General features: G+C 58.0%; 1 protein-coding gene and 1 long non-coding RNA gene across 3 annotated transcripts; one reads left to right on the forward strand and one right to left on the reverse strand.

Annotated features, from left to right (window-relative positions):
* Positions 1-25,375: 25,375 nt before the first annotated feature.
* Positions 25,376-98,799, reverse strand: LINGO1 (leucine rich repeat and Ig domain containing 1). 2 transcript variants are annotated; one of them, XM_054700019.1, is made up of 3 exons: positions 98,651-98,799; positions 87,137-87,225; positions 25,376-28,284 (listed from the first exon to the last, which is right to left on the reverse strand). In XM_054700019.1, the coding sequence occupies exon 3, from the start codon at positions 28,270-28,272 to the stop codon at positions 26,428-26,430; it is 1,845 nt and encodes a 614-aa protein (XP_054555994.1). In that variant the 5' UTR covers positions 28,273-28,284; positions 87,137-87,225; positions 98,651-98,799; the 3' UTR covers positions 25,376-26,427. The 2 variants fall into 2 exon arrangements, with proteins under 2 accessions (XP_054555994.1, XP_037357959.1); XM_037502062.2 differs by lacking the exons at positions 87,137-87,225; positions 98,651-98,799 and adding an exon at positions 30,119-30,257.
* On the forward strand, positions 56,746-60,947 carry LOC119238399 (uncharacterized). The gene is made up of 6 exons (XR_005123568.2): positions 56,746-56,786; positions 58,360-58,461; positions 58,737-58,884; positions 59,344-59,503; positions 60,691-60,757; positions 60,853-60,947. It is a non-coding gene; the product is annotated as an uncharacterized LOC119238399 (long non-coding RNA).
* Positions 98,800-140,478: the final 41,679 nt, after the last annotated feature.

Here is a 140,478-nt window from a genome sequence, read left to right on the forward strand (position 1 = left end):
CAGTCGGCTGGGAGACTCCATAGCTGAGCACCTGCTGGTGGCTGTGCCCAGCAGTAGGAGTCCTGTCACCGGGCAGAGGTGGCTGCCTTGTCTCCCACTGCACAGGGATCCCCCCTCAGAGCACAGAACGTTGAGTCTAGTGCCCAGCCCTCTCTCCAGGCCCACCCTGACAGTTGTGGGGTCTGGGGCAGTGGCACCAATGGAAGTCCATATAGCTTATGTCTGTATATTTAAAGGTCATAAGGCAAGCTAACAACTATTAAATAAAACATGTTCCAGGCACCACCTTGACAAATATACCTTCACAGCAACCTCAAAGGTTTACATACAGAATCTTGGGCAAGACCTGGACCTGACTTAGCCCTGGGTCTGGCTCCCCTCGCCCCAACCCCTGGCTCTGTCCCCCCCTCCCCGAAAAGGGCCTGGCTCACATCCACGGGGACAGACCCCTCCTGCAAGGCCAAGCTCTGCTCGTGCCCACCCCTGCATGCAGTCCCTTGGACACCCTCAGGCCCCGTGTGTGAACGTTGGTGGCCCAGGGCCTTCTAGAAGGATGGGCCCAGGGGAGGAACTCCTCATGAGAGAGGTGTGGGGCCACAGCAGGACCTTCCAAAGTGCAAGGTTCAGGAAAAGAGCCCCGACTACTGGGTTTTGGGGTGGTGTTGGGAGGAAGGGTGGAAGCAGGGGTGACTGTGGCCTGTGGTTCTTGCACAGTTGTCTACCCTTTAGGCTCCTCTTTCCCCAGGTGACTGGGTCAGTCCATGTGTGGGGTGTGGCAGTGGTGTCCGGAGAGGCCAGTCCTGGAAGTCCCTCAGCCAAGGGACAGGGAGGAGGAGGGCAGCTGCTCCTCACCTGTGGGACAGCTCTGCAGGCCCTCAGAGGTCCCTGGTGGGGGCGGGGCTAACCCCTGGGCTGGGGTACAGTCACCTGCATTCTTGATTTCCCTCCTCCGGCTCACTCCCCCCACTCTCTCCCCAGGATCACTTCCTAGATAAACCACTCATTCCACGGAACCCTCACCTCAGCGTCTGCTTCTCAGGCCTCAGGCAGTCACGCAGGCTATGAGTGCCAGCTGGGACCAGGTCCCTGAGGGAGATGAGGACATTTTCAGTCCCACAAAAGCAAAGCCTGTTCTGATCTCATCCCTTCTGGCAGGGCTGCACATTTCCCTCAGGGCTCCATCTGCAGCTTAGGTGGATGCACTGCTGGCCCCCACGTCCTCCAGCCCATCCGAACACTCACCAGGCTGCCATCCCTTCTCTGTCCCCACCGAGCTTGAGTCCTGGAGGGCAGGCCTGGATGAGGACCTGCCACCAGGTTGGTGCCCCAAAAGTGCTCAGGACCAACTCCTTGAGCGAATGAGCTGGAAGTCATGCTTTGTGGTGTCAGAACAAAGACGTGGCCACTTCCAAAGGATTTGGCAGGGATGGGAAGGTGGCCTCCCCACGACCCGCCCCAGGAAGCTGCTTCCTCCAGACCAAGATGGAAAGAGGTTTTGTTTATGCCGCCTGGAGCGCGGGTGCTGCTCTCTGCAATCTCGGCGGAAGAGGCATCTGCCAGAAGGAAGCCGTGTAGCTCTGTAACGGGTGGTCTTGGGGTCTGCCAGGCCACACCCCCTTCCAGGAGCAGGAGCCTGGGGGAGGTGGATCCCCTTGCGAGGAGCAGATGGGGAGGCCGAGGGGCCTGTCAGAAAGGAGCTGCTGAGATGAGGGGGGAGAGTGTAAAGAGGGGCTCCTCCCGGGCTGGGGCACGGGGCTCCAGCGGCGCCATGGGGGCAGCGCCACATTGAATTGAGCACTTCTTCAGGGCAGAGCCGGAGGCGCGAGTCCTCTGGCTAGGTCTGTCCTATAGTTCAGCCTGCTGTGCCTCCCAAGGGGACTCTGTCACCCTCAGTGTATCGCAGGGCCACGAATCCAATGCCCTTTGGAAGGAGCACAAGGCTGGAAGCCTGTCTTCACCTGCCCCCGCTTTAGATTGGCTGCTGGCCTTGGTGGCAGATTTCTCATCCACAAGATGGGGTGTGGTCACAGCACTTTCCACAGGTATCGCGGGGATAAGATTCCTTGTTTCTGTCAACCAAGGGTTACGAGCATTTTCTAGGAACTGAGGACACGAGAGTGAATACACCTGGCCAAATCCTTGTCCCCCGAAGCTTGTGACCTAGTGAGGACAGTCAGTGAACCAGACCAGAGGTCGAATACGGGGTTTGAGTGATAACGGTGAATGCTAAAGAGAAAAATAACCCAGGAAAAGGAAATAGAAAGTGTCTGTGGTGGTCGTGGTGGACCTGCAATTTTGGGGTGACATGGAAGGGGTGACACTTGAGCAAGATTGAAAGGAAGTGAGGGAGGAGGTCATTGACCCTGGAGAAAGCAAGCCAGGCCAAGGGACGTGCAGGCCTCCAAGCTCCACGCTGGGGTGCGAGAAGAGGTAGGAGGCCAGAGCTGGGGACTAGTGAGGTTAAGGGGGTGGCAGGAGGGCTGCGGTGAAGAGTGATAGGCCCTCACCCACCCTCTGGGGAGCCGAGGCTGAGGCAGCTGTAACACTGGGTGAGGGGCCTGTGATGACTGGTGGTCGGGACACGCCTTTACGTCACACCCGGACACGCATCGTGCCATTAAATTGTGATTTGGTAAGAGAGGTCATGTGCTTTCAATTAGTTTCAAACGCCTTCTAGAAACACCCTGAAAGTCTCCCATTAATGCTGGTTGCCGTCAACACCTTGAATTCTTGAGAATCTCCTCCCCTTGATCCCCAAATGGCAGTCCCCAGACTCGAGAGCACTTAACTTCTGAGCTAGTGAATCACTCAGAACGCGGCTTTGTCGTCATCACTCTTGTGCTTGCTTTTATACTTCTCTTTAGAACATTCAGACCATTGAGTCTAGATTTTCTCTTCTCACTAATAGAAAGGTTTCTTATAAAATAAAAACAGCTAAGAAGAAAAGTCAGTTGGCTTAAAGACTATCAGAAGAGAACAGACAGCATAGAGGTTCGGCACAGTTTGGGGCTCCCTGAGCTGAGCTGCATGGCTGTTCACAACTGAGCACCCCCCTCGCCCTGCATCCTGACTCTGATGTGCCGAGGCTGTGGCTCCAGCAATGCTTTCTACTTCCCAGAGGCTCCCAGACCTGGCAGAGCCCTGATATGCCAACATTGCACCCGTTACCAGCCCCACTCAGGCGAGGGGAGGCGGCCAGACCAGGAGCTAAGAGCTGGGGGATGGGGATTTGCCGTGCAGACAGGGCTGGCCAGGAAGCAGGGATGAATCCATCCACTGCCCCTTTGCAATAGGGCACAACAGCCATCCCCTCGAAGGTACGGTCCTGGGCCGGGATGGGGGGTGGGGAGAAGGCTCTGGTGTGAGGCTCTATGGACCTGGGAGAGGAAGCTGGGGAAGAAGTTAATCACCACGACTGTCACGCCCCCGAGTCAGCTCCTTCCTCACCTGGCCCTCGGGGACTGAACCTTCATCACATTTTCTTAACATTTTCTTCCATCTCAGCTTGGCCTTTTCCACATGCGGCCTGTAGATCATCCTTAAAGGTTGGTGCGAGCTAGAGGGAGGGAGGCAGGGAGTGCCCAGGAAGGAGGTTGGTTTTGGCCCCAGTGCAGCTGCCTATGGCTCCGATCCAGAAGGATGAGTTCTGGCAGCCACCTGCCCATGCTCGGATTGGTTGGACCCTATCGCCTGGTTCAGAGCAAGTAGGTGCAGGCCAGGGAAGCCTGGGACTGGTCATTTTGAGCAGGGTCATTGTCACAGCTCCACTGCTTGGGCCATCTGTTCTGTACACAGCGCTTGCTGGGCCCCCAGTCTGGCCACTCACCTGCTCATGCACTTGCACTGGCTCCCTGTGGCCTACAGATTTGAATTCGGCGTGAATGTACAGGGCACCTGCTATGCTCTGAGCAAGATTCTGGACACTTACACAAATATCACCCTTTTGAAAGACTCTGCCAGAATCTCAATTCTGTTTGGGCGTCTCCGCTGAAGATTTGACTGGAGAAGATGGAAGTGGCCTGGCCTGACCACCACTGCCTGCTTACCTAGCTTTCTTGGCTAGTGTCCCTGGGTGCAGCCCTCAGCCTCCCTCTTGGTCAAAGTCCTGGCACACTGACTCAGATAGCTGATTCCGTCTGGTATGGCCACACCTGAGGAGTACCGGGATGATGCAAGACATGCGGCCTGTCCACCCACCTTTACCTGCACCCATCCTGTCTGGATGCATCCCTTTTGGCTCTTTTTCCTGCAGTGTGAGTCTCCCACCTCCCACAAACCTCTCTTCCAGCCAAGAGCTATTCTAGTTCCAACTCTGCCATTGACTTACTACATGAATCAGGGGTGGGGGGTGGGGGTGGACATTGGACAGTTACACTGGCTCAGAAATCCCACTTGTCTGGCCTGGCTTTTCCTACTTCTTCCTCTGGGATACATGGGGGACAGCCTGTCAAATTTCTGGGATTTTTAGAGCAGACTTCATGGATATGAGGAATGACAAGGAGAATCCCAGGAGCTTTTCTGCCCTAAGGAATTGGAGCAAACCAAGATCCAAAACGAAAGACTAAGAGGGAGGGCAGGTTGCTGTTGGATACGGTGGGGAGACAAAACAAACCCAGGATGAAGGACATGTAGAACTGAAGTGTGAGCCACAGCAGGATTTTTCTAGAACATTCCAGGGGAATGGGGTTGGGGGGAGGCAGCACCTCTATGGGATTCAGTTTAGAGCTCTTCAAAGGAAACTAAGGGGCTGATGTTCTTCTCCACTTCAGTTCCAAACGTCTTTGCAATGCCCAGATTGGAGGAATATTAAAATGTGATGGTAATGCCAAGTGGTAAAATATTCCAGGGGCGGAGTCTGAGAGTTCAGGGTGGGAAGTTCCCAACTCTAGAGGCCTGGGTGTACCCATCCTGCTGGCCCCCTGGGGTGAAGAGGTGCCATAGATAGTCGTTTGACTTGGTGCTTCCAGCTTGTTTGTTCAGATAATACAACCTCTACTTCTCCGGGGACTCATTTTCCTTCTTCACAGGCTGGGCCAGGCCTGCTAGGGAACTGGCTGAGGGTCGCTCTCTCCAGGAGAAATGGCACAGTGGCATGCTTGCACCCAGAATGAGGGTCACTTCCTCTCATCGCACTGGCGCCTTCTCCCCACCCGCTGAGGGCAGAGGTAGAGCGGCCAGGGGCGGGCGGAGGAGAGAGGGAGACCTCCTATTTCCTGGGCATGGGACTCAGCTCTTTTTGGGAGACAACGCTGCCTCTGGTTTGGCTCTCTCTTCTCCTTCTCCTTCACCCAGGAGACCCCCAAGTCTCAAAGCATGGAGGGGTGCACACAAAAAGTGGGTTTGTGGCAGGCATCTGGCTTCTGCCTGGTAATCTCTGCCATCCCTAACCTGACTAGCCCCCTACGTCCAATTTTCCAGGGTCTGGCTCTTCTCCCCCATCCTCCCCAGATAACCCCTAAGGTGGGGAATGGAATGTGCCTGTGACCCTACCTTTCCCCCTGAGAGTCCCCCTGTATCCTGGATTAAGTTGCATGCCCTCAAGGCCGACACCCCATCTTCTCCCTGCTCACAGTGATTGCACAGAACCTGGGGCGCGACTGTTCTACACGCAGCCACCAGCCACGCGTGCAAGTGAGCACCTGAGAGGCAGCTCATCTGAACAAGGTGGGCTGAAAGTGGAAACTGCACCAGATTTCAAAGACTTGGAACCATCAACAAATGCAAAATAGCTCAATACCTTTCAACAGCGATTCCTGTTGATGGTAATATTTTGGATGCATTTAGTTAAAGATATTCTTAAGTTCATTTCATCAGTTTCTTATTTTTACTGTGATTACTGGAAAACTTAACTTCCATGTGCACCTTGTATTTGTGGCTCCTGTTGTATTTCTGACCCCCGGCCTAAGGGCAGAGTCAGACCCCGTCACGCAGAGCTGTCCCCGAGGGGGGCTGGGGACTTCAGTGGTGATGGTGTGAGCTCAGAAGTCGTTTCTACCTCTGGCCTGAGAGCAAGTTCTCTTTGTGGAGGGGCCCGTGGGGAGCAGGTGTGGGGTCTGCCCAGGAGGGGAAGAAAAGCCTCGGGCTGCACCCAGTGATGGGGGCTCCTCTCCAAGGCAGCCATTCACACCGCGACTGCCGCAAGCGCTACCGGATGCAGATCCAAGCCCAGCAGCAGCGCGCGGGTGACACTGGGTGCTCAGTGCCCGTTTCTTCTCTTAGCATAGACTTAATACAGGTACCTCTTCGCAGGCCTGCTTGAGGGTGAAGTGGCTCCTGCACATAAAGAACTCAAAATAGTTAAGCGCATGACACGTGCCCAGCACACAGCAGCCAGCGGAGTCGGTGCCCTGGTCAGGTCCCTCAGGAGCCCAGAGACAGCAGGTGGCCGATAAGCTAGGACAGGTCTGAGTCTCAGCTCTGCAAGGCAGGGCCCCATTCTCCCCAGTTCCCCTCTAACACATGAGGGTAACCAGAAACCCGGTGACCCAAGATGGTGTTGAGGGTCCAGTGCCTTCCTCCTGATCCTCATGCCCCCCAGATGCCCCACCTCTTCCCCAGAAATCTGTGTGGAAGAACAGAGTCTCATGCTGGACTGGTCATTTAGACAAGGTGACCTTGGGGTCTCACAGACTGGAGGTAGGCCAGGCTGGTGAGGGGCTAATAGCTGCAGGACCCAGGAGCCTCGACTCTACCGGTCCCTTGGAAAGTCTGGTCTTAACACCGCTGGAAATTCTTAAGCTGGGATTTCAGTTTAATTACATATTGATTAAATGGAACAAAGAAGCGGGGGCTCCAGGGAGCAGGCTCTGTGAGTGCCTGCTGGAATTTCAATCTTGCTTCTTCCCTGCCTCCCACTCTCTTGGAGACTCGCCACTCTCCCACTGTGTCCTGCCTCTGCGGGCATGGCAGACCCTGCTTTGAACAGAGGTCAGTAGGTGGCCCTTGGCCACACAACTCTGGGTTCACTTCCCTGACCCACACCCCGTGCTCCCATCTACCTGCTGTCCTAAACCCAGAGAAATCCATGACCTGCCCAAGGTCACACCAAGGTGAGTGGCAGATCTGCACTTGAACCTGGGTCTCCTGACCTGCCTCTTCCTGTGCAGGGCACTGTTTGCTGGAAGGCCCAGGGTGGCATGAAGTGTCTGTCTGCCAGGCCCAGCAGACACCACGAGAAATGCCAAGCCCAAACAAGGTGTTTATTGTGCAAGTATTTACTGTGCAGAAGTGAGTCTGCTGCAGCCTCTGTCCTCATCTATGGAGCCCTCCACCTGGGGGACCAGACATGGGGTTCCTGTGGAGATGGCATCCATTGAGCCTGACACTTAGAGGACACGAGGGAGTAGTCCAGCGCAGGTGGACATGGAGGCAGAGGATGGAAAGTCATCCCAAGGAGCAGGAATAGGAGGTACAAAGACTCACAGGCAAAGGGATGCACTTTGGTGGCCCAGGGGAGGCTGGATCCCGAGCGTGAGGAAGGGGGGTGTGTGTGTCGGGGGTAAGTTGGAGGCCTGAGCTGGACCCACCACAAGAGGTCTGTGGTAGACAACGGGCCACTACAAGATCCTCCCACCCTTCCCAGCAAAGCACTTTGGGGACTTGAGCTCAATTCAAGCTAATGGAGTTGCAAATGAGCAATTTTTTTCCCTACCAGTGAGGAGGGAATGGCTCAGGGAGGGGCATGTGACCCAGTTCCAGCCCAGGAGAGGGGAAAGGAGGCCCGCCTGCTTCTGACATTTCTTCCGGGAGTAGGCCCGCGCTGCTTGGATATTTTGCTACCAAAGCCTCCTGACTGATCTGTCTGGGTGGGCCCAGTAAGGAAGCTGGACTCCACCGCATGAGCATTGAAGAGTCACTGAGAATTTTAAATTGAACGTACACTCCTTGGGAAATAGCTTTTGGAACGCAAAAGGAAGGAGGAAGGAGTGAAATCAGAGACCGCAGCAAGGGAACAGGCTGCTTGGGGAGAGGATGAGCAAGGAGATACAGCTGACCCCAGCTGTCAGGGGCACCCCCTGCCTTGGGCAAGAGTCAGGCCTGATGGCGCCTCTCAGTTCCGGTCACTGATGAGATCCTACAGTCCTGTGGATGGCTTCCTGCTTCTCGCTTCCCTGGGACTTGCAAGACCCTCGGCCTGAGTGTAATTCCCAGACCTTGGAGCTGCCCAGAGGCTGAGGGCTCCGAACAAACACACCCTCCCCCTGTCCTGCTTTATTTCCCTCCACAGCACTTACTGCCTTTAAACATATCACCTTTGAGGAATATTTACTTCTTGACCTTGTTGAATACCTGTTTCTCCTACTAGAACTTGCGGGCCACACGCGGTTACTTGACCACTTGAAATATGCAAATCCAAATTGAGGTCTGCTGTACGTATAAAACACACATCAGGTTTTGAAGACTCAGTACAATCAGAGAATGAAAAAATATTTCAATTTTGAAACATTGATTACATGTCAAAACGACACATCATGGATTTGTTGGCTTAAATAAGCTATAGCATTAAAATTAAGTTCTACCTGTTTCATTTCATTTTTTTTTAATGTGACTAATAAAATTTTAAATTAGTGACCTGCGTTTTTATCTGTTGGACAGCGTTGCACCAGGCCAGGGATCAGCAGACCAGGGTCCGTGGCCAAATTCGTCAGCAATCTGTTATTGTGCATATTGCACAGCCCATGAACTAAGGATTTTGTTACATTCTTGAAGGACTGTAAAAAAACAAAGAAAGAAATATGCAAAGAGGTCATATATGGCCCACAAAGCATAAAGGATTTACTGTCTGGTCCTTTACAGAAAAGGTTTGCACTAGACTATAAGATTAACAAAAGCAGGAACTTTTCTCACTTTTGTTCTTTGCTGTGTCCAGTTACCTACAATAGTGTGAGCACTGCCAAGCACATAGTAGGTGTTCAGTAAGCATTCCACAATGGAGTGAACGAATGCATTGCCAAATCTTGCATGGATGCCTTTTGTTCCTACCCTGCATGCTGTTCTTCCCTCCTTGCCCCGCCAACCCCGCTGTCTTGGCTGTCCCCAAGATCAGAGATGCACATTTTCCCATGTACTCCTCTGTGCAGGTAAGCTTGGGCCCGAGCCCATGAGTTGGGGGTGGGGAACAATACATTCAGGGCGGTGTATTGACCTTTAGAGGTCAAAGCCACTGTTGTCCATTCCTGTTGCCAAGAGCATTGGGACAGGGGAGGTGGCTAAAATTCACCCACCCTTAACTCGAAATTTAGATTCCTCAGCTTTGGCCTGGGAAGGCAGGGGTTTAGATTATTCTGATGGGCCCAGTTCTTCTCCAAAGAAACTGTCAGTGGAAAGCCAGGTGACCCAGAGCCCCCAGAACCAGATCAGGCAGACATCGGGTTCTGCCCGTCCTGTGCAGGCTGCTGCTGTTTTCATAGATTAGAAGCCAGGACTTGGGCCTCATGATTTCATGCCTTAAAAAAGAAGGGTGCATTTGTCTCCTTCTGTGTTTATCTTTTCCATCCCTTTGCAATAAAATCGCTCCCGACTATCTCCATGAATCTAGCACATGCCACAATCTAGCACATGCCCAGAGGAAAGGCAGAGACGTGTGCTGCTGGCAGGGGTCTTCAGAGACAGTAGCGTGGAGGCCGAGAGATGCTCGCACCCAGGGCGCAGGCCTGGTGTCGCTCGTGGGAAGCAGAGTGGCTTCCCGGCAAGTACAGACCTGAGAGCCAACCCATTTTCTAGCTAGTGACCACTGGATCTCAGGCTCCTCCTCTGTAGACTGGCCCCTACAAGGACAGAGGAGTGCTTGAGCAGAGCCTGGCACCAGAAGGCCTTGGGTACACAGGGTTGTAAGTGATCGACCTGGTTTAGGAGACAATTCCCTCCTGATTCTTCTCCTAATGAAGGCAGGGGTTTAGACAACACCTACTTGCCTGGTGAGGGCAAGAAAATACGTGGCAGGGAGAGGCGTCAGCACAGGGGGTTCCTGACCACCAGTGCAGAGCCATTCTTCAGTCTGAGGTCTCCCTCCCTCCTCTCTCCCACCTGCCACCTTGTTCTGGCCCAGAGCTCCTGGGAGATAGCAGTGAAAGACTGACAGATTCTGGTGCTTTCTTTCTCTCTTTAACCCCCCTTCCTGACCCCACCTCATTTATTTATTTGTTACATGGGCTGTAATTCAGGAGGAAAAGTCTGAAAATTAAGTGATTCTGAAGGTGCTGAGCAGGGATGGGAGCAGGGTAGGGAAGAGATGGGAGGTGGCACTCTGTCTTTCTTGGGCACTGGAGGAAACACCTGGAACTCCCACATCATTGCCTCTTTTAGAAACCCAACTGTGGAAAGCACCTACTGTGAGCCAAGCCCCAGGTGAGAGATACATGGACTCTGACCTCACTCAAGAATATGGTAGCCTGGTGGGAACACAGACATCGAGGTAGACAACCACATCGCTAATGACAGAAGGAAGCTGGGCCCCTGCTTCCAACCTCTGCTCTCTTCTCTATTTGCTGAGGAATAAGACCTCCTGAGCAATTGCTCATGGCAAAGTGGAGCTTCTTTTAAATTTGCCCAGCCTATAACTTCCCCTATGGAACCCCTAGATGGAATGGCCACCTAACCCAACCTTGAGTGGGCAGTCGTCAGGGGAGCCTTCCTAGGGGTAACATGGACAGAGGTTTTGAAGGTTGCTCAGGAGTTTAGCAGTGTAGGGCAATGCTAAGGAGAATGCACAGTTGCGTTGCTAGTGAGCGGACACAACAACGGCAGCAGCTGGAGACAGGTGTGTGAGGGGAACGAGGCTGCCTTGCTATGTGGCGTACATGAATCTGCATGGGGCAGCACATAGAGAGGTGAAAAAAAGCCAGACTTGAGGGCTTGACTACCAACCTCAGGAGCTTGGGGATCTTGGCCTGAAGGTGATGGAAGCTATTTTTTGGGGGGTGCACTTACGCCCCAATTCATAGGCGAGGGTCCTGAGGCCCAGGGATGTGACCAGCCCTGTCCGTGACTGCCATCTGGGCCCTGCAGGCAGGCAGGCAGGCAGGCAGGCGCCGACCTTTGCTTGCCTCTGATAACAGTGCTAATGAGTCTAATTCACTTTAGTCCATTAACGAGTTTTTATTGAGCAGAAGCAGGCGCCAGAAGAGCGTGGGTGTGAGCTGCTGTGTGGGTGTCTAGAGCCCCGCCCCCAGTGAAGACAGCCATCTGAGCTACCCTGGACAGCCACCTGAGATGCCAAGGTATCTCCCCCTGTCCATGTCAGCCCCCAGCCTGCAGTGCCCTCAGGCTCCAGGCTGGTGAAGCTGTCCTTCAGAGAGTAGATGGCAGACATGGGGGTGGGCTGTCACTGCAAGTCATTAGTGTTCTAGCCTCAGCCTAGTCCCTCTTGGGGGCCAACCTAGGCCTTCAGGACATAATGGAGGGATGTGTAGCAGGACCGAGCCAGCTGATACAAATGCTCCTTCCCACCCAGCAGAAGGGTGCAGGAGAAAGAAAAGCAGTAGCCAAATGAAGAGGGGAGTCAGCCTGGCACCCAGAGGGAGCACCGAACCAGCTGGTCTCCCCTTCAGGTCCCAGTTTAAGCCAGCATGAGGTAAAGTGGGGCTGTCAGAGGGTCAGTGATAAGAAGCCTAGGGACAAAGGCTGACAGGGAGGGTCACAGAGCACCGGAAAGCGCCATCTCAGCTCTGTCTACAGTAGGAGCGAGGCATGCATATGAATGAGACTCAGGACTATGCAAGTCAGGAAGCAGTCTAAAGGTCTCAAGGGGCTGACTCAACTGGGCTTGGGACATGGCAGGGGTCTGCAGCCATGCCTGTGCCCCTAGGACCCTGGTTTATGTGGGTGAGAGCAGCAGGAGCCGGAGCCCCAGTTCCTGCCTTGATTCTGCTGACACTCTGAGAAAACCACCGGCCTGCATTAGGCCTTATCTGTCTATGTGCACGATGGGGATCGGGCTCGGTTCAGATGCCTCCCGGGTCGTGCTGAAGGACAGAACCAGGCAAGAGTCATCACTTGCACAGGATTCTCCCGAGAAGTTAAAGAGCACTTGTTAAGAGTCAGAGTTGCCCAGAACTCACAGTCAATGTCCAGAAGAAGCAGTGCTGCAATATTAACTCCATGCCACAGACGTGGGACCTGTGGCCTGGAAAGGTAGAGCTACTTGACCCAGGTTGCCCCAGTGGATTCTAAGCCCTGCAGCCTAGTGCATGTCCTGGTTGACTTCAGGACCCTGGACAGGGCCGCCTCGCCCCTCCCTGCCCTTCCTCCCCCCAATCTAGGCTCCTAGCTGTTCCCTGACACTTCACCAGGGCTTTCTGAACCATTTGTTTTTATGTCTGTACGTTGGGCAGCCTGCAAGTGGGGCTGGCGTCCGCCTGTGAGTATAAAACTGACAAGAGGCGCTGGTGGAGTGTGGAAACTGTCAGCAGAGCAGCCGCCTGTGAAATTAACATGATATCGAAAGCGTCAATGTTTATTTACGGGAAATATCTGGACAGGATGCAAAACAGGCCTGCAGCTGCTCCCTCAGGGGGGAGGTGAGGGTCTCCCCTGCCTGGCCCTCCTTGCTACCTACTAGACCCTGCTGGCAGAACAAGCCCGCCCCTTGGTCGAGACCCTCACTCTCTTCTTGACTGGCTGAGGAGCAAGTGCTCATGGAGAAAGGGCGTCTTCCCTGAAGCTGACCCAGCAGCAGTCTCCCTCATGCACCAGAGTTCCAAAGGCAGTGCCAGGAGCCAGTGAACATGGGTGGGTTCTTGTTCTCCGTGGCAGCCTGCCCTCCGACCCAGCGATTGGGCCAGGTGGAGGTCACTTGACTGAAACCTGGCCAATCAGAGTGCGTCTCATGGGAATTTGAAATCAGGGCACAGAGATAAGGTTAGCTGCAGGGAACTGAGATGCCAGGTTGTGCTGGCTCCCAGCAGGGGCTGCCATCTTGAGATGTTCAAACGCAGATAAGAGCACTTTGGTAGGTGAGGGAAAGCTTGGTTAGCAGCGATGAGGAAGAGAATGGAGCAGATAGGCAGAGGGGTGCAGGGTGACAGGCCTTCTAGCTCCTGACAGAGATTGAAACAGGTTTTCATTTGGGACAGGGGAGGCTGGTGATTCACTTTTCAATTGTGTTTCTTCAAATTTCTCCATAACCTTACACTCAAAGGACACTTTTTGGTAAAAGGGAAGAAATCCACTGAAACTGAACCTAAGACAGAGACTAACCTAGATTTGAGGTGATGAGAAACATTTATCCTCTGATAAATGCGGCATTAACTGGGAAGGAGTGAAGGGACCATGGCCCATGGTGTGTGGTAGCAAAGCTGCTAATTGTGCAGGTGTAGTGGGAACCCAGAGGGAGGCCCACCAAGAACAGCAAACAAGTAATACAGGGCAGCGAGGGGCTCTAAAACTGGCCAAGGACACTGCCCAAATAGTTTATCAATAGTCACTGAGTTCTTCACACGCATGCATAATTGCAAGACTACGCACGTGCAGAGAACAACCACCACGGGATTTACTTAACAAACCAGGGAAAAATAAAAAGTTGCTGAGGCCACAAATGGCCTTGACCTCACCCAAAGCAGTGTCCAGTGTTTTCAAGTCCTAAGCAATAAGCATCTAAGAGGGCATCTTCCCGCCATGGCAGACACAGAGCTCCTGTCCTGAACAACAGGCCACGTGCCCAAGATGGCCTCTTCCTTCTACGGAGGCCCGAGCACGCGGCAGCCAGACTCTAGGCCAGGATCCAACTCACGAAGACAACAGAAGACACACAGGAGATGCTCCCGGAGCTGCTGAGATGCCCAGTGCAGCGCCAGACAAGTGACACTCAAAACAGCAGCTGCGGTGGCCAAACAACCCGACAGATGGCCACACTCATGCAGCTCAGAGAGGTGCCCGGCTCTGGGTCTTCGCCTTCCCTGCCAGGCTATAACAGCAGCAAAACCAGGAACAGTTTCAGTCACTTGGCTACTTGCAAAACCTCCAAACTTTTCCTCTTGGAGCTTGGCTGCTGGAGGTCTCTCCATGCTCAGAGGCCTGCAACAGCCTTCTGGGAGGTGGGTGCAGTGGGGACAGAAATCACTGACCCCCAAAACACTGAATAATCCGTGCTGAATAATCCGTAGCTGCTTCTGCAGTTCCTTGTCTTTCTTATCAGTTGATCCACCCCAAAATGTGATACCTTTTAACACTTTCCCTGGGGCGCTCCATCCTCATCAGCACCCCCCCAGGGGGCAACACCTGTAACAGTCTTTGGCTTCCGCTGAGGGTCACACAACACACTCCTCATAGCTTGGCTCTGCTTCTCCTTGCATCCTCTGTGAGCTAGAAATGTGGCTCTTGGTAACTCAAACTCGCCTTTCCCTGCAGCTCCAAAGAAAAAGCAATATTCTCTGGTTCCAAGTTCAGTATTTTAGGGAAAGCTTCTGACTGGGTGCCCTTGGGTCAGAGGTCAATTTCTTGTCCACTCCAGCAGTGGCCTGTGGGTATGATTGGTCCAGCTTGGATCAGGCATTGTTAGACCACGGCAGGGCGGTAGGGTCTGTAAGAAAAGGGCCGTTCCTGTTCACGCCGTGCGGTGGGGGGCGCCGCACACAAAGCAGACAGAACAAGCAATGTCCACTCTGTTTTGGAGCCCAGAGACCTGGGGCACCAGGTCTTCTCTCATCACCTACATTTCTGCAGATGAGACCAGGGGCCTCTGTGTGACAATGCGTGGTGCTGGCGGGAGTTTACTCTCCTTCCCCTTTTGCTACACAGGAGTGGTCACGGCGCTTGGCCACTCCACCCCCACGACTGTGCGTCAGGCTGTGGGTAGTGGGTAAAGTTCTCATTGAAAATGGCGTCCCCCAAACTTGCTTGGTGGTAAGAATCAGCAGTGGTTCCCCAGAGGTTCACATTCACTAGGGCCGGGCCGGGCTGGGGATCGGGATTCCGACCCTCGCCTTGACTTAGGCCGTGGTGATCGCTCACTGGGCCTGAAATGAGACCCCCCTGGAGGGACGGACGGCAGCCGCAGTGTGGGCTCTGCCACCAGAGGTCTTAAAGCAGTGGTCTGGGCCTTGGCTGCACGTTAGACTCCCCTGGAGACCCTCAAAACTCCCATGGCCCAAGCTGCTCCCCAGACAAGAGCATCGACACTCGGGGAGTGGGGCTTGGTGGCGGCGGTCTCACAGTTCCCCGGGTGATTGCCCCGTGCAGCCAGGCTCCCGAACCACGGGCTAGAGTAAGCCTTCGTTTTCACTCCAGCCCCACTCCTGCTTAAAGATCCCCCCGCCCACCCCCTGCGGAGGTGGTCTTCCGCCCTGCTGGCCTTACCTCAGCCAGCAGGGCCAGAGGGGGCACCTGACCCCATCCCAGCCCACCCTGGTTTCTCTTGGGAATTTGGAATTGGACGTGGATGCTGAGTGAGCAGCTGAGGAAGCTGAGGCTTCCTTAGGGTGCCCAAAGGCAGGCACGCCCTGACTGAGCAGCAGGGAAGTCACTCGCTCTGCTCTGCAGAGAGGGTCAGGTGGCCTGATCTAAGAAGAGAGAGGAAGCGTCCCAGGATGGGCCCCCTGACTGTCTCCTTTCAACGCCCTCTCCCGAGAGAGCCCTTTAAATGGGCTTCTGTTCCTTGCAGCAAATCATTCTAGATACAGACTGCGCTGAGAGCCAAACGTACCCCAGCCCGAGCCCCACGCCCCCTGCCTGGAAGGCCAGGCAAAGGCCAGCTTCTGTGCCTCCTGGGCACATCCCGAAGCCAGGAACTTTCCACGGGCGCTGTGTCCAGGCTTCCCAACAGTCCTTTAAGGTGGGGAATGACGATTCCGTGGACTAGAAGAGCAATACTGTGCCCTGGGGTGCCTGACTCATTAATGTGCAGCCGAGACATACACGGGGGTGTGCCAAATCACTTCCCACGGATCTCACCGGAAGCCAATTATGCAGAGCAGGCCAGAGTGGAGGGCCTGCTGCGAGAAGGGGGTGGGGCTGCGCTTGCTCTCTCCCCAGAGTGGGCACAGGGCATGAGAGGCGGGGCTGGCCATTTGGAGCCTACTCCCCCCACCCCGGCCCAGGCTCTGAGAGAGAAGCCCAGGAGAGCAGCCAGGGCCCTGCACAGGGCCTGTTGGCGCGAAGCTGAGAGCTATGATTGCTCTCATCGACCTTGCTGCTTTATAAGCTGCAGCACTCGGGGAACCACAGAACCCCTCCTGCCCCCTCCTGTGTCATTTCTCATACCTTGGATCACGTTTTTAAGAGGTGTGGTATTTGAGTGAGTGACTGGCGGAAGTCCATCCTCCCCAACTGCCTCTGTGCTCCCTGGGGCAGGAGCTGTGTGAGTCTTGCCCCCCAGAGCCCCCAGCGCCTAGGGGGGAGCCTCAGGCCCCAGGGGCAAGCAGTGAGCACGTGGGAAGAAGCGAGCAAGGAAGGGAGAGCGTGCTCAAGAGGAAGACCTAGGAGTCCATTCTGTCGGTGGAGAAAGAGAAGCTCAGGGAGGGGAACCAACGGGCCAGGGGCAGACAGGGAGTAGCTGCTGAGCTGGGCAGGGACCCACAGAGCTCGGGGGGGAGGCTCCACGAAGACCAAGAAGACAGGAGATTGCAGGAGGGCTGTGGGCAGCAGCCATGGGGATGAGTGCACAGCTGCAAGCTGGGTGTGGACGAAAGCATGGCGGGGCGGGAGACCCTGAGCAAAGTCTTTTCAGAGACAAAGACCCCCCCCCTTTCAGCGGGAGCCAGTGGGACGGACAAGGGCGCTCTCTCAAAGAAGGGGGGTCGGCGGCCTGGAGCCGGAGAACGTGAGAGGCCTGCACACCCTCACTGCCCGGCCTGCCTGGAGCCACGCTGCAGTCACCGTTCCTGAAGGGAAACCGCCAGCTTAGCCTCCCGATGGGTGAGAGATGGGCTCTGAGCTGCCTCCCTCTGGGACAGGCGCCTGGGTTGGGGCGGGCGGCAGTGTGTTGGGGACAAGCCCATCCTTGGGAGTCCCCTGGTCCAGAGCCCCGGGCGGAGTCTCAGTGACAGCTGTGGGGGAGGGTGGCAAGTTCTCCAGTGGGAACTCCGCAAGCTATCAGTGGACTCCAGCCCTGCGCCCAGTGTCTTGCGAGCATGAGCTGATTTAATCCTCGTAAGCCACATGGCAACTTGCCCAAAGTCACCCGGCTGGCACAGGGCAAGCCACCTGCTCCAGGTCCCTCTCCGTACACCGCCATCCTTGGCCCGCGCGCCAGCCTCCGCCTCCTGGGTGGCCTTGTGTGTCCCGCGATCCAAACACTCAGGTGTGGTCTTGCTGGGCCCCAGTGTTGGCAGGTCCTAGCCCAGGGGCACGGGAGTTGAGGGCATGGGGTGGAGGGAAGGGCCATTTGGGGGAGTGACGGTTGTCAGAGAAGTGACCTTCGCGTGTGAGGTGGAGGGTGGGCCTGGAGCCAAAGAGCCGGGGCCTTAAGGACAGGAGGTGACAAGGCCAGCTTTCCAGGGGCCTGAGAGGAGAATGTAAGCCTCGTCTCCTCAGAGAGGGGGGCGGGGCCTGGGGGCGCACAGGGGCCCAGCCTCTAGGAGTCATGTCATCTCAGCAGCGGGCCTCCTCTCAGCACCCCTGCCGCCTGCCCCTGCAGCACAAGGGCGCTGGGGAGCAGACAAGGGCGCCCCGCCTTCCAGCCCTGCGCAGCCTCCGAGGGGGGAGAGGGGGCGCGGAGCCGGGGACTCACAGCCCCCCCATCGCAGGGCGCCCAGACCGAGCCCCTCTGCGGGGTGGTTGCCTGGGAGACAGCGCCGGGCGCTGCCATTGGCCAGCGGCTCGGAGGCTGGGGGTGGGGGGCGCCCCAGTCCCCGGTGCAGCCTGTGGGGCTCACGTGCGCGTGCAGGCGCCGGGGCGCTAGCGCGGGGCTGGGCAGGCCTGCGCTCTCCGAGGGGTTGGGGGACAGGGTGCACTTTGGGGACGACCCCCAGGGCAGGACTTGATTGGGATGTGGGTGGAGGGGCGCCCCTGGCGAAGGGGGTGTTAGGACAGGGTGCTGGGGGGACAGCGCCCCCTGAGGGCCTCAGCGTTGGTGGGAATGCCCTGGGGACAGGTCAGACGCGGTTGTGCTGATGCCAACAGCTCTTATTGGGGCACATGCTTGGCGTTTGCGTGTGTGGGTTCGTGAGGAGGTCTGAGAGGGCACACATGTGTTGCCAAGTGTGCAAATACGCCGTCCTGGGCACACGTGGGCCCACTGGAGTATGGGGGTGTGTGTGTGAGTGTGTGTGTGTGTGGTCACCAGCGCGTACTTTGAATCTGCTCCTCTGTTCCCACATCTCCAGTCTCTCCTTAGGCGCCGAGCTGTGTCCCTCTGGTGCTCCAGCACCCACCAGAGCGCCCTCTTGCTCCCAGAGCTCTGAGTGGTGACCTGCACATCTGTCCTTCCCCTCTGGGACCACTGAGTCAGCAGGAGGGGGCATTCTGTCCCTGGCGCGGCGGGGGCCTCCCAGGCGCGGAGGAAGCATTTTCCTCATGTGAAGTCAAGGGAACTGGAGCTTCGGGTCTGGGGGCCTTTGCAAAGCTTTTCCCTGCCTTTGTTTCCTCGAATCTGTTCTCTCCGTCCAAGTGGTCACCTTCCCTGAGCCTCCCGCTGCCTGCGGCACACTGGGCTCCACTGCTCTGCGGCGCGTGCCAGCTGTTCCCTCTTCCACCTCCCCACACTTCCTCCCCCTTCCTACGAGGGCTTGGGGAGCGTGCTTTTGTAGGGAAGGGCTGGAGGCCAGCTAAGGGCCCAGCTGAGGCCTGGGCACCCCTCCCGGCCGCCTGGTCTCTCCAGCCCTCTGCCTTGCTAAAGAACAATCCTCCCATCTACCCACACTCCCAGCGGGTCCTTCTGCAACCGCAGGGGTCCATCAACCTTGCCGTGTCCCTGTCCCCGTCCCTTCTAGCTGCTCCAAAGGAGAAAGGGAACAGCTGTCTTCCTGGCTGCTAGCCAGCCAGGTGCCAACCTGGCAGTGCTGCGTGGTGCCTGGCTGCAGGGCCTAGTCCTGCTTCCCTGCTGGTGGCTGACTTGGACTCAAGGGGCAGAGGACCTTGTCCGGCACGGGCACGGGCTGTCTTCCCTAGCTGAGCTCTTAGAGCCCAGGGAAAGTGAGGCGGAGGGCAGACTGCCATGCTCCCTGGGGAGGACACAGGAAGACTGCAGAAAGGTGACTTCTAGGTGTGTGTGGGAGGCTGAAGGGGCTCTGATGGCTGGACCGCTGGGAACTTCTGATGCCCTGGTTCCGGAGAGCAGCACCTGAGGAAGGGGGTGGGCAAGAGGTGGGCGGAAGTGGCCAGGGCCAGCAGGTGGACGAGTCAGTAGGCCCCTGGGCCTCTGTTCCAGGTGACTACACAGGCAGTCCCAGGCATGGCAAGGGGGATTTTGGGGCCAGGCACAGGGCTGAGCTGTAAATGTCCATCTGCTAGAGCGCCTGTAACTCTGCTTCACTTCAGCAGCAAAGTGGGGGCAGGGAAGGGGGATGAGGGACACCTCTGAGGTCTGGGGTAAACCTTGAAGCTGGAAGGGAGAGGCGGGAACTGATTAGTACGGGCTTTCCAGCCGGCGGGGAGTGGTCAGCCCCGCTCAGGGACAGCTGCAAGGTTACGGGGAAGTGTCCCCCACCCCTGCCCTGCCCCCATGGCAGGGTGCGGGCGAAGCCCAGGAGAGATGGCCTCTGAGAGCTCCGCCGAGAACCTGGTCTGCACGGCGCCTCCCACCCAGGCCTGCTCCTGCACCCTGGCATGTCCCGGAGGAGGCTCGGGGGCTACAGGCAAGGAGAGAAGCAGGTTTGCAGTGCCTGAGCCCCTCCTCTTTATGAGCCCATGTTTTTTAACAAGCCACGTAAATGTCTGCGAGTCAGAGAGAAAGCCAGGGCCTCTCGCTGCCCCTCCTCCAGGGCGCCATGCCGCTCCCAGCCGGCCCGACCTTGTGTTTCCCAGAGGAGGGTTTTCAGGATGCCACAGCGGTTGCCCCCCCCCCCCCCGTGTTTCCCAGTCTTCGGCCGATCCAGAGCCGCTGCTGCTGCTGGCTCACCCGTGTAGTGACCTTGGACATGTCACTCCCCTCCCTGAATCTGCAAAGTGGGGGCACACGTGGGGTGCGTGCATTCCGAGGTGCCACACGCTGCTGTGCCATCTTGGCAGTGGCTCTGACACCATGTTCAGGGCCCTCGGGCTCCGCACAGGCCCCGCGAAGGAGGAACATCCCAGGGCGGGATGCATGTTTTCTCTCCTGCCTGGCTTTCTTCTCTCTGCCTCCAGCTCCCGCCTCCTCCTCTGTTCCTTCAGAGCATCCTGCCACTCCAGCCCAGGATTGCCTGTCTCCATGGCGGTGTGTCACGGCCCAGACAGGAGTGAGGGCTGGGGGCGGGTGGGGCTGGGGGGATGCAGGGAGAGCCAGGCCCTGAGCCCCGCTGGGTCACGCGCGGGGCCTGGGTTAGCACGAGGACTGGGGCATGCGAGACCTGGGCGGGGAGGGCGGCGGGGCCTGAGACACAGGCCCTAGTCTCCACGGCTTCCCAAGGTCCCACTTTCCCAGACACAAGCCATCACCTGGCATGGGGACGGGGCCTAGGGTACGGATGCAGGATGGGCCGTGACGGGTTTATGGGAGGCTGTGTGTTCCCTTACAGGCGGGGCGATGGAGTCCCCAGGCAGTCAAAGACAGGCCACACTGCACGGCCTGTTCTCAGACCCCCACCCGGTAGCGGGCAGTTGCCCAGCAGGTAGTAAGGTAACCCTCAGAATAGGCTGCTGGGCCTTAAATCTCACGCTCTCACCTCAGGGCTCCGTGGACATGCCAGGTGGACTGGGAGCTGGGAGGGGGAAATGTTAGGTGGGGACTTTCTGCTGACCCCCACCCACGCACCCATCCCCCATGCCAGAGCACCCTCCATCCCCACCTCGTCCCCTCCCACAGAGGAGGGAGGCAGAGGAAGTTGCATGGCTGTGCCCACTTGACAGCTAAAAAGCTGAGTCTGGACGGGTCTGGACTAGGGGCCAGGCTGCTGGTTTTGTGCCATGAGGTCCCGGCACCTGAGTGTGACTCACCCACCTGGTGGTAAGCCCCTGGCAGTCCTCCCTGAGGTGTTCTCATCCAAAAGGCAGCACAATGAGAACCTTCCTGTGGTGGGATGAAAGAAGAGAATGTGGGTCGTGCGTGGCTCTGTGCCTGGCACAGGCCCTTGGGAAAGAGCTGTTCTATCATTGCTGTGTTACCCCCGGGACCCTGCCCTTGCATCTCCTGGGAAGGACACCTGACAGGGGCAGCAAACTTGGGGTACATCCTGGCTCTTCCCTTACCAGCTGTAGATCCAGTCCCCGCCCCTAAGTCCCCTGCCCCTGGGTAAACCGGAGGCTGTGCACCAATGCATGGCTCCTTCAAGGAAGGTACCACAGGGTCCCTTGGAGGGTTATTTCCAAGGTGGCTGCTGTGACCCTCACATCCTGCCTGTCCTTTTGCCATGTGGCTGCAGCTCCTGCCACCAAGACCTGGGGTCTGTCCACCGTCCCCTGAATCTAGGTGGGCCTGTGACTTGCCACAACCAACAGAACACAGCAGATGTGAAGGTGTGGGATTCCTGGCTGAGCCCCAGAGACCTGGCAGCTTCCATTTTGCCATCTTGGGGGTGCTGAGCCACCACAGAGGGTCCAGCTAGCCTGCTGGAGATACTGTGTGGAAACACAGAGGCCAGATGCCTTCCAGCCCTCCCAGTCTCCCCAGCTGGGATGACAGTTGGATCTTTCCACCCTGATCAGGTCTCCCTGGTAGAAGAGCAGAGGTGAGCTCTCCGTAGCAAGCCCCGCCCAGGCTGCTAAACTGGCAACAAGTAAATGGCGGTGGTTGTGTGAAAGCACTACGCTTGAGAGGGTTGACGTGCAGCGATAATTGATCTTGTCCCTTAGTCCTTTCTGCATCATCTTCTCCCAAACTTGGCTTGGACCAGGCCCAGCTCTTTGGCCTGGGCTGGTTGGACAAAGGCCTGAGCACCCGACTCCCGGCAGCCAATCCAGTGGCTGGCAGGTGGCGAACTGGAATTTTTTCCTCTGGAGAATATGAATGAAGAAATCAGAGATCCTGAGGCCGACTGTGAAGGAGGCTGGACTGGGGTTTTGGAGGAGTGGTAGGTGGTGCTCAGAGGCCGACAGGTGGTGAGAAAACACCAACTTGGGGAAAGCAAGGACGGACAAGGTGCCCGGCTCTGCGCGCGCGCCAGTGAGTCACTTCACTCCGGTCAGTCTGCACCGCCGGCTCCGTGGACGTCTCGAATCCAAAGACTCAAGGTCCCCTGGGACTCCGAGGCCAGGCTTCTGCACTGCCCCTCTGACCCCTTCTCCCTGGCCCTGGGACCTCAGTGCCCCCCAAAACCCACAGGCGTGGCCTTGTCCTCCAGCATCCCAAGGCACGGCCGCTCAGCCACGGCAGCCGGGGTGGTGGCCTGGGGTCTGCTCCTGTCCTCCCCACACAGCCTTGGCGACGCCCTCAGTGGCAGACCGGACGGCCTGTGGGGGTTGGTTTCTACCCCAGCCCCCCTGAACCCCAGCTCTCTGGCATACCCACTGTGTCCCCGCCAGGCCCCTGCCCTCCCAGTGCCCGAGCCCAACCGCCAAGCCCACACTTGTCCCCGATGATGGCAGACGAAGAGAAGCAGGTGTGGCGCACACTCAGCGCCATGCCTGAGCCGGGATCTGAACCGAGGCCTGCTCGCCCCCAGGCCCACGCCCCATCCGCCACTTGGCTGTGTGACTCCAGGCAGCTTACCTCCCTCTCTGAGCCTCCTTGCTCGTGAGGGGTAAGTGGGGGCCAAAGGGTGGGAGGGGGGATCCCGAGGATTGCTGTTCCCTCTAATGCCTGCCCTCCCGGGTGATGACCGTGGCTGGGTCCACTTCTTGTCGGTGGAGGGGGTTCCCCGTCCCAGCACCCTTTTTCTTCAAGCCAGGCTGCCTCATGGATGTGCAGGCCTGGAGGCTGCCTCTGGCCTGCGTCTTCTGGGAAGCAGCCTCAACTCTCAGGATTCAGGCCCTTGTCGTTCCTCCAGGAGCTTAAATCCAGGATGAAGGGGAGCAGAGAAGTCAGCTCCTTGTAGGACGCGAGGTGATAGCACATCTGCACTCCAGGCCCCTTTGGCTCCAAAGCGGGGCGGATGGGGGTACTTGGACTGTGTGGAAATGGTGGCCCAGGACAGCTCTGGCCCCTGTATGCATGACCACAGCTTCCTGCTGTGCACGCGCCAGGCTGCTGGCGGGGCGGGGCTGCTATGGACTCTTCCTGCCTGACTTTCCAGACTATTCCCTGTCTAGCAGGGGTCTTCGCAGCTGAGCGCATCACTCTCTCCTCTAGAGGGAGGCCCCACGGCAGGAAGGGGCAGCAGTAAAACCCAGGCTGCCCGGCTCGCCGCCCAGTCCCTAGCCTCCCTGACCTCGGGTGCTCACACGCCTCTGGACTGAGCCTTCCCCCTGAAGACAACCTCACAACTGTCTTGTATCCGAGAGTTTCACGTGAGGTCATATTCCCGCCAATAACCATGAATAAATTGGCCTCTTGAATCTCCCGTTCTTACCAGAACCTGGTGGAGCCACAGGCATCCGTGTAGCAAGAGCAACCTTCTCACGGGCTTCCCCCATGGCAAGACAGCACTGAGAGGGCACCCAAGGCTGGGCTGCTGGTCTCTCTGGAGGGGGACAGGGCTGTTGGGTTCTTGAAGCCTCACCTGAGAGCCCTGGCCTCTGGTGTGCAGCCATCCAGACTCAGGGTCTCTTCTCCTTCCCCACAGAACTCTCCTGCCAGATGGGGTCCCCAGGCTTGGTCCTTAGAAGCTCCAAGCCAAGTTGCGAGTCTGCAAACTGCAGGCCCCGGTCCTGTGACTTAGAAGCTGTGTGGCCGTGGGGAAGCTACTACCCTCTCTGGTCCTCGGGCTCCGCAACTGTGCAGGACGGGAACGCAACAGTACAACGACTCGCCATGTGCACGGGTTTACTGATGCCAGGCACTGTCCCAACCAAGCGGTACACCTATGCTCCCTCCTTCAACCTCCCAACAGCCGCAAGCGGTGCAGGCGTCTTCCTGGCGCAGAGGAGCAGGCGGGCGCTCAGAGGTTAAGGTCCCAAAGCGCTTGTAACTGCTGGAACAGGAACTCAAAGTCAGCCCGGACCCCAGGCCCAGAGCCCCGCAGACAGCAGTCTAGGCTGCTCCAGAGCCCATCAACCTTTCCCACAGCAACATGCCAGGGTCCCGGGGGGCGAGGATCCCATTCTCCCGAGGGAGAAATCCACAATTCACAGGGATCGAGGCGTCTTCCCCCAAACCGCGCGCAGAACTGGGGTGGTGGATGAGGAAGGGGGCGAGGGCAGGCGCCCCAGCTGTGGTGTGAGCTGCACGGGTGGGGAGCTGGCAGCGGGCCCAGGTCTGTGCGTAGATGGATTGCGTGGATGAAGGAACCAGTGAGCGCCGACTCCACAGCGGCCTGCTCACGGCACGCCCCGCCAGAGTCTTGCTTTAGAGGCGCTACTGGCTCACACTGGCTTGGACTGGGGGTTAAGCTCCCTGATCTGACTGGAGTCACATTTTGGGCGGGTTCTTCTTGCTGAGGGCTGACTTCCCTATCACTCTCCCTTTAAGCGCATCCAAGTCTGTGCCCATGGGTCCCGCATTCCTGGATTCTCCCTCACTCCCGGGGCTAACAGGCGGCGCGGTCATCCTGCGTCCACTATGGAGCTGAATTCAAGGAATCCCTGAGGAGAGAAGGGAAACTCTGGGAGTGGGGAGAAGCCAGGCCTCCCTGCCCCTGGTTGCCCCCTCTTTGCCCCAGAGACGGGGGGTGAGCACATGGTCTGCAGGACAAGCTACTGCACCAGCTTCTGGAGACAAGGCCATGGATTCAGGGGAAGTTGCAAGCAGACCTGTTTGCTGTTGGCTCTAACGCCTGGGCATGGCTTTCCCGGCCTGAGCTTGGAGCATGTAGGTTTGGTGTAATGGGTGGGACCGGCTGGGGGGCAGAGGAGGAGACTGACATCGACACTCCTGGTCAGTTCATGTGCAGGGGGACTCAGAACACTTCAAAGCCCAGCACTGGCTCAGAGTCCAGCCTGGTGCAAGATGGGGCAAAGCCAGGATGCTCACCCGCGCCCCAAATTCTGGCGTGCTTCGTTGGGAGGGGTGTGTGGCAGGCACTTGATAAATGCTTGTGACAAGGCTGATGCTCGCCATCCCTTGACAGGACCAGGCCAAAGCTGCAGGGGGGCTTCTGTGTGGGGGCCCCAAATTAGAGGTGGCAGATGCCCACAGACCCTGGAGCTCCCCTGCGGGTCAAGAGTCCTGTCCATTCAGCCAAAGATTCTGGCACAGCCTGAGCCTCTGTCCTGGAAGTCCCTGGAGCCCCCAACCCTAATCCAGAGGAGACCCCTTCAGGACCCCACCCTCCCCCAATGAGATAAGAATGACCATAACAAGAACAGTCACCCACACGTGTGCACAGCGCTTTACAGGTTACAAAGTGTTTCACATACATCATCTCATCAATTCCTCACAACAGCCCTGTGAGGTAGGCAGGGCGGGGAGTAACGTTTCCGTTTATACAGATGTGAAGACGGAGGCCCAGAGAGGGTCAGTGGCCTCGTCGAGGCCACACAGCGCGTAGTGGCAGAGCTGGGGCCAGAAGCTAGGCTGCAGTCATGCCTTCAGCCCCTGGCTCTCTCCCCTGCCTGTGCCGTCCTCCGGGAGGACCCCAGCCCCTGTCCAGAGTCTGAGCCACCACTGGGCCAGGCCCCACCCCCCACTGTCCCCCCCACACACAGCAGTGCTGCCTGGCAGCTCAGCAGACAGGCCCCCCCCACACCTTCTCAGGGCAGCCCCGTCCCCTCACCCGCTCTCTGCAAACAGCCAACCCAGAGCTGGGTCCACACCTGCCACCTCCTGCTCCCGGCAGCTGCCCAGGCAGGGCGGGTGAGCGGGTGGGGCAGGAGCCTCCTTTCCTGTTTTCCTGAGTGATCCCTCCCCACAGGGGAAGCGAAGAGAAAGGAGGGAGAGGAGGAGGAAGAGAAAAACAAGCAGCTGAGTCGGAAGAGGGCCCTGGGGCGATCAGGACGGCAAAAGTTCGCATTCCGACTAGCTTTGGAAAGAGTTTTTTTTCTTTTTATTATGTCAAGTTTTCATAAAAATCCATAATTATTGAAACCCAGGTTACAGAGGAAGTTCGTAACTTTTTTTTATTGAATTACTGACTGTGCCACGTGTTGGTTCGTCACCCTCTGCCTCCAGTCTATCCACTGTGCGCCCCTGCGCAGGCGGGGTCCCCAGGCCTGGACTTCCGAGGTCCTGGTGGAAAGAGGGCAGGAGGTGAGGGCCGGCGGGGGGCATCAGAGACAGGAAAGGGGGGGACAAAGAGTCTGTGTGGAGGGCAGGAGGGAGCCGGGAGAGTCGGGGGAGCGGCAGGCAGCAGCCAGGCCCCTGCCCCGCCCCCCGCCCCAGCCTCATATCATCTTCATGTTGAACTTCCGGGGCGCGTCGGCTGAGCTGATGCCCGCGTCCGACTTGCGGGGCACGTACTCGATCTCGATGTTGTGCTTCGTGTTGCCCTTGCCTCGGCTCCAGAGGAACAGCAGCACCAGGCAGAAGAGCACGACGCCCAGGAAGGAGATGAAGCCCATGGTGGTAGCGATGATGAGGGTCTTGATGTCGAAGGGGAAAGGCACGGTGGCTCGGGTGCTGTTGGCCTCCCCCTCGCCCGGCTGGTTGGAGATGAAGGCGAAGGTCTTGTTGGGCTGATGGGGCCAGTCGGGCGAGTAGCTGCGCACGTGCAGGTGGGCGGGCATGGAGTCGTTGCCGCCTGCATTGGCCGCGATGCACAGGTACGTGCCGTTGTCCTGCACCTGGGCGTAGCGCACCTCCAGCGTGCCGTCGGGGAAGACCGTGAGCCTCCCGTTGCTCTTGGCAGAGACCAGGTGCTTGCGAGGCGAGAGCCAGAGGATGGCGGGCGGGGGGTCGCCGTCCGCCCTGCACACAAACTGCACCGTGTGGCCCTCATCCACGAACACCTGCTGGGCCTTGCGGTCCCGGATGCGGGCGCGGCGGCAGGTGAAGTAGTTGGGCAGGAGCACATCCGGGAAGTCCTTGAATTCCTTGCCCTGGACAAACTCGGGCGTGGCGCAGGTGGGCTGCTGCCGGTTGAAGTTGAGCCGCCAGCGGCGCCGGAACACCCACAGGAGCCGGCAGTCGCAGGCCAGCGGGTTGGAGTCCAGGATGAGTGTCTCCAGGTTGCCCACAGAGTGGAAGGCCGACTCCTCCAGGGTGGTCAGCTGGTTGCCCGAGACATTGAGCACGCGCAGGTAGTTGAGGCCGCGGAAGGCGTAGGGCTCCACCACGGCCAGCTGCCCGCCCACCAGCTGGAGCTCCTGCAGCCGGAGCAGCTCATGCAGCATGGAGCCCTCGATGGTGCCTATGGGGTTGTAGGAGAGGTTGAGGAAGCGGAGATAGACCAGGTGGCGCACGGCCAGGTAGGGCACGGCGGTCAGATTGCAGTGAGTGATGGACAGGGACGTCAGGTTGAGGCCGTAGAGGCAGTTGGGTGTCATGGTGTCCAAGTAGGGCCAGTGGGAAATCTCCAAGATCTTGAGCCGGTATAACCTCTTGAAGGAGTAGTCCCGGATGGCGTTGATGTTGAGGTGCCGGAGCCGCAGAACGATGAGGCCGTGCAGGTGGGACAGCGCCTCGGTGGGGATGGAGGTCAGGTTGCATTTCTCCAGCGTCAGCTGCTCCAGGCTGTTGAGGCCGCTGAAGGCGCGGTGGGAGATGTAGACCAGGTCGTTGTCACCGACCTCCAGTGACTTGAGGTTGTACAGGTCCTGGAACATGTAGTCCAGCAGGATGACGATCTTGTTCTCGCTGATGTCCAGCTTGGTCAGGTTGCTGAGGCCGGTGAAGACGCCCAGGGGGATGAGCTTCAGGCGGTTGCTGCGCAGGCCCAGCGTCCGCAGGTTGAAGAGGTTGTTGAAGGCGCCCGGCTCCACGGCGCTCACGATGTTCTCGTTGAGCTCCAGCTCCTCCAAGTGCGGGAAGCTGGCGAACTCGTCCTGGTTGAGGGTTTTGATGCGGTTCTTGCCCAGGTCCAGCAGGCGGGTCTCTGTGGGGATGCCCTCGGGCACCGCCACGAATCGCTTTCGGTGGCAGAGCACGGCCCGGTCCTGGGCGGAGCACTCGCAGCGCGGCGGGCAGCCCGTGGCCGAGCCTGACAACACGGAGCCCAGCACCAGCAGGAGGATGGGCTGCCAGCAGGCCAGGAGGGGGCTGGGCATGCTCCTCACACCCCCCGCCAGCATTCTCTCGCTCACCTGCAGTGGGAGCAAGGACAGGACAGGGAGCCGTTAGAGGACAGCGTTGGGCTGGACCCACCACAAGCCTCCCGCCCCTTTAGAGTGTCCCTGACAGAGAGGTGGGGCCCACTCGTTGGGGACAGTGAGGTAAGAGGCTCCTGCCCTCTCCTGGCCCCTTACCCTCCCAGAACCTTCAAGTATTTCTGGGACTGAGGGGGTTCATGGAAGCGGCAGGGTCACCTCACAGAAGTCTGGTGTCGGTCTGGCCCGGGTACATCCACCTCCTTTATATTTTACTGGCACTGTGGCTCCCAGCGTGCCCCCCACAAGCTGAGCCTCAGTTCCCCTGGTGCCCAGCGAGGATAAAGCCAGGCATGCTGAGCCGCCCTCGGGGCTCACGGGGGATCAGAGGGGCTCGTCTGGTCTCCAAGCGGCTAGGCCAGGGCTTTTGAGACCCGCCCCCTTGCCTCTAGCTTGAGCTTCCTCAGACACAGATGCCAGGGTCCCACCCCAGGCCCGCAGCTGAGCCCCAGCCCACAAGTCCTGAGCAAACCGCAAAACCAAAGGTACCCATCTGTGTTCGCAAATTGGCGCCGCGGGGGATTCAGGCCAGTGGCAGGCCCCACCCAGCCCTGACGCCTGCCTGTGCAGCGTCTCTGATGCTCTCCTTCCTCGCTCCCCATTCCTCAGGGCCCGAGGCTAGGCCCAGGGAGGAGGGTTCTCTGGCTTTGCCTCCTGCACTTCCTTCCTCCTGAAACGTCCCCTCCCCTGCCTGCTGGAATCTCCATCTTCAAGGCCTAATTAATGTCCACTGCTTGGAGCCGCTTGCCCCAGTCTTCACCCGTCCATCTCTCGGATTCTAATCTCCCTCCTCTGTGTGGCTGCTAGTCCAGGGGGCGCGGCCAGACTCTGAGTGGGGCAGCCCAGGGTGCCTGTCTGTACTGAAGCACTGATGTGGTGCATCTCGTCACAGCTGGGTGTAAGGAATTTGCAGGACTTGGGCGGCAGCGACAGGGGAGATGATGCTGGAATGGAGAGGAGGGCTTGAAGACCAGCTGCAGGTGGACTGGGCCAGGGCTGGGGTGGGAGCTAGCCTCCCCTTACTCTCGCCCAGCCCGAGGTCAGAGGCCACTTGCTCCCGCGGGACCTCTCCCCATCCCTGCCCCTTCCAGGGAAACTTGCTGGCAGGGCAGCAGGGGACTAAGAAGGCCTGTCCGCACTCTTGCCAGGCTGGGGCTGGGCTGAATAGATGGTCTCCGGAGGGTCCAGCTGCAGTCACCCCGGAAGATCTCTCCCTGTCACTCATCCCAGCCGGTACCTTTGGGACTCGCTGCCTGTCCACACACCATACACGCGTGGCCCCAGGGGCGCACCAGGCCGGGGAGCCAGGCGGGGAGGAGCCACCTCTCCGCCCCAGCTCAGCCCCTTCCCCTTCTCCAGGCCCCTCCCCACGCCTGCACCCAGTCTGCTTTCCAGGACACAGGTCTTGTCGTTCACATTTCAACCCTTGCAGTGCTGGGGACCTCCCAGGACACCCGGCTAGCAGAGGGGGCTCATCTGGGGCCAGGGCTCTGGCCTGTCAGACTCCAGTGACTCCACTCACTCTCCAGTGCTCGGCGGCCTCCCAGCACTGACAGGCTCTCCCTGGATGTCGATCGACTAAGTGACTGATTAACTGGAGAGGGCTCCGGTGTCACTGACATGTTATGGAATCTGCAAGGTTTTGTCATCCCCTGGGGCTTTGTACCCCCCCACCCTCTCATCCCCTCTCCAGACTCTTCTGTGGTTCAGCCTCCCCCCACCCCACCCCACCAGGCCATTTTCCACAGTCACACACGCTCCAGTGACCCACCAGAAAAGCAAACATCCTGACAGGCGATCAATAAGTAATTGGGCCGGCAGCTGGGGCTGGCGCGGGCGTGAGGCTGGGGACCTGCAGAGGTAAACAGGACTTTTAGCACCCAGCTTGGGCCGGGTGGGGCTGCTGGAGAGTGGGCTGAGGAACGAAAGGGTCCCTCACACAGACAAGAAGCTGGCGCTTGAAACCCCTTGCCTCAACCTACCCTCCTCCCTCACCTCCCACTCCCCCGACTCCCCCAGTGAAGGTACCCAGGCCTCCCGCCTTGTCCTGCCCATTCCTGCCTCTGAGGCCTCGCCTTCTGGAGAGCTCTCCCAGCTCCCGCCCCAGCAGCCTTTGTGATCTTCTACCCTAAAGGTCTCCTCCTCCACGAAGCCATCCTTGACCTACTTAGCAGAGATCATTTCTTGCCTACAACACAGAATCGCCCTACATCTATTAGTAGCAGCAGCACACCTACTTCAAAAAAAAAAAAATTACTTGAGCCAATTGATAGAAAAATTATGTTACCAAATGGTGAAAACACAACGTGAAGAAGGTACGCCAGGCAGGCAGACACCAGAGCCCCGTGTAATGACTGAAGCGGGAGCTTCCCGGCGACCGGGGCAACGAGAGAAAGACGCTCAAAGCCTGGGCCTTGGAGTCCCACCTGGAACACGACACTCTTTGGTCAAATGGTCGCAGGTGCCTGTCACCTGCTAGTGAGGGAGATGCCTGTGGGCCGGTGGTGTGTCTGTCACCTCAGTGCAACATGTGACAGACAGCAGACCCAAGAAATTGATCGTGTGTGTGTGTGTGTGTGTGTGTGTGTGTGTGCGTGCATGCACGCAAATGTGCATTTTTGCAGAGATCAAAGCCCCTCCGATGGGGGCCTGTGCTGGAACAGGCCCACCGAGGAGTGGGAATTCAAATATACTGAGGGAAGCTGGTGGGCATTGTGTGTGGCCCCCACCACGGGCCTGGCAGTCAGCACTGCAGAGCAAGGGGCCATGCTCCTCAGGACCAGGACAGCGCCAAAGGGAACTGCCCTCCAGTGACCGCTTCCCTCCCCTTTGACAGGTGGCTGTCCTGAAAGACGGAGGCACTGAGGCCCCCTCAAGCGGCAAAGCAGGAACACAGCTGCCAGGCCACACCTCCTGGCCTACCCTGGTCTCTCACCTCATGGGTGCCTGCAGGGGCCACAGAGCTGCTGAGTGGGCAGTATATGCTCCTGCCACACTGGGGCCCTGGATCCTGCAGGTGGCCAAGGACAGGTGTTTTATGTATTGTAGTCAGGGTTTCATTTTGGATCCTGGGCCCCGGAGGGCTTTAACAATGGGATGACGGACACAAAATAAACAAACATGGTAGGCAGGCAGGTGAGGCAGAGAACCGCATGAGGATGCTCAGCCCCGAGCATCTTGCCTCCTCCCAGCCAGAGGGGCTGAGGGTGACGACAGCCTCTCACTCCAGTCCTGGCTCAGCGGCCCCCACACTAGCCACGAGCAGTTCCTTCAGTGATTCCACTGTGGCCTCAGGCATCGCCTGCCCTCTCTAGTGGTCTCCCCCTCCCAGAGCGAGGGGCTGCACCCCAGGTCTCCGAGAGCCCACCATAGAAGCTGAACTTCCTCCAGCTAGAAAGTCAGCATCTTCAAAGCTGACTGGGGCTGAAAGAGGCTCAGCCCCGAACTGCAGTTCCACTGGGGTGGGAAGGCTCTCTCTAAGGGGTTGGCTGGAATCCCCAGTCAGAGCCTCACATTGGAACTGTCCCCCCAGGGGGCTGGTGGAGACAGAAGGCGCCTGGGATAATGAGTGGACTTGGGAAGCACTGAGGGGGTCTATCTGGAAGCAGCTCTGGAAGCCCCTGGGGGCAGGGGCATATCTTCCTCCCTCCAGCACCCCACTTGACCCACACCACCAGTCAGAAAAGGGGCGCCACAACCACTGCCAAGTCCCCTGCAGGCCAGCTTTCTAGCCTCAGATATACGGTTGCCAAAACACTCAGCGTTACAGAGCAACCTGGACGTGAAGAGGGATCCTTTCCCCGACAGCAGCAACATGCCAGAGGGGCACCACCCGCCCTTTCACAGAGGAGGAAAACTGAGGCTTCCAAGAGGACTCATGTGCCCCTGGGCCTCGGCCACAGGCTAGCAGGCAGCAGAGATCTCCTCCTGTGCCTCTCCTCCGTCCCCACCCTCTTCCTAGGCTGCAGCGCCAGAGCCCCCCAGGGGAGCCCCTTCCACATGCCAGCCAGTCCAGGGGAGAAGCATTAGGACCGGCCAGAGCCAGTCCCCGGCCTAGGGAAGGCACTAGCGCTCAGTTGCAGGCAAGCGCCCTGCCCTCCCAGGCCCATCAAAGTCTCTCCCCAGCTATCAAAAAACCAAGGTGTGTGGAACATACACATCCTATTCAGTGTTTTTCCACCATCTTCTGCGTTTGCCGCTGATGCTGGAATCTCACCTAATTTGGGGTTGGAGGCAGCACAGGATGGAAGGCCTAGTTATTTTAGGCTTCTAGTGTCAATATTTCATGGTGTTCCCACTCAGCGTTCCTTGGGGACGCCAGGCATCCTCGGCACACACAGGCCTGAGTCGCTGGCAGAACGTGCCCCTGCCAGCGCTGGCGCCTGGGCCCTCGGGTCCTCGCCAGGCTGCAAGACTGGCAGCGTGCACAGGGGCCAGTGTGGGGCTGCATGTTCTCATCTTGTCCTGACACGGTGTCACCGTGCTGGGTCTGTGGCAGGAGGGAGCACGAGGGCCAGCAGACCGGGGAAGGGGGCGAGGGCTTTGCAAAGTCTGGCAGCTCCACCAGAAATGACCAAAATCAGGACAGAAGGGGACAGAACAGAGACACAGCAGCAGAACAGGAGAGAGAGAGGCAGAGAAAGCAGGGAGAAAGGTGGGTACTTGGGCTGGGGGAGGAGGGGGAGCGGGCAGACATTGGAGGAGACAGAGTGAGCACCCCCTGCACACTCAGCTCCCATGTCCTGATGCCTGCTGGCGCGCCCGTCCTCACCACCACCCCACAAGGTCGGTCTGCTTACTCACAGAGGTGAAGGGACGCAAGCAGGGTGAAGGCAAGGGCTGGATTCCTGGTGACCTGCCCCCTCCCCAAGGCCCCACCTGTCTGAGGTCCCTTTTTTGCCTCAGCCCCAGGACACAGAGCCAATGGATCTGTTGGGGGAAAGGATGTCCTGAGCAAACTCCATACGGGCTTTGTGGACTCCACCCCCACTCCACCAAGACACTGGGAACTACAAATCCCATGATCCCCAAAGGGAGGGTCACGAGGACCTGAGGGCGGAGTTAAGCTGCCATGTTTTTTGTTTGGGTATATAACCAGCCATGTGAGCTGGGGTCGCTCTCTTGGCTTCATGGTGCTCGGCTTTTTGCCAGCTCGGTGGGTCATTGAGATTCCAGGTCAGCGGAACAGGTAGGATGCATTTATGAATTTATCTCCCTCTTTTTCTCCCTGAGTTATTCATTTCTTCATTTCCCCTTCTTTTGTAAATAAACCTTTTATTAACCTTTTGTGTGTGTCTGCAGTGGAGTATTATTAAGTCCCTTCAAAGCACACGGGTGAGGCCCCACAGTCACATAACCCATTTCATATCGGGGTTGCTCTGTAACAGATCCACTCTGTGAAACAACCATGTTAGTGGGAAGTACATGCTCAGGGGTGCCACAGCCACATGGTTATGGAGAGGCCTGTCTGGAACCCCTCAACTAGGTTCCCAGCCCAGGGCCTTTTTCCCACAGCCAAGGTGGGCTGCCCACCCAGTGCCTGGAAATCCCACTGGGCCTTCAGAACCCAGCTCCAGGATCTCTCCCCCGAGGAGCTCCTCTCAAGGCCTCAGAAAAAAGGGATTACCCTCCTAGGGACCCTCTGGATCTCAGCCCCTCTCCCCATAGAGTACTGCAGATGTGTCCACCTCTCCTTTTCCCCCTGCTGGGGGAGTTCCTACAGCCTCCCCCCTCTGCCATGTGGCCCCAAATTGGGGGTGACAGCTTAGCAGCCCTCCCTGCAGCCACCTGGGGAAAGCCTGAGAGCACCCCATGCCTGGTCCCAGGCTCTTATTAAAGCCCTCGAGGGGGCGAGGTGTCATGTGAGCACGGATCAAAATGCAAGAGTAAGGCAGAGAAAGGTGCAAGGTGGGTATTTCTGGTGAAGGTAACAGTGAGAGAGGTGTGCGGGTGACGGTCTGGGGCCGGAGCCACCTGAGAGCGCCGGGGCACTCCTCATGGCTACCTCCAACCCAATGTCCGCTGACTGCAGGCTCTGCACATACTCCCTCTGGCTCTCCAGGGCTCATCCCTGCTGAGGTGCGAATGGCTGAAAATGGCAGTGGTGTCAGCTGCCAACTGTGAGACTCAGTCAGGCCTCTGATCTGGGGACTCTGAGGTGAGGAGCTGCCTCCTAGACCTGGGGGGTGTGGGTGGGTGGGGGACCCTGAGAGGAGGGGTGGAGCAACCCAGACTGATGGCGGGCAGATGGCAGCGTCTGTCTCCCATTGGGCTGGCCCCACCACCTCCTTCACCTCCTTCAGCCTCCCCCCAGGAGGAGAGAAAAATCAACCTGGAAGAAAATTGAGGTCATGTCCTTTGTCGTGTATAATTCTTTATTTTCCTCTTGCTCTTGGTTCTGGCAGAGTTGCTGAGCCCCCAGGGTGTCTGTGTGTGTGTGTGTGTGTGTGAGAGAGAGAGAGAGAGAGAGAGAGAGAGAGAGAATGCTCCCCACAATCTCGGACACCCAGTGTGTGTGGGGGGCCTGTGTGTGTCAGATGTGCCTGCTACACCCCCCTCCCGCCTCTCCCTCCCTCCTTGGCCCAGTGCCCACCACCAGATTGTCTCTCAGGCTCACTAGGAAACTCAATCTTCTCCCAAAAGTGTCCTCCTGACCTCTTAGCCTCTCCGGGCTGGAGGGTATACCTGGCAAGCACTTGGCCCCCTGCACCTGACGGGGTTCCAGGCAGCCCACCCCATCAGAGATCCTGCTTTCAGGAGCTGCCAGCCTTCCGGCCAGCCTGCAGCCCCAGGCCATTTGTGGGATAAATTATGAATTTTAATTGTCAAAGCATCTTAGTGTTTAAAGGCTTCTATATATAGGCTTTGCCCTCCAGCAGTGGCCGTCTTGGTGGGGAGGAGCAGGGGTAGGGTAAGGCCTAGAGAAGGCCATTCTGGGTGAGCAAAACGTACCAGGCTCACAGAGCTAGGTCTGAGCTCCAGCTGCGTGATCCTGGATGAGTCCTGAACCGTGCTGGGCCTGCCTGGCCCTCCAGAGTTGTTCCGCAGTGAGGGCCAGCTGGGAAGCTGGGAGTTGGCCTGCAGGTCACCACCGATTTCAGGAAGCTTCCCTGTTGCCTGTGCTAGGCACACCTAAGCAGACAGCACCCCTATTTGAATCGCAGCTCTCCCAGAAATGAGGAGGTAACACCTATGTGGCAATCTGAGGGCTTCTAGGAAAACCCGGGTGTTGCACTCCCCCCTGCCTGCCCAATCTTCTCCAGTTCTCTGAAATGCCAGCCCAGGCTCTCAGGAGCAGGAAGGCACCCTGCAGGCATCTGGCCTCATCCCCTGCTCAGGCCAGTGGCCCCTTGAGAGGTACCTGGCAGCAGGGCCTGCCTCATCACCAGTCATCACCTCAGCCCCTCCCTTCCTGGGGCCTTTCTTCAGCTATCCCAGCTTCTGGGGTTCCACTACCTTGGGAATACCTTAGCTTGGCCCAGCTCAGGCTTTGGAGGCCAGGAAACCGCCAACCCCATGAGGGAGGGCGATAGGCTTGGCCTGGGAGAAGGAGGGTGTCTCAGCCCCTAGACTAGGGTGGGAGGAGTTGTCGAGGGGAGTGGTGTAACACGCTTGGGATTTGAAGGGCAGACCTAGCAAATACAATGAGAGCGGTGGTGACTGGAAAACGCCTCACCGAGGGCCTCTGGTGTGCCATGCATTATCCTAAGCACTTTAATCCCACCATAACCCGCCGAGGAAGGTACTGCTACCCCCATTTTGCAGATGGGAAAAACAAGGCACAGAGAATTCTGTAACTTGCTTGATCACACTGCTGGCATGATAGGAAATCAAGGATGAACTCGAGAGAGTTTAGCCTTCACCATGGTCCTGTTTGGCTCACGTTATTATCCCAATTTGGTTGATGCTATTATCCCCGTTTTACAGGCAAGGGACAGGAGACTTGGAGGTCTGCCACTTGCCCAGTCCCACACAGTAAGAGCAGAGCTGGGATTATGCCTGAAGCAGCTAGGCCCCAGGCTGCCCCCATCACCCTTGAATCCTGCCTCTCTCCCATTCAGGCCTAACGGCCAACTGAGCTGCATGGTGAGGGGTGAGAGGCTTCCTCATTTAGCAGAGGGAAAGGCAGGCTTCAGGCAGGGGCAGGGAGCGAAGCAGAAGGAAAGGACACTGGTATGGGGCAGTGTGCCCCCCCAAGCCTCACCCAAGCCCTGGGAGAGAGGCACCACTGCCCCACTTTCCTGATGAGGAAACTGAGGCTAGGAGTGGTCAGCTCAGCTGCCCCAGGGCACCGAGCCAGAGGTGATGGTCACCTTTGAGAAAATCCCACAAGTGAGGGAACCAAGACCCAGAGCATCAGAGACTTGTGCAAGGTCTGACGGCACCCTGGGGCGAGGACCTGGGTAGAACCCCCGCCTCCCAACTGCAGCTACTTTCTCTCTTCAAGGCCACATAAGCATCATAAAACCCTTCCACTCAGGGTGGCGCCAGTCAGGGACAGGTGAAGAGTTGGGTTATTTCTCACTCAAAAAGGGGGAAAGATTCTAAAACAACCCCCCAATACATCACAAACCAAGGTCCAGAGAGTTATTTATAACATGGACGGGCAAACTATAAATACAAACACTTGCCCTCCTCTGGCACTGGCTGCTCAAAGCCTCTTCTCTCTGCTAACTGAACCTGAGCCAACTCCTGGCCATTGAGCACCACCTCAAGGGGACTGAACCCCTCTGGTCAGACACACACAGGTGCTCTGCTTAGTCATAACCAGTGCCTTTGCCCACTGTGATGCCCAGACTTGGGGGAGGGCACTAGTGTCTCTGTAACTCTCTAAGGGGTATCCCAAGGCAGAAGGTACACAGGTCCAGGGCAGGCCCGGAGCAGAGCGCCAAGATCCCTGAGCAGAGTAGAAAGGAGGCCCTCCAGTTCAGCGTGAGGAAAGAAATGGAAGGTCAGGTGGCTCAAGGAGATCTGCTTTGAAAGATAGGGAGCGAGCTGTCCGTCATGAGAGGTATGTAAGCAGACACCAGATGGGGAAACTATAGGAAGACTCTCTGGTGAGATGCAGCCCTCAACTGCCCCTCTTAGCTCTGAGATCCTCCCATCTTGCACCCAACTAAAGGGACTTGAAGCGGCAGCCCCCGGGAGGCACGTGCTGGCTCGAGGCTCCTCTACCTTGGGAGCCAGCAGAGGAAGCCTGCCAGCCGGGCCCCGCCCCCTCTCGAGTCCAGAGCAGGCTCTGCAGAGGGAAGCAGAGGAGGTGGCAGAAAGAGATTAATTCTCTGAAATGGGAAAAAATAGAAAAACACACACACACCACACACCCTAATAACACGTAATAAGAGGCTGGAGACGGGGAACAATGCCCTGGTAATGTCACCCTGGCGGCAATCAATTTGGGTGTCACATGAAATAGGCATAATTATTCCGCCAGCCCTGTTGCTCGTCCCTAACCAGCTCCAGGGGTCCAGGCCCAGGCAGGAAAGCCTCACGAAATCAACGGCTGTGCCACCGCCGGTTCCAGGCTGGTGGAGAGAGGGCCGCTCCAAATGAGCCTGCCAAGCACCTGGCTTTCCAGCCTCTGCAGGTAAGTGGGGCTTGGGGACCTTGTTGGGGGGTCTTGCCAATGCCCAGGAGCCACCTTGCTCAGTTACTCCTCACTCACGCCAAGGGCAAGAGCAATCAGGGAGGACTTCCCAGAGAGGTGAGTCCATCCAGTGTTGCTCTCCAGGTCACTCACCATGCCAAGCCCGGTGCCAGGGTGTAGAGATGGGGTTTGGCTGGGGGAGGGGGCTGGATTGGTTAGAATAATGAAGCGAGGCTCCCTCTTCCTTCCAAGGTGGGATGGCCCCTTCACATCCTGGGAGTGTCTTTGGCTCTAAATGTTCAGGAACTTAGGTTCGCCTTGCCCCTCCTCCACCCCTACTTCTTTGGGAAGTCCTCCCTGACTGTTACGGCCCATCCCTGAGCTTCAGGAAGTACAGATGACATCTCCCCAATGGGGAAACTGAGGCAAAGGGCTCAGTCGCTTAGCGGGCATCTGTGATACACCGGCTGCTGCCCAGCTCAACCCCCATTCCACCCTCCAGAGACCTGGAATTCCAGAAATGCAAATCAGGGCCACAATGAAATACCATCTTACACTCATTCAATCAGCAAAAATCAAGACGTCCGTCAATACCAAGTGTTGGCAAGAGTGGCGAGCGGCGGGGATCCTCGCCTCCTAATGGAGGAGCATAAACAGGTCCAGTGGAAAACACACCGGCCCATTTCCTGGCAAGGCTGACCATGCACACGCCCTACAGCCCAGCAATCCCACGCCCAGCCGTGCGCCCAGGGGCGCTGTGCCTGCCCCCCGCGTGGTCTGTAAGAACAAAACAGGGAAAGGACCCCGTGCCCATGAGCAGTAAACGCACCGTGTTAGGGTCAAAGGGCGGGACGTTACACAGGGATGGAAATAAGCAAACTACGTTTATGTTCCTTGCAACACCGCAGTCAAACGTCAGCACAGGATGTTGAAGATAAAGGGCAAGTCTCAGAGGACTGCTCCCGGGTTCATGTTCTCTTTATAAAGTTCACAAGTGACTAAAACAGAACAGTTTATATATATTCAAAATATATAGCTTCTAAAAGGCAAGGGAACGATGAATAGACAATTTTGCGTAGTGGTTGCCTCAGAGAAAAAGGCCCGGAGGTGGGGTGGGGAGGCACACAGGTAGAGGGACCTCAGGGTTAGAGCGCCGGGTCCGAGCCGGAGTAGGTCATGAGCGCACGTGCTCACGGAGTTATTAACTTCATTCCTCATCACTAACAGGCCATGCCTGGTCCAGCCAGCAAGAGCCCCAGCCCAGGGCCTGGAAGAGGTATTCTAAACCATGCTTGGGAGCTGGGGACTGTGGGTAAGTCCGTGCACTGTGCTAGGACGACACTGCAAGCATATCACTGGTGCAAACTACAAACACAGCACTGGTGTAAACTACAAGCACAGCACTGGTGCAAACGACAAGCACAGCACTGGTGCAAACTACAAGCACAGCACTGGTGCAAACGACAAGCACAGCACTGGTGCAAACGACAAGCACAGCACTGGTGCAAACGACAAGCACAGCACTGGTGTAAACTACAAACACAGCACTGGTGCAAACGACAAGCACAGCACTGGTGTAAACGACAAGCACAGCACTGGTGCAAACGACAAGCACAGCACTGGTGTAAACGACAAGCACAGCACTGGTGCAAACGACAAGCACAGCACTGGTGCAAACGACAAGCACAGCACTGGTGTAAACGACAAGCACAGCACTGGTGTAAACGACAAACACAGCACTGGTGCAAACGACAAGCACAGCACTGGTGTAAACTGCATGTAGTGAGCGCAGATTAACACCCTTCACCCTCCAACAACGCCACAGGTAGACGCTGTGTTCTCCTCTCCTACACACAAGGGGCCTATGGCCCAGAGATGAAGTGACTTGCCCAGATTCACAGAGCTTAGCCACAGGGAGCTGAGGCTTGAGGGCAGGCATCTCAGTCCAGAGACCACATTCAGCAACTGTGAGACAGAGTGACAGCAAAGACACTGAGCACACATGAGGAGACACGTGTCAGCCCTGCTGTGATGGGCCCACAGCAGACATTCATTCACTCATTCACTCATTCATTCGACACATGACCAAGGTCATTATCAAGAATCCTCAGATGCTTTTGGAAATGAACTTGTCTGTCTGCACTCTTTCTACAAAAAACTGCCCCCCAATTCTGGAATCCCCTATTTTCTGTGTCTGCCTAGTCTGGCTGCTACCTTAAGACCAACCTAGTCTCGATTTTTGTTAGACTTTCAGTCCCCAGGAATAAATCCCCCCCTTTCTGAGGGCTGGTGTGTGCTACTGAATACCAGACTTTGGTTTTCCCCAACTGCAGTCAGGCCACCCGCACAGGCTATGGACAGTATCCCCTCCAGGTGGTACTTTCTAGCAGCCACCCACTGCTCCCTGGTGCCTCCCAGCGTCTTCCCTATCTCAGGGCCAGGCAGGGGTGTCCTGGGGATGAGTTCAGGACTGGCCAGGAAGGCAACAATAGTGGGTGCAAACCAGTGCAGTTCTATTCTGGGGAGGGAGAGAAGTCCTCTGGAGACAGATGCTGGACCAGGTGAGATGACAGGGGTAGATGTGGAGGGACTGGTGGGAACAGAACTGAGAGCATCATGGGGGGATCCATGATGGTGGGATGGGGTGGGGATCAGGGGCTGGGAGGCCACCAGCCTTCCACAGATTGCCACACACAGAACACTCGGCCAAGAGACCAAGGCCCATAAACCAAGGCCCTGACTTTGAGTCCCGCCTCCTCCCCTTCACTGCTTCCCTTCCTTGGCCTTTCCCTCATCCCGCGGATCCTCTTCCCACAGGACACAAGGCACAGTGTCCCCATGGAGCTCTGTGCAAACTGCTGTGCAGCCCCATCTCTCAGCAGGGATGCACCCCCGCCCCAGGCACCATGCTCCCAGCTGCTTGGGGAGGTGCCCCGAGGGCAGCACAGGAGGTGCTGTCTCTGGTACCAAGGATCCAGCCTGGCTTTATGTTCAACATTTTTTGGTGTCTCTCTGGGACTCTGAGGTATGAGAAAACAATACCCAGGCTAGGAACAAGGGCTCGCCAAGGCCGGGGATGGAGAGGCTGACCGCAGGATCAAAGAGGACTACAGCAACGGGGAGAGCGTCTCACAGGGTCCCACAGCTATGAAGGATTGGCCTTGCCTTGCGCACACACCCAGCCCCCCAAACCTGGAATCCCAGACCACTCTAGCGCCAGGCGCTGGGGAGCGCTGCTTCAGCTTGGACCAAGCCTGCCCGAGGCCCATCTCACTTAAACTGGCAGCGCTGGGGGAGGGGGCAGTAACCAGGAATACCACTGGGGACCTACCCTTGCCTTCGTTAAATCCCCCCTAGCTCCCAGGAGGGGCAGCGAGTTGCTTCCCAGAGCCCCTAACTGGGTTTTAAAACCACGGAATTCTAAAGTCTCCCCTCTGCCACCTTCTCCAGCCCCGGCCACCGGCCCCCAGTGGCCCCCACAGGTAGAAAGCAGGAATGCCAGGCAGACCAGCTGTGGCACCTGCTGAGGTGTGAGGGCAAGGACAAAGGACTTGGGAACCCCCAGCCCTCTTCCCTCTACGCACTCCTCTGGCGGTGGGGAGGCCCCAGACTCTGCCGGTTGGGTGCCCCTGCTCATCACTCCCTGGGCACGAGAGAGACGCCGGATCCTGAGCCACTGACGACAACCAGCAGGGCTGAGCCCGGAGCAGCTCAGCCCGACCCTCCGGCTGCCAGAGCCAAGCAGAGGAGCACCGAGGAGGGCTGGGCAGGCGGGGAGGAGCTGGCCCAGAGGGCACTGCGGCCCCCTTCAGGGTCTCCTGAGCACCCACCCACCGGGACGGGACCAGCGTCCATCCTTCCGGATGCCCCTTTCCTGCCCCAGCGGGGACCTCTGAGAACAAAGGGGAGATGCCCAAACCAGCACTACAGGGCTGAGGCGGCAGGGCTGGGCCCAGCACAAGCTCCAGCCAGGGAAGGGACTGCCTGCCGGGCTGGCCCCATCTCTCTTCAGAGGGGGAGTCCCTGGAGGGAGAGTGTCCTGGGGTGCCTGGGGGAGCAGGAAGCCCACAGCCTACCTCCGCTGGAGGCAAAGCAGGAGGCTCCCTCCTCACCTTCCCCTTCGCAGCCGGTTCCCACCTCCCACCCGCTGTGCTTCCAGTGAAAAGTGGGGCAGGAGGAGGTGAGCAGCTGGGGCTGAGAGGACACAAAGGGGAGGCTCCTCGGGAGTTCCCGGGGCCTCAAGCCCAAGGCCCTCTCCATGCTGCCCACCTTCCTTCCCCCTTCCTTCCCCTTCCTTCCACTCGGGGCGCCGCTGCTGGGAAAGGGCTGCTGCGGGGTGAAGGGAGGCGCTGGTCCCAGGTGGAGCTTAGGGAGATGCCCGGTCGCTGCCGTGCGCCCACGGCTGGGGCGCCCGGTGCCGGCGGGGGCGGCCCGGGGGTTCTGCTCTATGGAGAGGGGCAGTCGCCCCGCGCTGAGCAGGGGCGCAAGCAGGGCGGCCAAGGCTCAGAACTGGGAAGGGGCAGGAGGATGAGGGGACCTTGATGCCGGGGTCCGGCTAGCCGGGCGGGAATGTGCCGGCGGGGGGAGAATGGGAAGGGAATGGTCTTCCGTCCTGGGGCTGGAGAGCGTCCGCACGGTGACCCCCAGGGGGCCTGGGCGGCGCGGGGGGTCCCGCAGTCCGGGAAGGCGCGGCCCGCGCCCCCGGGCCCTCCGAGGTCCTCGCCGCCCGTGCCGGGCCGGGCCGGGCCGCCGGGCTCACCTGCATCTCGGCGCGCCGTCCGTGTGCTCGGCCCGGTCGCCAGCCGCATGTCCCCCGCGGGGCCCGGCCCGGCCCGGCCCCTCCTCCGTCTCCTCCTCCTCGGCCACCACCTCCGCCGAGGGCCGGGGGGCGCCGCGGTGCGCCCGGGGGGCGCCGCCGAGGGCCGGGGGGCGCCGGGTGCGCCCGGGGGGCTGGCGGGGCTCAGCGCGCGCGCCGCGGGGGCCGCGAGCCGGGAGCCGCGCCCCGGGCCGCCCGGGGGCCGCCGCCTCTGCCGCTGGAGCCCGGGCGCGGGCCGGGCGCGCTGCGCCGCGAGGCCGGGGCCGGGAGCGGAGGGTCGCGGCCGCGCATGCTGCTCGGGGCCGCCGCCGGGAGGGGCCGGGGCCGCGGGCGGGACTCCGCGCGCTCCGGGCCGGGCCGACCCGCCGCCGCCGCCCGCGTGTGGCCGCCGCTCGCCCGCGCCGGCTCCCGCGCCGGCTCCCGCCCGGGCTGCGCGCTGTGCCGCGGCGCGGGGAGGGCGGCCCCGGAGGAGGCGGGGCCGGGGGCGGGCGCGGGCCGCGCGGGGCGGGAGCCGGCCGGGAGGAGACGCGGCCGCCCAGCCCGGGCGGGGGCCGGGGAGGCGGGGGCCGGGGAGGCGGGGCCCGTCGCTCTCAGCCACGGGGGCGGGGAGCGAGGGGCACCCCCACAACCGCCGGGCACGGAGGGGCAGCTCGACTAGCCCGGGGGCGCAGACGAGGGGCGCGCCAGCCTAGCGCCGGGGCCAGCGCCAGACGCCCGGGCCCCACGCACGGCCGCGCCCCTGAGCCCCAGGCCCGGGAGAGGCCAGGGCAGTGCGCCCGGGAGCCCGGCCTGCGCCCCCCCGGCCTGCCCCCCCGGCCTGCGCGCCGCGCCCCCCTGGCCTGCGCTCCCCGCCTTCGCCCCCCGGCCTGCGCTTCCCCGGCCTGCCCCCCGGCCTGCGCTCCCCCGGCCCGCTCCCCGGCCTGCGCTCCCCCCGGCCTGCGCTTCCCGGCCTGCGCCCCCCCCCCCTGCGCCCGGCCTGCGCCCCCCCCGCCCCCCGGCCTGCTCCCCCGGCCTGCGCTCCCCTGGCCTGCGCCCCCCGGCCTGCGCCCCCCCCCGGCCTGCGCCCCCCCCCCACCGGCCTGCGCTCCCCCCGCCCGCGGTCCTCCGGGGCTGCGCTCTCCCGCCGGAGCGCGTGCCAGGGCGCGAGCGCGATCGCCCGTTTAGCCGGGGTCATTGCCCACTGGGGCGTGCACCGAGCCACGCACGCCAACTGCCAGGCGCCCCGCCCGGCCGGGGTTGCTTGGAGGACGGCGTGAGCAGGACCCGCCCGGGGCCCGTCCTGCGCCTTGTCCCTTCTCGGACATGCCCGCGAGTCCCTGGCGGGCCCAAGTCCTGCAGGCGTCGGCGCGAGGCGGCGCGAAAGAAACAGGCGGCGGGAGACGCTGGGGGACAGTGAGGACGCGCGCCGGGCCCCGGGTCCGGGCGCCCCGCTGTGCCACCCGGCCCCGCCCCGCCGGGCTCGCCGTCCAGCAGGGGCAGCCCCGTCTGGCCACCGGCACCGCCGCCAGCCTCCGGCAGGGGGCGGCGTAGAGCCTCGGCCTGGCCCTGGGGGCCCCTCACCTCCGCTCCCACAGGGTCCAGGGGCTCCCGGGCTGGCCACATGCCAGACCCAGCGTCTCCTCGGAGCTCCAGACCCCCCTTGGCCCGCAGACACGGAATAGACTAGAGGAGGGGAGTCTCGGCAAAGCCTGCACAGTCAGCTGTGACCCCCAGAACCTCACCTCCTTCCCCTGCACGGCCCTGGCATCTCCGCGCAGCCGAATGTCCTCTACCAGCTAGTCTGAGCAGAACAGCCGGGACGCCCCAGCACACCCCCTCACTGCGGGAAGCGCGTCCCCCAGCACGTTTGTGCTCCTGACACCTCGAGTCCCCAGAGGTAGGGGTGGTGCCGGCAGAGAAACAGGTGGGGCTGCAGGGCGGGGTTGGGGGGCGCTGCCCGCGGCCTCTCGGCGTCTGGGGCACGCCTGGGATCTTGCTCCCAGCGCCCCCAAGTGTCCTGCCTGGAGGGCGCGCTGGTACCCGGCGGGCAGCGTGGGGCGTCGATGGTCCCCCAACCTTCTACAGTTTTGCTTCTTCGCTGCTCGCGTGTCGCGCACACGGTCGGAGCCGCGCGGACCTGCCCGGCAGGAGCCCCGGGGCCCCTGGGCCCTGAGCAGCGAAGGCCGGCTGCAGACGGGGCCTGCGCTCCAAGTCGGCCTCCCGCGCGCAGCCCCTCCTGCAGGGCACCCCGCAGTGCGGGCACCCCCTCATCCTCCAGCAGCCCGGAGGAGGCGCTGCTCCCCGAGCCGGACACGGAACCCCGGGCTCAGAGCGGCCGCTGCCTCGCCCGCAGCACACAGCCTGGAAAGCCCGGAGAGGGGCCTCGAACCGCCATCGGGCCGAAGGCGCCAGTACAAGCGAGGGGGGCGGGGGAGGGGCCTGGCGGCGGGAGAGACGGGGGGGGGGGGGGGGTGCCAGGGAGCCATCGCAGTCCCCCTACCCCGCGGAGCCCAGCCGCCGGCTCCCAGGCCCCCCAACCCTGTGCTGCCTGGACCCCCTTCCCAGCCCCGCAGCCCCCCCGCGAGCTCCCGCCCCGCTCGGCCGCCGCCTCCCACCCGCCCGCCAGGAATAGCCGCTCGGGCTGCGCGGCCGGTGGCTCCGAGGCTCCGCGGCGCGCACAGACCGCGGGGGGCGGCGCGGGCGGGGGCTATTCCTGGAGCGGCGGCTGACGCAGGCGCCGGCCGCGCCGCACCCCGCCCCCGACTCACCTGCTCCCCGCCTCGGGGAGAGCGCAGAAGCGGGGCGAGAACAAGGCCCCCCAGCCCCCATCCTGGCTGAGGAAGAGGGCGCGCGGCTGGGATGGGGTCTCCTGGGGCCCAGGCTCTCCTCTGAGCCCTGGGGGCAGCTGGGGTGACCAGAACTGTGCTCAGCCCACCGTGTAGGTGGCGTCCTGCTTCTCCAGAAGAGGTGAGGCTTCCAGCCGGCCGACTTACTTCACCGATAGAAATACTGGAGAGGGGAGGCTTTGGGGAACAGGCCTTTTGGGGGCCTTTTCTGGGTCTGGTCTGGGCCTGGAGAGAGTGCTGGACCCTGGTCTCGTCCCCTAGAGATCCCATAAAGAGGGGGCTGTCACCGGGTCCCCAAGTGACAGCATGAGCTGCAAACAGGCCTCTCTCCACTGCTGTCTGGTGGGGTGGGCCTCATCAGAGCCTCCCAGGGCCCCTGGGGCATGGAGAATGCAAAACATTAGGGTGGCTCATCCAGGACTTCACTGGTCACTGCAGTCACTGGTCCAGCCAGGGGGTGACATCCTAGAGCCCCTGGACACGGTGAGTCCAGCCCCAAGCCTCTGCTCCGCAAGCCTTTCCCTGGCTGCCACTACCGTACAAGACCGAACTGAGTCTCTTGGACTCCTGTCTCCCCTCCCGCACTGAGAAGGCCCTCAAGCCTGGCGCCAGGCCTGCCCGCTCTGTCCTCAGACTGCCAGACGGCGTGCCTCACAGGTGGGCACACAGTGGAGCCTGTCTTGGAGTGAAGACCCAGCAAGTCCCCGCAACACAGGAGCTGGTGACCGGAAGGAGAGCAGGCCCACCGCCGCCTGCGCGCTCCCGGCAAGGCAGGGAGCTGGCCCTGGTGGAGGGGGGGACGGGCCACTCTCCTTCACTCAGGCTCTGAGCTCCACTTCATATACTCCATCTCCCTTCAAGGTCCGTAGGGCTGTCCCCACTGCACAGACGGAAAAACAGAGACTTGGGCGGGCTGGCACCCTGCCCAGGCTTATTCTTTGTGTAAGAGGTGGGGCTCTGAAGCTGCCTGTGTCTGATGTCAGAACCCTGCTCTGCTCCCCCACTCTGGGAGGCGAGGAGGCAGGAGGCAGGGCCGGGTCCCCAGGGACTCCAGAAGAGCTAGGTGGCATGCGGTGGCATGCGGTGGCCTGCCTCCTTGCCCGTCTGGGCTGGTGTGCCCGCTCGCAGCCCAGCAGCAACGGGGTTTTACGATGATGATTATTTCTGAAGGCACTTGAAATTAATGACAGCTCTGAAATGGCTGGGACAGTGGCGTCATTGCGGAGACCTCTAATTAGCAAGAAAAACGGACACCGGGAGACGGAGACGGGTGGGGGCTGGGTTAGTGGCGCTGGGCACCGAGCTGCCGATGGGGAATGGGGTGCAGCCCGCATCCAGCTGTAGGTCCCTGTTGAGCCAGTGGAGTCCACGTCCCACTTTATGCCATAAATTTTATCCTGAACTCTCTTATTCACTGGCTGTAGAACCTTGGAGGGGTCAACGCCCCTCCCTGGTGAAAACTGCCCCAGCTGTGCAGTGAGGATTTGGCCTGGAGTTGGGGTGGCGGTTCTTAATTCAGGGCTCTGTGACCCCGCCTGGACCTGCATCCCTAAACGGCTAATGTCCAGAAGCAGGGGCCCTGCGCTCCTGGAGAGGCAGCAGAAGCCCCACACTCACCCGCGGCTCTCACAGCCTCACATGCGGGGTTCGCAGAGGCCACCGGTATAATGAAGTCCTCCAACTCAGGCTGGAGTGAAGTGGACCAGGAAGTGACAGGAAATCCATAGGTCGGAGCCCCGGCTGGCGCGGCTGTGGCGGGGCTGCGGGATGGGGACACCTGAGGGGCTGGCAGGAAGGTCCCCTCCAGGAGGTGGGCCTGGAGCTGTGATCAGGATTAGGGCCTTCTTGTTCCTCCCTCATAAGCTCCCCCTGCCAAGAACCAGCAGGAACTCAGGGACCCTGGCTGCTGGGGGTCCCCCCTTGGCCTGTAACATGCCTTGGGCTGAGTTACCTCCAGAGACAAAGGACTTACTCGAGGTCACTGGTCCAGGCGCGCCCCAGCTCCTGGACCTCCAAGTCGTGTGTGGGGCAGCGGGGAAGGGCAGGGCATGGGGCTAGGCGGCAGGGGACTCTGCCTGGCCCAACCAGGCCTGGAGCTGTGCAGTGGGCGTGGGGGGCTACCCTCGTGGGGGCAGGCTGAAGCCAAGGGCAGGGCCGTGGGCAGCGCACCCTCACTTCCTTGAGGCAGCATCCTCCCTGGCAGCCCCCGCCACGGGCTTGTCTTGTCCTCAGCTTCCTCCGACGCTTGGGTTCCTTGGTCCAGTCCTTTCCCCCTCCCTTTCCAGGCAGGGCCCTTCCTCCACGAAGCCTGCTGCATGCGCCTCAGTCCCCAGGTCTCTGCCCTCGGCCGTATTTCTGGCCTCAGTTTCCTCCTCTGTGAGACGGGACCATCAGCAGAACCCATTTCACACGGCCAGCGGGAGGCTCTCCTGGCTTAATGTCTAGCCAGTATCCGATGCCAGGCTCGGCACGCAGCAGGTGCTGGATTAATGCACTAGTTCAATGGCTACTATGCTTACGGCTGCTCTCTGCCCCCTGCCCTGCAGCCCCGTCCCCGCCGGAGAGGCCCTGGACCAAGCTCCAAGCTCCCCGACCCGAGACTCAGGCGCCCTCCGAAGGTGGGGATTGGTCTGCGTCTCCTGCAGTTCCCACAGCCAGCCCAGGCCCTGGCTCTCAGGGTCTGATGTGCGCAAATTAAACTCAGCCGCCACCCACCAAGCAGAAAGGACTGTGGGTTCCCCGAGAGAGAGGGCCGGGCATAGGGGAGCAGGGATGCTCTTGAATTCTCTCCTCTCACGTCCCTTCATCCCAGCCTCGAGCACCCATGCCCTTTGGGAATGTTCTAGGCCCGTCATGTTCACTTATCTAGAAGCACTGTGGCTGCAGCCTCCACTATCTGGAGGTGCACTGAGAATTGGGGGAGTCAAAAGGCCCTAGAAGGAGCCAAGGCAGGAGCCCTGGGGGAAGGGCGGGCCCTGGTGGTGGTGGGAGGGGGGCACCTTCATGTGGCCTCACCACCTGACCCCAGCCAGCTGGCCCAGGGCTGCTGCATTCACAGTGGCTAGGAAGCAGGGGATCTGTCTGGAGGCAGTCAGTGAAGGGGCTCATCAGCCCTGGGGTTCCTCCAGCGGAACGCCTGATATTCCTGACCTTGGGTTAGCTCGCCTTCAAACACAGGCAACTGTAGCCTCCATTTCATACACACACACGCACACGCACACACACACAGATTAAATTGTGAGCCGAAAAAAAAAGCCAAACACAAAAAGCAGCTGGCATAAAGGGACCAGTCCCTGGCTCTTTGGGGATCTGGGCTTGGGGCACGGCAGAGCAGCTTCTCCCGAGAGTCTGGGATGGGCTGTCCCCACGGATCATGTCAGGGAAACTTGAGCTAATGTGTGCAAACAGGCAGCACTATTAGCAAATCCATTCATTAAACACTTGTCTCGAGTTCTGTTGTGCAGGAGACTTGTTTATTAACTTAAGCCAGAACCTGTTATTAACTTCAGTCACAGGCAGTGCGGCGGCTCGGAAGCTTTGGAGCCAGGCAGTCTTGAGTTCTAGTCCTGGCTCCATCTCTAACCGCTGTGTGACCCGGGGCAAATCACTTCACCTCTCTGAGTGTCAGCTGTCCTGTGAAAGGCAACCCCTAAGATGATTCCTGGTATCCCCTGCCTTCTGGTGCCCCTCAGGTACCCCCTCCACTTGAGGGGACTAATGGACTCATTCTGACATGGCAGAAGTGATGGAATACCACTTCTGATTGGGTTACTAAGCCTGTGACTGCCATCTTGGGGACCCTTCCTCTCTCATTTGCTTATTTGCTATGAAGGAGACCAGTTTCCACATCTCGAGCCACCTTGTTGACCAGCCTGTATGGAAAAGAACCACTAACATCCCACAGGGTTGAGGCCAAGACCGCCAAGAGCTATAGCAGCAAGCCAGGGGGCAGAGCTTCCCTAAGTCCTGCCTTGAGAAGCCTGATGCTCTGGTAGACACCTAGACCACAGCCCTCAGAGCCCCCGGACCACAAGAACCCAGGTATGCCTCCCCTGGATCCCTGACCCACAGAAATACAAGGTAATGTTTGTTTAAGCCACTAAGTTTGGGGGCGATGTCATACAGCAGTAGATAACAAATACATACTCCATCTGTAAACTGGGCATAAAAACTCCTTTCTCCCAACATGGAGGTGAAATTGAGTTGAAGCCGGCAGGCACCTGCTGCTGGTCAGGAGTAGGAGTGGACAGAACTCGGTGGGTATCTAGTGAGATGGAAATGACGCATGCCCTAGAACCCGACAGCGCCCCCCTGGGTACATACTCTGGAGAAACAGTCACAGAAGACAAGTACAGGAATGTTTGTTATAACAGTGAAGAACTGGAAATGCCCTGACTTCCCATCGGCTGGAGGGGGCCTGAACAGAATGTGTGTGGTGGAGCACTATGCAGCCCTGAACAGTACACACTGTGGCCACAAATATCAGCATGGCTGAAATCAGAAACACAACGGTGAGGGGAAAACAAAGTTATGTAGAAGACGATAACATTTTATACAAGGTTTAAGAATCAGTCCCATACCCTATAAACTGTATGAAAAAAAAAAACAACAAATGTATATGAATATCTACATATATAGAAAAAGCATAAAAACATGCATGAGAGTGAACACCACCAATTCCAGGCCAGTATTAGCTCTGGGGAGAGAGGAAGGAGAGGTGGTATAGTCAGATCTATCCTGAATCCTATATTCCAAGTGCTCCCCAAGAGCAGGCACAGTAGTTGTAAGTCACCTGTCTAATCCTTTCAACAACCCATGGGGTCCATTCTAGTATTATCTCTTGCAGATGAGGAAACTGAGGCAAACTTTCCCAGGGAGATATTCCTGGACTTTCAAGACCAGTAGAAGGCCAGGACATGGCTGTTCACTCTGCCACTAATTACGGGGAGGCGGCATTACCTCTTTGACTTCAGTCTATTCTTCTATAGCACAGGAGAATTCTACCTGCCCCCCTTTATGGGTATGGATTGAGATACCAGGAAAGTCTTGATTTATCACTTTCAAATATTTGCAGAGCTCACCATGAGCCATGTCTGGGGACAGCTACATAGCAGGGTAGATTAAAAACAAGGAGGTGTAGACAAGAGAATGTGTGAATAAGATGATTCAATTCAACACAATTCAGGTTGGTTGAATTTTACATTGACTCAGTTCACAGACAGACAATGGCTGAGGTTAAGGAATAGCACAGGAGCACCTGTGACACGCTCGGTCCCACGTCAGATACTCTTGTAAATGATCTCATGTAAGTTTCCCCACAAGCTGGTAAAGAAGGAACTATTATCACCCCCATGTAGCCGACGAGGACAGAGGATCAGGGAAGGTGAGCACAGCAGAGCTGAGACTGCAGGATTCACCCTCCATCCATCCTGGCCTGCCCTCTGTCAGTGCTGGGGGCACAGATGGAGGACCCAGGCCTTGCTGCCTTCCTGGGAGGGCTCAGCCCAGCCAGAAGGGTCTGGAGGAGCTGGGAGGAGGGGAGGCATTCGAGGCTGGAGCACTCTAGCAGGCTTCCTGGGGGAAGGGCGGGTGCTTCAGTGCACTTACTGCGGTGGGAGGGGGGCAGGAGAGGCCCCATGCACCCATTCATTGATTCATTCACTCATTCATTCACTTCATAAACATTTGCTACAGCTTTCTCTGTGACCCCGAGGAACCCAGGGTCTGGTGTGCAGGGCCGTCCAGGCCGAGGTGAGGGGAGCATGGGGAGCGCTGGCACACACAGCGGCACCGGGGGGCAAGGAGAGGCGACCATGTGCTGACGGCTGAACTGTCACCCAAAGGCTGAGTAGGAGTCAACCAGATGGCAGGTGGGGGTGATGTGCCACCGGAAGGATCAATCATAGATGCAAAGGCCAATCCTGGGGTGGTGGGGAGTGGCCCCGAGGCAGGCCTGGACGGGCCAAGGCCGGTCGAGCTGAGCTGAGAGCGGCTGAGGCTGCTACCGTCTCCCTCTTGGGTAGGCGTCCGCCTGTCACCTGAGTCCCCAGGCCAGTTCAGCCCTGGAGGGCAGGCCAGGCCCCTCTCCAGAGGAATTAAGAGCAGGGAGTAGGAACTGTAACGGTACATGTAATTATGTGCAAAAATGAAGATCCTTAATAATTGATGGTGGGAGAGAGTAAACATGGGCAGAGGCACCAGGATGCATCGCCAGTCCCGGCTGGGACCCAGGGCAGCCGCCTGGCCGCTAATATGCCCATAAGTTATTGAAGTTATAAAGAAGAAAGCAGGTGTCATGTCACACCCATAAACAGCTTGTTAGCTAAGACTATGGAAGGGGCGGCTTCCGCCTGCATTGCAGGGCCCCCCACACCCTCCCTGGTTGCAGAGGGAGATGGATGAGGGGTAGGTGTGGAGAAAGGCTGGAGATGGGCTGCTATAGTCCACACACTCCCCCCCAACATGACCCACTATGATTCTGGTGGTGCTGGGTGGGAGGGGTCCAGAGGTTCAGAGTGAGAAAGGGACTGTGAGTTGCCCACACAGGGATGTGCAAGCAGAGACCCCACAAACCTGCCATGAGGTCCTGCCCATTCTGATGAGCTGAGGCCGGCTGGGGTACTGGCACAAACTAGAAGCTGGAGGTAGATACACATGGGGTAGCCCCCAGCAGAGTCACTTGCTGGCCGCGTGACCACCCACCCTCTCTGAGCTGCTTTTCATTCGTGCTACCTGGGGGCAGTCCTGTCTAGATCCTGGAGAGGGGCCTAAGGCACTGCATGTGATGTTCCTGGTGCACAAGAGGCCCTCGTGCATGTGGTGCTCCCTCCACCTCCCTCATCCACCCCCAATCTCGCAGGGGCTCCTAATCAGATCAGGCCTAATGAGGCTTCCCTTTGCCAGGCTCCGTTTACGGTCCATTAAGGCCGAAGCCAGGACATTAGTAGGAAAGGAGAGACAGCTGATGAGTGAAGGTGTCCAGCTGCCAGAGCTTGGCCCATCCAAGGCTTCACCACACACAGGCCACCCCCACCCTCAGGGAGCTCCCCAGGGAGTGGGGTGGGAGAGGGGTGGCCAGGAGCGCTGGCATTTTGGCTCCTCAGTGTTGAAGCGCTAGAACCCACTCTCTCCAGCTAGGGGTCTGTCTCTGAGAGGCCCCCTTCCAAGAGGTGGAGCAGACAGCCCGACTGGTCCCTTGGGTGCCCCTGACGGGCTCTGCTCTGCCAAGGGCCACACGGGCCCATAGGAAGCAATGCAGGCCTCAGAAGGCAGCCCTGTCCCCAGCCTGATCCTGGAAAGGTGACCAGATCACCCCCTAACTTGCCTGAGGTCACACGGGGAGCAGAGCTCGGCCTGCCCCCTCATTCTGGGCAGCAGACAGGTTACTTCCCCAGGCCTGAAACCACCAGGATGTTCGTTCTGTAAGAGGATCCTCCTCCCAGGGGCAAGGGCATCCTGCAAGTTCTTATCAGTGGCACTTCAGGCTGAGCCTCTCCTCTGGAGGTCCTCTCTGCACCCCTTATCTTATCTTATGCAGCCCTGGCGGACCGCTGTGTTTCGCAGATTGCTGGAGCGATGTCGCAGATGCACAGAGAGCACCAGAATGGACCAAGGCCACGCAGCAAGTCAGCGCTGAGCCTGGAGCCCAGGCCTCCCGCCCCTCCCCCAGCGGCTGGCCTCAGGCCACCTCTCGCTCAGCGTCTGTGATGGTCGGAAGGAGTGTTCTGACAGTCACCGTGCAGGGACATTCCCAGGGGTCCTCCTGCCCGGGAGCTCTGAGCACTCGGCGCCTGCCTGTCCATCATCTGCCCACGGGGGCGGCGGCTGGGGTCAGGTGGTCTGATCAGAGGGAAAGAGGCATCTTGGAGGGACGGTTTCTTGGGCCGGGGTGCTCACTTTGGGCCCCTCGACACCTACCCTTTACCCCCAGCACAAGAGGGGACATCTTCTGCCCAGGCTCACAGCGGTCCCATGTGGGGGAGCTGGAACAAGCCTGCATCACACTGAAGAGCTGGCACACAGGTCAGCGGTGTGGCCACCGGCTGCTCCAGAGAACTGGGCGCGGGGAGCACTTCTGGGGCTAGTCAGCTTAGGTTATGGCCCCCAGAGATCAGCATTAGCCCCTTCCGGACCCCTCAAAGTGCCATCACTTTCTGTCTCCATCTCTCTCCCTGACTCTGCTCTCAGAGGGTCAGGGGAGAGAAAGGCAGCCGACCCCAGGGCGGGTGACAGGAGGGCCCAACTGGCCCCCTGGATGGTGCTGGGAGCTGAGAGGAATAGGGAGCAGGAAGGCCGGGTGGCAGAGCAAGACTGTCCAGGAGGGCAGTGGGGGGAGAAGAGGAGCTGAGGGAACTCAGAGGTGAGAAGGGTGCTCTCTCCTCCCTTATCTCGCCCAGACCCGATGGGGTCGTCAGTGACAGTCCGGTCACAAGGCAGGCGCCAGAGGCTGGGAGAGCCATGCAGAAGGCAGGTACGCAGGGAGGAAAGTCCAGGAGCCAAAGGCCCAGAATTTCTGGGACATCTCCCAGTCACATGGGCCTGTGCCCACTTCCTGCCTCTCTTAGGCGTGCCAACCCCCAGCCCCAGCAGGGGGTCAGGGACAGGGCGGTACCAAAGGTGCTCCCCCCAGGGCCATTGTTACAAGTGTGTGCCCAGAGTAGAGCCACAGCTCTGGGCCAAAGGCAGCAAGCCAAGAGAACAGGGAACAGGGGCATCCCTCCTGATGCCTGCTGCTGCCCCCAGCAGGCTTCCTGGGCTTCCGTCTCCCCACCTAGCACCCTCAGTATTGGATTGTGCTGCAGGATGATTTGCCTGCAAACAGGTAAATGTGATGAGCAAGAGAGCCTTCTGGGACATGGCCCCTCTGCGCAGAGCACCTGGGCAAGTCCCTGCCCTGCTCCAGAGAGCCCTGAGGATAAGTGAGCACCTTCATTCAGAGCCGCAGGAACAGGGAGGGCCTGGGCACGGTCCTCCCCTGCAGGGTGAGCTTTGGGCTCACAAGTCTGGTTGTGCGTGTGCATCGAGTCTTCCACCTGCTATTGCTGTAACTGTGCTGTGCTGCAGACTGTGGCGTCACAGCCACGTGGAGGTGTTGCCTCTGGTGTGTCTCATCAGCCTCTGGTGTCCTGAGCAGGGCTCCCTACCTCTCCCTCACTCCCAAGGCCCATCAGGCTACAGACAGAAAACCCAAGCTCCACTCAGGGCTCCAGCTGTTGGGGGGTGGCGAGGAGAGTAGGGGGAGTGAGTGGGGAGCGGCCATGTGGGGGTATCTGGCCTGTGTCCTCCCTCTCCACTCCCTCTCTACCCAAGTTGCTCTAGAAGCCCAGCCCCTGAAACAGGACTGATCAGAGCCTGGAGGCAGTTGGGTGAGTGGGGGGGGTCCCCTGGTTCCAGGGGTCCCAGGACAGACCTTACCATCTACTTGCTTCTCCAGGGCCCCCACCTGCCATTGGCATCTCTGTTCCTCAGAAATGTGGCTGGCACTGGTGCAAGTGGAAGTAACTCAAAGAGGGCAAGAGACACCCAGCCATGCACCCTGCACTGAGCAGGGCCGGGCCAGGGCAGGCTGAGGCCAGGCCGACTTCTCACTGGCCACTCCTCAAGTTGACAGATGAAGCACTGAACTGGCTGCCCCATCCCTCCAGCAATCCATGCAGAAGGAGGTGAGGGACTTGCCTGGGTGATGCCAGAACCTGCAGCCCGCAATGGCCCCAGGGATGGACACTGAGGTTGGGGGTTGGTTGGAGACCCCTGGAGGAATCCTCTCTGTGGGGTAAGTGACGTGCCTTGAGCTAGCAGCCTGGGTTGGAAAGTTCTGGAAGGCCTCAGACAACAGGAGGGCACCCACACTCTCAAAGCAAAACATGGGCACATACACTCAGACGCAGTGTGTTCACAACACCTGCTGGGGCGTGAAAACCAGCCATAAATACCTGCGCTGTCAGGGTGGCTCATCAGGTAGGTGGGGAGAAGGCCTGTGTGCCCTGGGAAATTTCCCAGTGACTCACAGATCGTAGACCTCCTTCCCCCATCCCCTGGAACTTCCATGTCCTCCCCAGAGAGCAGAGTGGAGAACCCCCAGCCCGTTCCCCAAATCAGGGGACTGAGGGGTCTGAAAAGAGGGAGCTCTGGTCAGCCAGCCTGCAAAAGCTTCATACATCAGACCCCAGGAAGCAGGGGCCAGAGTGCGTCGCCAGGATGCACTACAGGGGGTGGTGGAGGGGCTGCTCCTTTCAGCGTCCCTCCCAGTCACCCAAGCGGAAGGCAGAGAGGAGAACCTGTCACCACTCACTCTACCAGTGCCCGCTCTCTCTTCACTCGTGAACTTGGCAGGGAATGTTCACATTTAGTTAGCATGCCGGGGTGGGGGGAGGGGTCTGGCACATTTCATGGCTAAAGATAAATGCCAGCTAATGTCTGAAGTGTGGGACGCGTCTTGAACAAATTCAGAACTACGTGCTCGCCCCCCCCACTCCAGGGGGGCTGGTCCCCGATGCACGAACACGGGCTGCCTCCTCAACAGCCCCAGTCGCATCCCTGTACACATGTTGCACCATCTGACTGCCTGCCCTCTCCCTCCCCGCCCAGAGCTGGCTCCAGACCCACCTTGGGGAGGCTGGCAGGCTTTCCTCAGCCAGCCCTCAGCCCTGGTAGAGAAGGTAGAGAGAAGCCAAGCGCAACACCGTGCTGCTAGCCGCCCCGTGGCAGACACTAGCCAGCCTTCTCAGGCGTGGACGAGGAGGCCTCCTGGGAAGGTCAGCCCCCGAGGCGCGTCAGACGAATGAGTGCACGAGCGGGCCTCAGTTTCCCCTTCCCCATATTGAAATGGCTCCGCCTGTCCTGCCCGCACCACGAAGCCAGGTCAGTGCCGTGAGCAGGGTGTGAGGGTCTCCAGCATGAGCCCCGTGGGGGCGAGGGGCAGACCCTGCCAGCCTGAGTCTAAAGGCACTGTGCCCCCGCAGCAGCCTGCACGCCAGCGGACGTCAGCCAGCCCAGGAAGACCAGTCTGTGAGGCGCCAAGGCCCCCTGCCCACTAAGCCCACACTTGCAGGAGGGCATGGGGTGTGTACAGAGGCCCCGCCCACCTGGGCATACACGGGCACACTTGGCTCCGCCCATCACGAGTCCTGCTTCCCGGCTGCCATGGCAACCAAGACTGCTGAGTGGGGAACGGAAGGGAAGGGCGGAAGGCTGTGAGAACAGACGAGGCTCAGTCAGTGGTGCTCTTTCCCTGCCCTACCCTCCCCCTCCATACCCCCCCCCCGCCCCGTGCCCTCCACACAGGTCACAAATCAATGAGCAGGTGGAGCATGGGCAGGAACCTGGGCCCCGCACTTCCAGGTGGGCCTGGCAGAGGCCAGCCAGCCCTGTCTCCCGGGCCCACGCTGCAGAGTGTAAAGCCACATTCAGGTCAAGGTGTGAGGGTGACCCCTGGTCCAGGCATCTCCCCACGCCGAGTCTGCCTGACTGTTCTGCCATCTCTGTGCCCACGGTCCAACACCCCATCAGCAGTCTCTGTATCCAGGGGCCCCGCGAGGGCAGGGACTTGATGGCAACGAGTGATGGGGCTGGGTGCGCCCCCCTAAACGGGTCCAGCAGGAGGCAGGCCCCACCACAGACCTAACACATACTGCTGTTTACTCCACGCCGGACATCAGGGCCATTTATAGCTAGGCAGTAACTTGTTCCACTTTTAAAAGCTCTTTGGGGAAGGCTCTATGGTGTCCCCAATTTAGAGGAGAAACAGAGGCACAGTAACTTGCCTGGGTCACAGCGAAGCTAATGACAGGGCTGGGGCTGGCACCCCAGTGTCCACTGCAGCTTGAGGGTGTGATGCAAGGAGGCTCCAGGTTGGCTACGCCTGGGGGGGGGTCCTTAGAACTGCCTATTTTACAGGCACTGACACTGAAGGCGGGGGAGGGGGCAGTATCCCTAGTGACCTTCTTGGTGGGCGTCTGAGATAAAGGGGATGGCCTGCTGGGACCCAGGCCCTTGGAGGCCCTCAGCCCAGGCCCTGCGATGGTCCCTGGGCTGCACTGCCCCTGCCAGAAAGCACGAGGAAGCCAGAACTGAGAGAGGGTCTCGGTATGGCTGCCAGAGGGGGAGGCCCAGCTCATGAGAGTGGGAGGAGAAGAGGCAAGGTGGTGGGGGGAGTCTGGGGGTTCCCTGAGGGAGGTAGTCTTGCAGGAGTAGGAGGATCCTGAAAGCAGGAATGGACATTGTAGGAGGAAGGAACAGTAGGCATGATGGTGCAGAGGCTGGGCACAGTGAGGTCTGTACAGGGTCACAGACTGGCCACAATTGCCATTGTGGGCTCAGGGACCAAGCAAATTTCTCCCCAACTTCTGCCTCCCCCAATACTGAGACCAATGTTGAACTCACTGAGAAGCCACTGTTTAAAAAGCCAAGGGCTCCCTAGGGTTGAGTAGGGGCACCCACAAACTCAATCCCTGTGCTTCCATCAGCGCTGCCTCTAAACCCAGGTTTGCTGGGCACATGGCAGCTGGCGGCTCAGAGCAGGAGCCACGGTCATGACAGCCTGGCAGGATGCTGTTCCAGGCAGCCCAGGGCAGGCCCCGGCACAAGGTCCGTCCTCTTGGCCACCGTGCCCGAGGCCCTACGCTTCCCTGTCTGCTCTGTCCTTCCCTGTCCTCCCTCCCTCCTCCTTTCCTTGTGTCTTTCTATCATTGTTCCTTTATTTTATTTTCAGCCCTCAGCACTTTTTTTGAAAGAGAACAGCTGGGCTGCTGGAGTCACAGAGGAAATATTTTTTGACTACTTTGCAGATTCCCCTTCTCTATGAAAACTGATGCCACCATTGCTAAATGACGGACAGACTGCAAGATACATATTTCCTTCCTGCCTCCCTGTGGGCTATCTGCGCTGAGGTATCCATGAAAGACAGGGCAGTGGCACACACCTGGGGGAGACGGGGTGGTGAGTGGGGAGGACTTTGGTGTCAGGTGGGAAACTGAGGCCCTCGGTGCCATCACAACCCCATTTTACAGATGAGAAGACTGAGCACCAAGCTCCCCCAGATAGAGTAAGAGGGGCAATGTTAACATTAGCCACAAGGCCCGCACTTAGTGGACACTTGCTGCTGGCCGCTACGGTAGGTGCAAGCGAGCTGACGAGGCAGATGCGTCACTGTCCTGTTTTACAGAGGAGAGACTGAGGCTCAAAGAAGAGAAATCACAAGCCCAAGGTCATGCAACTGGCCCAGCAGAGCTGGAATGTCCACCCTACAGCCTTGTTCATGGCCATTCTGCCTGCCGCATCCTCCCAGCCACCCAGAGTATTAGAAAGCGGAAGTAAGATCTGAACCTCCATTTGTCTACATGTTTATTCCAACGCTGGGCTCTACTCCCACATTGACTGCTGTTGCCAAGAGATCATTAAAGAGCACAGGGAGACCCAGATTGATCCTGAGCCCATCCTGATTCCTGAGGTCAAGACCAGGCCTGGCTCAGTCTCAGGGACCCTGCTAAGAAAGGGGCGACTGGAACCCCCTACCCTGGACCACGCTAAGCCATCCATACCCCCTTCTCAAAGGTCATCCCTCACTCACCCCAGGGCTGGAGATCTTGGCAAGCCCTGCTCCTCTGGGATCTGTCTGCTATACCCTGAAGCCAAAGGATCGCCAGAGGGAACCACCGGGGTCAGGCCTGGGCCTTAAACCTGCCACTCCACACCTAGTGGCCCCCAAGTCGTGCATACATGGGTGCACCCTGTGTGGCTGGAGGCTCAGAGTTTTACATGTATCACTGCAGGTTTTGAGCTGTGGAAACCCAATTCCAAATTTAGGGAACTGACTCAAGATACCTCCAAGGAGTGCCCTCCAGTCCTGCAAGCTCAGGGAGCTCATCTGAACCCTGATCGGAGGAAGGGAGGACAGCAGTCTGCAGTCTCTGCAAACCCAGAGCTGGCCAGGTGAATGTTCGAGTGAATGGGAATGTTCTAGGCTAACGTGAGGCCCATTGAAATGGTCATGACCTTAAAGCAAACATGGTAGGCGGTGATGCCTGTGTTCCATGGATGTCCATTCTTTGGTAAGACAGAAGACATTCTGGAAAATGTCTTGCTGCTGGAAGCGCACGCGTGAGGTCCATGGTAGCGTGTGGTACGAAGGTAATGTGTGAGGGCGACGCGCATGCGGTGCCTTCCAATGTGGGCTGACCTCAAAGAGGGAAGTCACAATGGAGAAAGTGGGACTGGCTCCACCAGGTCACAAGGAGAACAGAGACCTCAGGGTGCCCTGTGGGAAGGTGAGAAGGCTCTTGGAGGAGGGATGGGTGCAGAGAGCAGCTGGGGGCGGTTACGGTGGCTGCCCAGGCAGAGGGCCAGACTAGAGAGCCTGGTCTGCTGGGGCTCAGAGGCGGCCAGGAAGGTCTCTAGCTGGAGGACAGAAACCAAGGGAACCCAGGGGGCTAGGAGGGGCTTTGGGAACCCAGTGTGGTGAGCTGGACCCTGTATCAGACTGCCCTTCCATGGCTGCCTCCCTGAGTCCCCAGGTTGCCAACTCTGCTCACCACCAGGCAAAGGATGCCCTGCCAAGGGCGGAAGGAGGGTGAGTAGTGGGGATCCTTCCACAGCCAACACCATCATCTCGGGGCGTTGGCTACCGAACCAGAACTAGAGCGTCAGGAAGCCCCGCTCCACCTGGCTAGTGTACCTGACATCCCAAGCCTGAGGCTTCTCACGTGACAACAGGGGGGCAGGTCATGAGGCCACCCGTGGTTCCCACCTGAGCTCCACCATGAACGGGCTTTGCAAACTGTGAAGGGGTGTGCCATGTCGGGTGGAGGAGGCCCAGCCCCGGGGGCTGTTCTGCTGACGGAGAGGCCCCGGGGAGGCCGCCGTGCTGGGTCCGTGGCTTGTAAGCACGTGCGCCAAGGGCGCATCTGTGCGAGGATCTGTTTTTAAGACCTGAGGCTCTCAGCGACTCCGCACAGAGATTTGAAATGAGGGGGAAGAAGAGGAAGTGAGATTTCAGGATCATCTTAAAAGCAGAAAAAAATTATTACGTGTCAAAAGAAGTGGGGAGGCTTAAACGGCTCCCAGGTGGGACCCAGAATAAAACAGTCTTTGCTATTATTTTTCGCTATTTTTCCACACAGGGAAGACAGGCAGACAGTCACCATAGCAACCCTGGGCATCTGGCAGGGGGCAGCCTGGACCCCGCAGGTATGTCTGGGCTGAGCGGAGTGGGTTAACTCAGAAGAGCCCAGAGGACTGGCGGGGTCCCGTCCAGGCAGGACCTTGTCTGGGGCCTCTTCTAGAAGCCACCCAGGTTTGGAGGAGGGCAGACTGGAGTTGCCAGCGGAGGGGCCAGGCCAGAAGCTGGTTCTGAAGGTAGACAGGCCTGAGGACAGAGATGGAGGTAGGCGGGGCCGAAGGGTTGTGGGAAGTGGCAAAAGAGCCCCGCGGGTGGCTGCAGAAGGAGGTGGGGGCGTGGGTGGTGGGTCTGGGCGTGGGAACGACAGGGTCCTGTGTGGAAGCCGGCGGCTCTCCCAAGCTGCCCCAAGCCTGCACGGATAGAGGGCAAGTGGGTATTTTATAGACTTTAGCGGTGGCTTCAGCAGCGAGGCCAGGCAGGAGCTTGCGGAGAAGGAAAATCCCGACTGCAAAGAAGTGGCTACGGAAGATCCACGCATCTGGGTGTGCACAGAGAGGAGAGGCTGCTGTTGGTGGAAACGGCACGGGGGGAGACGGAGGCCTCCGTTCGTGAGGAGGTAGCTGGGAGTTTGCCGCCTCTTTCCCTGTGTATCCCTAGTGCCTGACACTCAAGAAATATTTCTTTGAACAAATGAATGAATGACAGACAACTGAATGAACAGTCTTCAGAAAGCTCCACGGAAGCTCTGAGGAGGCAGCTGACACCTCTCTACAATTTGCAGGCTGGAATCGAAAACGCTAAGCTGCTAGAGAAACCGAACCAACCTAAAATGCAAATGAGCATGTCGCTGGCCAAGGAGGCCAACCGAACAGCACCTGCCCAGGGCTCGTGGTCACCCGAACCCGGAAACACGCGAACGGTGCCTTCCAGGGCCAGACGACGAAACCCGCGCTGGAGCCAAGCTGTGCCGGGTCTCGGCCAGTTTCCCCCCAGAGAGTGTCCCCGCACCCGGGCGGCTGGATTTCAAGCCAGGCTTCAGCTTGCCGGGGGATGGTTCTGGAGCGTGTGCCCCTCGAAGTCACGCTTCCAAACAGCTTCAGAGGCAGAACAAACACGCGCTCGAGAGTCCTTGCTGGCTGAGCAGCCCCAGCAATGGCGAGAGACCCGGAGGCAGGCTGGCGGCTGGCGCCTTCGCCTTCATCCGGGGAAGCAGCCGCCGCCGTGCTCTCGCTTCCAGGGAAAGGGCTCTGCACTCATCTGGGGCTTGGGGGCTTTGAATCTCTGGGTTTGTCAGGCCCTTGGGGACTCGGAGCTAAAGACCAAGCGAGTGCGGCCCTCAGACCCCTCAAACTCTAGAGACATCAAGGAGAGCCAGAGAGGGGGCATCTAGGACCCGTTTCTCATCCGTTTCTCTCAAAACCCCGCTCTGTGGACCGACCAGGACGCTCTCCATGAAAGCCCAAATGACGCTGGAGAAGCGGGCACTGAGGCCCCCGCAGTCCAATGGCCTGAGCACGCCTCACGGACCAGCGGCCTCTGGCCCACTGTTTTGCCTTCTCTGGGAAGCAAGGAATCAATGGGGCAGCGCGTCCCTCACAGAGCACTGGGGGGATGGACTCAGACATGGACACCCAGCACTTCAGTAACGACCGTACCCGTAGAGTTACTGCTCCTCTTGCTGCTGTCACAGATTCAGAGTGCAAGGAGGCCTCTCGCAGCGCCCAGGTCTGCCGGCAGCACCCCCGCTCTGCACTGTCAAGTCTCCACTGACAGTTCTTCTGTCTTCCCCAACAACCCCAACATCCTGCCTGCAGCTGCTGCTGGGAAAGCAACACGTGGGTGCGTGTGTGTGTGTGGGGGGGGGTGCATATGTGTGTGTTGTGTGTGTGTGTTGCTAGAACGAGGAAGTTACATTTTCCCACATCAATTTATCCTCCAAGTGACGACTGTCCCTCACACCCACTCCAGGCACTCTCCCCTCAACCACTGTTCCCGTATTCTCTCCCTGGCACCTGCTTCCCTCCCTGCCTACCCAGCCAGCTCAGTGTCCAGCTCCAATCAGTGCCCCCTTCACCTGGGAGTCCTCCTGGATTACTCCACCCCTGGGTCATTCCTGGCAAGCTCACAAGAGAGAGGGCAGAAAATTGCAATCAACCTAAGACCCGCCTGGCCTATAAACCATGAGCCTCCCTGGAGCACGTGTGCCCTGGTATTTCCTGGTCTGCCTCCTCCTGACTGAGCTACTATGGAGTGCATGGGGTGGGGGGCAGGGAGGTTAGGGTCCAATCCTGGTCCAGGGAATGTACGGGGAGGGGTAGATGGCTGGATTAGGCCTTCTCTCCCACTTTGGAGAGGAAAAAATGCTGGTTGGTAAGGAAGCTGCCAGAACCCTGATGTCAGAAGTGGGGATGCGGACCTGGGCCAAGCTCTTAAACTGGGGGGCACTGAGGGCCAAAGAGGGAAAGGGACTTGCCCCAGTCTCCTAGGCCCAAGTCCAGAGTCATTGCCCCACCTACCGTCCCTTCCTCCAGACCTCGGTTACTCACCTGGGACTCATCCTGGACCTCGGGCAGGCCCATAGTCTGCTACCAGGGAGGATGCCACCTTTCTGAGAGTGAAAGGGAGCTGAGGAGTGAGAGGTGGAGTCCCCCGCCAGGTGGGCCACCTAGACTATCCTGGGCCTCCTTGGCATCAGACAGCACATCTGTTGCAGCGAACTGAATTTCTTGTTCAATTGCAGGAGGTGAAATTTGATCTGGGTCTTGTGAAGCCCTTAATAAAGTCAAGGTAATGCTGGTCCCTGCTGCCTTTTTGCATTTCTGAAAAGACACACTGGGGAAGGACGCTCAGCTGGGAGTGTGGGCATCTGCCTGCTTGTCTTGCCTCAGCTGCTGTGTGCCTCTAGGGGTGTCACCACCCCTCTGTGTGCCAGAAGCAAGTGTCTTCTCCATTGGGGGGGGCTGTTCCACCTGATGGTGGGGGTCAGTCAGGAAAGGACAGGGGATTGGATCTCCCAGGAGTTGGGGTGAGAGGGGAGCTAACATTTACTAGGCGCGTCTGTGTGCCAAGCTCGCCGCTCCCTTAGCACAGGGTGCTTACGGCGCCTGTGGGGCAGCCCTGTGGGCATCAGCAGGCGTGCCTGCGAAGACCCCACCTCTCTCCCATCCTCCAGGCATGGGCTGAGGAACTGCACTCCCCTGGCCCTCTGAGGTTGGCTGTGGCCACGTGACTTGCTCTAGCCCACGAACTGTTAGTGGAAGATCCTGCGCCACTCACAGGAGGAAGCCGAGTCCGTGCCGCCTGGGCCGGGGCTTCCTGCCACCCTAGTGTGTAGGCACAGATGTGGAGATGGTGGCCTGGGGTGCGGAGTCACAGTAAGGAACAGCCCCCCAACCCCACTGCACCTGGGACAAGAGAGGCCCCTAAGTTCGTTTAAATCTCCGAGATGTTTGAAGTTGGTTGTTATGTTATTGCAGCAAATCCTGCTAGTCTGCCTGCCTCCATGCCACAGTGTTCCGTCTGGATAAGGAGACGGAGGCTCAGGGAGGGTCCGTAACGTTTGGGGAAGCACAGTAAGTGGCAAAGTTGAGAGTGAGTCTCAATCTACCTAAGGCCAAGACCGATTCTTCCCAAGCTGGGGTTCTGTGGTGCCCCGGGCTTGGCTAGACGTGGTCAGATGCCAGTCAGTGGGGGCTGGTGCTCAGCACCCACTTCTGCTTGTTTGCCACTCAGTGTGGGGACAACCCTTCCCCCCGCCTCCCGCCAATGCTGGACAGGGGCAAGAGGTCAGAGGAAAGAGGCCGAGGGGTCACGAAAGGGACCCAGAACTAGGCGATCTGGGCTCTAATCCTGGCTCTGCTACTCCCTCTGGGTGACCTTGGCAACTCACTTCCTGCCCTGAGCCTCTGTCCTTCTGGTCACCAGGGAATAATGCTACGTCCCCACTTACTGTCAGAGTGAAATGAGATGCAACGATCTCACCACCCAGGACTTGCTCCTGGGTTCCGTCACCCATGGAGGTTACACCCGGAGCGGAGTGGCCTTGCTCTCCGCACTCCCTGCCCACATGCTCCCTGGAGTAAGCCAGACTTCCCTCTGCTCTCTCCAGACTCCTCCTAAGGAAGCTAGGCTTGGCCCACGGGGGATGGGAGGACGGTCACCTATAACCCCACCACGCGGGGGTCGGGAGAGCAAGGGCTGCCCAGGGTCACAGGTCAGGAAGTTCTAGGGGAGCTAGGGTCACACTTCTGGCCTCCTGGCTGAAGAACCCCATCTCCTAAAGGACTGGCAAGGTTTCCCCAAGGAGGAAGGCTGGCCGCCCCAGACAGAGCAGGTGAGCCCCCCAAGAGGAGTTGGGGGAGGAGAGTCAGTGAGCAGCTCTGCAATAGGGCTGCCCAGGCAGAGCCGGAGGGCCAGGCTGCTTCTGTGCCTCGCCCCAGGCCCTCACTGTCAGCTGCCTCTCCAGCTCCTCGCCACAAGACCGCCTCCCCAGAGCACGCAAGCTGGGTCCCTCCACCAACCCCTGCTCAGGATATGCTTCCTCCAGCCCGGGACCACATCCACCCTCCCTGCCCGGCTAACACCGGGCTACATCCTTGGTGACCACACCAGCGGCAGCTGCCATTTAGTGCCATCTACTCCGCCCTCAGCACATGTGCGCGCCCCGGGAAGCCTCGGGCGGGTGCTACCTGCCCCACTGCACAGGACACGGAGCCGGAGCTCATCTGCCAGATTCACCCAGCCTGTCCCCACGTCTGTGTTCTCAGCACTCCCAGACCAGAGGGGTGGAAAGAGTCCCCTCTATTCAGCTCCCCACCTCCTCCCAAGCCTCAAGCCCCTCTTGGCCCTGTTCAGTTCCTCCCTGCAGCCCGCCCTGCAGCGTCAAGGCCCACTGCCAGCTATCGCGGCCCAGGGAGTCTGGGGTGCCCTCAAGCTAGGATGTACCCCTGGGGGGGGGGCTGAGGCAGGGTCCATGTCTTCTGCTCTGTGCACCTGTCCAGGGGACAGAGAGCAGGGAAGGAACCAACAAGATGAAGGTTTAAGTCAACTTACAACCTCAGGCAGGACACAGGTTGGGTGCTTTAAGGAAGAGGTTTACCTAAGGCCTGGACAAGGCTCAGAGAGGACCCCAGGCCCCAGGGCTGGGCTCTGGGGGGCATGGGGAGCCGAGGTCTCCAGGAGATGCCCGCACAGCCCCGCCTCCCAGCGTCTGCCTCCATCTCTCCCTCCTCGCCTTTCCCACCGCCTTCCCCTGCCCTTTTTCCCTTCCTAAAAAACACAGGAAAATGGGATTCAGAAGCCTACACTGCCTGCGTAGTCTGCTGCAGCCGCCCCAAAAGAGGAAATGCCAGCTCGGGGTTCTCATGGCAACCGCCCCGCCCCCCGCGGCCGCCCCGCGCCCATCTGGCAAGGAGGTTCGTGCCGCTGACTCAGCCGTCCTGCAGTCTGGGGTGCAGAAGGGGCCACGCGCTGGTTTCTTTGGCTGCCCTGGCCAGAGTCCCCCTCCTGAACAGCTGACTCCACCTGCAGGGATGGGGGGATTTCTCTAAGCACCCTAGGGTGCAGGGGCAGGGGGGGTGAGTCACTCAGGAGCTGTCTCAGCTACAAGGGGGTTCATGGGATCTGGCGTCCTAAAGGCAGAACAGAGGGGGCCAGTCAGATGTGGGGCTCCCTCTCCCCACCCCTTCCCTCTGCCTTTGCTCCTGATCTTCGCCCTGGCCCTTGGGAACTCCCTGCTGGGTATAAAGGGACAGGGAGCAGGATGGGGAGGCTGGGTCCTTCGCCTTGGCCCTGGTGCCCTGCTTTCAGAGCTATGAAAAGAGGGGGTGGGCCCTTGTGGCACCGCACCCCTGGGGTACTGCCCCTATCTGCCCCTTGGGACCACGCCATTTCCTACCAGCCTGCTGCATAAACTCTAGTTTTCCAGGCCAGTTGGCATTTCTGTGATTAATGAAATGGAAGCTGGTGCCAGGCAGGCTTGGGGACAGCAGGGCTGGCGGTTGAGAAGCAACTCTTCTAGGGCCTGGCACCCACTCTGCTTCGTTTGCCGAGGCCTGCGGGGCAGACAAGCAGAGCATGGCATTGGAGGGCTGTCTAGTCTCTGGGGCTGCGGGGCTTCTCCTGGCACCCGGTCCTGGAGCAGCTGCCCCACACCTCAGTCAGCCCTGGGTCACCTTCAAAGAAGCACTGTGGGTGGGTTAGGTGGCATGGGGGCGCTGGAGAGGCACCCAAGTCCCAAACCCAAGAGGAGTAAAGGCTGGGATCCACTTAGCCTGGCTTCATGAATGCAGCTCCCTTCCACCACCTTGGGGTCATTCTCCCCGAAGCTGTGAACCCCAAAACTTCTCTGCCTCAATCCCTCACATATTCTCCCCACTCCTAACCCCTCTCACCAAAAACCAACCGACCAAGCAACATTTCCATAAGCATCAGAGTCAGCGACCCCTAAGTGACTCCTCAGGAGCACTTACATGGGCCCAGACAGGGTCAGGAGCTGCATATGGTCACACAGCAGATCTGGGACCAGGCTGGGTCTAGGAGCAGAGCCACCACGTCCACTCCCCGGCCCTCCTGGGGTTCTGAGCTGCTTCCTCTCCCCTGTGACCGGGATGGAGGGATGGAGGGATGGCCTGATGGGTGTGGGGGCAGGATGGTGTGGGGGCAGGATGGCGTGGGGGCAGGGAGCAGGAATTCGGGAACAGATGGGCTCTGAAGCTACTCTGTGGGGGCTTGGGGGAGGGGGGAGGCCTGCAGAAACTGGAACTGTTACAAAGTTGCGAGTTAAAACATTCTTCACACTCCCGCCTCCTTTACTGTTCTGAAGCACCAAGACGTGACAAAAATGTGTCAGATTTTTAAAAAACCATACACACACACAAATGCCAGCCCCGTCTCTGCCGCCCGCCCAGGCTGGGGCCATCTGTTCCCGGGGGTGGGAGGGGAGCGGGGCTTGGCAGTGGTGCCATCGCTCTGGACGCCCCCAAGCCCGGGTCTGGACCAAAGGCCTGGCCCAGAAATGGCCTTCAAGTGAAGAAGGTGAGGACTGTGACATTCGGCTCTCCCCCAGCCCCACGACGCCCCTGCTGCAAGCCCTACCCACCCTGGAGCCGGGTACCCGCATGTCCCCAGGCCCATGGGTGTGCTCCTTCCTCTTCAGCTTGCTGAGGTTTGGGGGCCCTGGGTGGGAGAGACCCCCTGGGTGGTACAGCTGGGAACCTGAGGCCAGAGAGGGCACAAGCCAGGCCCATGTCTGCGTCCATGCTCTCATCCTTCACCCCGCAAACACCTCTCATGCGGGCACTACTGGGCACAAGGGTTCCCTGTGAACAGATTCAGGCTCCACGCTCCCGTCAGGGAGGACACAGCCGATCCACGCAGAAAAACGCACAAGCTGGTTTCCCACAGAAGGCTGGTGAGGAAGAAAAGATGGCAGCAGGCCAGGCAGTGGGGCTGGAGGGACCTTAGGATGACCAAACACCCTGCTGTGTCTGGGCCCACCCTGGTTTAGCACCCAAAGTCCTGCACCCTGGAAACACCTCAGCCCCAGACAAGCCAGGGCGACTGGTCACCCGGCAGGCTCCTCTATCTGAGCCCTGTGCACCATGGGGCCTGCTGTGCGGAGGAAGACAGAGGGCTGGGGCAGGAAGACTGGGAGTCTCAGGGGAGGGAGGCAGGAGGTCAGAAGTAGGGGTTTTACTTGGTCAGAGTCAAATTGGATCAGTTCACAGGGTCAAGTTAGGAAGCAGCTGGTGCAAAGGCCACAGAAATCCACCAGACCGTGGCCTGTGGCAAGGGCAGTGCTGAAGAAACTGGCAGGGACTACATCTCACCAGGCCTCTCAAGCTTCCTGAGGAGTGGACTTTAGCTCTAGAGCCTCAGGCAGCCCCTGGAGGGTGTAAGCAGGGGGTTGGTGTGGTCAGATTTACAAGTAAGCAACCCTAAGACCCCAGGCTGCTCCTGTTTCTGGGGCTTCTTCTAGCGACCCCAGAATACCATTCTCCACTGTCTCTGCCCACAAATGTGGGGGAATCTAGTCATCTTCAGGGCTCAACCTAAGTGCCACCTCCTCTGGGAAGTCTTCCCTGACTTGACTTCAGGTGCAATCATGCCCTGCTCTCCACCCTGAGGTTGCCCGAGCATGGGTCACACAGGAGCCTTTATCTGAACCCTTACCCCGGCCACTCCCCAACTTGGTCACACTGGCTCCTCAAGGCCATGTGACCAGATCCATGTCAGCTGTGGACATGGAGACCTAGAGAAGGGGATGGTTTTTTGAGACCACACAGCAGTTGGTGGTGGTCAGTTAAGAACTATGTTACTCCTTTCTGAGTTCAGAGTCCCTGGGGTCCTGCACACAGTGTGGGTGGGGAGAAATAGGGATGGCCAGCCACCTTCCCCTGGACAGACAGATGAGTGGCACTACCACTGTAGGCTGGATGGAATGGCGTGGGCAGCGGCAACTAGCCCTATGGACTTGCTGGCCACCCCTGGGAGATTTATAATGGAAGTCTTCACAATCACCTACTGAATAACCAGGCAGCGAGCCTAGGAACAGCTACTAGGCCTTCTCCAAGAGGGGGTGTGGTGGAGAGCCAGGGGCCAGAAATGCCACCATTCTGGCACATTATGGCACATGATGATCTGGTGAAAGATCCCACTAGGATGCAAGAAGCTCCCCCTCGCCCCTCACTTCCAGAGCTTACTGGGTCATCCTCTGGACAGGAGGATTCAGCAGTCATTTCTCACCCCTGAGCCTCCGTTTCCCCACCCCAAAAATGTGGGTGTTCATCCCAGGGCCACTCATCCTGTAGGGTTCATTAGAGCCTCACATTGTAATGAGCTATGGATGGGCTCTAGGGCACACTCACCTTGGGGCAGCATCAAGGGTGTGGCCAGTGGCAGCAAAACTGGGAGGGGTTCAGAGATCCTGGAGGATATGGTCTACAGTTCCTCAAGGTGGCTGTGTGATGACCCCCAGCACCCAGGCACCTCTAAGAGGTGCTCTGAGATCCTGGGGGGAGGCAGCCCAGACCGGCGCCTCACCCTCCCCGCTCCCAGCATCCTGGGAGAACTATGAGCCCCTAGGGTGTAGCAGATCCTCCCTCACCCTCCCAAGGGGACCTCAAGCACATGCCTGACATGGCTGCCAACTAGATTGTCTTCTCTCTACCAAGTAGCAGCTGGGATAGAGGCTTGGCGGAGGAGAGGTTTTCCTCTTGTTTTCTTACTCTCCACCACCCCCTAACATTCCTCCCTTATTGTCCTACCCATTAGAAATTCATTTGTGTTAGTGGATTAAATGACTTACTACATGTACAGTGTTAGTGACAGTGCCTGACATACAGTAAAAAATGTTAGTGATCATTATTATTTATACTACTGCTCTACTGCTCCTCTGTGGAAATCCAAATACCAAAGACAGGATAAATTGCCATCAATCACTCACACTGTAGTATGAATTAGTTTAAAAACCATCTTGCTTCCTGCTCGCCCATGCGGAGTTCAGTGGCTATTGTGATAAGGGGAAATTTGGAGCTTGGTAGGTGAGTGGGGGCATGATAAGCAACATCTTTGACCTGTGAGCATCAGATTTTAAGGCACCCACAACTTCCTATCCTGGGTGAAGAAGGTAAAAAGTAGGGATGAAAAGCCTTCAAGGGCTTGACAGAAAAAAAAAGAAAAATATTGGGTGGTTTCACCTATAGGAGGAATATAAAGGGGCCAAATAAGGGATCAGGAAAAAATTAATTATAATACATTAAAAATCAAAATCAATAAGCAACTATAAATCAGAGACATTCTGCAGGGAAGGAGAGGGGAGAGGGATCAAAATCAGGGAGGGAAGAGCCCAAGGGACTGTGGAGATGGCACACGGGTGAAGTGGTGGTGGGAGTGTCGCAGGGACTGCACCTGAGAGGAGAAAGCATACGGTGTACAAAAATGAAGAATGCAATATATAGATAAATTTTTTAAAAAATGAACAATGAAAAAAAAAAGGGCTTGCGGGTCTAGCCCTTGTCCTCAACCAAGCCAGTGCCAGAGGCTGAGACACGGACCTAGGGCACAGAGCCCTTCTCCAGCTCGGCGGGAGGGAGGTGCAAGGGCTCAGGCCTGTGCCCAAGCCTGGCTACATACTCCCCGCGGTGCTGGGCACGTCAGGGATTGGTGGGCAAAGGGACAAGGCCCACAAGACAAGGTGGGCGAAGTGAAAGCACGAAGGCTGTGGTCAGACTTGCAGAAGGAAGTCTTGGTAGCACGAGGAACAAATAGGGAAGGCAGGGAAGCCTGGAGTGCTACAGACAGGGTCTGGCCTGCCCAGGAAGCAGACCCAGTTCAGCGCTATCCTCAAAGCATGAGCAGAGCCCCCGGCTCAGGGTGTTGGGAGTGGGGGAGGGCACCTGCTCCTACCTGCCCACATGCCTTGATCAGGCCTCGCTGCGGGCCTCAGTTTGCGCATCTATGAAATGGGAATGCACAGCTTGCACTGCTGGGCCACACGAGGCTTCAGGGAAGTCACCGTGCTGGCCAATTCATTCCAGGTGGGCCATCGTCCAAGTTAGAGCTGAGACAAGGCCTTCTCTGGCTCGGCAGGCCTAGACCTTGTTTGCTAGGTGAATAGTTAGTCACAATCCCATACCGCCCTAGATCCGCACCCCTCCCCATTTCTGTTCCTTTATTCCCCCTGCCCTTCCCAGAGGGACTGTTCAAGCTGGGTCAGGGTGGCCCTCCGTACAGGCACCCACGCACCCTTCACCTTCCCGGGTCTCCATTTCCCTGGCTGCACAACGGCTGTGCCTTCCCAGAGGGTCTTGGAGACTCTCCGAGGGCCAATGCTCTGGCGGGGAGAGGCTCTCTCAGTTCTTTCCCGGGCTTCAGGGGTCGTTCCTGCTCCGGACACTGGCCACACCACACCAGCCTGGTTCCCTGCACCCCTCAGCCCCACAGCACCATCCTCTGAGTGAAAGAGAAGAGGGCGGGGCAAGGTAGGAACACCTCCTGCGAAATAACCAACAGCCAGGTGGACAGCCTACCCATTCCTACTGATCAGGGAGGAGCCATGTGCGTGTGCGTGTGCGTGCATGCGTGTGTGCGTGTGTGCATGCACGTGTGCGTGTGTATCCCTGGCCCTGGCTGGGGCTGCAGGAAGCAAGGGAAGGGTATGTCTGGGTGAGGTCACACCAGGCTGGGGCCTCTGGGCACAAGGGACCAGCTCCTTCCCACAGCTTCTCAAGCAGGTGGTGGTCTGCCCAGGAGCCCAGAGGATGCCACAAGGACCCCAGGTCTGACGGAGGAGACCCAGTCCTGCTCTGGGGGCCCCATCGGGGGAGATCATATCCCCTGCCCTCCACTCCGCCTCTCAAATCCTAACACTCCACCACCCTCTTTTAAAGTTCTTCCCTGAACTTCTTAATCCCTCACTGCCCCTCCCCGCCTCAAGGCCAAGGACCAGCTTCCCTCACCAGAATGCCCCTAAATGCCCTGCCTGAGTCTCCACTCCACAAGTGGCTGGTGAGTAAAGGGAGGCCCGCCTGCTTCCCCACAGCCTAAAACACTGTCCTTGGGCCTCTTCTAAGGTGGGGCAGTCTCCAGTTCCACCCTGCAGGAGTCTTAAGTTCCTGAGGGCCTCCTGAGCCGCCTTATGCACGTGTACCCCCCCATCACACACACAACACACACAGCACAGATGCCCCCAAACAAGTGACCCCTGAATTTCATTGGCCAGCCCCCACAAAGGACACACACAGCCATGCTTAAAAACAGAGGCAATCCCAGCAGACTCTGGGGGAGTCGGGGAGGCCTGGACCCCTCCACCTGACAGTCTCAACACTGTCAGCATCTGTCCTGTCCAGACCCACGGCTGCCCCACCAGTGGCAGGAAGTCCTTCTTCACACCCAGCTTCTTAGGCCAGCACCCAGGAGCCCGGGTCATATCCTGGGTGAAGGAGGAAGAGATTTGCTGGGCCACCTGGGAGCTGTGCGCTGGGGCAATAAGAAGGAAGTGGTTTAGGTGTCTCCCAGGGCTGGGGGGAAGCTTCCAGCGACTTAAGCTGAGAGTGACCTAAACCACGGCATTCCCCACACCCCAGCTTTCCCAGCTAAACGGGAAATTCCACCAGCTCCCTCTGCCACCCTGTCCAGTGACTGTTCAGTGACCTGAGCTCATGGGGTGTGGCAGGCTCGAGACCGGGCTCAGGCACCCATCTAACCACTCGGGGTTTAGCTGAGTCCTCAGTCCAAGTCCGTTCTGAAATCTCAGTGCTGTCGTAAGCTGTATTTCTGTTCTCTCAGAAACCCCCTCCAGCCTCTCAGCCATCCTACCCGGCCCCTGGTATCTGCTGCACTGCACGGAATCCATTAGCAGTAGTTTTTCGGTCTCCAGCTCCCAAAACCAACACTCCCTCAGTCTCCAAACCATGGGGGTTAAAGCTCAGGGGTCCAGCGAGGAAGGGAGAGCTTGTCCCCTTTCATGTCGTCAACAGAGCCTGGCAAAAATGACCCCCCCGAGCCCTGGAGCCTGGCCATGGGGGAGGCCGAGGCCTAAGTGTGTGGTCCTGGATAGGGAGGCCCAGGGAGGAGAGAGCAGGCTGTCTGGGGCCACCAGGCACGTGGGCAGGCTGGGGCAGGAGGAGGGCAGGCCTTGGTCTTGGGGCCACGCCCAAGAGTGCAGCCCCAGCATCTGGGGAAGGTGAGGAGCTGCTGCGGAGCCTTCCCTGAGAGATTGACCCAGATTTCTCTCCCTCTCTCAGCCACACAGGAACACCCAGCGCGCGTGTGTGTGTGTGTGTGTGTGTGTGCGCGTGCGCGCGTGCCCGTGCGCGCGTGTGTTTCCTCAGCCCTGGCAGGCGGATGGGTGGAAAGGGAGGCAGGGAGCTGAAAGCTCTGGGAAATGAGAGAGAAATCCTTCCCAAATCCCCTGCCACTGTCACTAATGGCTAAAATATGCTCTTGACAATAAGGTGAGAGGCGCTGAATCCTCGGGCCTGACCTTGCCACCAGGAGCGGGGCCCTGGCCTGGCTGTTGGGGAGAGTCCCAGGTCTGCCCTGACCACCCCCTGCCTCTCTGGGCAGAGTCCTACGGGTCACCCCAGGTGCTGCCCTGAGAGGCAGGGAACTCCCTGCCACAGGGCCGCACAGCGGCCCCCAGGAAGCACTGAGGCAAGGGTAGAGGAAAGCGAGCACGGAGAAGAGCTGGTCAGCCCCTCCAAGCCTGAGCTGTCACCTTGAGGCCAACAGTGCCATCCCTGGGGAAGCTCGTCCTCAGCGCCTGGGGGAAGAGAGGGCACTGTGTGAGCAACAGGGTGATGCTGGGCCCAGGTCTTCCAGGCGCACATTTGGGAGGTTTCTGGCTGTGTTGGGAGGAAAAGGGTGTGTCCTGGGGCGCTGCTGGCTGGGCTGGGGGCTCTTGTGTACACATGGGGATACAGAATTGTCTCCCTGGGACTCGCTCCTCAGACACATGGACACAGCTGGGCACAGCATCACACATAGCCTGCATGTACAGACATGGCAGGCCTGTCCACATGAGTGTGAGCTGTGTACACATGGGCACACGGGGGACACGTGTATGTATGTACCCTTGAAAATGACAATGGCGGCGGGGGGCGGGGGGCTGGGTTCTCTCATGGGAGGATTTTCCCCAGAGATAGAACACCAGGTGCACGAGTCCAACCTACAGACCTCTCAGCAGCAAGGCTGTGGAAAGAAGCTTCTCTGTCGGCCTTCCCAGCTCCTCTCCCAAATGCTGCCCTGGATGGGTAACCTGGTCCCTTTGGAGCTCACCCCCCCGGGCATGTGTGACCCGGGGCAGGGCCCTGCATCCACTGGGCAGCTGGTCCCTTCTGTCCCACAGGACTGACTCCGTTGGAGGGGTGGCTATCAGGGCTGAGCACTGACTGCTGGGAGCGGGGTACAGGAGCACACAGCTGCAGTCACAAGTCTGGACAGGCCAGTCACTGCGCAGAACCTGAGTTCTGAGGCCACAGCAGCTTCCCAGCATGATGAGGGTGTCCCTGCACCACATACCCCTTCAAGGCCCTGCTACTCAGAACCACTTCTCTCCACCTAAGGCCATATACCAAGCCTGCCCACCCCCATCAGCCTTGTCAGTGTGTCGCCGATGGCTGACATTAATAAACTGGCCTCCCCTGGTGGCGCAGTGGTTGAGCCCTTGGCTGCGAGGCTGCCCGCAGCCTCTGCAGCACCGGTTCAATCCCCGGCCACCGGCAAGGGTCCCACATGGTGCACAGACCTCTCCTGCCGCCCGCTGCTCCCCTCAGCAGTGTACTTTGTCAGTCTGCCTGTTCTGTTCCCCGCTCTGGCTCTGGTGAATTCTCTCACCCTCCCGCTCTTCTGACTGTACCCAGTGCTTGTATAAATAAATAAATAAATAAATAAATAAATAAATAAATAAATAAATAAATAAATAAATCTTTAAAAAAAACCCAAAAAACTGGAGCTTCTCCACTTCCCTTCATAGCATGCCCAATCACCACGGTGGGGGACACCCCCCTCCCCATGACGGAAGCCTGCTTGTGCCTCACCCTACTTCAGCAGGAAAGGAGAGGCACTGAGCTTCCTCACCACATGTCCTGGCCTGTGACCGACGGCAGAAGTCCTGGTCCTTAGAGATTGTCCTCACAAGCCCTCCAGCGGTCCTCAGCAGCCACCTCTCCTTCTGATAGCTCCCTGGATGGCCCCCCATGTCTAAAACCAGGTCCACCCACCTTGTGATTTTGTAGTTGAACTCCTTGCCTTTTCCTGAAATCAATCTGCTCTCTCAGACTTGAACCTTTGCACAGGCTGTTCCTTTGTCTGAGGTACCCTTCCCTCTCCGTCGGCCTGAACACACCTTCTTCTCCCGATGAAACTATTCAGCTGTTGCCTCCTCCCTGCAGCCTTCCTCCCTCATCCTGCCTGTGCCTACGCAATGCCTCACTACTGCCGCCCCTGGGGGCGTTTCACCCTCCACCATCAGGTCAGCTCTGCTTTTGTGCTAACTAGGCTGTGAGGTCCCCCAGTGCATGGCCAGACCCTCTCAGCATGCGGAAGACCCTCCCCGGGCCTGGCACTGAGCACACAGCATCCAGTAAGTGGTGAGTGAATGAATGAATGAATGAATGAATGAATGAAGTGAGCACGTGGGCCACTCTGCCATGTCCCAGAACAAGCAGAGACACCCGTTTGAAGGCCCCTGCCTTAGGGCGTGTGGCACCCGGGAGCAGCTGGCACGCCAGAGCCCGCGGGCAGGGGCCACCTGCGTCATGTGAGCTCAGAAGAGCTTGTCGCCACCACTCCGGGCATGCGGCACCCAGGCGGGCTGGCAGGAAAGGCGGCGGGGGAGATGGCAAAGAGTGGCTCAGCCTCTTTGGATGTGGTTGGCTTAGCGTCCTCTGCTCAAGGAACCAAGCAATCTAGAGAGATCTGGGCGGAGGCAGCCCTGGGCCCAGGCAGGGGTAGGGCCTCAGAAGACCATTCCCCGGAGGAAGGAGGAGTTGGGAGGCCTGCGGGGGGTGGACAGCTAGGGCCCCAGAGGTCTGGGCCGGCTAGTCTTAGCCTCTGCTTGAACAGTCTGTGATGAGGGGTGACCTCTCGCCTCCCTGTGGGGCCATGCGGGGCTCTGGAAGGTGGCGGGCACACAGGGACCGGCCTTCTCCTGGATGTTGGGGGAGGGTGGGGGGCTACCCGGGGAGGCTCTCTGATGAAGCCTCTATGTAGTGTGGGGGCCTGGCTCCCCCGGGGATGTGAGCCCTGCTTTAACCCCAGCCATCCTGGCTGCACAGGGGCCCGGGGTGAAGAGGGCAACCTGGAAAGTGAACTCCATTGGGCCACACGGGACAGGTGTGTGTGTGGGGGTGGGGGTGGGGATCCAGTGGGCTGTGCTCCAGGAGAGAAAGAGTCTGGGGAAGAAGGAAAGGGCTCTGGGCCTGCTACTCAGAGCACTTCTCTCCACCTGAGGCCACATGCCAAGCCCCCAACCCCCTGCCCCCAGCCTTGTCAGTGTGACACTAATGGCTGACATTAATAAACTGGAGCTTCTCCACTTGTCTGCTGGATCGGGGCTCTCCACGGAAGAAGTGCTAATTACAGCCACAATCAGGAAATATCAATGATGGACGCCAATATTATTGCCTCCTGCGTCCCTGCCTGTTGATGTGAGATGGAAAGAGCCGGAGGCCGCTCTCCAGGACAACACTGAGTGGTGACAGAGGGGAGGAGGGCGCAGACGCTCACTGGATCATCACTGGACGGGGCCCGTCTCCTCTGCCTGGGGCCGCTCCCCCATGGGCCAGGGCAGGAGCTGAGAGCAAAGGGTCCAAGCGCTGGGAGAAGGGGCTGGCTCTGGTTCACCCCGGGCCTTCCAGGGTGATTTGGGATCACTGTTTCCTCATAAGGCCTGCCTTGTGCAATGCAGAAGAGGGAACAGGGGTGCGAGGGCCCCCTGGCTCAAACACAGGGGCTTCATAGACCAGAGGAGGCCGTGGCTGGAGGCAACCACAAAGGGTCGGGCCAGGCCCAGCTCAGTGAGCTCTCAGAAGCAAACTTACTCCCCACCCTGGCCCCCATCAGCACTCCAAACTTGGTGGAAACCAAACACTGAAATCAGAGAAGAGAGCAAAGCCTGGCCCATGTAGACAGCAGGAGGCTGCCATCTGGTGTCCCTGTGCCCCTCGGCCTCTGAGGGCTTCAAGGCTCTCAACTCGCACCCCAAGCCCCGTGTGCCCTGCCATACCGGTCATGGGGGGTTTCCTACACGGGTGGTCCTCCATACCCCGTTCCCACAAATCAGTGCAGCAGGGCACGGGGGTCTCTCTGCTGTAAGGTGTCTTCGGAGACAACCCAGACAGCTGTGCGAAAGGCACTGCCCGAGCCAGGGCGCCAGCCACAGGCACACATGAACGCGCATGCCCAACGCACGCATGGCCAAGTTCACAAATGAAAGCACACAGGCTAGAAATAGACACACTCTCGCGTGCATGCGCACAGGCGCGCCGCGTCTTAGGTTCTTAGCCAAGGTTCTTCCTAGCCCATGGAGATCGCTCCCTGTTGAGAAGGAAATAAAAAGCCCCACGCAGCCTTCCACATGTGGCCTCTCAAGCCATGGCCAAGCCGAGCACAGTGATCAGGCAGCTGGGAAGCAAATCTCAGCGTGGCCTGAATATTTCATGGGAGATTTTGCTTCACAGAAAATCCCTTCTTCGCCTCTGTGCATGTCAGGGTATAATTACCCATTAGGTAGCAGAGCAGAAACCTGGGAGGATGTGCCTGCGTCTCGGGGTCTGGGCCCCTCAATAAGCTGTGCCTCCATCCTGGTCCTCCCACTTATCACCTGCCCCCGACAGAGGGAAAAAACACGCCATTTGGGGACATGGAGTGTCCTGGCGTATGGCACTTCTGCCCCAGGTCCTTGGACTCTGCCAGTCCCCAGCTGTGGAAGGATCACAATCCCCCATCTTTCAGCTGCCCTCCAGCCCAGGAGCTTAAAACTCATGCTGGCATTTTCTCAATCCCCTCCTCTCCCGCCTTCTCCTCTCTAGCCCATCCACTATGTTCAGTTCCATAAGCAAACGGCAGTGATGGAGACAGAGGAAAGACAAGAGAAGGTAGGTGCTGGAAGAAGGGAGAGAAGGTGAGTCAAAAGTCCCTGGAGCCGCATCTTCCAGGGCTTGCCCATGAAGGTAGCGCTGGGGGTGGTCTCACGCCTCCCTGCATTCGCCTCCCATCAGGAGCATTCTTCCTCGTCCTTTTACCCTAGAAAATGTCAATTCAGCCTAAGCTAAGCTCAGGTGGCATCTCCTCCAGGAAGCCCTCCAAGATCCCTTCCTTAGGTCAGTAGGCTTCCCTGGCCCCTATAGACTCCTGTTCCCCAACACCACTGTTCAATAATCAATGGCTGGAAACTTAGATTCCTACAGGAGCGAGGGAGGAAAAGATAGTGAGCAAAGGGCCAAAGGTAATGCAACAGGGCAGGATGTGAGGAGGGGAGATAGCGCCCTGTCTGAGGCATTAAACCAGTCACTCAGGTCCAGCAATTCCATTCCTGGGAATAGACCCAAGAGAACAGAGATATATGTTCCAGCAAAGACTGTCAGACCAATGTTCACAGCATTATTCACAATAGTCCCAAAGTGGAAATAACCCAAGTGCCCATGAATGAATGGGTAAACAAAATGTGGTATGCCCATACAGTGGGAATATTATTCTGCCATAAAGGGAATGAAGTGTTGATGCATACTACACCAGGGATAGCCCTGAAGACATTTGGCTAAGTAAAAGAAGCCAGTTACAAAGACCACACACTGCATAGCCCCCCTTATAAGAAATATCCAGAACAGGTGTATCCAAAGACACAAAAAGTAGAGTAGTGATTGGGGATAGGGATGGGGAGTGACCACTAATGGCTCTGAGGTTTCCTTCGTGGGCGATGAAAATGTTCCGGAAGTAGATATACGATGATGATGGTGGCATGATCTTGGGAACATACTAAAATCACTGGAATGTATACCTTGAAATGGCGGATTTTAAGGCATGTAAATTATATCCAAATTATATATTGTATGTAAATTAAACTTGAAAAACACCAAATTATTTAAATGGGATAAAACATACCCACATATCCCTGGTGGCGCAGCAATTGAGCGCCGTGCTGCAAAGCTGTCTGCAGCCTCTGCAGCGCCGGTTTGATCCTGGCCAGCCAGGGAGAGGCCCACATGGCGCAGCAGACCTCTCCTGCCTCGCCCGCTGCTCCTCTCAGCAGTGTCTTCGCTCCGTCTGCCTGTTCTGCTCCCTGATCTGGCTCTGGTGAATTCTCTTACCCTCCCGCGCTTCTGACCTGTACCCTGGTTCTTGTATAAAATAAATAAATGAATGTTAAAAAAAAAAAAAAAAGATGCAGTGTGAGCTGCTGGCACTATCCTGATTTAAAAAAAAAACAAACAAACAAACAAATACCCACAGCCCAGCCCTGGCTGAGGCCCCCAATATTCAATCTCTAATTTTTACCATTGTCTCTTCCATGGAAGTATAAGGTGGGCCCCCCTCTGTGGGCCCCAGAGATGGCACCCCAAGGGCAGAAATTGAACCATAAGTGACCCTGCCAACACATTCATCCAGGCCCATCTCGTGCTCTGCAAAACCTCCCTCAGCCAGTTCTGGTCCCAAATTACAGCCGAGTCTCAGGAGAGGCCATGGAGGTTCAGGGTCAGGGTCACCTGCCCCCAGGTCACATGGCAAGCTGGAGGCAGAACTGGGAAGAGAAGCGAGGCTTCTGCCTCAAGGCCTCAGGACCAGGGCAGTGGGGGAGCAGCCTCTCATGGGCAGAGGGAGGAGAGACAAGAGGACAGACAGCTGTACTGCTGCTTCCTGCCTCAAGGCCCCCCTGCATTTCCTGGGCCTCAGAATCGAGTCCACTGGCCGAAATGGACTCCATCCTTCTGGGGAACTCTGAAGGCAGCTCAATCACAGCAGGGAGCTGTGCCCCTTCCTCCTTTGCATACCCCCAGGGAGCCCACAGTTCCGGGGCACAGCTGGCAATGTAACCTAGACACCCCATTTCTCAAAGGCCCACTGTGGTCTGACTGGATGCTCTGGGTTGGTAAAGGGCAGAGGCTGGGGCTCAAGGGGACAAAGTAGTTTTCCTGTAGGGTGGCCAGCTGTCTGGGGCTGAGAGAACCTACAACTGAGACCGTCGTGGGCAAAATGGGATTACCTGGCTGCTGTACCTGCGGGCCCCAGCCCTCTTCTCTGCCCTGGTGGGTGAGCCACAAAGGGAGGGGCTCCTTCTCTGAGAGATCTTCTCTCCCTTCCTCTCAGCTTCTACCTGTTTCAGCCATTCTCCCTTCCAGAACTTTCCATCAGCAGAAAGAAATCTCTCTTTCATTCAGCATCTCCCTCAGCTCCCTCAAAGACAGGAGGCTTCTAGAACCTGCTCCATGAGACCCTGTGTTTGTGACATGAGGAGGGGCAGGGTGGCAGGGCAGGGCCCTTCAGCCACAGCTCCTCGTAGACCACCAGCTCCATGAGGGCGGGAGCTACTTCCGCTTGGCCACAGTTGTACCTTGGGTCTTGGAATGTAGGAGCCCAGTATTTTCAAAATGATGGAGTGTCTGTTGTCCACTCCAGATGTCCCTAGGGAGTGTCTGAACTGCTAAAGAGGGTTCATGAAAGTCTCCATCTGGCCCCTTCCACCTCCCAGCTGTCCCCAGCTCCTGATGGCCAGACCCCAGCACCTCCAGAGGCACCAGTGCCCCTTCCTGGCACACCCTTGAGGGCCTATTCCCAGTCACTGACCTCACAGTAAAATCTCACTTCCTCTCCCTGTCCCCTTCCTGGGGCCCCTGCAGCACCTTGGCGAGAGCAGCAGGTGAGAATGAGGAGACAGGTGGAGGTGTGCTGACGGCAGCGTCCCCAGGACCTGGGCCAGCCTGCAGCTGGAAGGGTGTGGGTGTCCCGGGGTCTGACTGCCAGAGACGGGGAGCAAGGTCAGGGCTGACGGGCAGAGGAGGCAGGGAGAGGCAGTCCTTACACGCATGGTCCCAGGAGGCTAGCCAGAGCCCCACGATGTGCTGAAGTAGTTAGACAGCCCATCACCCCCAAACACGTATCAGTCCCCACCTGAGCAGAGTGAAGGTGGAGGGAAGTTCCTGAAGGAGAGAAAGCCCAGCTTTAGACAAGCAGTCACGCCTCCTCTCTGCTCTACTGGCCCCGGCCCCAGTGGAGGGGACAGCAGTTTGGTGCCCACCTAGGGCCCCCGCTTTAATTTCTTTCAGCCTAAGGCTTTCAGCCACCCACCTGGGTGGCCACCAGGTCAGACCCTGCTGACCCCGGTCACACACTGAGCCCTGCCCCTGGCCACACACTGACCTCTGATCCTGCTCACACACTGACCTCTGACTCTGCTCACACTGACCTCTGACCCCACTTACACACTGAGCCCTGCCTCTGGCGATAAAGACTGACCCTCAGAGCCTCAGCCCCTCTCCTCCCATGACACCCCAGGACTGGGTGCCAGATCTGTCTGCGGGTGTCAGAGACGGGCCCAGCTCTGAGTGACTGAGAAGGCAGCTCTGCCTAGGGTAGCTCACCTCCTGGAGACAGACCAAGGAAGTCACAAGCCTCTTCTGGTACCAGGATGTGGCTGTGGCCGAATGGCCGTCTGCCCCGGGTTTCCAGAGAGTAGCTGCCCTGCCTCCTCCTCGGTGTGCTACTCCCTCAGCTCCCGTGTCCCCTCCCCTCCCACAAGGGTCCAGCTCCACCTCCCCCTCTTCCCCGAGGCCCAGGAGAGAGCTGTGAAATGCTGCGTCCCAGTCACACACCCAAACCCCCCCTTTTTACCCCTCCCCGTTCCTGGTTCCTGGCCTTTCCCAGCCCAGACCCACATCACACCGGGCCCCCACTCAGTGTCCTCAGCTGGCTGCCAGCTAATCCCCACAGAGGTGTTAACTGATAATTAAGACGTTAGCTGTAAATTTAACGTGTGATTCCCTGCCAGGAGTATTTTGGTGTTAGCAGGTTGCTCTTGGAAATGGGAAAACCTTCCAAACCCAGCCAAATGGCAGACGGGGATGCGGAGTGGGGTGTGGCAGTACTTTGTGCCTGGAATCCTTCCAGTCTTCCCGAAACCCCCTTCACTAGGATGGACAGGATGCAGGCGTGGGATCGGAGAGAGCTGCCTTCCAGGCGCGGCCCCACCCGCTAAGAGGTGAGGCAGCGAGACAGGCGGGCGCTAAAACCTCTCTCGGCTGCAGGTTCCCGAGCCGCGAGCAGGGCTGTGGCATAGCAGGCCCTCAATATCCGAGAGCTTCCTGCTCCCTGACTTCCGTCTGCATGGCCCCTCACCAAAGGCCACGTGTCTGCTTCCCCCCACACTCCACCCCAACCTAATCTTGCAACTTCCTAAATCTCTCCCCAGGCAAAGACAATGGGATGGATGAGCAAGGCCTGGACGGTCGCGGGACTAAGAAGACATGGAACAGAGGGTAGGAATGGAGTTTCTGTGGGGAAAAAACACTCCCTACCTCGAACCCCACAACTAATAGCATTCCAGACGAACTAGAGGGTAAAATGGTTTTAAATATCATAAGCAGCTAAGAAACAACACAGGACAGCTTTTTCAAAAACTCGCAGTAGGTAAGCCCGAAACTCCAAAGGCAAAGAGTGATAAACTTGACCACGGGCGATCTTAAACACTTACGGTATAAAAAACCAAAACCCTTAACTTAAATCACCAAACCCCCACAAACAGTGAGAAAAAGATTTGCAACCTATGGCAGAGAAAGGGTTAAACCCCTTACCCTCTTCTAAATCAATTTGCTCTTACAAGTCACAAGATGCATTTCCCCACCTCCACCCCCACCCCCGAGGCCAAGGTTACCTGTGACCTCTCCACGGCTAATGCATGATCGATGCTCAGTCTGCATCTTGCCAGACCTCATGCTTGAAACACGCCTTGCCCTCGGCCTCCAGGACACCACACCTGCCTGGCTCTCATCCACTGGTCCGTCAGCCCTGCAGGTCCTTGTTAGCTCTCCAGCCTCTAAGTGCAGGAGGAATGGTCCTCCTCTCTCCTCCCTACGCCCATCCTTTGAGATACCCCCCAACCTCACGGCTTTTAAAGACTGTCTTTATGCTGATGACCCCAAATTCCTATATCTCACCCAGACTAGTCTGCAGAACTTTAGCCTCCTACCTCTAGCTTGAAACCACATATCCACTGGGGTGTCTGCTGGCACCTCCCCCGTACACATTCACAACCTGGGCCTGCTCACAGATGTGTCCCCCAGGCAGCGACACACTCAGAAGGGCCCAGGCTTGGTTTAATGCTCTTTTGTCACCATTTTGAAGTTCTTAAGACTTTTTTAAATGGACATTTTAAAGGCCCACTTCCCTTGCACTCTGGGCCCCACCCACGATGTAGCCAGTCCTGCCCACAATTGAGCTCCTTTCTCTTACACCAAGTCTGCTTCTCCCATCTCTGTGCAATCTCTGTCGATGGCAACGCACCCTACTAGTAAGGAGGATTAAAACCCTGGAAGTGCCCCCCAAATCCCCTGTTTAACCTTTAACCCCCCAATGTGATGGTATTTGGAGAGAGAGCCTTTGGGAGGTAACTGATGAAGTCATAAGGGTGGGGTCCCACGATGGGATTAGTGACCTTAGAACAGACACCAGAGCTTGCTCCCCACACCCGCACCCCCATATCTCCACCCCACTCCCTTCACCGCATAAAATGGTCATGTGAGCACCCAGTGAAATGGTGACATTTGCAAGCCAGGAAGAGGCACTCCAAGCACTGAGGCAGCACCCGAATCTTGGACTTCCCAGTCTCTACAAGTGTCCCTTGAGTGAGTCCCTTGGTCCCTACTGTTTGGTTATGACAGCCCCACACCTCATCCTATCTGTCAACAAATCCTATTACCATTAACAGGTCCCAGAATCAGCCACTTCTCCCTGTCCATCAGACACCCCAGTCCAAGCTGCCACCATCTCTTCCTTGGATCACTGCAGCAGCTCCTGACTGATCCCTCTGTTTCCTCCTGGCCCCCTTCACAGTAGCAAGAGTGATCTGATTAACAGTGCCCCATCACTGTTCAGAACCTTCCATGGCTTCCTCCTTTCTGTGTAAAAGCCAAGTCCTTAGGGTGGCCCACAAGGCCCCACAGGGTCCCTGACCCCTCCCTGGCCAACCTCGCCAGTTCTCCTTACCCACCCTTCCAGCCACACCCGCCTCATCTGGGCCTTTTTGTGAGCCTTGAACTGCTCCTAATTCAAGGTGCCAGGCCTCCGCGTGACATCCTACAGGCCTTTCCTGGGTTGCACCCCCTGTGGGCCTTCCCGACTTCCTTATCCAACTTATCCAGCACCTCCCAACCCTCATCTATTCACCTTCTCCTCCTAAGCCCATAACACCCACTCACACAATTGTATTTCACATATCTGTTTCTCCTTGGTTGTTTATCCCACTCTGGAGAGCAAGTTCCATGGAGCAATATGTTTTTTTATCAGTTTTGTTCACTGTTAGGTCCCTAATCAAAGCTGTGCCAGCATATAGCAGGTGCTCAGTGATTGCTTACTGAATGGCTGGACAGAGGAATAGAGCAATGAGCCAAGGGTGTGATATGAACAGGCAATTCACAAGTGAAGAAACTGAAATAGCCAACAAGCATACAGGAATGCGCACGACCCCATTAGCGAGCAAAGACATGTAGAGTCAAGTCTGTTTACCTATCAGGGACATAAGTGATGATGCCATGGCTGGCAGGGTGCGTTGATGATGCGTCTTTGCATGGTAAGACAGCACAACCTTCTGGAGGTGGCTGTGGTTGTACAGATCAAATCTGGATGGCGCAAGGGGTTAAGCACAGCATATGAAGCTATCGCACCCTCTGCAGCACGAGTTCAATCTCCAGCCGGCCAGGGAGCTACCCACATGGTGCGGCAGACCTCTCCTGTCTCGCCCGCTGCTCCCCTCAGCAGTGTATTTCGGTCAGTCTGCCTGTTCTGTTCCTCACTCTGTCTCTGGTGAATCCTCTCACCCCCTGCACCTCTAGCCTGTATCCCAGTTCTTGTATGCATAAATAAATAAATCTTTGGGAAAAAAATCTGGAGACGTGTATGTCCCCTGACCCAGCTGGCCCACTTTTGGAAGTGTTCCTGAAGGAACCGTAACTCAAGTGCACACGAATGTACAACTGGGAGGTTCCCTGAGTGAGATTTACAAATATTCAAGCACTGGAAGCACCTTGATGGTCACTGACAGGACTAACAATGGACAGGTCATTCAGAGACATCCACACAATGGGTGTGAAAAGATAGGGAAGAACTCTGGAATGATCTCCAGTGTCCTGGTAAGTGAAAAATCAAGTGACAGAACAGTGTAAGTAATAGAACCCCACGTTCTTCCTTTGAAAAATGTTAATGATTGTATAAAAAAAAGTCTGGGGGGAGGGGAAATACAATTGCCCCTGCAACAACTACGGGCTAGGTTAGCCCGACGCGCCACCCGCACATAGCGGAAATTGCAAATATAATTGAGAGTAAGTCCTTCGTCTCTGTGGGTCCCACATCCACAGATTAACCACGCGCAGCTGAGGTTGGCGGAGTCCATGAATGCCCGCTATGGTTAAAAAAGTCCTCAGGGGACCCAACCTGAGTTGCTCAAGCGCCCACTATCTGGTGAAGTGTACAACCAACAGCTGGGGGCAGGGTCTGGGGGATGAGAAGGGCTGACCTGCAAGTCTGAAGCACTTCCAGATGAGCAGAGAGCAGGCTAGACACACAGAGGACAGACAGACACAGAGCACACTGCCTCGGTGGCTAGGAAGATGATTCTGCTTACAGAAAAAACACTCCCATGGCTCCCCAGCATTGAAGAATGCAGATAGAGGCCATTCCAAGCCCTCGTTACTGGGCCCTGCTCAGTCCTGCTAACCCCCACCTCCACCCCCGCCCCGCATCTCCGAGCACTCTGGGTTCCAAGCTCATAAAACACTTTTCTATTCCTGGTTCCTCTCACATCTCTGCGCCTGTCTCACAGCTCCTGTCACGGGTGCAAAGGCCCATGACCTCCTCTTGGACTCTGCAGTCAGAGCCAGAGAAGAAAAGACGGGGAACTTCAGGGTGCCCCCCACCCCCCAGCCAGGACACTGCCCCCGCGCCAGGGGCATCCCCCGATCTCTGTTCCCAGGAGCTAGGAGGGGGGAATGCCCATTGCTGGGGCCTTGCGCAGGCTCAGCCATCCCTGGCTCCAGGACACCCAGTGCAGGCTCAGGAGGCGGGCCCCGCGGCAGCAGAGGTGCGCCCAGCAGGGAAGACTGAGCAGAGGAGGAAGGGGTTTCAGTCCCCGCGGGGGTTGTCAGATTGAGCAATAAAATCGGTAAGACCCAATATTTGGGACATACTCAGGCTGAAAAAGATTTGTCTGTCCAAAATTCAAATTCAACTGGACAGCCTGCATGTCTTCTGGCAGGCCTAGGCCTACTCCACCCCAGTCCCTGGGGAACCTGCCCAAGCAGCAAGCCCCCACCTGGGGTGCTCAAGAGCACAGAGAAACACCCTCTCTCTGGCCCAGCTCTGAGGGGATTTCAGATGAGCAGTGCTGTCAGGAAAGTCAGAGTGACAGCTCAGGGAGAAGAGCCCCCAGTGGGAGACTGCCCATAGCCAAGGGGCTGGGAGGGTGTACGGGCAAGGCTCCTGAGCTAGCACAGACCCAGGCAGAGCAGCGATTGTCCCGATTGTCCCGGGGCCTCAGCACCCCAGGGGCACCTGGTAAGGAAGGATGGCCGCCAACGTGCCCCCCAGGGGCCCAGGAGCCCCACCCCACGAGGCCCTGCTGCTGACCTTCACACCCTGCAGGGGCTCATTCCCTGGAGGCCAGTCTGGGCCCCACCCAGAGTCTCCCACCCTAGGCCCAGAGGCATGAGGTAGGCTGAGCCCGCCCCACTGTCTCCTACCTGGGTCAGACAGCGGCGCAGGAGTGCAAAGAGACTGGCCTCTGGGGATGCGGGGAGCAGCAGCCTGCACGTTGAGGTCCCAGCATGCACTGTGGAGGGAAGAACAGGAAGGTTAGTACCAAAAGAGATGCTGGCCAAGGGTGGGTCCCCCTCCGCAGGTCCCGACCCCTAGTCCAGTTCCATTTACGAAGGGGCCGGCACTAACTCCCACTTCAGAGCCAGCCTCATGGCACCAGACCCCCGAGCCCCAGCCCCTTTCAGTGGTCAGCCTGACACATCTCCCAGGAGTGGAAGCTTCCTGGCATCCAAGGCCCTATTCAAGCCCTAAACTTCTCATCTTGCACTGCCCTCAGAGGTCAGGCCCGCAAATGTTGTTCACACTAGGTGTATACACACACACACACACGCACACACACACACATGCAGCTCCACTCCTTTTGGAGGTTCCCATTGCTCCCCTTCCATCCTGTCCCCTGATTTCTACAATTTTCGCTTACAGGTCCTTGCCCCCACACCCCTCAATCCAGATGTCTGCTTCACCCCCCTCCACACACACACACACACACACACACACACACACACATTACCCTCAGGGACCCCCACCCCAGCCCCTGTCTCCAGGGGGAAGGCTCGCTCACTCTCCCTCCCCTGCTGTTTCCCTCCTCCTGGCCTCTCCTCCCTGGGCCATCTCACCCTCACACCCTCAGTACACGCCTCCCAGCAGCCCCCCTCATCCCGAGGACAAAGGCCCTGCTCTGTGGCCCCCAGCACCCCGAGCTCCAGGGCAATGGCGGTCTGCTGCTCCCTCTGCCTGACTCTCCTCCAGAGGCGCAGGCCTGGCTCCTTCTCCTTGCCCAGCTCAGCTCAGGCACTTCCTCAGGAAGCCTTCCCTGACCACCGTGTGGGGAGCCCCTCCTCATCCCTGTCGCACCACCCTGATTGACTGACTTGTCATTTGCTTTTCCCTGTTTCAACAATCCCACAGAGAGCTTTTTTTCCAGTCAGGTTAATTGAGGTATAATTTACCTACAGTAAAATTTACCCTTTTTAGTGCACAGCTCTGAGAGTTTTGACAGCTGCAGACAACCGCGTAACCACTGTCACAGTCAAGGTATAGAGCAAATTCATGCCCCCTGCCCAGCATCTTCATGTGTTGCCCCTTTGGAGTCATTTCCCCTCAGCCCCAGCCCCTAGCAACCAACGATCTGTTTTTTTATGCCTGTAGTTTTGTCTTTTCCAGAACATCCCGCAAATAGAATTGTTTAATTCATTTATTTGAAGGTAGCTCTGTCCACTTAGCGCGAGGCGTTTGAGATTTACTGTGTTGTTCCTTGTACCAGAATTTCATTCTTTTTTTATTGTCATATAGTTTTCAATTGTTTATCCATTCACTAGTTGGGAGGATATTTGGGTTGTTCCAGCTCCTACTGATTATGAATAAAGTCACTGTTTTATAAACCCATATAGGTTTTTGCAGAAACATAAATTTTGATCCTGGGTAAATACCTAGCAGTGTGATTGCTGAGTTGTATTTTTAACTACATAAGAACCACCCAACTGTACCATTTTGCAACCCTACCAGCAAAAATGGGAGTTCTGGGGCTCCAGATACTCACCAGCACTGGGTATTGACAACTGTGTAAGAGTCGATGTAATAGATTTGCAATGGTATCTCACTGTGGTTTAATTTGCATTTCCCTCCTGAATAGTGATGGTGAGTGGTTTTCGATAGGCTTGATTTATTGTTTTAGCACCACCACTATTTGCCATTATCATCCTAATTTAATTATCTGTTTATTTTCTAATTTCCCCTGTAACCCATGAGAGCAGAGATCTTGACATCCACTCCCCTAGCACTAGACGAGAATCTGGTACTGGATGGTGGTGGCGAAGGTGATGAGAACGATGGTTATGACGTTGATGTGGTGACACTGATGGTGACAGTGTGTGGCTGATGGCTGATGGTGACAGTGGTGATGATGAAGACAGGAGTGGTGAAAGCTAACATTATCAGAGCCCTTATCACAAACCCAGAACTTTTATGAGCGCTTTATACATCATTACTCATTCAGTCCTCACAACCATTCTCAGAGAGACAGCTACCACGGATAGCCCCATTCTACAGAGGAGAAAACTGAAGCAGAGAGAAGCAGCCCACGGCCACATGGCCAGTGAGGGAGCCCGGGGTCCTGCAGCCACAGTCAGTATACCTCAAGGCCCACAGCGGCCACATTTGCTGAAGGAGCAGAAGCTTGGAAGAAAGTCAACCCCTTCCAGGTCTCCCCAAGCAGAGGTGCTCCTGGGCTGAGCGTCATTCCAGTCTCACGTGGACTGAAGGCATACCCCCACCCAAATTTATGTGTCGAAACCTAATCCCCAGCATAATGACAGGTGCAGGTGGGATCTACAAGAGCAGAGCGTCTGTGGTCTGGGTCGCCATGCAACTGTCTGGACTAAAGTCCGCCACCCTTGTCGCTTGCCACATTGTAATGCAAGGTGTGGTCAGATGGAAAGAGAAAGAAGCAGCTTTCTTGCATCAAATCACTGAGAGGGCCCTCCCCGGTGGTGCAGGCGGTTGAGCGCAGCACTGTGAAGCTGTCCACAGCCTCAGCAGTGCGGGTTCAATCCTGGCCGGCCGGCGGGGGTCCCACACGGTGCTGCAGACCTCTCCTGCTGCGCCCGCTGCTCCCCTCAGCGGTGTATTTCGGTTGTCTGCTTGTTGTGCTCCCCGCTCTGTCTCTGGTGAATCCTCTCACCCTCCCGCGCCTCTGGCCTGTATCCCAGCTCTTGTATAAAAATAAATAAATCTTTTAAAAAAAAATCACTGAGAGATCAGAGTACTTGTTAGTGTGGCACAACCTTGCTGCCCTACTATGTGCTCACTGGCCCCCTGGGGACAGGTAACCATGATGTATTTGGCTTGAGAACAAGTTTGAATGACTTTCTGAGGAGAAAACAAAGCTCTACTTGGGAGCCCCTAAGAAGCCAGGGTTTCACTGGGCAGCAGGTGATCTCAATCCCCAAGTTGAAGGACCCCCTACCCACAAGGAAAGGAGAGGCCCCACACCCCTTATGGTGGGTGTGAGCCACAGTGGGGGTGGGGTGAGCCACGGTGGGGTTGGTGGCACCTCCATGACACCGGGGGCCTTGGCCGATAGCCCTACATTCACGCGCTTAAACTTGACTTTAGAACAAAGGCTGGAGCCTCCCTAGAGCTTTATTCCCAGACTCAGGTCTGGGACCAGCTCTCAGGAGGGCCCCGAGGTCCCCAAGGGGCTTGTCTGGATGGCCGACTCAGGAGAAAAGGCAAACCCCAACAGGGTGAGAGCCACAGTGACAGCGAAACACAGAGAGAGGAGGTCCCTGGGGATGGGAACAGACTGCTTTCTTCTTGGAATCTTCAGCTGCAGCGCACAGGGCACTGCCCCCCGCCCCGATGGGGGCGACACAGCCTCTTTGAGTTCATCAGGCTCTTTCATTGTGAGGCCAACCCCGGAGCTCCTTGCCCATGAGCAACAGACCCTGGAGTCCACACCTGCCCCTGCCTCCGAAGGCTTACTGATTGGGAACTTGCGCCAGGGTGGCTGGAGACTGTGGCACTACGCCGCCTGCAGGGCTGCTGGGATGTGCTAGGAGAGGGGGGTTGGGTCAAGGGGGGCGTTGGGACTATTTAAAGTGAAGAAGGCCCTGGAACAAAGGCAGGTTTGGTGGGTCCGGGGGACCTGGGCTTTCGAAAGAGCAGTCACTAAAACCCCCTGTCAGAGGCGCTGGGGAGGGGCCCGCCCTCGGGCACAGCTGTCCCTGCGTGGACTATGCCACCGTCATTTTGGCTGAGGATGAAAGGGTGCGATGCATACAGCACAAATGAAAACAAAGTCCTACAAAGAGACAGGTAATATCTGCTCCGCTCTTTCCCCCGAGGACTTCATTACCCTGGAGTTCAGTCAGATAAGAAATCCGATACAGTGCACGCGGTGATTTCAGGGAACTGCTTGGCATAGGAGAAATTTCAAATTGGGTGCAACCTGAGGTTTTCACCCAGTTTGGACACCTGGCACCACCACGTGGCCCCAGGATTGGCTCGGGCACAGCGGGATAAGGAATGGCACCAGGAATCCGCTGTTCTGCGCTGTGCTTCCAGGGCGAGTTTCCCAGCCAGTGATGCTGACGCTCCTGGGGTCGGGAACCCAGCGGCGGCTGGAGCAGAGGTGGCTGGGTGCGGGTCAGCAGAGGCCCCTGGCTGGGCAGCACACTTGAGGGTCTCCACTCCAGGAGGAAGGGGGTTTAGATGAGGACGCTGCGGTCCGGCTCTCAGCCCGCCCCGCTGGGCCATGCACAGCCTGGGGCGCGCCTGACGGAGCGGCACTCCCTGAGCGCCACATCGTTTTCTCCTGAATGGCTTTTGCTGACTGATTGGGCTTTAATTTACTGTCTGCCGAGGACTCAGGGCCTGAAAACAGAGGACAGAGGTTGAAAGGCAAGTGGTGAAAGCAGTTCCTGTGGGGAATTCAAGGAACTGCTGGCAGAGGAGTGAGGTGAGGGGGCGGGAATGGGCAGAAGCGAAGATCACGCACGCCGAGGGGTGAGCCGCTGCCCACTGCCGTGCTCTTCATCTTGGTGATCAGAGACGCTCGGCCTCCCTCCGGTAAGCACTTTGCTGAGCTGACACACTCAATTCTGCCATTGTCTATATCTCCAGGATGGAGAAACTGAGGCAGAGCAGTTAGCAGCCAGCCTTCTAAGGAATGGAGGGGGCTGTGTTTCTAACCCAGGCTCCAGTGCTCATCCGAAGAAGCCCTGATGAAACTGATTGGTCAGTTAGAAATGAATGAAAGACTCCTTGGTGCTGTTGGCAGGAATGCTGTCTGTGCGGCTCCAGGCTAAGTTGGCGAAAAAAACCCTCTTTTGGGTCACTCGCCAGTTCTGTGACCTTGAGCAAGTCACATAACCTCTGTGAGTCTGGTTCCTTACCTGTAACGCGCACGTCACGTGGTACTAGAGATTGCAGCGTGTACATGTTGCCTCATATAGTAGTTGGTAAAAACAGAGACTCCACAAAGAGCAACCTCTCTCCCCACTTGCCACGGAGCCCCAGCACAGATGTGCCAAGCAGGTGTGTGCACATGTGTGCTCATACCCACACATGTCCCTGCCAAGGTGAGCGCTCAGGTGCATGCGTTTCCCTCTCTCGACCTGTCCCCAGCTCAGGTGGTGAGAGCATCAGCCCCGTAGCCCCTCAGCCAAAACATCACTCCAGAGTCCTACCTCTGTCCCTCTCGGCTTTACTTACTGTCCAGCCAATTCCTGAATACCCCCAAACTCACCTCCCCAGCTCTCCAGCCCCACCCTGGCACCTGGCTCAGGTGCTCTAGGTGCTCTGGCCACAGTCCCCTCCCAACCCCTCCACACAGCAGCTGCCAGAACGACCTTTCCCAGCCACAAATCTGACCTCACCCCCGACTCCGCTTAAAATCCTTCCAGGAACCTGGCCAAGGAAGACGTGAAACTCAGATGCCCCGAGGAGAAATCTGACAGATTTGACGGAACAGATCTAAAGCTTCTATGAGGCTATAAACAAAGTAAAAAAGACAAACGGCGGACTAGGGAAAATATTTCCAACACACATAACAGACAAGGTTTAAAATTCCTAATATACTAAAAGCCCCTTTATATCAATAAGAAAAAGGCAAAAAGAAAAGAAAAATGGGCAAAGGATATGAATAGTCAATCCACAGAAGAGGAAATACGAATGGCCAGTAATCACATGAAAGGATGCTCAGCCCGGCTGGGGAAAAGGCAGGCAAGTGTGAAACCACAGTGAGATATTTTCCTAGAATGGCAAAAATTAAAGAGCTTTCTGATGATGGGTGGGGAGGGTGGTGTGGGAAAGCCACCCAGAGGCCCCCAGGGTGGGAGCACAAACTGACCCTGCTTTGGGGACAGCAATACGGTGATTCCATCAGGAAGAATGTCACGGGCATGCCCCGTGCCCTGGCAATTCCACATCTACAGATCTGGCCTGCACAAATGCTTACACGTGTCAGCAAGATATATACACAAGGATGTTCGCTGAAGCATGATTTGCAAAAGTGAAAAATGGAAGACAGCCTCAATATCCATCAACCCAGGACCAGTTACATAAATTACACTTAGCCAAACAATGGAATATTAGATAGCGATTAAAAAGAACATGGTCGAGCTGCCAGCCTGACACTGACAGACACCCACCATATCTGAGGAGTGAAAAATGGAAGTTGTAGAGGAAGGTACCTAATATGAATCCACCTTTCTATACTCACATACAATAAGTATGATTGTAAAGGCACAAAAAAAAAAAAAACACTCTGGAAGGAGGTACACTAGCCTGACAACACTGAGACCTTGGCAGAATGAGATTTAAGGGCAAAGAGGGAACTTTCCTGCGGAGCGGGACATGCTGCTAAACCCTTTCAGATCTTTCACAGGAGCAAATGTGGCTTTTAATGGTAACAAAGGGGATAAACTCCCCATTCCACGGCCCCTCACGGGACACAGGATGCAGGCTACAGGACAAAGTCCAAACTCCTTGGGATGGCACCCAGCAAGGCAGTCCACATGCACCACCTGGGGTCTCCCCCTTCCCTCGGTTACCCCAAGTCCAGCCATGCCCAGCTTCCCTGCAACTCCCCCAAACCACCTCTGTGCCTTTGTCCACACAGTTCCCTCTTCCTAGAATGCGCTTCCCTGCTCTCTCTGCCTCAATGTTTTAAGTTGTTGTTCCTGTGCCACCTTCTGGAAACTCTCCCTGAACTCCCCCACACTCCGCCTTCATGCTGCCTTGGTAGCAGCGTGACAGCCGGCACCCAGGGAGCCCGGTGTCTGTGTCAGGCTGCGCCGGTGCCTGGCATCGCACTGACTAGTTTAATCCTCACAGCTACCCAGGAGGGTTGTCATCACCTCATTTAGCAGAAGAGAAACCTGAGGCATAGAGAGGTTACGTGACTCACCCAGGAGTCACACAATCAGTGAGCAGCAGAGTTGGCAAGTGGGCCGGGCTGGGTGCCCTTGTGGCCCTCCACCTGCACTGAGCGTATTGGCTGGCCTCCCTGGTACCAGGGCCTGCAGAGCTCCAAGATTTGGAGTCCCAAGGGTGTGGCTCACCTTATTCCTGCAGGGCCTCCCATACCAGCAAGGGCCAAAATCAGGCTGACGGGCTACAGGGCTGGGATGGCACCAAGAAGGGGCAGCCAGCCAGGACTGCCAGGGAACGCGAAAGGGATGACTGTGTTGGTTTGGCAGACAAGGACCCCAGCTACTTCCTGTACACCTACTGTGTGCCTGACCTGGAGGTAAGTGGCTGGATGCCAGGGGCAAGAAGCCTACCCTAGGGGGGGCGGGTGGAGAGCTATGGATGGGGCTCAGAGTCTGGCTTCTGACAGGGAGACAGCAGACGGGGATCTCCAGGAAAGAAGTGGCATTTGGGCCCAGCCTATGAGATGAAGGGGATCTAGGCAGATGGAGCTGGGGAGGGAACTCCAGGGGGCTGGAGCAGCTTGAGCAAAGGCCCGGAGGTGGGAGTGTGGGGAGTGTGGAGAAGAGTCACTGGTTTTGGCTGAAGCATGAGGCAAGTGGGGCAGCAGCAGTGGATTCGTGGGGACCCTGCGAGAGAGATGGAAGCAGGGAGAGCGGCCCACAGCAAGGAGGGGTTAACCTGGAGGGAGGGGTTGTGTGACTGCGGCCCAGGTACCAAGCTTGCACCTGTAGGAAAGAGTGCACCTTCCCAGATTGCTGAGAGGATTAAACCAGACCCCGGTTTGCAGTGCCTGGGGTCTGGGGAGAGGGGTGGACCCTCCCGGGGACTCCCGTGGTGCCAAGGAGAGAAGTAGCTCCCTGGGGCATCTGTCTCCGTATCTGCCCATGCCACCCCGCCCCACCCAACCTCCCACCCCAGGCCTCCCAGCCCATGTGTCTTCAGAATGGTCACCTCACAGGGATGCGAGAGGCAGAGCCCCAAACGGAGCAGGTCCCTGCCTCAGTTTCCTCATGCGGGTAGTGGACAGGCGGGCTGGCTGGGTGCTTTCTCCAGGCCTGGTTATTCGGAAGGGTTGGGGGAGCGGAAATTCAGAGGGGCAGGGTGCAGGGCAAGAAGGAGGGGGCCTGAAGGAAGCAGAGCAGGGAGTGGGCAGGGAGAGGGGAGGGAGGGGGCTAGTCCCCTAGGCAGCCAAGATCCTCCTCACTTCCCAGCTCCTAGGACCCCAGGTGTAGCCAAAGCCCTTGCTCCCAGTCCCCCCCCCCATCCCCGCTGTAGTCACCCAGGGTGGAGTGGGGGGAATGGAGAAGTTGGAAGAAGAGCCCCCACAAGTCTGCCAAGACAGCAGTGCTCAGGCCTGGAGCAGGCCCCACCGGGAACACGCCCCCCTGTTGCTTCCAGGGGGGCCCGGCGAGAAGTGGAGAAGCGCAGTGCCCTCACACGGGGGAGCCCTTGGTTCGCCAGGAGCTGCGGGTGGCCCAGGGGAGTCATAGCCAGTTCTTCAGGGGAGAATCACTCACCTTCAGCCCCCCGAACCTTCTCACCGGTTCCGGCTCCTCATCTCTCACGGGGACCCTGGGACCTCGGCTCAGCCTCCCTTGCCCGCAGCACCGGCCAGAGGCCACTCCAGCGCGGTTCCATGCTGCCCAGCCTCTGGGATGCCCCCACCTGGGCTCCAGTCTCTGGGCGCTGTCATGGCCTGTTTGCTTGGTGCCCCCCCTTCTCTGCACCACCACCAGCCCCGTGGGCGGGAACGAAGTCTGATTCATCTTGGCCATTCCAGAAATGAGCCCAGGAGTCCCGCCCACAGGCAGCTGAGTTGGCAGCGGGGAGGGACAAGTAGGGCCATTTGCCCCTAAGACCCTGGCACCTGTTTCTCTGTTGGCACACCCATGGCAAGGCTGGGCTCATTGAGGGTCTGGATCCGGGGGGGGGGGGGCCGGCGAGAAGTGGAGAAGCGCAGTGCCCTCACACGGGGGAGCCCTTGGTTGGCCAGGAGCTGCGGGTGTCCAGGATCAACTGAGGGAAGCTTTCTGCCTCCCACCATAAAGGGCTCAGGACTCTCTCCAGCCTCCCCACTGCTCTGAAAACAAAAGTTCCTGCCCAGGGGTGCCAGGCCTTGGTTTCTGGGTCCCAACTATGACCACCCTCTACCCTGCAAGGCCAACCCTATGCTCTGCTCCAGATAGGCTTTGCTGAAGTTCCCTGGCCACCACCTGACCCCAGCAGAAGTAGCTCAAGTAGAGGAATTACCTTCTTGTTGCCTTCAAGAACAGCAAAGGTCAGCCCCCGGCGTGGGTGCACTCCCAAGCCAAAGAGAAGCAGTTTGGGGGTTATCTCAGATGTCTCCGTTACCTACCCCATGACCCCCCTCCATGAGCCCAGGGGTCCCAGGGCCAACAGAGGTAGTAAACCCAGATCTGGCTGAACCCGCAGGTGATGACAAGTGTCAGCTGGCACATGGCAATAAGCTGTGCCACCTAAATCCCCCTCCCGTCCCGGTGCCTGAAATCCTTCCCCTGGGCTCCTGGCCAGAAGTCAGCCTGGCTGACCCTCCTCGGAAACCTCTACCCTGGGTCGGTTCTCAGTCAGCGCCAGGGAATGCCAGGCGCCTGGGCTCTCAGGGACTCGGGTCTGGCCTAGGCCCGGTGTTTGCGGGACCCAGAAAGAGGAGCCGAATTAGAGACGGGGCTGAGTGGGCCTCCGAGCTGGCTTCCTTCTGCGGACAGACGGCAGCACAGGGCAGGAGGCACAGCGCCCCTCAGTCCCCAACCTCCTGCCAAGCCCCCCACTGTCTCCGCCTGCTATTCTCAGACAGAGGGTCAAGTTGGTTTACTGGAAAGACACATGGTTCTCATTTTAATTAATTAAAGAAAAATCTAATCACTGCATTAAACTTCTCATTACTCCACTTGAATACCCGTTAAGTAAATTTAATTACCAGAGGATCGGGTTTCCCAGCCTCTTTCATTAGCTTTTGAGAAGAGGGGGGGAGGGTGGAGAGCAGAACAATGCCATCCCCGACCCGCGGGGGCCGGGGGCCGCTGCCCTGGGACCACCATGGTCAGGTTTTGGTGTCTGCCCAGGGACAGGCTTGGCCCTGGGCCTGGGGGAGACCCCACCCCACCTGCCCCTAAGGAGGGGAAGGGTTGGCATTTGGAGGCAGTCAGCACTGGCCGCTCTTGGTTATTTTTACCCCACCTCCTTCTAAGAGAATTTGAGGCTGCTAAGAACAGCACAGTGGAAAAATAAGACAAAAAATCAGACCAAGGGGAAAATGAAAGAGAAGGCAGAGACAGGCCATTGCAGTCTATGGTGCACGCCACAGCACCCAAGCACTTGTCAGGATGGGGCCACGAGCCAGCCTTGAGTTTCCCAGCAGCCAAGGCAAAGAGGGCAACTTTGGAACGGATGCAGCAACCAACCGAGCATTCCTGAGGAAAATCATCCTTGGCCTTGGTCTTTCAATCTATAAAAAGGCTGGAGCAGGAGAACGGACTGAAAGAGATGACCCCTGGCTGCACTCTGAGCAGAGGCTTCCTGCAGAAGGAGGAACCTTTCCAGGGCTTGAAAAAGAGAACAGGGCAGAGAGCAAGGAAGGGCATACAGGCAGGAGAACTGCATGACCGAGGCTTAAGGGGGAGAAGAGAAACTATTAGAGGAGAAAGGCAGGGGCGCAGAAAAGGCAAAGGTGGAAAATGCTTCCCCAAAGGAAAAGCTGAAGGTCCACCCCGCCTCCAGACCCTAGGCCAGGCAGCCCAGGTCCCCAGCTCAGAAGGGGAGCCAAAGCCAGACGAGGCAGGAGGGCAGGGACCCCAGGAGCGGCCAGGCTGGGCACACGAGGTCCTGTTTCCCTGTGCGAAATGGTGCCATCCAGATCTCGATGGCTGCCCGGGTATGGGCTGCTTCAGCTGAATGTTCCCCCTTCTTCCAAGAACTGTCCTCCACACGTGGAGACCACCTCATCCAAATAGTACAGGCACCCAGAAAGGGCCCACCGAAAATCACTGACTGATGCAGGGATGCAGCCTTCCTGTGCATGGGGTTATTGTGTGCTGTGAACTATATTCCAAGGCGAACTGGACCAGCTCTCACCTGAGACCAGGATCCCACTGGCACCCGATCCTGGCCCTAATCTCTTCTCTCCTTCCTTGTAACAAGCCCTTGTCTCAGGTTCTGCTTCGAGGGAATCCTGACTGACAATACTCCCTGGGCAGCTCCCAAACTCCCTGGGAGGGAAGGGGAAGGCAGGGGTATAGGCAGAAACTAGGCCCTGGTCACATTGTTTGAAACACTGGATCAAGCTCTGCCTGAAGTCCTACCACCGTATCCATTAATTACGAGTTGACAGTTACATTTTATTGCAAAGGTATTTTGCTACTGCAACCGAAGGGATCCCAACAGATAGAGTGTTCAGAAAAGTTTTCCTCCTGTCTCAGGGACGGTGGCGGCTAGGGCAGGCAGTGTGCAGGGCCCAGGGAGTGGGCCGATAGGGATCCACCTACCGTGACTGCTACTGTGCCCAGGCGAGTCCCAAAGCTTGAGGAGTCCCCCCGAGCCCAGGCTGGGGCGAGAAATAGGCTTGGGAGCTGGTCTGGGGCTGAACAGGGCCAGCGCCCTGGAGATGCAGGTGGGAGGCTGTGTGGCCCCGCAGACTCAAGGAAGCCAGGTCATGGTCTTGAGATGTCTAGAAAACAAGAGAAACATGAGTGAGCGATACAGTTCCCAAGGGGAGCGAGAGGCCTCTGGACTGAGGTGGCGAGGCAGGATCCTTAGAGTCGGCTAAGATCAGCCAGGTTTGTCACTTCCTCATCCTCGTGTGTCACTTCCTTCCCCAGCCTCCCCTCCCACCCCCTGCAGCACCTCCAGGATGCACACAATCATCTGGAGAGGTCTGCCCTCTGAAGAGTAGGGAAGGTCTGGGGGCCAGCATGCTGGGAACCCATATTTTGCAGACAAGAGTGTGTGTGCTTGGTGGAGGGGAGGAGGCAGAGGAGGCTGGGAGATGGGAGGCTTCATCCTCAGTGCTGTGGACCCAGGTCTCCTAGGGAGTGTCCAGAACTAGGCCCAGGAATTAAGCAGAGGGAAGCAGCCATCTTGTTGACCTGTAGTCTAGCCTTCTGAAAGAATGCCAGAGGGGACGGTGGCTAACCCGAGGGACGAGCAGTGGTGTGTCGGTGGGTGCAGAGAGAAGGCCTTCCAGTGCCCTCCACCCTGAGGAATGAGGAGCCCACCATTCTGCCTTCACGCCACTCTTCCATGGGCACTGTCCCTGGCTTTGGGAAGAAAAGTAGGGTGTGGATATCTTAAACTCAAGACACTCACAGAGGTCCTGACCTTTGGAAAGTCACTAAGCTTGTCTGGGCCCCTCGTCAGTCCCCTGATCTACAGGCGGCTCTTTTTCTTCTTGGCTCAGAAAAGGAACAATGACAGACTCCAAATCACAGCACATGAGGGCTGATTGGATCTTGAGAAATGTCTCTAGCTCGGTGCAGTCCAGGAGAGCTTTCTGCAGGGGTGGAATGTTCTATATGTGCCCTGTCCAGTATGGGATGTGCGCAACACGTGGCTATTGAGACATGCAGAGTATGACAAAGAAACTGATTTCTTATTTTATTAATTTATATTTAAATCTTTTTAAATTTTTTATATTCGTTTTTTACTGTTTTACATCATTGTTCATTTTTAAACAATATTTGCTTCCCCCCCACCCCCTCAGGTGTAGTCCCATAGTTTCCTTCCCCAATGCACCCGTGCACCATCACCTCAGTCCCCTGTGAGGGAGCTCCCTCCCTCCCTCCCTCCCTCTCCTGCCTCCATCCCTGCAGGATGTCTCTGGTTTATAATTGTCCGTTTTTGCTTTGTTGTGTTTTGTACTGTTATTTTTTTACACTAATGTCTTATTTGCTTCCCCTATATTCCTGCTATAAGGGAAACCATCTGATACTTTTCTTTTTCCTTCTGGCTTATTTCACTGAGTTCACTGAGCATAATTCCTTCTAGCTCCATCCACGTTGCTGTGAATGGCATGAGTTTATCTTTTTTGATTGCTGACTAATATTCCGTTGTGTATATATACCACATCTTCCTGATCCAGTCATCTATTTTTGGGCAGACAAAGATATATTTAATTCTTAATAGGCTGGTGGTGGCTACCACACCAACAGTACAGCTCTGCACCTACCCTGGCCACAGAGAAAACTGAAGTCCAGAGGGAAGAAGGGAATATTCTAAGGTCACACAGCAAGAGAGTGACAACGGCAAACCAGAACTGGTTCCTCCAGTCCCTCATCCCAGCTCTCCACAGCACCCCCTGCCCTTCCATGATGGCCTTGTTCTCCCATCATCCTCAGCCCTGTCACACTGCCTGGCCTGTCACACTCCCCACTCTGTGGTTTCCTGGAACACAGTGCCAGGCCACATTTGAAGAGACCTACTTCTCCCATCCCAGTCATTGGCCCATTCCAGTCCCCTGACAAAGCAGCCTCGACGAATGTCCCTAAGGTGGCCCAGGGAAATCATCCATCAGAGAAAAGTGCTCTGGGAACAAAGCTGTTCTCTGTAAGGTTATTTATAATGGCAAGATGCTGGAAGCTGCGTAAACAAGCTGCAACAGAGATGACAAAATGCATCATAATGCCGCTGCGTGATGGAATATTACACAGCCATAAAAAATGATGAATGTGGAGACTGGGAGTGATATGCAGCTACGTTTACCTAACAATATTGAACACGGAAACCAGTGAAATAGATGAGGGTAATAGTGGGTAGGGCTCCACTGAGCCCACTGACATCCAGCAGCCCCAGGCCTCAGGGCAGCCCCAGGCCTCAGAGCTGAAGCTGAGAGACACCACATACATAGCCTTGGGACAGGAGGAGTCAGGGCCTGAACTCTTGATTTCTAACTCAAGAACAGTGCTCCACAGCTGCCTCTGAGCCAGGACGGTAGTGTTTGGGTGCCCTTTCTTTTTCACTTACACACTCATCTTATTTAGCAAACACATACTAAGCCTGGCACCTTTCAAAGTGCTTTATAAATGTTGACTCATGTAATTTGCCCAACAGCCATAAGAGGAAGCAATTATTAAGCCCTTGTTTTTAAGATGAGGCAACCGAGACACAGAGATTAAGTAACTGCCTAATGTCAAGGGTCACTTCTATTTCCCACACATTCTGCAAGGTTCCAACATTGCCTCTACAGGAAAAGAGCAGGAGGGTGGGGAGGGAACCTTGGGTGCCTTGTTGGGGGGGAGAAAGAGGTAGAAATGCTGATGGATGTGTATGCTTCCCTTTTTAAACTGATGGAAATTCTTTTTGTAACAATAGAAAGGAAACAATTCAAGAAATAAAATTAACGTATCAAAAAACAATACAAAAGAAGCACACACACAAAGATGAAAATTTATCAAAGGGGAGCTACTGATGCAGCCATGACCTTGACAGGGAATGCAATCCACCTCCTGGCAGCAACACTCCGCTCTAGGCTTCTCTGCCAGTTTCCTGACCCTGGACCACTCCCTCCTGCCTGGGTGAGATCCTCACCTCAGAGGCCAGCGGGGAGCAGCCCTGCGTGTGCGTGGACTTCAATAAACACCTCCGGGCCCCCACAGCACAGCCCTGCCGCCGGCGGGACTCCAGGCACTGGCCAGGACTGAACTCCACAGGCCAGGCATGCAGGTAGAACACTTGAGGCCCCCAAAGTAAAAGACCTTGCCAGAGGTGACACAGGAACCTCACACGTGCACATGTGAGTGTGCCTCCACAGGGCCCATGTGTACATGTGTGTCTCCTGTGCATGCAGTGCTGCAGGCCCAGGCACCCCCAACTCACTCAGGGCAAGGGCAGGTGACTCGCAGCTTACACATACATGCACGCAGATGCACACGCGCACACACAGTAACTTTACATTATTAACTGCTCTTCTAGCCATAATTGTGTGACCTACTTCTCCTCACGTTTCTGTACCTGTCTCTCATACCGTCATCGAATACTTATTGAGCACTAAGAATGTGCCAGGGGACTCACAGGTGCCGGGGTCCAGGGGGCTACAACACAAGGTGTGGTATTCTCAGGAGAATGGGGGAATAAGTGAATAAACCACCGTGATAATTCCGAAGAATGACCAGTGCGATTAAGATTACCTGCCGTGGCAATGAGAGAGAGGTGGGTGGGCTGGGGTGGGGGTTACGCTCGCTAAAGGATCGGGAAGGCCTTTCTGCAGGGTCACATCTGGATCCAGAGCTCTGTCAGGACAGCAGCCACACTGACAGCTGGGGGAGAGGGCCAAGCGGCCGAGAGGGAGGCGCCCGCATTTCTGAGGAGCTGCCGGCAAGCTGGAAGAGGGGGGCCAGAGGTGGGGACAACTGTGGGAAAGAGGGCTGCAGAGGGGAACTGAGGCCATGAGGGCCCACGTAGGGGCTGTGGGTTTCATCCCAAGTGCAAAGAAAAGCCGGTGGGGATGTTTTCCCTCTTGTGACAAGTCCCCTGGGACTTGAGGAGTGGAGAAGGCCTGGGAGGAGAGCAGGGCCTGTGGGTTGGCTATTGCAGCAAGCTGAGCACCAGGAGAGGAGGCTGAGGCCAGGAAGAGGTGGGGCCAGACAGTGAGGAGGATGAGGATCGTGTTAGAGCAGAACCAACAGCAGTTGGCCTATGAGTTGGATGTGAGGGGGTGGGGTAAGAAGAGAGAGGAGTCGAGAATGACTCTAGGATCTTCTACAGACACGCAATGCTTTTACAACCAGACCCCCCACTCCCCCCAATTAAAAATAACTACTGAAAAATAACACAGCAGATGAGCCACCCATGGAGACTGCCACACCACACACACACACACGTACACTCACACAGTCTCAAGTCCCCAGGGTGGGGAGGCATCTTTCTTCCCTGAGCCTGTTCCTGCACCAGCGTGTGGTACCCTCCTCAGGTTGACAAGAGACAAGGTGATCCAAGAAGCTGGGGCAGGGCAGGCGGTGAGGGTGCAGAGCAGCTGGCCTGGCCCAGCGCAGCCCCCGCGCAGGCTAGCTGGAGAGTGGGCCTGGGTGGCGCACAGGTGTGGGGGCTGGGGCAGGCGGCAGCTGAGACAAGCATGGGTTTGAGGGTAAGACCGTCCAGGGTTTGAGTTCCTGCTCTGTCCCCTGCTAGCTGTGGGACCTTATTTGGCTTCCCAAGGCTCAGCTCCCTCATCTTTCAAGGGCGACTGCAACCCTCTCGCTGAAAATCCTGATGAAGATCATTGAGATGCTGTATGTCAAGAACCTGCATTTATAAATAAAAGCTTTTTGGCGGAGAGCATGGAGCCTTACAGGCAGGTCCAGTCTGATCCCCAAAGAGGGATCAAGTAGAGAGCCAGCGTCCCCTGTACAGAGTCCTCCACTTGCCTCTTGCCACAGGAATGGGCCAGAGTGGGTAGGAGAGAGAGAGAGTGACCAGACCCTGAGCAGCCAGGGCGTCCTCAGCATCCTCGGGGTGGGCTAGCCGCCACTCAGCTCTGAGGATGGAGCAGCCGCCTCCAGACAGCCAGGCCCACTCCCTGTGCAGAGGGGCTTTGATTCTGTTCACGGGAGTTCAGTCAGGAAGAGTGGCTTAGAACCCATGTCCCCCTGGGGGAACCTCAAGGACCCGGTGAGGACTTCAGGTCCCTGACAAAGACATTTGGCATTTATGGACCCAGAAAACAGGGTGAGGCCCAGTGAGATTCCAGAAAGATCTTTGCCCCCCATGAAGAGTAGTGAGCTGGGCCTCCCCGGTGGCGCAGGTGGTTGAGCACCTCTCTGTGAAGCTGTCCCCAGCCTCTGCAGCACCGGTTCGATCCCTGGCCAGCCAGGGAGAGTCCCACATGGCGCGGCAGACCTCTCCTGTCTCGCCCGCTGCTCCCCTCAGCAGTGTGTTTCAGCCAATCTGCCTGTTCTGCTCCCCACTCTGTCTCTGGTGAATCCTCTCACCCTCCTGTGCCTCTGGCCTGTACCCCAGCTCTTGTATAAATAAATACACCTTTAAAAAAAAAAAAAAGAAGAAGAGTAGTGAGCTCCCAGTGACTGGGGACATGTAAGCAGAGGTCTGGGGACTACATATGTTGGGTGCGGATTTGCACTAAATGGGAAGGTTGTGTCAGTTGTGAGTTTCTATCAACATAGGAAACAGGGCTAGATTGTGTGGGCCTAAGTGGGTATTACAGAGCATGCAGGTAATGCCCTGAGTAGTAATTATTATTACTCCGTTATAGATCCCAGAACATTCCCATCTACTCTCTAATTCGATCTGCCCAGTCCACGGGCAGATAGGGCAAGAGGATTAACCCCCATGTAGCAGGTGAGGAAACTGAGGCCCAGAAAGGGAATGAGACAAGTCCAAGTTCCCGCAGACTCAGCCCCAGATTCTCTTATCTAGGACCTTCCCCTCCTGTCCCCCTGCCACTCCTGCCCAGCGGGGAGCAAGAACTCCCCCTCCACCGGGGCTTCAATCAGGCTACCAAGATTCCCCATCCCTCTGACCCTGGGGGTGGGGGTCCCCACCCCAAAGGCTTCCCCTCCCAGGGTGCACAGGCCTGCTCCTCCACTTTTCTCCTTCTCCTGGAAGTCTAGTCACAGCCCCTTAAGTCAGTTCCTTCAAACGAGACCCAGGACCAGACACGAGGTTTCCCAGGCAATGAACTCGAGAAGGGTCCCTCCCACTCAGTGTCCCTCTTCCCCTCGCACCTGCACAGATGCTGGGAACCAACAGGGGTGCAGAGTACATGTTGTCAGGCAGCCCCAGACCAGCATCCCCTTTCCTGGCCAGCGGGACAGAGAGGGGGCCTCTGGGCAGAGAAGTCAGAAGGTGGGGTCTCCCCAAGGGAGACTGGCATCACTGAGGCAGGAAGCTGCCACTCCCAGCACCCCGGAGCCCTTAAAATACTCTCACGAGCCAAGATGCAGCATCTCACATCACAAGAGAGATTAAATAACTTACCCAAATTCAAAAGATTAAATTGAACCAACACAGCTTGTATGTCCTGGAGTCAGAATTTGAATCCAGGACCCACAGGCTCCAAACACCTGGTGCTCCCCATGCTCCCTGGTGGCAAAGCTGAAGCACCAGGCAGCTTAAATAGGCAGCCTGGGGGGCAGACGGGGCGGGGAGTGGGGGGCTGGAGAACAAGAAGGTGTGGGGAAGGTGTGGGGCAGACAGAGTGAGAGAAGGCCAGACAAAGACAAGTCTGAGAGCGGCAGGGACAGACAAATCGACAAGAGGTCCTGGAAAGGCCAGAGAAGGCAGCTCCGGAAGCCACCCTCGATCGATGAAAGGCCCTGAGGTGCCACCTCTGCTGGCATCTGCCTCTGCCATCCAGCCGCCTGCGTTCCTTGGGTGTCTCCCGAGAAGTGCACGCCAAGGAGCAGATGAAACCTTCTGTTCTCGAGTCCCCAGTCACTGAGGGCTCCAGGGCAGGCCCCCGGGGGCAGCCTTGGGGCAAAGGGTGGGCAGCGAGAGAGGGGCGCCAGTTCTGGCCCCGACAAGGCTGCCTGTGCAACCTTCATCTGCCCGTGCCACCCTGGAGGGTCCTGCAGCCCAGACTGCCCACTGGATGTGGCAGCGCCGGCCCCACGTGGCCAAGCAAGTGCTCGGGGTCAGCCAGGTGTCGCCGTGGCCCCTGGCAGCCGAGCGCAACTGCGATCCCCAGAGCATGCAGGGTTTAAGCAACAGCCTCTCTGAATATTTAAGAAGAAAAATATCTTTTTTTTTTTTTTAAAGAGAAAGAAAGGGAGGGAGGAGGAAGCTGGCCAAGGAGCGGGAGAGGAGGGAGAAACCTACCCCTTCACTGCAGTCAAGGTCACAGGCAGCACTGCGGGGCGGGCGCCAGGCAAGGAGCCTGTAATCGGGAGTGCAGGCCGCGGAAGCTAAAGGCTCGAAGCAGGAGTACATTACTGCCCTCGATGATCTGTCGGCTTCTATTAGGCTAAATATCTCTGTATAATGGGGAATTATCCTCCGAAAAGGCAAACTGCCTGCCTCTCCGGGGAGGGGGCACAGAGGGAACCTCTCATCGTGAGGGCTCTCCCACGAGGTGGGGGGGGTGCAGGACCAACTCAGACAGCCGCCCCCTCCCACACCCTCTCCCCGGAAAGTCACAGTCAGCAGCTGTGTGATGCTTTCAGAAGGGCGCCAGCCTCCTCCCCCTCCTGCCCAGACTCCCTGGCTACCTCCACTTAGGAGCCTGAACAGATGCCAGACCTGGGGGCCAGGCCTAACAATGCCTCACTGACAGCAGCGTGACCCTGGATAAGTCCCTGGGCCTCTGGGAACCTCCGTTTCCCTGTCTGTTAGGCGGAGCTAATAATACCCACTGAAGGCTAGCCGTGACGGTGGGGGGAGCATGAAGCTGGCAGAGAGCCCAGCACAGAGTGGGCACCCAGATAATTGTGCTCATGCTGCTTGGCCCACTGCTGAACTCCTCCCACTCCTGTCCCTCCGTCCCGACCCCACTGGCCCCCAGAATACTACTTCCTCCAGGAAATGATCCCTGACCCTACACCTAGGCATCTCCCCTTCCCCCACTAGGAACCTACAGCTGGTGCCACCTCTTCTGAACTCTCCCACTTTCCATGGTCATTTGCATAGGGGCACTTCAGCATTAGGAGTTCGGGGTTCCCTGTGAAGACAGCAGCACTGCTCCTTTCCATCTCCCCAAGACCCCTCACAAACCCAAAACTGGGCACCCAGGACTCTGCCCAGATTTGCAGGTTTGGAGACAGGGGCTGGAGAAAGCCAGGAGCACGGCTGGTGGCACCTTGGGCACGGGCTGGGTCCAGGAAGGGTGCTGCTTGCAGGAAAGGCAGTCAGGACACCGGGCCAGGAGGCCAGAGTGCCAGGACATGAGTGTGTAAGGACAAGCTAACGGCCAGACCATCAGGGGTGGACTGCCAGTGCGGGCAGAGCTGGGGCCAGGTGACCAGCGTGTCAGGGCCCAGCGTGGAGAGGCTGGTGCTGCTTGGGCCAGGCAGGGCCTCAGGAGGCAAGCAGGGCAGGGCTGACCTGGGGGCATGAGGAAAGAGAGGCAAATGGCTCTCCCTGGTGAGCAAAAGGGCAGTAGGGCCGAGAGCCAGGTGGAGAGGTTCCACAGACCCCACCAGTCTCTGCCCTCTGGACTCTCAGGCCACCCTCAGCCTGTAGGAAACCCCTGGAGCCCTCACTGCAGATACAGCCACTGCTGTTGCGGGGCCCATGCTGGGCAGGAGGGTTGTGCTGGGGTAATTCCAAGACAGGTGACAACAGCCCGGCAGGACACTCAGAAAGGAAGGCCGCCCCCCACCCCCCCGTAGAGGCGTGCTGCGTGCCGCTCCCCACTATGGGCCCCAAGATCAGCCCAGAGCCCCGCAGCCTGGGGAGCAGCTCGCTCACCAATTGATTCATCCATTCACTCCTCCACTCATTCAGCACATGCTCTGCACCGCTTCCTGTGACTAAGGGGACAACACGCCGACATCCCACATCAGAGAGCTCACAGTCCAGCGGGACAAGCGGGGAAGGGGGAGCCCGCGGGGAGATATGGGACACGGAGGGACCCAGGAACTATGGGAACTCAGCAGAGGAGCATCCAACCCAGGCAGGGGGTCGGGGAGGCTTCCAGGGACTGGGGCAGGGTCCTGCGGGAAAGGATTTGGGTCTGAAAGCAGCGAGCAAGGGCGGCCTGTGGGGAGGGGGCTGAGCGATGGGCTGGAGCGGAAGGTAGCCCCGGCCCAGGGGGGCTTGTGTGCATGGCTGAGGGGGTTAGCTCTTATCCCAGGAGCCATCTGCAGCCTTCAGGGTTTTAAGTGTGGGGCTGGGGGGAAGGAGGTGGGTGACACAGTCTGACTGGGGCTTCAGAGAGATCATTCCAGCAGCCCCGGGGTAAAGGATGGGCTGCTGGGGACAGGGCAGGAGGGGAGGGAGGCAGTGAGTCACGTCAGGTCTGAGCCAGCGGTCAGGGGAAAGAAGACGGGGCCTGTGGGTAAAGGAATGGGCCGGGGGGCAGATGCAAGGGCTATTGGGAAGCAGAGTCTGCAGAGTGAGGCGGTGGTTATCATCCTGACAGCATGACGTCCCCCTGAGCATCACGGACGCGCTGCGTGTCCAAACAATCCCATCAAACTTTGCAAAGCCCTTTCACACCCGTTAGTCACTCGGATCCGCACGTGGCTCGAGCGCTGCAGACAGGCCAGGGATTACTCGCTGACTTCAAGAATTCAACAGGAATTTGCTGAGCATCTTCTGTGTCCAGGCTTTGTTCTGGCCCACTCGACGGGAGGGGAAACTGAGACCCGGACATGCCGCCCACATTCAGGGCCTCTGGGACTCCACAAGTGGAAGCCCCGGCGCCCGCCCGTCAGTCTCCATTAGTGAGAAGCGGCCTGGGGCGTCTTTGAGACCCAAGAGACCGGAGGAAGAGTCGCTGGTTTGGGGGCGAGAGATCCCCCAGAGGTAGGGACTGGGGGCAGGGGGCAGAAGCCAGATAGGACTTGTGGGAAGGGAGAGTCTGTGTCTGGCCATGGGGGCTGGATGTGGGCAGGGGCAGACCAGGCCTCAGTGTGGTGCCAGGGCAGCACCTCTTCAGGATGGGGAGTCAGAGAGAGGGGCCAGTTCACAGGGAGGGCCTGACCTCCTGAGTGGGCCGCAGCCTGGGGAGGGGGACGGGGCACAGATGGAGAATGGCAAGGCCACTAGGCGGCCGTGAGACAGGAGGGCACATGCAGGCAGGCCAGAGGGGAAGAGGGGTCAGGATGGACATAGGGGGAGGACTGGAGCTGTGCTGGCCCCTCAGGTGGCAGCAGCCAGAGAGGAGGCGCAGGGCTGGCCTAGGGAAGAGGCCAGAGGGCAAAAGGCATCCTAGGGGACGCTCCCTGCGTGATCTGCTCTAGGCGGGCCAAGAACCCGAGTTTGGCTCTGAGTGTCGCATCCAACCTGCTGGGGAAAGGCCAAGAGCAGCCTCGTTGCCACAGAAGGGAGCCACCTGGTCACGCAGCAGCGGCTCTGCCTCTCGGGGCCCGTCACAATTCAGGCCGGGCCAGCCTGTCCACCCAGCACTCACGGCAGGCGCTGGCTTCCCGGGGCTTGACTTTCCTCATCAGTAGACTCGGCGCTCCCTCCTCCCCGCCCAGCCCCATCTCGGGTGGTCAGGTCGGGACCTGGCGCACACCAGCGGGTGCCCCTAACAGAAGGGCATCCCCTCCCTGGGGCGGAGCCTCCTGGAGTGGTCCTCACAGCACCCAGCGCCTCACACACACTTTCGCTCAGTGAAATGTTTAACTTCTAAGCAGAAGCGGTCAGAATTCCATGCACCGGAGCTGGAGGGGAAAGCGTAGGGAGGAAGGAGGACCTCGCAGGAGGACATGGCAGATGCCCAGGGAGCAGGAAGGATGCAGCAGAGGCCAGGCTCACTGGGGCAGCAGGGCTCTCCTCTCTCCACACTTCAGCACTCCTCAGTAATGCAGCAGGCCTGCCAGAGCCAGAGGGATTCAGGGGGTGGGGGTGCACCCAAGAGAAGGGTCCCTGGACAGAGGGCCTCCTGGGCCCAGGCCTCCACAGAGCACCTGCTGCCTGGGAGCTGCTCCTCCAATCCTGTACCACCCCAGAATCTACCCCACTGTGTGCCAACTTAGAGCCCTGGAATCCCCCCAGAATCTACCCAACTGTGTGCCAACTTAGAGTCCTGGCGAGGAAGCGAAGTCAGTCAAAGAGGAGGAGCCACTTCTGGGAGGAGCAGAGACTGAAGGCTGCAGGGAGGGGGTGGCTTTTCTACTGCTCTGAGCCCCTCCTTGATCTTGGGTCCTGCTGATGGAGCTGCCGCTGCCGCTGCTACGGCATCATGCTCTCGCTGCGGGCACCACCACCGCTACGACTACTAAAAATAATAGTCGCAAAAGCATTTGGGGCACTTCCTCTGCTGGGTCATGACACCTGGTGCCGAGAGGAGATGGGACTGAGGCTGAGCCGCCCTCCCTGGTCTCCCTTTGGCTGCCCTGGGTGCTGAGGGAGGTGGGTGGGGCCAGCTGGGGGGGCAGGGCGGGCAGGGTGGCGGGCAAGTTGGGTGTCACCAGGGGCTGAGGTCTTGGAGTTGCCTGGTATTTTCAGCATCACTCCAAGGGGCTGCTCCTGCACCTGGGTGAGCAGGGCAGGTGGGGCGGGGTGGGGGGGGGCGGGAGAAGGGGAGGGGGAAGGAAACTGCTAGAGCCGGGGCAAAGGCCGCAGGGTCAGCCGTTCCACAGTGCCGGGTAGCAGCTCAGGTTGTCCCTCTTAGTGTTTGAAGCACCAGTGTTATGTGGCTTTACCTGCAGCCCCCCCAATCTCCTACAGGACGGACCTACCCACATGGCGGGTTCCAGAAGCGCCCAGGTTCTGACCAGCCAGGGGCAGAAGGCAAGGAGGAAATCAGCACGGGTCTGCGTGTGTCTCCCTCGCTGAGACGCACATGCTGGGGCTGCCAGTCATGTTCCCACTGGACAGGAAATGGGCAGGGGTGCAGGGAGCGCTTGTGCTGCTGCCCACGGTCACAGAGGGCGCGGCAGCGCTGGGGCTCACCAAGGTGGCCTGGTTCTGACGGGCAAGGAGAGATGGAAAAGCTTCATGGGGTTGACATTGGAGCGTACTTCAAGCATAATCCGCGCTGTTTGAGATGAAGAGAGAAGAGGCAAGGGAAGGGGAGGGGGGACTCAGCAGTCCCAGGCCTGCCCGCCCCTGCCCCAAAGCACCCTCTCGCAGAGAGGATGGGGCACCCAGAGGCCTCAGGTTACCAGCAGGACTTGAGAAGGACCTTTGCTCGGGGAGGGTGATGGTGTTAGGGAGAGCGGAAACCTCAGAGGGGGGTGGGGCGGGGCTGCCTATGGGCTAAAGTGAGTGGTGGGCTCAGGGGGCCAGGGAGTCCGCGTGGCAGGGGCCTGGATCACCGTTGGAACATGGTTCCTTCCGGTCCTCGGCAGGCTCAGCCTCCCGGACCTGGCAGAGGCCCCACCTCAGACACGGCAGTGGAAGGCTGGACCCTTTAATATAATACACTGAAGTTCTCTGCCCAAGTGTCTTCCCCTCTGGCCTCCCCACCTGCAACATGGGGTGTCTAGGCCTATAGGATGTGGGGTGCCCTTGTCCTACTTCTTCCAAGACGAAAATGTCAAGGATGTGGAGCCCAAATGCCTCCACTGGGCCTGCCACAATCTTTACCCTCCAGCAAAGGGCAGAGCCTGACTATAGAGATTTATGGGGCCCCGCCAGGCCCCATCCTCAGGAGTTCCTCCTCAGGCCGGGGCGCCTTCCAGCTTTGGCCTAGAGAAGGCTGAACTCACAGCCCCTGATCTAGATGGAAAAGGAGTAAGATTCAGTGGGGGCCTGAGGCTCTGCTGAGGCCCACTCTGCCCCAGGAGGGGTGCTGAGGGAGCCAGGACAGGGGCTTGCTGGCTGGCTCCCCCACCACACAGTTGCACTAACCTCAGAAAGGCCTCCACTTGGAGGGTCCCAACCTACAGGATGGGGCAGTGCCCCCCCTCACCCCCGTCCAGGACCTGACAATGCTGGTGCGTGGCACATGCTGGAGGAGCTGCAGAGGTTATGACCAAATTCCGGGCAAGGGTTATGACACTCGGTAACAAGGCCCAGGGGAAGCAGAAGCACCAAGAACGCAGGTGGTGAGGGTGAGGCGGGGCTCAGAGAGATCCCCCTAGAAAACCAGGCTGAGCCTTGACCTCCCTCGTCCCCAGGGCCCAACCCTGCCCACACACAGCGCTGATCCATGTCACACACGCCCTCTGGCCCTGGTCACACACGGAGCCTGTCACCAGCCTGTGGCTAGTCCTTACCAGAGACCAATCACAGTGAACCCCAAGGAGGGGCTGCCAAGCTCCCACCTTCTGTAGAGAAATGCTTGGGTAACCTTCCATCACATGGACTGACTCATTCCTGGGGGCACAGGGTGAAGCCTATGAGCTGCCTGCTCCCCAGGCCCACCCACCTGTCCCCCCAACACACCTTCCCTTTATGCCATTGGCTGAGCCTGAGGGCGCCACCCCCCCAGCCCCGATTCCATCAGCTGCCATTTTATGCCTCTTGGCCCACTTCAGTCTCTGACCACAACTCCACGCTGCCCAAGCTCTGTGTGCTTTCCCCTCTGGCCTCAGAAGGCGGGGCTCCCACACAGGCTGAGGGAAGCACATTAGGCCTCACTCCTCGACTGTGCTCAACGTCCAGGCAGGGGTGGGGGGGCCACTGAGGTCCCCGAGGGTGAAGGCAGCCCCAGGACTCCCACGCTGGTCCAGGGCTGTCTGGCTGCCAAGGTCCTGCCTCCTCTTTGTGCTCTACCCACCAGCAGGGGGAGGCCCCGCAAGTGGGGGAGGGAAGCAGGCCAGTCCCAGGCCCCGCCCCGCCTAGGCAGGCAGCGGCACAGAGCCTCGGGGCCACTCTGGCTTGGGCTCCTCTGCCCCACGAAAGCCACCACCACCCCCACCCCCCGGCTAGTTTCAGACCCTTCTCAGGATGAACAACTGAAGAGCTCGTCCAGATCCTCCCGGCACAAGGGGGGCCACGGACCTGGCACCCCCATCTGGGTCCCACCAGATGGGCGGAGGGCAGGGGTGCCTCTGGAGGCGGACGGCCTGGGTACAGGGCCTCTGTCAATGGGGCAATGCCCGTAAACCACACAGGCGCTGCCACTGAGCGCCTGATGCTCGCCGTCTTCTCTGGGGTGCCCCACAAACACCTCGTCTCTCATTTCCCCCAGACCTACTCCTCCTCCAGGGCTTTTCCCTTGGGGAAAGTCTCCACCACCGGCCAGCTGTGCGAGCGTGAAAGTGGGGGCCCTTGTGCTTCACCCCCTCCCCAGGTCCGACCCAAAGCCCTAAATGTGTCTCCAACGCAACCTCTGTCTGCACCCCAGATGGCCCTACCACTGCTGGTCCACCCACGCAGGTCTTGATGCTCCCCACTCTCTCCCACATGGCAGCCTGGGTGAATTCAGTGACCCTACATTTGATTAGTTCCTTTCCCTGCTTGAAACTCTCTAGCAACTCTTAGACCAAAGCCCACCCACCCCTCTTGCCAAGGCCGAGGAGCTCAGCCGAACCCGGCCCTGCCCACCTGCCGGACCCCACCTCCTCGGCGCTGTCTCCCACCCCGAGTTTCCTCCCAGCTCACACGGCAAGGTTGCCCAGGCCTGGAACGCTCTCCCCAGCTCCTTGGACACAGCTCCCGCCTCCTCACCTGTCTGATGATAGGAGGAGACACCTCTTCAAAGAATCCCTCCAGGCTTCCCTGTCCAGTGGGCCAGGGGCCTGCCCAACCGCCATGGGCTCTACCATCCTCTCCTGCCACTTGTCATAGCTGGCACTTAGGCATCTATTTGTTTGCTTACTTTTTTTTTTTTTTTAAGATTTATTTATTTATTTATACAAGCACTGGGTACAGTCAGAAGCGCGGGAGGGTGAGAGAATTCACCAGAGCCAGAGCGGGAACCAGAACAGGCAGAAGGACCAAAGTACACTGCTGAGGGGAGCAGCGGGCGGCAGGAGAGGTCTGTCGCGCCAAGTGGGACCCTTGCCTGGTGGTCAGCGGCCGGGGATCGAACTGTCGAACCGGCGCTGCAGAGGCTGCGGGCAGCCTCGCAACCCAGCGCTCAACCGCTGCGCCACCGGGGAGGCCCCTGCTTACATCTGTATTATTGCCCCCATGCTCATCCCAACAGAAACTGTGAGCTGAATGTGGGAAGGGGCCGCAGCTGCCTATCCCCACCGCCTAGCACAGCGCCTGGAGCGCAACAGGTGTTTAATAAACAGGAGCATCCCTGGGGTGCATCACTCAGGAGCAGACCCGAGAGCTCACCTTCCCTGCTCCCCAGCCACTCCCAGCAGCCGTCCCCGGAAGCCCAGAAGAGGCCTTGGCAGGCGTGCACACTCAGACAGGCACAGCTCTGCTCCCTGGCCGGTGCCCATGGCAGCTGGGCCAGGATGCCCTGCAGATCCCCTGCCGGGGACAGCACAGCTAAAGACTGAGCAAGGCAGGACCTGAAGCTGCTGAGACCAGCCCAGGGGCAGGGCATTCTTGGAGCAAACTGCCTCAGCAACAGGGGTGCTGGGGAGGAAACAGATGTGCCCGCATCTCATGTTCCTGAAAAGAAAGAGAGAGGAGGAAAAAACCCAAGCTTGCCCCCAGACTGTGCCCACCTCGGTGCTGGACCAAGGCCATCACCTGAACCTGGTCCTGCGGGCAGCATGCTCAGCCAGGTCAGCCCTTGATGGCGCACGCTCCCTGCAGACTCAGGACAACTTCACCTTGCGGCGGGCAGGGCTGGGTCACACAAAGTAGGGAACCAACTGACATGTGTCCCCTGGCATTTGGGGTCCTTGGCATCTCATGGCCTGACCCCTCCCATCTTTTCCCACACTGATCCTTCTCAGAAACTCAGATCCTCATGTCCCTGCCCGCAGGCCATGGGTGTCCAGCACATACTTCTACATCTTCACTCATGTGGTTTCCCCTGCCTGCAATGCCCTTCCTCGTCACTCTGTCTAGCCAAATTTCACACTGATCTGGAGCCACTTCTTGCAGGAAGCATTCCTGGACTTCCCAGCTCCAAGAGCTCCTGTGACAGCAGAACTCTGTTCCCAATGCCATTCCCCAGGTAGAGGTCAGCAACCCTGGGTGATGGACTGGAGCCCTCGTAGTGAAATGTAGACTGGGGGTGCAAATCAGGGTCATGTATGTAGGGGGGCCTGAGCCTCCCACTCCTTAGCCATTCTGCGCCCACCCCCAGCTAGATGCAGGGACAGGCTTCAGGCTTAGAGGCAGGGTCCCTGAAGTCCAGCAGTTCAGTCACTGAACAAACCTGCACCCGGCACCAGACACTGCCCAGGTACCAAAGCGAGTAAGCTCGGCGCGGTTCCCGGCACGACGACTGGGAGAGAGGACTACACCAGTGTGACCCCACGCTCCCCTGTGCGGGCTTCCTAGATCCTGGCTGGTGACGGGCAAGTGGATGAAGGCCCCGTGTGCAGTCTAGGGGGCCCCCCACCGGGGGCGCCAAGACCGTAATGGGAGGGTTCGGGGACCCGGAGGACAGACATCCTGGAAGAGGGTGTGTGCAGTGTGTGGGAGGGGCGCTGCACGGGAGGGCCAGAGGGACTGGTGCCCGACGCAGGCGCCCTGTGCTCCCCCAGCCCTGAGCACCAGACCCTCGTGGGAGGGCATGTGACCTCTTCCCACAGCAGCCCCCGCCCAGGGAGCCATTCTGCAGGCGCCGAGGACATCACTGACATTTCCACAAGCCGCCATCCGGGGCAGGGGCCCACCTATCCTGTCTGTGGGCACCAGTTGGCCCCCAGAACCTAGCAGAACGCAGCCGATGGGAAAGACAGGATGATACGGAAAGACCCATGGGGGAGGCCTCACCAGTGAGGGGCACCCTGATGGCCTTTCCTACCCCCCACGGCGCCTCCCCCCACAGGCTGGCCGCTTCAGGGGAGGGTGAGGCTTGAGGAGTGGCCAGCCTGTGCCCACAGCTCTGGTGGGCACACTGGGACAGGGAACACCGGCACCTTACAGTGCAGGGACTGGCGCCACACCCACGCGGGGCCACTGAGGGACTCTGGGGGCCCTCGCTCCACGTCGCTGGAGTGCCACTTGGCCCAACATCACACAGGAACAGGAGGGCAGAAGCCCTGGGCAGCCTCTCCCGGGGAAGGGAAGCAGCATGGTTCACTTCCCGCTGCGCACCGGGCCTGAGCTCCTCCGCGCTCAGCTCCGCTGCTGAAGCAGAAAGGGGCCTGCACTCCACAGGTGAGGGCGCTCGGCCCAGTGAGGTCACATGAACTGCCCAGGGTCACGCAGCCAGGGAAGGAGGAGTTTATAATCCTGCCAATGTGGAGCTACAGGGACTCGAGCCAGAGACCAGGAAATCCCCAAAGGGGTGGAAAAGAAACCTCCATCCCGGAGCTGGAAGGGATCATGCTCAGCGAAATAAGCCAGAAAGAAAAAGAAAAATACCGGATGGTCTCACTCATAGCAGGAATCTAGAAAACCTAAATAAGGGACCAGGAAAAAGAATAACTCTAAGAAAGAAAAAATCAAAATCAACAGAAAACTATGAACCAGAGACACACTTTGGTGGGGGGCGGGGAAAGGAGGGATTGGGGTCAAAATCAGGGGGTTGCAATTGTATGGGCAATATAAAAATTAAAAAAAATTGTACAAAAATAAAAAATAATGTAAAATCTATATTAAAAAAAGACCTTCACTTTTCAATCGTAAAAAAAAAAAAAACCTCCATCCCAAGATGATCCCAGGAAGGGCTGGGATCCCCTGGGAGGCTGTCGGGAAGAGGCAGCCCCTGCATGTGGCTGGGGAGACCCTCAGAGCAAGGTCACCCCTCCGGCCCTGCTCTCTGCTGGAAGCGCTGAGCTCCCCGCCACCGCCGTGAAGGGCGTGTCCAGACCTCAGTAGAGGGGTCCAGCCCCGTAGCGCGAACCAGCCAGTGGGGAGCCCTGTCCCGCACTTCTGACAGCACCAGGGCATCCAGAACCCCCGTCTTGCGCGAGGTAATTACAGTTCTTCCTGTGTAATGGGATGGTTTTTAAAGGCCATTCAAAAGAAATTTCCCATGATGAGGTGAAGGGGTTTATAGCGCCAGGCATCAGGGGGCTGGTAATCGGTGGGACTGGGGCTGTGTCCTGGAGCGCAGCGATGAGTTCCAGGTCTAAAAGGCGAGGGCGCGGGAGGAGGGACAAAAGACGGACACTTTGCCAGAACAGTTTCTGCCAGGGGACGCCCCTGAAGAGCAGATGAGGAATGAGGAGGCAGGAGCCCTATGGGGGAGGGGTGGGGGGCGGTGACAGAGCCCGGCGGGTGAGCCCTGGGGGCCGTCACAGTATGCAAGACCCGGGTCCGGGGAAGGAAAATAATGTACTGGGTTGAACTGTGTGCCCCAAATTCATATCCCCTTGGAACCTCAGAATGTAGCTTTATTTGGAAACAGGGTAATTAACAGTTGCAGATGTAATTGGTTAAAGTAAGGCCACATTGGAGGTGGGGGTCCTAGTCCAATGGCTGGGTAGACATGGGTGTCTAGTCTTAGACACACACGCACGCACACACGAGCACACCACATCGCGGGAAAACAGCAGAGACAGGAAGGAAGAGCGGCCTCTACAAGCCAGGGATCAGCCAAGATTGTGGCAGCCACAAAAGCTGGAAGAGGCAAAAAAGCTCCTTCTCTAGAACCTTCAGCCAGTGTTTGGTCCTGCCGACATCTTGATCTCAGACCCCTAGCCTCCCAGAACCGGGGGGGAATACATTGCTGCCGTTCAAGTCACTAGGTGGAGAATTAATCCCGCAACCACCCAGCAAGAGCTAGGCGGCCTTGAAAGGTGGTGATCGCCCTGTCCCTGGAGGTGTGCAGCAAAGCCCAGCGGGTGCCCCTCCCCCGGGATGCTGACCAGCTCGGGGGCAGGTTCACACTCAGTCCCCCGTTTGACCTCATGGTCACTCCCTTGCCACAGATTGGAAACTGAGGCCCAGAGAAGGCAAACAACCCGCCCGAGAGCATGGGTGTGAGGGGCACACGTGGAATCCCAGCATCCCACTGCTAGGCAGGATGATCTGAATCTTCCTCCGCGCCTTCTCCTTCTCAACTAGTTTGACATCCTAGAGGGCAGAGAAAACTCCAGTCTCTCCGGACCCAGCTGTTCCAGGCTAGAGTGACATCACTGCTGGAAGCCTTGCCAGCCCCAAGCCGAGGCTCCCCTGCAGCACTGCAGGCCTCTGCCTCTGTGCATGCCCTGGCGCAGTCCGCAGCCTGAAACAGCACTCCCCAAGAAGCACACTACACTGGCCCACCTCAGCACCTACTATGTGCCAAGACTTCAGCGCAGTGGAGGCTGGAGACACAAACCAGAAGGCAGGAGCCTGCATCTCCTCCAGAGCAGAGCCCCTGCAGATCAGGTGCCCAGTGGGGCCCCAAGGGGTGTCCCCAGACCAAGTGTGGCTCTGGCCGAGCTACCTGGGGCCCTCTCCAGAGGAGCCCAACCTGGAAGGCACAGAAGGGAGGAGAGAGTAAGGGAGATCAGTGGTTCCTTCCAGACCTCTGGGCCCCAGAGGCAGGGCTGCCTGGACGGTTCCTCAACCCCACCCACCACCACGTGGCATTGGCTCCTCCCAGCTGTCCCCGCTGGACAGCTGCTGGGGGGCTGGGGAGGAGCACCTTTAGCACCAAAACGAGAGCAAGCGCTGCCACGATTGCCAGCCAGCCTCTCTAAACACTGGTTAATTGGCACGGCCCAGCAGAGGGACAAGAGGAGCGGGCTTTGAAGTCACCTGGTAGAACTGGCCCATGGGGAACAATGGGCCACCCAGCCGGTGAAGAGTCGGGGCTCCTTCTAATGAGGTGCCGCTTTGAACACAGAGGTATCAGATTAATGAGGTTTACAGCGCTCAGTTTCACGGTGCGGTGGGCTGCCTCTCTTCTCTGATCGCAGCTTGATGCCAAAACCTTGTTCTCTAAATCAAAGTTTCTCCTGAAGCTGCTTTCTGACGCGCCCTGGGCTTCTGCTGGGCATCTCTGCCAAGAAGCTAAAAGCCTTCACCTCCATTCCATCACAACCCCGCTGGCTTGTGTTTCGCTGAAGACTTCCCAGAGCTGTGACACCTCCCACCACCCACCTGGGGGTGAGCAAGGAGCAGCTGGGGTTGCCCCATTTGGCAGAGTTCACTGGCTCAATGTCCCAGATGAGCTGGCCATTGGCACCCTGGAACCCAAAGCACAGCCCCTCCCCAGTCAGGTCCCTCAGCTCTCAGCAGCTCAGGAGCGTGGGCCACCGAGCCTCCACGGGCCAATTTCCCGCGGTTGGCATCTGTTCATACGCCTTAGGGCATCTAGCTGAGCTGTCCTGATAGGAGATTGAGATGTGACAGGGACCACCCTGCACAGCTTGGCCTTCCTGCCTCTTTGGCTCTAGCAGGAGGCCCCCCTCCTTGTCCCCTGTCTGGGCCTCTGCTCACTCAGCTCCCCTGGGTGCCCCCCACAGTAAAGGCTAGCTGGCAATACAGATTCTAGCTCCCTCCCTGCCCCGGCACCCTGGGAGACAGGGAGAGGCCCCATCCTGCCTGCCTCGGTTTCCCATCTGTCAAATGCCAAGTTCCCCACCCCACTTTCTTCATGGGGCTGCTAGAGCATCTGGATGACACTGGACAGAGCATGTTTGGGGAAGGTGGGGCAGAGCATGGCGGGGGATACCTCTGGGAGCAGCATGGGAAAGATGACAGCCCTGGGGGAGGCGCAGGGCCCTGGCTAGGAGGCGGGGGACGCCCCAGGCGTGGCAGTCAATCCCTCTCTCGGAGACTTGGTTTCCCTCTATGTGAACGGGCCTGGCCCGGGACGCACAGGCTGCATGCAGTAGCTCACTCGGGCCTCTGCCCCGCCTTCAGAGTGGGTATTGTCATTAGCTCCATTTCACAAATGAAAGTTTGAAAAACAGCCTAGAGACAGAGGAGGCAGGATTCAACCCAGGCCATGTGCTAGCTCCAGAGCTGCCTTCTTCGCCTCTCCTCTGTGGGCCCGGGGGGTCCTGACGAAGCTTAGGTACAGCCTGCTGTTTCCAAAACTTACTTAACCTCCCTGGGGCTCTGCCCTCCCATCCGAGAGGCGGGCACAGTGATCCTTTGTGGATGATTTTCTGCTAGGCCGGGACAGGCTGGCATGCTCCCTGTTCCTCCGGGCCCCCACCCCCAAACTTCGGCACTAAATCTCCTCCAATTCTATTTTCCCTGTCCCCAGATGGCCCCCCATCATGCTGCGCCTCCCCCTTCTCTTCCCTGCAACTTCCTGGCCTCTCACCCTCATCTGCAAAAGGCTCTGTCTCCCTCTGCCTCAGCCTTTCTCCGGGTGACTTCATCAGCACCGGGCTCGCCATTCTTGGACCCCCTGCCGCCAGAGACCGCGGGCTTCCACCCCTCAAGCCTCTTCCCCAGGCCAAGCCTAGGCCTCCTCTCCACTGTAGCCGCAGGTCCAAACTCCCAGCCTGGCCCACGGTGCCCGTTCTAAGCCCTCACGCCACGACTCACCACACGGAGACCCTCACGCTTCCCTCTCCCCGCAGCTGCCTGTCCTCACCCCCCTTTGCTTGGTTCTGAGGTTCACTGTAGAATTTATCCTCAAATACCCTAACCTATCTCCCCCTTCGCCATGTGCCCCCTATCTGGATGGACCCAACAGCACGCCCATGACACCCATGGCTGGAAAGTCCAACGCCGTGAAGGCTATGCCTGCAAATCTCAGCTCTCAGTGGGCCCAGCACTGCCCGGAGGGCCCAGGGCCTGCCACGGCCAGCTCAGTATCTCCACGGTGGCAATGTCTGCCCCTCCACTCTCCTTATACCTCCCATCTCCATGTGGCTGGGATCTCACGCCATCTCCCTGAAGGCGGAGGTCAGCAGACGTGGGCTCCCTCATCTGCCCACTGTGGATTCTAGAAGCCCGTTTGTTTTCGCCCAGATCCCCTGATGCTACCTGCCAACGGGGAGTTACTCACTGGGCACCGAGTCCCTCTGGTCTGGAGACGTCGGCTCCCACCCCTAGGCCTGTGCTCATCTCCCATCATCCTTCCCACTAGCAAAGAGCCCTAGGCTCCTTTCTCCCACAAGTAAGCCCTTAAGTAAGCTGAGTTTTTTTAAAAAATCAATCTTAGAGGTTCTGTATCGTATGATCCCATTTATATACACTCACAAAATAATAGGCCCACGGACAAACTAGTGGGGTGGGGGGCAGGGGAGGGGACAGCAGCCGGAGCCTCTGGGCCTGAGTCCTGACTGTGGTGTGGCTCCATGAAGCCACTCATGCAGTTTCATTGCACAGCACTGCACACGCATGTACGAGCACGCACACATGCCCGAGCCCGTGTGTGCTTCCATGTTGTATTAGTCACACACTGGGGGAGGCTGTGTGGAGGGTCTGGGAAGTTGCTGGACGTATCGCGGAGGGTCCTGTGACTTCCCCCTCCAGCCTCCAGTCCATTTCTCTCAGCATAAACCTCCTCCAGGAAGAGCTGATGACACTTCCTCTCGCTCCCTCCCTCACCCCAGCCCACTGCCAAGTGGGTTCTGTCCACCCTTCACCCCACCTCTTGCCCCAGCCCCACAGCTTCATGCTGTCCAAGGTGATGGCAGCGTTCGTGTCTCCATCCCCCCTCCTGCCAGCAGCACCACCACGGCCCACTCTCTCACCCACCCTTCCTTCCAGAACCTTCTCTAGGCTTCCGGGAGCCGCACCATCCTGCCTTCCTCGTTCTCCCTGGACACGCCCAGCGCCGGCTCTTTCTCCTCCATCTACTCCCCACGTTGGTGGCCCAGAGTCCAGCTTGTCAGCACCACGGGGGGCTGCTGGCTCCCGCGGCTCCTACCCGCTCAGCCTCTGCCCAAGCTCCAGCCTGGCGAGCCCAACAGCCGGTGGAGGTCTCTGCTCAGTCAGAAGCTAACTCCTGTCTTGCTCCCAGCCCCGAACTCCACGGGTCCTCCACCATCTCCGAAAACGCCACCACGGCTCAGGCCAGGGTTGAGGGGTCCTCCTTGCCTCTTTCACTTCTACCCCCAGTCCTGGCTCCACATGTTTCTGGAATCATCTACTTCTCTCCAGCCTACCAATTTTAGCCTAAAATCCCATTGTTTTACCCAACTTTCCCAACTTTCTTGGCCCCTCCTGCAGCGACCAGAGTGGTCACTTAGCAGCCACAATCAGCTCAGTCACCCCGTTTGGTCCGTCAGTAGCTGCTCATTGCTCCTTGGGAAAGACTCCGCTGCTCCCCACAGCCCTAGAGTGCCCTGGGGCCTCTCTTCCCCACATCCAGAGGTGCCCCTCACCGACAGGCCTGGGCCTCATCTCTCCAGGGGCTTCCATTCACGTCCTGGGTGCACATTAGCAATTTCGAACTCCTGCCTGCCAATATTTTGTTGGCATCTACCTTCCCACTGGCCAGAGGAGCTTGCCCAGTCAGTGCTGGCGCGTAGTAGGTGCTCCGTGGCATCTGCTGAGTGCATGGACAGCACTCCCTGCTCTGCCCTCCCAGCAGCCTCCTCTCCTGGGGCCCAGGCTGGCTCCCTGAGTGAGCACAGAGGAGGATGCACATGCCTATAAATAGCCACACACTCACTCTCCCCCAAACAGTAACTGATACCCCGATGACTCCATGACACGATCGTCGCCCCATGTCTTGCTAGGAGCTGCTCCCAGCAGTAAAAGTTTGCTGTTTTATGGTCTGAGAAGACATCAGCCATAATGTGCTAAAATTATAACCTACGGGAGTCATCTGTTTAAATACTCTAGGATCCAAAGACTCGTGGCTGAGCACTATCTCCAACGCGCTGCACGCCAGTGGTGGCTCTGGCTGTTGGGACGCTGCCCTCCAGGGGCAGGTGCCAGAGTGTGGCCCTGCCTGCTGGACAGTGTGGCAGTGGTCACGTGTGGGGTGCAGCGGAGCCACACCTGTGGGGTGCTCTGCAGGCCCTCCCTGTGGGGTACTTTCCATTCCTCTCACACTCAGTGGGGCGATGGGAGGAGGGTGGGACAGTTGACTCAGTGTGAGCCCTTCAGGCCCCCTCAGGAGTAGGCAGGGTGTGGCTGAGGGGTGTTGGGGTCTGAGGGGTGCTATGGCAATAGGATTTTGGCTCAGCCCAAATATCACTGTCGGAATGAATGGAATCATATGCAAATGGCACGAACAGTCCTATAAGTTCCCTGTCACCAGAGGGGGGAGGCTTGGACAGGCTGCCCTTCTCCAGACTTGCAGGGTTGCACTGGATCCATTAAGAGAGCAGAACTGCAGGGTCAGACAGACACAAGTTCGAGTTTGACCTCTGCCACTGACAGCCAGGGGCCTCCTCACAGGTGCTCAGATGTAGCTCCCTTATTCCACACAGGGCTGACATAAAGGGTGTCTGCAGTTAGCAGCTGCCTACTCAACCATGCTGTCCCTTCTGCACCTTCCTCTGATCAATGGAAACACCTCCATTGGGCGTTGGCACCCTCAAATGTCCTTTCTGCCTGTCTCCAACAGGTGCCACCCTCCTCTCGATCTACCTGAGGCCCAGTGTTGATGCCACCTCCTCTAGGAAGCTTCCCCTGGACGTTCTGACAGACACTGGGCTCTCCTTGCTTGCAGGCTGTGCTGCACACCAGGTGCTGGAAGCTGGCACACCTGGACAGGTATACTTAATGTGTTCCACATGTAGTATGTGTGCAAATAACATAGTTATGAGAGAGGTTCTATTCTTATCTCTATTTTACAGATGGGAAACTGAGGTTCAGAGAGGCTAGACAACTTACCCAAGGTCACACAGCAATAAATGGCAAAGCCAGATCTGCACCCAGTGTGGTCCCAGAATCCTACCCTCCACCCCTCTCAATACAGGTGAAGTTCCCCCCTCCTGTGGGAACTTTCCCAAGTCCTGCAGAGGGCCAGGAGTCAAGTGGCGGGGGGAATGCTCCCTGCAAGAGCGAGGGGGGACATGCTGCAGAAACACAGACACACATCATGCTGGCCATATGAGCACACGCAGACTCACGCACTGGACAGAAGTAAAAGGTCACAACTGCAGGTGCCACTGCCTAAGTCTGGCCTCTCTGCTCCCCAAGTAAAGGAGCCACAGGTACTGCCTATCTTTGTGGTCAAGTCTGTCGCAGGTGTTAAAATCAAGTCCTGGTCTTCCCGTGTGGTGAGATCCCTTTGTCTAGGTGACCCAGAGACTCAGAGAGGGTCAGACATGCCCCTTAGGTCACACAGCAAGTAAGGGCAAAACTGAGCCAGTGCCCAGGCCTAGGACGCTCCCAGCAAATGCACAGCAAATGCTTCCTCACGCTCTTCAGGCTCCCTCCACATCCAACTACAGGGTCACTTCCGTTCCTGCTTGCTTTCAGTGGGGCAGAAATAAACAGAGCTGAAGAGAAAAGAGAAAGAAGAGAAAGCAAGGTGACACGGAGAGAAGCCGGGACAAGAGTGGAGAAGGGGAAAACGGGAGGCCAAGTCTGAGCAGCCGGCTGCAGGGCACCAGGCCCTCACTAGCCCCCTGGCCTGCCAGCCAGCCCTCTCCGCCCAAAGCTGCCGCCAGGAGCACGGCCAGGCAGGGGTTAACTCCCTGCCGTGGAGCAGAAAATGAGGTTCCAGTTATTAGTTGATTTATTGCTCTGTCCTCAATCTGCGCTCAGGTCCTGGAAGGAAATGTTCCACTCGAAAGCATTAAGCGTCTTCAAAGAGCAGAGGCATTAAAAATTGAAATCATAAAATAGACACGTAAATACAGTGGAGGTGAGAGGGGGGCAGCCCCCCAAGAGGGCTGAGGTGGGGGCGGCAGGCCCAGGTCCCAGTGGCCTATGGGCTGCTGCGTGCACACAGGAGCCAACTGTATCTGCTGAGGCGAGTGGGGTGCTCCTGTCCAGAACAGCACCCCAGCATGGCTCGGCGCCCGAACCCCTCCATTTGCACATCCAGTCTTAGCCGCAGAATTGTCCTGTCTTTGAAAACAGGGTTCCCTCCTGGTTCCCTCTTGGCAAAGGCAGGCCACTCAACCCCGAGTCTGTCAGAAATGGGGGAGGGGGTTGGGGGGAGCCAGCGCATTGGCGGGCAGGGAAAGAGGCAGCTCCTTCTGGGGAGGGGTTGCTCTGCAAGGGAGGAAGCCCAGCAGACAGGCCCTGAGTCCGAGCCCCTCCTCAGTGCTGCTCAGCCCCCTGTCATGCCACTGGCCCGGGCTCTGTCATGTGGGGAAGACCCAACCCAAATGTGCCTGGGCCTCAGAGAGGAGTAGACAGGGAGGGCCCCGGCTCTGTTCTCAGCATGCCTGAGCAGATGGGTTCCAGACAGATTATGCAGCCCATGCTCCCCCGATACATGGGGGGCCCCCGAGTGAGGAGTAGGGTTCAAGCTTGTCTTGAAGCCAGCATCCAAGAGGATACTCACTAGCACCCAGACCCCTCCAAAGTGGGCCTCACAGCACCAGCCAGAGCTCACCCCTGACTTGTCACCACCAGCCCCGGGGCCCGCAGAAACCCTGCCACAACCCTCAGCTGCACACATAGACCTTCAGAGGAGCACACAGGTGTGAACTTGGGGTGTAGCACTCCATATACACACATGGATATATGCCCATGGACATGCACACACAGGGGCACACACGCACACACACATGGAGGCACGTGCCTGTGCATGAACATGTGTACCAGCTCGCACACTTGCACCCATGCGTGGGCAAGCCCCCAGGCACACACATGTGCATGCACGCATGTGTCTCCACACATGCATAGGTTCACATGTCCAAACACATACTGCATAGGCACGTGCCCCCCCCCCACACACACACACTTGTGAGCACTCACACTCATGTGCACAGGCAAACCTGGACCCCAATATCAGGCCCCAAAGATTCAGGCTAGGGTCTACTCTGCAGGGGTCTCTTGAAATAGAGCAAGGTCCCTAAGCATCATTTCTTCTGGCAGCCGGGACCCCTCAGCCTGAGCACTTCAGGCCTGATCACCCTCCTAACCCTCTGGTGCCAGAGGGCTGGGCTCTGTGCCTTCCCAGGCCCTGGCTCTCGGTGGTGCAGCCTGTGACAATCCCTGCACCTCCTGGTTTCGGGGGCGTCCTGGACTGAAACAATCTCTTCCTCAACCAGGTACATATTCAAGAAGAATCCCCTCAATTTTCCCCCTCATTTCTGGAAGCAAGAAAGGTCAGTGGGGCTGGGCTGGGGGTGAAGAGGCATGCGTGGACAAGAGATGGACAAGGCCCCATGCCTTGTCTGGGGGGTGAGGAGGGGACCTAGGGTGGCATGAGCAGAACAGGAGCCAAAGTCCTCCGGAAGTGGCCGGGAGCGGGGTGCTGACCACTATCTGGGGAGGGGCAGCCAGCAGATAGCTGGGGCCTCAGGGAGGAGGTGGGCAGGAGGTCTCCCTGGCCAGGGCCACTGGTGGCGGCGAGGCCTTCTCTTCCTCCTCCAGACAGCGAGCCTCCAGACTTGTCCAAGCCCTTCAGGGCCAAGATGGGGCTGAGTAGCTCCCCTAACTGGAATGGTTGGGTCTGAATGCACAGTCACTTCCTAGCACCAGGAACTTCCGCTAAGGGCCAACACAAGCCCATTTCCATTCACCCCATCCAAAAGAAGGGGATGGGGTTCAACTGAGAGGCCCCTCTCTTCGCTGGTACCCTTCTCTATCTTAGGCCAGCCCCACAGCCCTCAGGAGCCTCGGCAGACCAGTCACCAGGCACCAGAACAGTCCTCCCCAGACCAGAGCTTGAAGACTCTGACGCCTCCAAAATGAGGCTGCAATGGATGTGGCGGGAGCTGTGAGGTGAGAGCAAGGGAGAGGGGCTCCCCCACCCTGGGGCTCCTCTGGGGACTAGATTTTTCGAGAGACATCAGAAGGACTGGTTTTGGTGGGACACCTCCAGCTCTTTTCAAAACCGGTGGGCTGAGGTTTCCGCCACATGCTACGGCTGGCATATACACACCCTCTCACACAAACCTGTTTCACAACTCAAACATGCACAATCACAGCCTCACGCATACATGCACACACATAAATACACTTGCACATGTAAATGCACACTCACTTACAAACTTATATGCTCATATTCTCGCACTATACACACTAGTACACCCTGTACTAGTAAACACACACACACACGTATTCTCACACACAAACGCTTAGTACATAAATACACTCAGAACACAAATTCTTTCTTTCATAAACACAAATACACCAAAATACTCACACATAAACACATATCTACACTCACATTCTCACACACTTACACACTTATACACATTAACACACCCATATACACATACGCTCATATACACGCGCAGAGATGCTCGTGACACTCTCGTGTCTATACACACACAGTCCACACACGTGCTCACGACTCTCAGGGGCACAATCTGGCTCTGGGCCACCCTGCGGTCCCTGGCCCAGGCAGACATGAGGACGGGAGGCTGAGCCTCGGAGGAAGCACCCTGGAGCTGGGGCCACAACTGATGTCAGCCTTCCGGGCCCCAGAGCTCATTCCCTTTCAGCTCAGTCTCCCTGGGAGTGAGAGCCAGGTGCACCCTCCCGGCCTCCCAGCCACCTTTCCCTCTCTCCACCTCCCCGCCCGCCCTGCACACCAACAACCACTCCTCTTCATGAGGGCCCCGCCTTGCTACTCCCCCCCAGCGACCTCCTCCTCCCTGCACTGTCCCCAACTGCAGCCCCCAAGGCCAGTGGAGGGTGTTCCCCAGATCACCCCTCAACTCGAGGCACCTCTTTCCCCCACACGCAATTTTTCTTAATTGGGAGCTCATTAATTATCCCCATGCTTTCCAGAGGAAATAAACAGCAATTAGAGAAATAAGTGGTATTTTTATTCTCCAGCAGACGAGGCCCTCCATCCCGCCCCTGCCCCTGATGGTCAGCCCTGCCTCCTGCCAGGTCCGCCCACCTGCCCGCCCGCCCTGTGTCCACGTGTGCGTGAGCCTAGTGCCTGCACCAGGCCCCCCGACAGCAGGTCGCCTCTTGGAATCTGCGTGAAGAGCCATAAATTGCTGAGAAAGGGTCTTCTTCCGCGTGCAGCAGAAGGTTAGAGCGTTTAAAGAGAGCAGCAGAACTGCTTTTATTAATCAGAGCTGCTATAAAGAAAGCATTTTAATTAACATAATTATCCCGATTGAGAAAAGCAGGCCTTACCCCATAGATACTGTTCGGAGGAAAGGTGCAAGCGGTCACAATCACTCATAATTAAGTAAAGTGAGTGTTTGTCCCCCTCACCTCCCCGCCTCCCTCGAGGACACCGCTCTGTCCCGGGCTAGACCCCAGAGGCCACATCCTGGGGGGTCCTGCTCACACACCCCAGCTGCAGAGACTGCATTTCAGTAGCAGGCAGTGGGCCCCGCCCCGAGAGCCCAAGGAAGGCCATTTAGGCGCTACCTTGTCCCCTTGCCTCTCCACCTCCCTCCAGACGATCAGCCCCAGAGCTCTGTCCCTCCCAGACACCAGCAGGAACTTTCCTAGGTCAGCAGGCCCAGAGGGAATAATGCAGAACAGACCGCAGGTCCAACCCTCCAGCCTTCCCACTTTTATGTTCCGTTAACCCTCCACCCCTACCTCCTCCCCAGGCCACTCGACTCAAATTCAGGCCATAATCCCTACCTAACAGCCGGAAACCTGCTCATAGCCAATCTGAGGGTATAAGCCACCCCATCGTAGCTTAACCCCAGCCCCAGCCCCTTCCAGCCACACCTCCCCAAACTTGCTCCAGCCACACTGGCCTTTCCTCATCCTCTGGAGCTTCTGCCTCAGGACCTTTATATAAGCTGTTCCCTCTGCCTGATGCCCCCAGCCCAACCCTCTGGGAAGGGCAGGGCAGATGTGCACCCCGCCTGGCACAGCAGGAAAGTGGAATGGACACCGGTCTGGGCTCAAATCCCTCCTTGGTCACTTACTAGCTGTGTGACGTTGGCCAGTAATCAAACCTCTCTGGGCCTCAATTTTCCTCGTCTGATGCTAACTCCTACCTCAGGACTCCTACCTCATCTGTTCATCCTGCAGTGACATCAGCTCCATGCCAGCCCCTCTGGGAAGCCCTCCTTGATCTCCTTAACCAGGTCAATCCCTCTTAAATCCTCTCGTGGCACCGCAGGCCCACCCCTGGCCGTGTGCACACAGCAGCCTTGCGTTGCTGGGGTTCTTTGTTTAGCTCTTCTTTGTTTAGCTCCACTCCACTTGAACCTCCATGAGGCAGCCAGAGACTTGTTTGTTGTTAGTGGGTTTGATCATTTTATTTATATTTTTTGTTTGTTGACTGTTGTATCCCCAGTGCCTACCACAGTGTCTGGTCTTGGCAAGCGCTGCAATATTTGTGGAAGGAGAGAAGAGAGAGAGAGCACTGGAGGGAGGGGACAGGAACCCCGGCCCAGCGCCCTAGCAGGCAGACTATCATGGCCCCAGGCTGCAGAGGGCCTCCCAAGGAGGAAGTGCAGGAGCCCCAGCCAGCCCCGAAACACTCCACTGCCCTGGCCCATCTGGGCCCTGCTGCTGCCTGCACTTCACAGATGTGGACACTAAGACCCTAAGCAAGGCAGGAGGAGGTCACGGTGAACCAGTGCGGAGTCCAGGCCACCCCAATCCCACAGTATCTGTCTCCAGGTGGGATGAGAAGGGAGGAAGGAGATACTGGAGCACCTCTTTGGGCACAGTACCCTTCAGCCTGGGGTACTGAGAGCTGCTGAGGGCAGCTCTGAGGATGTATGACCTCCGACCTTTCACCTCACCCCCTCCCCAGCTCTTCTCCATCTAGAGGCAACCTGAAGCAGGTAACTTCCTGCGCCCTCCCCATCCATGCCTCTCACTCCACATCCCTGACATCTGACACCTTCAAAGCTTCAGCCCTCACTGGAGCTGGACGTGCTGACAAGCACACCTACTCACCCAGTGCCTGCCACCCTCGAGGGAGGGTGAGGCTGGGTGCTTGCGGCACCCCCGCTACCACCTGCAAGGTGGCACGTGCGTAGGTGACACCATGGATGTATTTTACCCCAACAAGCTGCAGTTTCCTCCCAGAAAAGGTGCTTATTTTTTAGTACACTTTAAATAGGAGTCGCAAAATGTGTTGTCAGCGTGTTTTAAATGGCTTGTTAAGGCCCCTTAAAGCTCCGTGGGGGTCCAGCAAACAGCTCACTCCTGGCCCCCGTGTGGCCCAGACACCCCGTAGCCTTCAGTCTGGCCACACAGCCACGCTGAGCACCCTGTCCCTTTCCAGAATTCTCAGGAGACAGGAAACTAGAGACTCCACACAAAACTGTTCCCAGAGCCCTCTCAGAACCACAGGCCTTGGCAGCCCTCTGGGAAGGGCAGGGGCAGATGTGCACCCCGCCTGGCACAGCAGGAAGGTGGAATGGACACTGGTCTAGGCTCAAATCCCTTCTTGGTCACTTACTAGCTGTGTGACGTTGGCCAGTAATCAAACCTCTCTGGGCCTCAATTTTCCTCGGCTGTAAAATGGCGACGCTAACTCCTACCTCAGGACAATTTTGAAAAGTGAATCAAGTAATCAATACCACGTGCCAGGTAGCATCTGAGGTTTCAAGTGTCCGGAGAGCATTATGTTGCTTATCATTTGGAGATAGATACACTGACACACTGATGGATAAAATTATGCAATGTTGAAAGAGCCCAGTGGTGGCAGAGCTTGGGTGTGTTGATGCTCATGGCTGACAGGGGGTTCAGCAGACTGGCCTCCATTTCACATAGGTTGACATTAGCACACCAGTCCTCACGTGGCCCCGGGAGCCTTCCTTCAACCCAGGCAGGATTCAGTGACACACAGACAATGCAGTGCAACAGGAAGGGATGGGGGGTGGCAGTGCAGAGCTTTCACGGGGCCCCCAGAGTCTCCTGTAGTCCACAGGAGAGGAGTCAGGCAGGTGAAGGCTGCTTACAACCTGGAGACTTGGGCCGGGAGGAGGCGGCCACCTCTGATTCGGGTCCTAACTGCCATCCTAGCTGTGCCACCCAGGGACCACAGCCTACCGCTCCGAGCTCCATGCTCCAACACTAAAATGGGAATGACAACACCCCCACCCTCACCAAGGTCATCTTCACTGAGGGGATTAAGCGCAGCCCCAAGAGTCACATGGCGGGAAGCCTGGTTGGAGGCAGGTGCTGAGTCAACCTCAGACTCAACCCGCCATTCCTCAAGGGCCCCACCTGCACCTCACCTCCAGTTCTCACCCCCACCTCTCCTGAGGGGAGTTGTTATCCCCCATCGAGCTGAGGAAACTGAGGCTCCGAGGGGAAGGCCACAGCAAGCGAGTCCACAGCCAAGCCCTGAGACTGGGGCTGAACTCAGCGACCCGAGTCCACACCTGGCGCCTCGAGGGCCCACGGCAGAACAGCCTCTCCCAAGCAAGCCCGCTCAGGCCTCAGTTTCTTCACTGTGAAGTGGGGGCAGGAGCCCTCAGCCCGGCCCCGTGGGCACCAGGGGAAGGTGGCACAGGTGGGGGAGGCGGCGACATCCTGACGGTTCCAAACGGAGCCGAGGCGGCTGTGAGGTAAGTCGGGGCGCGGGGGCGGAGGCGAGAGAAGGAGACAGATCTCAGGCTTGGGCTCAGGCGCTGTGATATTTTCCCCGGGTTATATTTTTAGCTGGACTACTTTCTCTCCCCTCCCCCTGCCTCAGTAGGAGGAAGAACACAGAAATAGCTGGGTGTGCGTGTCTGCAAGGCTATATATAGTGGGCACCCAGGTTTCTCCCCTTGGAGCAGGAGCTGAGAGGGGGCGAGGGTGCCTTCTTGCCCAAATGCCACAGGATCTGCTCCCTGGGCAGCAGCAGGGACCCCTCCAAGTACCCCCTCACCCCAGCACCCTTGTGCACGTGTGTGTGCACACGCATGCGCCTGCGGACTGCCAGGTCTCGGGGAGGTGTTGAGGGGCCCAGAGCACCTGACAAATCTGACCGGAGAGGCTGGCAGCGAGGAAGGGCGGGGCGGGGATGCCTTCCAGAGAGGCACTGCAGGCACGCGCTCAGCCTCGGCAGGTCTGTGACTCGCGCTCAAGGCCCTTCCTTGGATTTGGGACCTTGTCGGATCTTCAAATCCCTGGGCACTCTGGCACTTGAGCACGTCTGGCAGCAGAGCGCACTACCGTCGGATGGGGGACCGTGTCTGAGTCCTCACTGCTGGGATGGGAACTCGGGGCCGGAGCTAGCGGAGGGGCACAGCCGGGAGAGCAGACACTCTGGCCTTCCCCTGAGCTCCGGCTCCTCATCTGTAACGGGAGGATAAGGTCGGAACATGTCCTGAGCTACTGTGAGGACACCGAGGGCCACTTTCCATCAGGAGGAAGAGTCCACGAACCCCCACGGTCAGACAGCCCCATGGGGTCGGGCTCCAGCCACATGGCCAGGCGCTGGCCCACTGCCCTCGTCCCCCAGCGCAGGCCTCCATGACGCCACGCCCAGCCCACACCAGTGACAGCAGCCTGGAGAGAGGGTAGGCCCCATCACTACCCACGCCAGGAAGCTTAAGATGAAGGCCCAGCCTTCTCCCTGCCCTCCCTGGGGGCACCCAAGCAATGAAGGATTTAGCCGTAGAGGCCCAGGGCTTTCCCTGAGCTCAGCTTCAATCCTCACCACCACCCCACTTACCAGCAGGTGGTGTCATCATCCCCTGCAGTTCTAGAGACCAAGACGGGTACCCAGCCCTCTCCACAGGCTGGGGCTCCCTCCAGGGTGTCAGAAGCTGGCCCGGGTATGCCAGTCCAGATGCAGGACTTTCCTACCCAGGACCTGAACAGGACAGAAGCCACAGACAAGGAATCCAGAGACTAGAACCTGAGTGCCCAAATAGCCTGGTGAGCTTTGGGGTATCTTCAGTCTCCCCATCCATATAACATAGGGAGTGGCCCCTAGTGTGTCTGGGGCCCTTCAGGCTCCCAGTCCAGGGCTTGGGTGTGACCAAGTGCCCACAGAGGGACTTAAATTCATCCTCTTGTGCTCCCATGAAACTCCCCCTGAGAAGGAAATAATGGTCATTTTACGAAAGGAGAAACCAAGGCCCCAGGGAGAGAACAGGCTGCCCAGGTCCCGCCGAGGGCCAACGGCGAACCTGCTGGCACTGGCTCCACCAGTGGTCCAGAAGAGATGGCGCCCGAGTCTGCCAGGCCTGGAGAAACAGGGCATCTGAGCACCTGTGCTGAACAAGTGGCTCAAAAAATTCCTGGACATGTGTCAATGTGCTGGAGAGAGGTGTGTGGCCGGTGCAGCATGGCACTGCCCAAGCCACGCTCCTGTACCCATCTCTGCCACTGGCTTTTGGATCCCAAGTATAGAACTTTATTCTCCCAGCTCCTAAATTCCCTTTCATTTTTCCTTTTGGTGAGTCTTAGCCCAGGGCTTCCACTGTCTAAGCTGAGCACCCAGAGTGCAAAGCACCTCTGCTGGCAAATGTGGGGCTCCACCCTCATCCCAGTCACCAGAGGGCTGGAGCAGGATGAGGTTAGAGCCTTGCGGTGCCCCATGGGGACCTCTCTTCCACAGACCAAGGTCCAGTGTGGGGCCATTGAGCCAGTGGTCCCACCCAGGCCCTCCTGGGTGTGCTCACACCGGGCACTGCGTAAGCCCATCCCAGATGGACCGCAGCTGCGTCCCTGCCAGGCCACATCATCCACGGCTGTGAGCCCTGCCCTGGGGTAATCCAGCCCACCCTGACCTGACATGGGTGCAGCAGACTCTCAAAAAGTAGGGGGTGGGTTGTGGGGGTGGCAGGCTGGAGGAAGATTCGGGGACCTTTTCTCCCATTCCCCAGGAGGAAAGGATGCTCTGCCCTCGGCAGCCTGGACCCTCAGCGCTGCATAAGAATGAACTTGCAGTTTCTGCAGCTGATGCTGAGTTTCTAAATACCCACACACACAGAATAAAGTCGGAGCCTTATCTTATACCCAAATTGACTCAAAATGGATTAAAGATCTAAACGTACGGCCTGAACTAAAAAACTCCTAGAAAAAAATATGGGCAAAAGCTTTAAGACATTGGATTTGGCAATGATTTCTTGGATAGGATACCATAAGCACAGGCAACAAAATTAAAAATAGATGAATGGAATCACATCAAACTTAAAAACTTCTGTGCATCAAAGAAAACAATCAGCAGAGTGGAAAGGCAATCTATGGCCTGGTAGAAAATACTGGCAAACCGGGTATCTGATAATGGGTTAACATCCAGAATAAATATAGAATTCCTCTAACCCAACACCAAATACCAAGTAATCCAAACAAAAAATGAGCAAAGGACTTGAACAGACATTTCTCCAAAGAAGATCTACAAGTGGAGAGAAAAGGAAGAGGCCCCTCAAACTGAGCCTTGTTAAAAAGGTCCCCCAGGGCAGGGTTATGTCTCCTCCTTGGCCGCCCCCTCGCCCCCAGGCCTGGCAGTGACAGATTTTGCCCCGGTGCAGACCCTTCAGGCAGCTGCCGCTCCAGCCGCCTGGCCATGGAATCAATGCTCACCTTGCAAAGAGCCCCCCAGGCCTGGCTGCTCCTGGCCAGCTCAGGGACCAAAGCGAGAGTGACCCTGGCCCTGAGTGCAGACCACCCCTGGAGGAGGACTCTACCGTCCTCTCCACCTACCCCTCCCCAGCCTGCAAGGAGGGGCCTCGAGGGCAACTCCAGCCCCACTTTGGGGATCAGACAGTGCGAGTGGGAGCCCCACCTCGTCCACCCCCTCTGTACAACCTCGGGCAGGCCTTGTCCTCTCTCTGAGCCTCTTTTCCTCTTGTGGAAGTGGTGACACACCCTCCCTCACCAGCCCTCAGGAGGAACCAAGGAGAAGGTATGTGCAAAGGCCTGGAAGGTGACAGAGACATCAGGGCCCTTTCCTGGATCTAGGAAGCCTGGATTCAGACCTCCGCTGGGCCGTGCATGAGCCGAATTACTCTGAGCCAGTCGCTTAACCTTTCCTTTTCTGCAGAGACAGCCTCAGGGGGTATGGTGAAGATTAAACAAATAAAAAATTGTAAAATGCCTGGAACAACGCCTGGCATGCAGCAAGCACAGTGGAGTGTCACTGGGCTCGCTGCTGCTGTGCCGCTGCTGGCCTACTTCACTGGGCTGTTCTGGAGTCTGGACTTGGCTGAACACATGCAGGATTCTGCACACTGGAGAAATCATCCCCTGGGACTGCTGAATGTCCATTCTCCTTAACCTTCCTTCCCACTAAGGCTTACAGGAGTCCAGGAAGCAATGGAGGGCCAGTGAGGGGTGAGGCTGGCACGCTGGTGCCAGTGAGCACCTGCAGAGTTGAGCTACGGGAAGGGGTGTGGGGGAACCCCAAGGGCTGAGTTAGGCTGAGGGAGCTGTAGTCAATGCTCAGGCTCTGGGGAGACACAGAATTCTTGGGGGACACACAGAGCAGGCAGAGCCAGGAGAACCCAGAGCTGGAAACTGGGGTGCTGTGGCCCAGTGCCCACCTTCCTGCCCCAGCCACACAGTCCCTGTCCTGTGCCTCAGCATCGTCTTTGTGCAGGGAGGGAGGCCTCCTGCCTGGAGCTGGCCAGACAAGGTATCTGACCCCCAATCTCCAAATCCTGTGTAACCTCCACCTAAGCCAGCCAAAATTGTGAGGAGAGATATGGTACCCCTCCTCCTAGCCCCTGAGGCCAGACAAGCCTGGCTCCTCAGCTGTGCCCAGAACAAGTCACTCAACTTCGCTGAGCCCCAGCTCCCTGATACGGGTCCGTAGCCATGGTAAGGAGGAAACAGACAACTTACAACACCTGCACGCAGCAGGCGTTTGCCCCTCTGGGCCCCAGTCTTCCCATCTAAAAAAATGAAAGAGTTGAAAGAAATTATCTAGAGTCCTTTCCTCAAACGATACCTCTGACAAGCCCAGCCTGCGCTGGAATGAAGGGGCGGTCCCAGGAGAGTCAGGCTCCCACTCAGGGGCCTGCTCTGCCACTGCTCACCAAATTCTGCCTCCCTGGGCCCAGGTTCAAAGTGCCGATGACACTGTGCCCACCTGCAGGCCCCTGCTCAGCAGAAGGCACAGGCTCTGGGTCTCTGACCCACCCGCAGGCTGTGATGCTGGGCTCAGGACTCAGGAAGCAGCGGGCTTTGACCCCACCTCATCTGTGTGAGGAAGCCTGCCATGTCCAGTCCCCTAAGCCCCTCCTGCCGGGAAACCCGCTCTTTCCCAGGGACCCTACATTGCCTTACTTCTGTGGACAGGGTGAAGTTCACAATTGATGTTTCCCTTTTCACTCTGGCCACTGGGAAGCACAGGGCCAAATATTCAGTCCAATATCAGAACTGGGTTTCTGTGTGCTAATGTTCCTTGAGCTTTTCCTTCCTACATCCAATTTTTCCCTGTCCTGGGTTATGTCTAGCTTAGCATCACGTATTTGCTTGGAAGCTCTCACAAATACTTGATGGAAGAAAGTATATTAAAATATATAAAGAGTTAACATGCAATATGGCACCCGAAAGAACCCACCAACATACACACAGAGCACTGCTCCAGGAATCCCAGGGCCTGAGGCCTGGAGAAGGGAGGCTGGGGAAGGCGCAGGCCGGTTCCAGACCTGGTCCTTCTGGATTCTTGCCTCCGGTTGCATGTAGGAGCTGTGAGGGCCCTGCTCTCATCCCAGAACCTGCCACAGCTCCACCAACAGCATTGACAGGCAGGACTGGAATGCACTGCATGCCCACCGCTTGCCAGACAGCAGTCCCGGATGGCACGCATGCTCCATCCACTCCAACTGCCCTGGACGTGAGTTCCATGGTCATTCTCCCTTTTCCACGGGAGAAAACCGAGGCACAGAGACCTTAAGTCATACGTCACAGGTCACACAGCTGGTAAGTACTAGGGTGAAATCCACCCATGGGTGTTTCTTAACAACTACTCACTCTGCCTCAGGCAGGAGCAAGGACACCTGGGGTGGGGGGGGTGCCCAACACGGCATCCCGGCAGGACCAGAGGGCCTAGGCCCTGCCCCCACCACTCACTACAGGGGCTGACTGGGTGTCTGTCCTTCCAGGTCTAGCCAGGCCAGGATCTCCCCTGCCCCCAACTGCATAAACAGATATCAGGCTTGGGGTTGAGGCGCACATCAACTCCACCGGTGGCAGTGAGGGATGGAGCACCTCCTAGCCCCACAATTGCCTGGTCGTGTGGCCCTGGGCAGGCCACTGCCCCCTGCCTCAGTGTCCTCAGCAGAATTGCTGTCCCGGGGATACCAGAAGTTATTTATCCACGTGTGGCCTACAAAGTCTTAGTCATATATTATTTTTGCAATGTGGGGGCATCTTCCAGCCCACCCTGGGCAGGGCTGGGTTGGGGGCCGGGAACGTGGAAGCCACCCCCAGTTGCCAACAGTGTAGGAGGTGGTAGAGAACCACCCCACTGCCCTACTTTCCAGAGGCCTTTCTGCAGGAGCAAGGAGGGGGCCCGGCACAGTCCCACACATGCACACCCGCAGCCATGCACGGCCCCTGCCCGGCACAGCCAAAGCCCTTCTGTGCCTAGTGCCCTGCAGCCCCCAGGGAAAGGGACTCAGGGGAATTCAAACCCAGCTCTGCCTCTTCTGTGATGGGATCCCGAATTCACCTTCACTAAGTGGGGCTCCCTTTTTCATGTGGAGACAGGACTAAAAACACCTTCTCCTGTATGAGGCGCAAACGGTGCCGCCCGTGTGCAGAGCCTGTGCCCAGCACGTGCATGTGCCGGCTCCTTCCTCCCCTCTCACCCCAGGCCTCCCTGCAGGCCTCGCAGCCCTCGGCGCCACCACGGTGCCCCTTAAAGCAGGCCCCCTAAGTGCTCACAGCTCAGAGATCTCACCCCTCTGTGCCCACCTCCTCCCTGGTGGGGAGCACCCATCATGGAAACAGGGACAGCTCTCTCCTGCCTCACACCCCGCAGTGGCCCTGGCAGCCCTCAGTCTCGGACACCGCGGGGAGGCCCTGGAACAGAGACAGCGCCCTTCCCCCCACAGCCCTGGCGAGAAGCGCAGCTCCACCAGCGTCTCCCCACGGGCCAGGCTTGAAGATGCAGCTGCTGAGCCCACTTTACAGGTGAAGAGACTGAGACACAGAGATGTCAGGAAACTGGCTCAAAGCCACACGGCTCCCAAGTGGCGATGACAAAAGGAACCCACGTGGTTCAGCTCAGAATCTGGACTCCGCTTTTCTGTTAAGTCCTCCTACACACTGGCACCTCGAAAATGCCCAGGATAGAAAATCTGGTGCAGTCTCCCTTCCGAGTTGGGCTAGTGGACATGAAAACCAAGGAAAGAGCAGGGATATGCTGACCTCCCACCGCGAAAATGAAGTCCCTGAGGTGCTGTTCCGGACCCAGGTCTGACACTGGCCCCCTGTTCCCCTGTTTTAGAAATGAGGGCAGTCCCCGCTTGGGCCAGTGTCTCAGGCCACATGGAAAATCAGGCAGGTGAGCGCCGGCCCTGATGCTGGGGCGAGGGCAGGCGTCCAGCAAGCGCACCAATCCAGGCCTCCCCCAGGCCTCTCGGGCAGTGCTGGGCAGGTACCCCTTGGAAGCAGCCCTCTCACTTCTGCTCTGCTCAGACGGTTGCCCCCCCCCCACCCCTTCCCCCATCCACTGTGCCATGTGCAGCTTCCCCGAGGCAGGTTATGGGCCAAGGCTGGCCTTGACTCACTCCCGGCCTCCTCTGCAGCTTGAGCTGTGCTCCGGTGTGACTGAGGCTCCTCTGACCTCTGCCTCTGACAGCGGCTGCTGATGTAACTGCGCCCAGATTTGCACGCTGCCGTCCCCAGTCTTCCTAGCCTCCAGTACACACAGGCCCTGAGCCGGCACAGGTTCCTTCCATGGCAAAGCTTCCGTGGGGCCACCACAAGTCATAGCTAAACCCACCACATGGGCTCTGGCATCCAGATGTGCTGGACAACACCCCCTCAGCCCTCTTCAGTCAGTCTAGGGATCAGCACACACCCCGCCCAGCTCTACCCTTGGACACAATGAATACTGTGTGTGTGGGTGTCCCGGGGGACAGCCCACCCTCCTGCTGAATTTCCAGGCCCTCCTCCCAGAGTGCAGTGGCCTCTGACACTGCCCCGTCAGTCCCACAGGGGCGGGGACAAGCCCTGAGCCGCAGGAACTGGGGCCCACTCTGCCCCCCAAGGATGGAGGGCTTGGGAGAGCAGTTGAGTGCGGGTACTGCGTGCTAGCATGGGGCTTCTAAGAGGGAGACTGTCACTCTGGACAGGGAGACTGTCACGTGCATGTACAGAAGAGCAGGAACTGGGTCATGTCCAAGAAGGATGGCTGTGCCCCAGTGCCGCCAGGAGGGACGGGCCCATCTCGCAGCCCAGCCCACCACATCCTCCTGGCCCAGACAGGCTTCCACTCTGACCATGCAGCTCCTACCTGCACCCCTGCTCTGACTTCTCCAGAGGGCAGCCCCCAGCTCCTGGGGGACAGAGCGGGGGACACGCTGGCCAAGCGCGTGTCCGAGAGGCCCCCAAACTGGGAGGTCAATAGGCAGGGTAGCGGGGAATGATAGCTAGATTGCAGTCCCTGGGCCAAGTCCTGCCTTGGCCACCGGAGTCCACCCCAACTCTCTGCCTCTTCGTCCCACCAGGCAGGGGTTGTTGTTGTTAAGATTAATGAGCTAATTAAAGTGTGAAAAGGTTTCTTGTAAACTTAAAAGAGGGAATCAACCACGGCAAATTAATAACAATGAACACCCTCCTCCAGGCAGTCTGCCTGGTTTGGGTCCACTGGGCTCTGTTGTTTCTCCTCACTAGGATGATGGGAAGACTGAGCTGGCTTTGGCAGGGGCTCCGCGTTGCCTGCGGTTGTAGGGCTCTGTTCCCCGATGTCCTGTAGCCTCTTCCCAATGTCCAGTCCTGGAGCAAAGCTCCACACACAATGAGGAAAATAACTGATGCATGTTTTAACATTAATTGAGCACCACGTGTATGCCAGGCCCTGTACTTGGCCTTCTCCATACGACACCCATAAGGATGTGAGCAGACCCCTTTACATGAGGAAACGTGGGGGCGGCCAAGATAGGGGTGAAGCAGAACTACCAACCTCATACCTCAGTCACCTCCTGCCCCGTGCTGTGCAGGGGGCCAGACAAGAGCGGAGGACCAGGAGCCCCACCCCCCGAACCCCCAAAGCTTCCCACCAGCTGCTGCTGCAGAAGAAGACCAGCGCATGGTGCCCCCTCCACTTCACACCCTCTGCTCCCTCCCGTGCAAGGGAGTTGAGGCTGACTCAGCCAACATTCTCAGGCCCCCTGATGCCAAATTAAAGCTAGAAGCCCTTCCAGAAATCATCCACTCAGCAAAGCCTCCTCAGATCTGAGCTCTGAGGAGACAGAGGAAGCTGGGGGAGGGGAAAGTGGACAGTGTCAGGTCTGCCCCCCCAGACTTGCTTTGCCCTGCCCCCTTGTGGCCACTTGCCAAGCTGTGTTCCCCAGGGCTGGGGGGAGGGGAGAGGAGGTGGACATTTACTTGTGACAGAAGAAAACCAGGCTCCCAAGGCTTGCGCCTGACCACCCACCGTTCCGCCTGATGCCCGGCATGCCCCCACAGCCAGCCCACGCATCCCCAGTGATGCAAAAATGCCTCCTTAATGAGGGGCTTCCATGATTCCTGAGCCTCACTCCTGGCCAGTTTCCAGGCCAGGCACCCCCCCGAACTCCAAAAGCTGCTCCCCAGGGTCCACTAGCGCCCATGACCTAAGAACCTTGTCAGACAAGAACCACCCTCCTCCTTTCCTCCCAAAAGCTAATCCCCCAACCTTCCACCCCGTTTCACGCTGTGGCCCAGCAGCACCCCTAGGAACATGGCTGGAGGAGGGCAAAGG

This window comes from Talpa occidentalis, unplaced genomic scaffold, assembly GCF_014898055.3.
Source record: "Talpa occidentalis isolate TD23 unplaced genomic scaffold, MPIMG_talOcc4v2.1 talOcc4.11, whole genome shotgun sequence".
Taxonomy (NCBI): Eukaryota; Metazoa; Chordata; class Mammalia; order Eulipotyphla; family Talpidae; genus Talpa; species Talpa occidentalis.